This window comes from Diceros bicornis, chromosome 5 (genome assembly GCF_020826845.1).
Source record: "Diceros bicornis minor isolate mBicDic1 chromosome 5, mDicBic1.mat.cur, whole genome shotgun sequence".
In the NCBI taxonomy this organism is placed as follows: domain Eukaryota; kingdom Metazoa; phylum Chordata; class Mammalia; order Perissodactyla; family Rhinocerotidae; genus Diceros; species Diceros bicornis.
This window is the reverse complement of record NC_080744.1, coordinates 29,358,144-29,502,322: the sequence shown is the minus strand read 5'-3', so window position 1 is coordinate 29,502,322 and position 144,179 is coordinate 29,358,144. Positions and strand designations below refer to the sequence as shown.

General features: G+C 37.7%; 6 protein-coding genes and 4 pseudogenes across 6 annotated transcripts; 8 read left to right on the top strand and 2 right to left on the bottom strand.

The window, feature by feature from the left end:
• Window positions 1-6,037: 6,037 nt before the first annotated feature.
• LOC131406595 (small nucleolar RNA U3) lies at window positions 6,038-6,125 on the bottom strand (annotated as a pseudogene).
• Window positions 6,126-11,226: 5,101 nt separating this feature from the next.
• LOC131405845 (olfactory receptor 11H6-like) lies at window positions 11,227-12,234 on the top strand. The gene has a single exon (XM_058541087.1). The coding sequence runs from the start codon at window positions 11,227-11,229 to the stop codon at window positions 12,232-12,234; it is 1,008 nt and encodes a 335-aa protein (XP_058397070.1).
• Window positions 12,235-32,042: 19,808 nt separating this feature from the next.
• LOC131405528 (olfactory receptor 11G2-like) lies at window positions 32,043-33,011 on the top strand. Its single transcript, XM_058540507.1, has one exon. The coding sequence runs from the start codon at window positions 32,043-32,045 to the stop codon at window positions 33,009-33,011; it is 969 nt and encodes a 322-aa protein (XP_058396490.1).
• A 20,047-nt stretch (window positions 33,012-53,058) lies between these two features.
• On the top strand, window positions 53,059-54,027 carry LOC131405850 (olfactory receptor 11H6-like). The gene has a single exon (XM_058541090.1). The coding sequence runs from the start codon at window positions 53,059-53,061 to the stop codon at window positions 54,025-54,027; it is 969 nt and encodes a 322-aa protein (XP_058397073.1).
• Window positions 54,028-60,090: 6,063 nt separating this feature from the next.
• LOC131405847 (olfactory receptor 11H2-like) lies at window positions 60,091-102,589 on the bottom strand (annotated as a pseudogene).
• On the top strand, window positions 84,027-84,968 carry LOC131405856 (olfactory receptor 11H6-like). Its single transcript, XM_058541096.1, has one exon. The coding sequence runs from the start codon at window positions 84,027-84,029 to the stop codon at window positions 84,966-84,968; it is 942 nt and encodes a 313-aa protein (XP_058397079.1).
• On the top strand, window positions 101,165-102,158 carry LOC131405854 (olfactory receptor 11H6-like). Its single transcript, XM_058541093.1, has one exon. The coding sequence runs from the start codon at window positions 101,165-101,167 to the stop codon at window positions 102,116-102,118; it is 954 nt and encodes a 317-aa protein (XP_058397076.1). The 3' UTR covers window positions 102,119-102,158.
• A 14,325-nt stretch (window positions 102,590-116,914) lies between the features above and the next one.
• LOC131405527 (olfactory receptor 11G2-like) lies at window positions 116,915-120,932 on the top strand (annotated as a pseudogene).
• Window positions 120,933-137,482: 16,550 nt separating this feature from the next.
• On the top strand, window positions 137,483-138,475 carry LOC131405846 (olfactory receptor 11H6). The gene has a single exon (XM_058541088.1). The coding sequence runs from the start codon at window positions 137,483-137,485 to the stop codon at window positions 138,473-138,475; it is 993 nt and encodes a 330-aa protein (XP_058397071.1).
• A 3,938-nt stretch (window positions 138,476-142,413) lies between these two features.
• On the top strand, window positions 142,414-143,364 carry LOC131405865 (olfactory receptor 11H7-like; annotated as a pseudogene).
• Window positions 143,365-144,179: the final 815 nt, after the last annotated feature.

The following is a 144,179-nucleotide window of genomic DNA, read 5'->3' as shown; positions in this document are numbered from 1 at the left end:
AGAGGCAAAATGAGGACACAAAGGAATACATTCCAAGTAAGGGACAGGACAAAACCTCAGAAAAAGAACTAAATGAAATAGAAATAAACTATCTTCCTGACAAAGAGTTCAAAAAAACAGTCATAAGGATGCTCACTGATCTTGGGAGAAGAATGGATGAACTCAGTAAGAACATCAACAAAGAACTGGAAAATATAAAAAAGAAAAAATCAGAAGTGAAAAATACAATACTGGAAAAGAAAAATTCACTAGAGGGCCTCAATAGCAGAGTAGAGGATACAGAAGAATGGATCAGTGAGCTAGACAAAAGACTAGAGGAAATCACCCAAGCTGAATAGCTGAAAGAAAAAAGAATTAAAAAGAACAAAGACAGTCTAAGGGACCTCTGGGACAACATCAAGTGCACTAACATCCGTGTCATAGGTGTCCCAGAAGGAGAAGAGAGAGACAAAGGGGAAGAGCATCTATTTGAAGAAATAATAGCTAAAAACTTCCCTACCCTAAGGAAGGAAACAGACATCCAGGTACAGGAAGAACAGAGAGCACCAAAAATGATACCTCCAAAGAGGCCCACACCAAGACACATCATAATTAAAATGTCCATAATTAAAGACAAAGAGAGAATCTTAAAAGCCACAAGAGAAAGGCAAAGAGTTACATACAAAGGAAATCCCATAAGGCTATCAGCTGACTTCTCAGCAGAAACTTTACAGGCTATAAGAAAGTGGCATGATATATTTAAAGTACTGAAAGGAAAAAACCTAGAGCCAAGAATATTCTACCCAGCAAGGTTATCATTCAGAATGAAAGGAGAGATAGTTTCCCAGACAAGCAAAAATTAAAGGAGTTTATCACCAAGAAACCAGTCTTGCAAGAAATGCTAAAGGGACTTATTTAAGTGGGAAAGAGAAGACCACAAATAGGAATAAGAAAAATATCAAAAAAAGCAATAAAATCACTGGTAAAGGCAAACCTATAGTAAAGGTAGTAGATCAACCACCTATGAATATAATATAAAGGTCAAAAGACAAAACTACTAAAATTATCTATTTGCATTATAAGAGGGTAACGGATACACAAACACAAGAAAAGAGGTTTGGTATGATATCAAAACATAAAATGGGGCCGGCCCCGTGGCTTAGCGGTTAAGTGCGCGCCCTCTGCTACTGGTGGCCCGGGCTCGGATCCCGGGCGCACAGCGACCCACCGCTTCTCCGGCCATGCTGAGGCCGCGTCCCACATACAGCAACTAGAAGGATGTGCAACTATGACATATCTACTGGGGATTCGGGGGAAAAAAAGGAGGAGGATTGGCAATAGATGTTAGCTCAGAGCCGGTCTTTCTCAGCAAAAAGAGGAGGATTAGCATGGATGTTAGCTCAGGGCTGATCTTCCTCACAAAAAAAATAAATAAATAAAGTCTAAAAAAAAAAAAAAAAAACGTAAAATGTAGGAGGAGGGGAGTAAAAGAGTAGAGCTTTTAGAAAGAGGTCAAACTAAAGAGGCCATCAACTTAATATAGATTGCTATATACATAGATTAGTATATATGAACCTCATGGTAATCACAAACCTGAAACCTATAATAAATACAAAAAAAATTAAGAGAAAGGAACCTAAAGATAATACTAATGAAAACCATTAAACCACAAGGGAAGAGAGCAAGAGAACAAAAAAGGAATAGGGAAAAACTACTAAAACACCCAGGAAAAGAGTAACAAAATGGCAATAAGTACATACTTATCAATAGCTACTTTAAATGTCAAGGGACTAAAGGCTCCAATCAAAAGGGATAGGGTGGCTGATTGGGTAAAAAAACAGGACCCATACATATGCTGCATGCAAGAGACACATTTCAGACCTTAAGACGCTCACAAACTGAAAGTGAAGGGATATAAAAAGATACTCCATGCAAATGGCAATACAAAGAAAGCTGGGGTAGCAAAACTTACCTCAGACAAAATGGACTTTAAAACAAAAATTGTAACAAGAGACAAAAAAGGGCACTACATGATGATCAAAAGAACAATAAGAGGATACAACACTTGTAAATATCTCTGCACCCAACATAGGAGCACGTAAATATATAAAACAATTATTAACAGACATAAAAGGAGAAATACACAAGGCTGGCCCCGTGGCTTAGTGGTTAAGTGCACGCGCTCCACTACTGGGGGCCTGGGTTCGGATCCCGGGCATGCGCCAATGCACTGCTTGTCTGGCCATGCAGAGGCTGCGTCCCACATACAGCAACTAGAAGGATGTATAACTATGACGTACAACTATCTACTGGGGCTTTGGGGAGAAAAAGGGAAAAAGAAATAGGGAGGAGGATTGGCAATAGATGTTAGCTCAGGGCTGATCTTCCTCACAAAAAAAAAAAAAAGAAGAAGAAATAGATAGTGACACAATAATAGTAGGGGACTTTACCATTCCACTTACACCAATTGATAGATCATTCAAATAGAAGATAATAAGGAAACATTTGCCTTAAATGACACACACTAGACCAGATGGACTTAGTAGGTATATACAGAACATTCCACCCAAAAACTACAGAATACACATTCTTTTCAAACGCACATGGAACATTCTCTAGGATAGGTCACATACTAGGCAACAAAACAAGTCTCAATAAATTAAAGAAAATTGAAATAATACCAAGCATCTTTTCTTGAAACTTGACATCAACTACAGGAAGAAATTCAGAAAAGCCACAAATATGTGGAGATTAAACAAAATGCTACTGAATAACGATTGGGTCAATGAAGAAATCAAAGGAGAAATCAAAAAATACCTAGAGACCACTGAAAATGAAAAAAACATATACCAAAATTTATGGGACACGGCAAAAGTGGTTCTAAGAGGGAAGTTTATAGCAAAACAGGCCTATCTCAGTAAACAAGAAAAATCTAATAGACAATCTAACACCTAAAGAGACTGGAAAAAGATGAACAAACAAAACCCCAAATCAGTAGAAGGAAGGAAATAATAAAAATCAGAGCTGAAATAAATGAAATAGAGACGAAAAAAACATTAGAGAAAAATCAATGAAACCAAGAGCTGGTGTTTGAAAAGATAAACAAAATTGACAAACCTTTAGCTAGACCCACCAAGAAAAAACAGAAAAGCCTCAAATAAATAAAGTCAAAAATGAAAGAGGAGAAATTATAATGGACACCTCAGAAATACAAAAGATTATAAGAGAATACTATAAAAAGCTATACACCAACAAATTGGAAAATCTAGAAGAAATGGATGAGTTCTTAAAATTATACAACCTTCCAAAATTGAATCAAGAAGAAATAGAAAATTTGAATAGACAAATCACCAGCAAGGAGATCGAAACAGTAATCAAAAACCTCACAAAAAATAGAAGTCCAGGACCAGATGGCTACCTTAGTGAATTCTACCAAACATTTAAAGGAGACTTAATACCTATCCTTCTCAAACTTTTCCAAAAAGTTGAAGAGGTGGACAAGCTTCCTAAGTCATTCTATGAAGCAAACATTACCCTGAACCAAAATAAAGCAAGGACAACACAAAAAAAGAAAATTGCAGGCTAATATCACTGATGAACATTGATGCAATAATCCTCAACAAAATACTGGCAAATTGAATACAACAATACAGTAAAAAGATCATACACCATGATCAAGTGGGATTTATTCCAGGGATGCAGAGATGGTTTGACATCCATAAATCAATCAACATGATATACCACATTAACAAATTAATTATCATTAATTATCAGGAAAATGCAAATCAAAACTACAATGAGGGCGTGGCTTAGTGGTTAAGTGCGCGTGCTCTGCTACTGGCAGCCCGGGTTTGGATCCTGGGCGCGCACCAACGTACCCCTTCTCCGGCCATGCTGAGGTTGCGTCCCACATACAGTAACTAGAAGGAGGTGCAACTGTGACGTACAACTATCTACTGGGGCTTCCGGGAAAAAAAAAAGGAGGAGGATTAGCAATGGACGTTGGCTCAGGGCCGGTCTTCCTCAGCAAAAAGAGGAGGATTAGCATGGATGTTAGCTCAGGGCTGATCTTTCTCACAAAAAAAAAAAAAAAAAAACTACAATGAGATATCTCACTCCCCTCAGAATAGTTATAATTAACATGACAGGAAATAACAAGGTTCGGAGAGGATATGGAGAAAAGAGAACTCTCATATACTGCTGATGGGAGTGCAAACTGGTGCAGCCACTATGGAAAATAGTATGAAGATTCCTCAAAAAAATTAAGAATTGAACTACCATATGATCCAACTATTCTACTGTTGGGTATTTATTCAAAGAACATGAAAACACGAATGCATAAAGAACACGCACCCCTATGTTCACTGCAGCATCATTCACGATTTCCAAGACTTGGAAGCAACGTTGGTGCCCGTCAAGGGATGAATGGATAAAGAAGATGTGGTATACATACACAATGGAATACTACTCAGCCATAAGAAATAATGAAATCCAGATGTTTGTGACAACATGGATGGACCTCGAGGGTATTATGCTAAGTGAAATAAGTCAGAGGGAGAAAGTCAAATACTGTATGATCTCACTGATAAGTAGAAGATAAAGATAAAAACAATCATATAGAAACAGAGACTGAATTGGTAGTTACCTGAGGGGAAGGGGGGAGGAAGGAGGGCAAAAGAGGTGATTAGGCACATGTGTATGGTGAATGGATTGTAATTAGTCTTTGGGTGGTGAACATGGTGTAATCTACATCAAAATCAAAATATAACGATGTACACCTGAAATTTACATAATGTTATATACCAATGTTACCACAATTAAAAAAAAGCCCACAGGTGTCAAAATTTTTACATACCGAATTGTTTTATACATAGTCCAAATGAGCAGATTTTTAACCATTCTGCTTTGCATACCCCAGGAAACTGTGCCTAATATCTGCTAGCCATAGATAAGATAAATTCTATTAACCATATATGATAATGGCCCCAAGTTACTGTGCCCTTCAGAGCTCTGCCACATGCTGACAATACCTAGACATGTAAGCCTTCTCTCTGATCCCCCTCTTTCTCCTAGGAGTTCTCTAGCCCTCCTCCCTTTCTGAGTAGTGGCCCCCATGCCTATAGCCTCTGGAAGGTCTCATGCTGTGAAGGATTTCCCCCACATAGAAATCTATCAAAGCAGTGTCCCCAAATAAAAGTTGTGTGTGCCACTGCCACCTCATGGTCATATCTTTTTCCTTGTTCACCCCCCAAATCCCCTGAAACCCCTACACAATCCTTGCAGAGCCCTCTTTGGTCAAACTAAACAGCTACTCAAAATTTGGCTCAGAGAGTGAGAGATTTCCATACACATTTTTTCAGAAAAAAATTCCAATTTCTTCAATTAATGGAGTTGGACTATTTGTATTCCCATGATATAATTCTGGGACTTTGTTGACCAAGCCGCAGTCAACAATTCCTTTTTTATTTCCCCTTTGTTTACTGCCAACTAATGATTCTTGGAAAATACTATTCATTTTTTTCAGTGTTAATGAAAACCTCAAGTTCTTATTAGCCTTAATATTTTCCATTGCACTTTTTTATGTCATTGAGATTACCTGGATAGGTTTTCTTTCTTGACACATTTTAGATGCATATCATGGATTTCAGAAAGAGATTTGATCCTGATGCTTAAATCCCAGCCTTTATCGGACAAAATCCGTGATAGAAAGTAGTCTTCTGAAGCAGCGTTGTCCCATCACTGGATACGTTTTTCTGTTAGAAAGTTATTCTCCATAGTGAATTACAATGTGTCTCCCTATAACTTTTAACTATTGTTTTTAATTCTATACTTTGAGGATTAAATGGGACAAATTGAATTGCTCTGTTAAGTGATCACCATTCCTTGGTTCCAACAGAGTCTTTTGTTCCCCAATTTAAACATCTGAGCTCTGTCCACTGTTACTCATTTTCCATACTTCTAAGCCACTTTAGTTGCTTTCCTCCAAATTCACTGCAGTTTGCTCATGCACTTCTTAAATTACGAAATCTAGAATTTATGAAGAGTTCTATATCTGATCACTGTAGAATCAAACAGGATTAGATCGTTGCCTCCATTTATACACTCTAGTAACGAACTATAGAAATGATCCCTGAAAGTATAGTCTTTATTTATACACTCTAAAGTCACATTATTAGTTGTGTCAATCATGACATTGATTTAAATGTTTAATTTACTTTTTTCTGGTTGAACCAAGATTAAAAGGACAGGTTCACAAAACAAGTGGGACAACAGTTTACATCAAGTACTAATGGAAGAGTTGTACTGAACCAAAGTCCCAACATTACCACAGCATACTTGTGACTGGTATATGTGTAGAACTGTGGAAAGATGGGGACAGATGGAGTAAGTCTTAGAAGTGTTTTGTAAATTCTTTGCACTAACTAATCTCTGTCTTTATATCATTTGGCTTCATTGAACCCTTTGCTCTTACATTTTCATTCCTAAATCCAGTGTCATATCTTTTGTGGGAAAATATAGCTGCATTACTATAAAATATATACAGATGATTCTGGTTACACAGGCAGGCCTTATATTGGAAGAAGATGCCATCTAGAACTTTCATAGCTAGAGAGGAGAAGTCGATGCCTGGCTTCAAAGCTTTAAAGGACAGGCTGTCTAACTTGTTAGGGGCTAATGCAGCTGGTAACTTTAAGTTGAAGCCAATGGTCATTTACCATTTCAAAAATCCTAGAGTCCTTAAGAATTATGCTAAATCTACTCTGCCTGTGCTCTATAAATGAAAGAGCAAAGCCTGGATGACAGCACATCTGTTTACAACATGATTTACTAAATATTTTAAGCCCACTGTTGAGAGCTACTGCTCAGAAAAAAAGATTCCTTTCAAAATATTACTGCTCATTGACAATGCACCTGATCACGCAAGAACTCTGATGGAGATGGACAAGGAGATTAACGTTGTTTTCATGCCTGCTAGCACAACATCCATTCTGCAGTCCATGGACCAAGAAGTAATTTTAACTTTCAAGTCTCAATATTTAAGAAATGCATTCCGTAAGGCTATAGCTGCCATAGATAGTGATTCCTCTGATGGATCTGGGCAAAGTAAATCAAAAACCTTCTGGAAAGGATTCACCATTCTAGATGCCGTTAAAAACATTAGTGATTCACGGGAAGAGGCCAAAATGTTAACATTAACAGGAGTTTGGAAGAAGTTGATTCCAACCTACGTGGATGACTTTGACAGGTTCAAGACTTCACTGGAGGAAGTAAGTGCCAATGTGGTATAAATAGCAAGAGAACTAGAATTAGAAGTGGAGCCTGAAGATGTAACTGAATTGCTGCAATTTCATGATAAAATTTTAATGGATGAGGAATTGCTTTCTATGGATGAGCAAAGGAAGTGGTTTCTTGAGATAGAATCCACTCCTGGTGAAGATGCTGTGAAGATTGTTGAAATGAAAAGAAAGGATTTAGAATTTTGCATGAGCTTAGTTGATAAAGCAGCAGCAGGTTTTAAGAGGATTGACTCCAATTTTGAAAGAATTTACACTGTGGACAAAATGTTATCAAACAACACTGTATGCTACAGAGACATCATTTATAAAAGGAAGAATCAATAGATGCAGAAAACATCATTGTCTTATTTTAAGAAATTGCCCCAGCCACCCCAACCTTCAGTAACCACCACCCTGATGAGTCAGCAGCCATCAATATCGAGGCAAGACCCTCACCACCAAAAAGACTGCCACTAGCTGATGTATCAGATGATGGTTAGCATTATTTTAGCAAAAAAATATTTTTAATTAAGGTGTGTGCATTTTTTTAGATATACTGCTATTGCACGCTTAATAGACCACAGTACAGTGTAAACATAACTTTTACATGCACTGGGAAACCAAAAAGTTGTGTGGCTTGCTTTATTGCAACATTCGCTTTATTGCAGTGGTCTGGAACTGAACCCACAATATCTCTGAGGTATGCCTGTATGTAATATTCTGATCCAAGGCTCAAGTCTAACTTATTCTTCAGCTTTGACCCAGGCTTCAACATCTTTCCCGTTTCCCCTAGAGGTTGGATCAATTTAGACCTCAGTTAAAAAAATACTTTCTGAGATCTGGCCAAAACTTTCTTATTGTTATCCCGAGATGAGGCCACTGGGAAAAACTGGGTAACCCAGGAGGGTCAGAAACAAACCTTGGCACATTTATTAAAAAGTGTACAGGGGACTGGAGCTCAGTGGTAAGGCCTGAGTACACAGAGTGCTCTGGATCACCACCCCCAAGATGGGCTGTCGAGGACAGAATAGGTACGGCTCAGAATGTGTTTGCTACATACTGTCCTTTAGAGACAGGAATGTTAACAGGTCCTTCTCAAATCAGGAAAGACCACAGCGCCCTTTCCAACTGCATGTGACCAACCTTCAAGCTGTTTAAGCAATATGGCCATTGTGTGGGCTTCAAATAACGGATGTACTTGAGAATATTGCATTCCAACACTCATCCCCTTTTAGAGGCCTTCTGATAAATTTGGAGGTGAGTTCCATTGTGTTTAGCTTTGCTGCACACTTTCTCCTGCTGGAATGAGAGAAGGAGCTGAGGCTGACTGCATACTCCAGGAGAGAGAAACCTAAATTTGGACCTCTGCCCTCCACCGAATTCCATAATTCTCACACAACAGCTTCAGGTAAGGTGCAGCTCAGATTTCCCTGTAATGTCTTTTTTACTTCATTTCTACTCCTCTGATCCTGTGTTGTATTTTCTCCATAATAAAATGTAAATTAGAACGGCTTTCCTGTAATGGAAATTGGTTAGATTCTCGACTTTATAACATAGTCTCCAGCATCAGAATTGGTCTAAATAAATGTGAGGTTACATGTGTTTTACTTATAAATATGTAAGTAATATATTTAATAAAAATAGCAATGTTTTACTTAAACTGAGATGTTAGCTGAACCACACAACCACATGGACCAGAACAAATTGTGGAATGAAATCTTTATTCTATAGCTTATTTCTTATTCAAGTCACATATACCAGATTTCCTGACCCTGAATATGGAGCAGAAGAAAATACCAGGCAGTAAGAGAAGAACATTTTTCTATTAAAGCACATTGGCTACCACATAGGAAAAAATGTCAGTTACAGACTATAAACACATTTTCTTTAAAAGGGAGAAATCTGTTCACTTATCTGTTTAAAAACAGGAGGACAAGATTACAAAAGCCATTCAATAAAATCATTTAAGGATATGGACAATTCGATACAGAACAGACTGAGAGAGAAGACAGCAAAAAGCAGTGTGTGTCCACACCCACACGCAAACACACACACACCGTTCAAGCATGATTATAATTTAACAACTACAAGAAGCACAGAGCACAAAGCCGAGTGGATGAAGGGGACATAAGGAAAGCAGAAGTGATTCAAAGAGAGAGGCAGCTTCAATGCGGGTGTCTTGAGGAGGCTCCTGTCATGGAGATCCTCCCATTCACTTGGACAGAGGGTTTATCCCCATAACAAATCAAGTCCTTGTTGTCTTGCCTTTGTTTTTAACAAACTGGAGATTCAAGTCTTTGCAGTTTTTTCACTCCCCCCCATCCCCCCCCCCCCCCCCGCCCCAATACAGGCAATTGTTTGTTAATTGGTCACTATTAGGGCAAGTCCTTTGATTGAAGCAACAAATATTCAAAGAGCAACTATAATACACTAGATACTGTCCTAGAAACTGGGATTACATCAGTGAGGAAAATAATGTCCTCCTCTTGTATTCAGGTGGTTGAGACAGAAAATACTAAGTTTATAATACAATATCAGGCAGTGACATGTGCTTTGAAAAAAACTGAAGCAGGATTGGAAAACAGAGTTCAAAGATGAGCTAAATTAGGGAAGGCCTCTCTGAGTCTCTGATTTTTACCAGAAATCTGAATGAAGTAGCAAATTAAAGCATGTGAATATTGGCAAGAGACAGAGAGGGACATTCCAGGCCTTGATATGGGCCACACTCGGTATAATCCAGTATAGTGTCCCCCTTTATCCTGGGGGGCTACGTTCCAAGACCCCTGGTGGATGGCTGAATCCATGGATAGTACCGAACATGGTATATACTGTTATTTTCTACACATATTTACCTATGACAAAGTTTAATTTATAAATTAGTCACAGTAAGAGATTAACAACAATAACTAGTAATAAAATCAAACAGTTATTAACAATATACTATAATAAAAGTTACTGTAGATCTTAGCGACCTCGGCATACAATTTTTTTTCTTTCCTTATTACGTCGAAAACTTTCACCCCTTCACTTAAAGGAAGTACTTATGACTTCTCTTTAGCATATCCAAATTGCCAGCATCCCTCCTCTTGCACTTTGGGGCCATTATTAAGTAAAATAAGGGTTTTCTGAACACGCACACTGGGATATCCCAACAGTCAATCTGATAACTGAGAGGGCTACTAAGTGACTAAAACGCAGGTGCCATATACAGCATGGATTCGCTGGACAAAGGGAAGATTCATGTCCCAGGCAGGACAGAGCAGGACAGGGAGAGATTTCCTCATGCTATTCAGAACAGCATGCAATTTAAAACTTATGAGTTATTTATTTCTGGAATTTTCCATTTAATATTTTCGGGTTGTGGTTCTCTGCAGGTAATTGAAACCATAAAAGTGAAATCACGGATAAGGGGTGACAACAGTACCAGCACGGCTGGAGTGGCATGAGTAGAGGGAAGAGTGGTAGGAAATGAAGGTATGGAGGAAGGCCTCATTGGCCATATAAGTGTGGTAAGGAATTTGGGGTTTACTTTAAGTGTGTTTAAAAGATTGAGAGCAAGTGGATAACACTATTATATTTTTTTTAAATGCAGTCTAGCTACTATGTGGATAATAGTCTCTAACATATAAAATTGAAACAGGCAATTTAAGAGGCTTCTATAGTAGTTTAAGTGAGAATTTCATGGTAGCATCCACCAGGGTGAAAGCTGATGGGAATGCTAAAAATTGTTCAGATTCTGAGTATTTGGAACACGAGGCCTAGAGGATTTGTTGATGGTTTGGGTGTAGCGTATTGAGAGGAGTGGTAAGGTGTGGCCATAGTTTGCGGCCTGAGCAACTGAGTAAATGGAGGCACCGTTTAGTGATAATGCCGAAAATCTTTAAGTAATCTGAAACTATGCTTCTAATTGAATTGTAAATAAATTCAGAGAACAACTTAATGAGAAAACTGCTGTATAGTCATCTATAACATGGTAATGTCTTATTATTTCAGTTTTAGGAGGAAAAAAATGAAAAGCCCAGGAGAGAATAATCGCTCTGATCTAGTGAGTGAATTCATTCTTCTTGGATTCCCTTGCACCCAGGAGATTCAGATCCTCTTCTTCTCACTCTTCTCTGTAATCTATGTCCTGACACTAACTGGAAACCTGTGCATTATCTGTGCAGTGTGGTGGGACCACCATCTCCACACCCCCATGTACATCCTGCTGGCCAATTTTTCATTCCTGGAGATCTGGTATGTCACTTCTACTGTCCCCAATATGCTAGCCAATTTTCTCTCTGAGACCAGAACCATCTCCTTCTCTGGCTGCTTCCTCCAGTTTTACTTCTTCTTCTCCATGGGCACCACTGAGGCCTTCTTCTTGTGTACCATGGCCTTTGACAGGTACCTTGCTATCTGCAGACCACTGCACTACCCCACTGTCATGACAGTTCAATGCTGCATCAGAATGGGAGCCGGCTGCTGGGTGCGTGGCTTCTCCTCTTTTGTCCTCCCAGTTTATCTCATCTCCCAGCTTCCTTTTTGTGGCCCCAATACTATTGATCACTTTTTATGTGACCCAGGACCCCTTATGAAGTTGTCCTGTCTGTCAGCTCCTGCCACTGAGATCATCTGTGTCATCTTTAACTCAGTAATAATTTTCTCCACTTTCCTCTTCATTACCAGCTCTTACACCCTGGTGATCAGAGCTGTGTTGAGGGTCCCCTCAGCAGAAGGCCAGAACAAGGCTTTCTCCACGTGTGGCTCCCATCTGGTCATGGTGTCCCTGTTCTTTGGCTCCATCATGGTGATGTATGTGAGTCCAACAGCAGGCAATCCAGCAGGGGTTCAGAAAATTGTAACTTTATTTTATTCTGTAATGACTCCACTTTTCAACCCCTTGATCTACAGCCTCCGGAATAAGGAGGTGAAGGCGGCCCTGAGAAAACTGTTTAGGATTATAAGAATTGGTCAAAGACAGCCTCTGAAGAACTAGAATCCACAGATGTGTAGGACATATAGTGATATAAAATTATAGGAGGTTAATGGTCTTAAGTAAATTTGAGAGACTAATGTTTTCTATATTCCCTGGAATACTTTTAAGGATACATTTCAATGAAGCAAATAGCAAATAAGATCTTACCAGAACTTGCATAAATCATTTGTACTAGGCTTTATTATGTTAATATTCCTGTGTGTATGGCATGGAAACAGGAAAATGTCAGACATTCTCAGGCATTTTTGAAGAAACAACTGTATATTACCCGAATGTCAACTGGTCAGTTTCTATCTCTTACAGATTTAAGTAAATTTGTCTCTGACCCTCAGTTTCATAGTGATTAGAGGTCTAGAGTCCCCAGCACTATCTCCTACACACACACACACACACACACACACACACACACACCATACAAACATGTTCCTGCATGCTTTTCTCCTCCCAGTCCTGAATCCACCTTCTGTCTCGTTTTGATCACATTATTCTGGATGTGAGACTTATCTCCTTCATATTTTATCCAAAACCAAACTCATTCTAGCTTAGTGTAGGTTTATTAACCTGACTACACGTTGGGTTTAGAGAGAGTTGGAGGAAGGGTCACCATACTGAACACCCAATCAGTCTCTCATATTATACCTGGTGCTGCCTCATTCTCCTCCTTCTTCATCTTCTTCCCACCACCCATGAGAGTGACCAGAACATCTTTCGCTTTCTTATTCATGGTAATTTTGTCCATGTGAGGCCATTTGGGGTTTGAGATTCTTCCTCAAGTGGGCTTGTCAAAAAATTTTTTCTCAGGAAACCTAATTTTTGAACAGGATCTTGTGAAAATAGTTTTCTCCAACTGGTTACTCTTTGAGTTGTTTTAGGTTCTTATAACTTGATGTATTCTTTCCTTATCTTAGTATCACCCAGGAACACTCAATGCAAAAGAATAAATGTACTGAAACAGAATAGAGGTGAGACCTGGAAGCAAGATTACCTGGAAAAAACTTAATGAAACAATAATAATTCATATCTTAAGTGCTTTATGATTTTTAATGTGCTTTTCTCCCTATATGTATGAGAATGAACACTAACCATGCAGAGAGGATAGTGTGTGTGAATCTGAGGATAGAAATAAGATGTATAGCCAAAGTCTGAAATGAGGTATATTATTCTCCAGTTAATATTCAAAGTGGCCTGGAATTATCATCCTTTATCTCTTAGGTAGGATGGCTTTGGTATCAAGGTAATTCTCGCCGTGTAAAATGAGTTTGGAAGTATTCCTTCCTCTTCAATTTTTTGGAAGAGTTTGAGAGGGATTGGCATTAACTCTTCCTGAAATGTTTGGTAGAATTCACCAGTAAAACCATCTAGTGCTGGATTTTTCCTTCTTTGAACATTTTAAATTACTGGTTCAATCTTAGTATTTATTGGTCTGTTCAGATTTTCTATTTCTTAATGATTCATTTTTGGTAGGACATGCATTTCTAGGAATTTATCCATTTCTTCTAGAATGTCCTAATTGTTGGCATATAATTGTTCACAATAGATTCTGATGATTTTTTATACTTCTGTAGTATAAAAGTTATATCTCTGCTTTCATTTCTGATTTTATTTATTTGAATCTTCTCTCTTCTTAGTCAGTCTAGCTTAAGATTTGTCAATTTTGTCTATCTTTTCAAAAAATCAGCTTTTAGTTTTTTTGATCATTTTTATTGTTTTGCTAGTCTCTATTTCATTTACTTCTGCTCTTTTTATTTCCTACTTCTGCTAATTTTTGGCTTAGTTTATTCTTCTTTTTCTAGTTCCTTGAGTAGTAAATTTAGGTATTTTGTTTGAGATTTTTCTTTTTTCTTAATGTAGGCATTTATTGCTATGAACTTTCCTCTTAGAACTGCCTTTGCTGAGACCCATAACTTTTGGTATATTGTATTTCCATTTTCATTTATTTCAAGATATTTTTTACTTTCCTTTTGGTTTCTTTTTTGACCCACTCATTGATCAGGAGTGTGTTGTTTAATTTCCATGTATCTGTGAATTTTCCAGCTTTCCTTCTGTTATTGATTCCTAGTTTCATACTAGAAAAGATACGAGGTTTATTTTAATGTTAAATCTATTATGACTTATTTTGTGATCTAAAAAATGATCTATCTTGGAAAATGGTCCATGTACACATGAGAAGAGTGTGTGTTCTACTGCTGTTGGATGGAACGTTCTTTATACATCTGTTAGGTACCTAAAAGTTTGACAACATGGTTGAAATGGACCAATTCCTCGAAAGACACAATCTGCTAAAACTTACATGAGAAGAAACAATCTGAATACATCCATATCTGTTAAAGAAATTGAATCAATAATTAATAACTTTCCAAAACAGAAAACACCAGGCCAAAATGGGTTCACTGATAAATTCTACCAAATATTTGAGGAAGAAGTTGTACCAATTCTCTACAATCTTTTTCAGAGGACAGAAACAGAGGGAATTTTTCCTAACTCATTCTATGAGGCCAGCATTTCCATAACACCATTGGAAAGCACATTACAAGAAAAGAAAAACATTGACCAATATCTCTCATAAACATAGATACAAAATTCTCAACAAAACATCAGCTGGTTCAACATTTGAAAATCAATTAATTTAATCCATCACATCAACAGGCTAAAAAAGAACAATCACATAATCATATCAATAGATGCAGAAAAAACATTTGACAAAATCCAACATCCATTCATGATAAAAACTCTCAGTAAGTATCTGATACCCAAAATTTATAAAGAACTCTTAAAACTCAACAAAAATAAAACAACTCCTTTTAAAAATATGCCGGAGATCTTAACAGACACCTCACTAAAGAAGATATACAGATGGAAAATAAGCACATGAAAAGATGCTCTACATCATATGTCATTAGGAAAATGAAAATTAAAACAACAATGAGATACCACTACATACCTCTTGGAATGGCCAAAATCTAGAACACTGACAACACCAAATGCTGACAAGAATGTGGAGCAACAAGAACTCTCATTCATTGCTGATGGGAAAGCAAAATAGCACAGCCACTTTGGAAGACAGCGTGGTGGTTTGTTTCAAAGCTAAATATCCTCTTACCATAAAATCCAGCAAGTGAGCTCCTCAGTATTTACCTAAATGAGATAAAAACTTATATCCACACAAAACCTGAACACAGATGTTTATAGCACCTTTATTCATAATTGCTGAAACTTGGGGGCAACCAAGATGTCCTTCAACAGGTGAACAGATAAATAAACTGTGATACATCCAGACAATGGTATATTGTTCAGTGCTAAAAAGAAATGAGCTATCAATCCAAGAAATGACATAAAGGAAAGTTAAACGCATCTTACTAAGTGAAATAAGCCAATCTGAAAATGCTGTATGTACTGTATGGTTCCAATTATATGACATTCCGGAAAAGACAAAACTATGGAGATCATGAAAAGATCAGTGGTTGCCAGGAGTTTGTAGGGTGTGGGAGGGATGAATAGGTGGAACAAAGATGATTTTTTGGCCTGTGAAAATACTCTGTATGATGCTATAATTATGGATATATGCCATGATACATTTGTCCAAACTATAGAATGTACAACACCAAGAGTGAACCGTAAGGTCACTATGAACTTGGGGTGACTATGATATGTCAATGTACCACTCAGGGCGGGAAAGTTAATAATGGGGAAACTATGCATGTGTGGGGTCAGAGGGTTTATGTGAAATCTCTGTATCTTCTTCTCAATTTCGCTGTGAACCTAAAACTGATCTAAGAAAATAAAGTCTTCAAAAAAAAAAAAAAAGGCCCATTTCCATTCACTAAGTCTAGGCAATTGCCTCAATCAAAATTTTATCTCTGCCCAACTTATTCTGATTTAGAGATTCATCACTCTGACCTAAGAAAACTTAAAATATGAAGTTACCTCAAAGATGTATATGACACTCTCAAAAAAAGTCTCAAAATATATATATATATATTTAATTCACTCTCATTGAAAATTAATTACTATTTGTTCCAACATATTTGGAGGGATCAGGGAAGGACAGCCGCAGAGTGGTAAAAATCAAAAATAACTTCAAAAGATGGTAAATTATTGATCTAATATCAGTTATTAAATGATGCAGTATGTGCAGTGAGCCTCTTGTCTCCCTCCTTCCAAATCACAGAAGGGAACATGAAAGACTTCAGAGCCATATACATTACACCAGAAAAGGCAGGTGAAAGGGCAGATCCCCTGTCTCCTGAACTTTACTGTTCACAGAGGCCTGACCCACATGGAGCCTGTGATGTTTCCAAACCTATTCTTACCTGAAAAGAGGATGTGGGAAAGTTAGATTCACTTCAGATGGGCCACTTCATTCTAATCACTTTCAGGTCCTATTTTCTGCCCAGTGGCCAAATTCAGAACCCAATCAGGATCTAGTCGTCTTCAGGACTAGAGTAATTAATTAAAGCCTCCTTGGTCCTGAAGGAAAACTTTTTTTTTTTTTGCCATTACGCTGAAATAATTTATCTTACTTGGCAATGGATGAGCTCAGGATTATCCTGGCACATTGAGGTTACATGGTTCTAGCACTCCCAGAGTGTTACCGTCTGGGGCCAGCTACCTCCTAAAATTAAGCTGGGCAGAACAAAATGAGTTCACTGGAGATGTCACAGAGCCTCTGTTTCCATGCCAGCAATTGTTAGAAGAGAACACAGAGGAAAGTAGAAGACAAAGGAAAGAAAAGAGAGAAAAATGCAAGAAAAGTTGAAGAATAATAGAAAAACATACAGTGTCTAACCTTAGAGTGAAGAGATGTGTTGAAACTTCTGGGGAAAGCAACTTTGTCAAAAAGACTGACTTCCAACATCTTCTTGGACACGTGGTTTCATGGAAGAATGGATTCTTAGCTACATCTCACTTTAGACTAAGAGTAAAAGATTGGGGCTGATTTGGAAATACACAAACTATTGTAATACCAAGAACCCACATTAAAGTAGCTGGCTAGCCATTAAAATGGCAGAAAATTAATAGATATTTTCTATAAACAGATCATTGGGTTGGGTGTGAAAAGGTTTTGAGGTGCTATATGAAATCCCAGATACCCCAGAGGCTTCTGCAAAGTATAAACTGGGAACGTCCTTGAGTAGCACTGAAAAGAGAGTAGGACTAAGGGTGGATGGTAGAAGGAAACTAGTTACTCTAAGTAATACTGTTCTGGATAAGATTTGCTCTGAATTGCTCCTGGCATGAGTTTGAGGAGCATGAGCAGAGTGAGTGTGCATTTTTTAAAAGCCTGTGGCTTTATTGGCTTTGAATAAGAGACGATAAGGCTTATCCTGCCACCTTCTGGCTTTGGGCCAACATGTACAAATCTTGGAGATAGAGGCTGGTGCTGAAGGGAACCAGAGTGCCTAACTGAAGAAGTAAAGTTCCGAACACGTCCCCCTCTATTCTCCCTATAGAAATCAACCTGCCCAAGACTGTACATCACTATCAGTGTAGGATGACAGTAAAATTACTTAATTAGCTAAAAATCTGAAGTTTTGCCCTTGAGTTGGATATTTGCTGCTGTAGACTCCCTAGGACTTTTGTCTGATCAGAATGGCTTACTAGACTGTGAGCTCCTTGAGGGTAAAGATTAATTAATCTTGTCTCACCAGAGTCTAATGTTCAAATACTTATTAAATCCTGTTGTTTATCGAGTATAGTTCTTTAAGTGACAATATTATTTAAGAAATAAGATAAATAAATGTTATAATGTTGACCAGAGTGAAGAAAAGGCACAATTTAATAATAGTTAGAAGCCATACTTAGATTAGATATTATTTTCACTAGAGTTGTCCTAATCTCTCAAAAGCTAAAACACCTAGCTGAATTATAGCCAAATCTAATCTCTTAACCTCTGTGAATTTCTGTTTTATCGCTTGTAAAGGTTAATGCTTCCTTCACATTTTGCATGCAAAATCTGGGGGCACACTGCCTGGCATAGGATAGACTTATGTGGAAGGCCCAGAAATTTGCATGCTACATTAGACCCCAGGTGATTCTTACACACACTGAAGTGTGAAGGCCAGTGGACCATTCCTGTGAGCATCAGCCCCTCTGCCGGGTGGCCTGTAGGTTTAATAGAGGAGACCAAATTTTAATACCACTATACTGAGTGATAAAGATGGGCGGAGAGGTTACTCTTAGTGGGTGATTGGGCAGGTATTCAGGATTCGGGGATTTGTTAAAGTGAATTTTAACTGTCACTTAAAGAAGCCCGTATGAGGGAAAGGTTGCTCCAAGAGCCTTGAAGCAACTGGTGACATCCAATATGAGGCTGGTTTTTAAAGTCCAGAACCAGTCTGGAGGCGCCAGGTGAGCAGCAAACCAGAGGGACCACTACCAGGTGACAGTCTCAATGATGGATTCATAGAGGCCTTTCACCTTTGCACTCATCACTAAAAGTAAAAGATACCTGGGGACTGAGTGATGCACTGTGATTGTCCCTGCTGTTCCTGAGGCTCAGAAAGGGATGCAAAATAAAAGGGAGGGAGAGTTTCCTGGCACTCTACTTCTTTTTGTGTAACATCCAAACAGGATCTTTTGTGAAGAACAACCTCTGTCAATACTGCACTAGGAATCCAAAATCTTAGCTAAGACTATTTTAGAAATATTTAAGCATATATGGAGGTCCTTTGACTATTCTGATTCAATGTTCACTTTGTTGTAAATATTGGTACCCAAAAAGGGTCATGAACATTATTACTTTATCTATAAATATATTTTAGGTTACAAAGAAGTATGTACAATAATGTATCATTCTTTAACAAAACCCACATACTTTTTGCTTGGTCCACCAAGAGACTATCCATGGAAGATTTGTTTGCAAATCCTGTCAGAGCAATCTTAGCCAGCACATGTTTCCTGTTATTTTTCAGATGACATGATGACAGAATTTATGAATTTTCGTCGAATCAGAGATGAAATAATTGAAATTAGGATTTTAAATTCCCTATCCTTTAAAAAGGAAAAAGGAACTTGTATTATCAGGTGGAACACACAATGTCATAAGATAGAAACAGAATGACCCCTCAAAGTGATAAACTTAAAACAAGGAGAATTGAGCAGAGTGGTTCTCAAAGAGAAAGTACTCTGTTCTTTGAATCAGGAGATGAAAAGAAGATAATATGCTCAGACATGGGATCATGTTTCATCCCATGGGAAGGAAGGCTGAAGGACAGAGTTAGAAGATTCTCAGTTTCATCTAAATCCACTCAGATGTCCCTATCCCAACTTTCAGCATCCCAACTTGTTTTGGTTATCTATGAGTGCAAAATCAACTACTCCAAAACTTAGTGATTTAGAACAACCAAAATCATTTATTATCTCTCATAAATCTGTGCATTTGCTGAACTCAGGTGGGAAATTCTTTCCTCCACAGCCTCCACAGGCTGTAGCCATCTGGAGGCATATTACATCTGGAACATCCAAGAAAGATCTCCTAAATGGCTGCTAGTTGGTGCCGGCTGGTGGCTGGAAGCTCAGCTAATTCTGTCAACTGGATCTTCTTGGTTCTGCTCCGCATGTTCCAAGAGGCAACAGTGGAAGCTACAGATCTCATAAGGCCCAAATTTGAAAGTTACACAACATCACTTCCCTCACATTCTATTTATCAGTATGGGCCAAGGGACCAGTTTATATTCAAGAGGAGGAGAAGTGGATGCCACCTCTTGATGGAGAAATGGCAAGGTCACATTATAAAAGAGCATGTAGGTTGGAGATATTCTTTGGGCCATCTTTGGAAACACGATAGACTATATAGTCCACTCTGTTTGATCATGACCAATCACATCCCTCCTGCATGTAAAATATATTCAACTTCCCCTCTAAAAGGCTCATCCCATTACGGCATAAGGCATTAGTCCAGAATCCTGTCACTTAAAATGACGCATGAGGTTCCTGGGTGCAGTGACCTGACAGGATAATTGCAATATTCACTCCTGTTCAAAAGGAGGGAGTTCTTTTCCTCTGCTTTCTTATTTATTTTCCTTCTCTTTCTGAATAAGTCAGCCGTAAAGCCATTAGGTCTGGTAGAGAGAGGTGGGTGTCCATGGCAGAGAATAAATCTACGTAATCCAGAGCCCAAGTGGGTTGAGGGGCCCGTGGAAGGATGGGAAACTGGGCAATTTTAGAAACTGATAAGGGTCAGAAGAGTGTTCAGGTATGGGGATATCCTAGCATGGGGTGTCTATGCTCAAGCAGGGTGACAGGTCCACTCGCACAGAGAAGGCCTGGTAATGGAAATGGGAGGCTGGTGGCCTACAGGGGGATTCTCAAATGAGTTAATAAATTAAGCATAATAAATTAGGCTTCTCACTGTCAGAAAAGGGAGTACCAAATGCAGAAAGAGTGAAAACTAGAATGAACCTGGTAGTGTTAAATTGGAATTGAATGTATCAGTGTAAACTCATTGTTTTCAATATATGTAGATAAATATGGAAATAAATCTGTCCACCGAGAGGGCCTAGGAGCAGTGATGGGCCAATAGCAATGAACATATCTACCAGCTTCCATTAAAAGGAACCAGAACTCTTTAGGAAAATGGCTGATTCCAGGACTGGGATACAGTAAGTACAAGATGAGCCTAGAACATCTTTTCTGTGCCTAAAAGCAAGGACGTGCTTACAGATTTGTGGGTACATACCAAAAGACACAAAAATGAGCCTGAGTATGATCCCATCAGTCAAATCAGGGACAATTTAAGCATCAAACTAGTGATAGTAACAGATTTGTAACTATTCAATTAAAAAGGGAACTGTGAATTCATATAGATATAAATAAATAAATGAATAAACTGAGTTTAATGAAGTCTTTACAAAGTTTCAAAGTACCTCCTCACAGTCTGCTTATTAATCACAAAGGGGAAAGACTTACTTTGCAGTAGAGTCATCTGGCAGACATCACCTCAATCAAAGTGAGCGTTATCATAAATGGGATAAAATGAAATCATGATAAAATCCATCTGATAAAATCCAATAGAAGAAAGTGGTATGTCTATTGCCATCAAAAATATCTAACCTGAATCTAATCTTAAAGCAAATACAACGGATAGAAGAATACTGTACAAAATAACTAGCCTGTAATTTTCACAAATGTCAATGTCAAGGAAAGACCCAGGAAGTGGTCCTTACTGAAAAGAAATTAAGAAACACAACTATGGCAGCCATAACAGTATGCCATACAGATTTCCCTTTAAGAAAAAATTGGGTGATGTGCTGTGAGGAGAGTAGTTAGCTGCTAGCCCCCAGCTGCAGTACATCTGTGACCCACCACAGCATTTAAGTGAAGGCCATGTTCTTCCCACAGCCAGTCCCCAGACAATAATAGGGGTGAAGGTGCTGGGCCCAATGCAGGAAATCTTTGATACAGAGCTCCCCACTGGGCTAGCTAAGACTTTCTCAGGGCTGCCTCACAGTCTGAGGCTCTTCTTAACCCATCCTCTTCCTTGTCGCCTCCTTTCACAGGTGTCAGACCCAATCTCAGTCAAAAGTTTTCCCTGACTGCTCTTGCTGCCCACTCCTTTATTTTTCACACATGATACCCTCAATAAATCTCTTATACTTCTAATTCTGTTAGAGGCATCTACTTCTCAAAGGCCCCAAATAACACTGAAATAAATGCAATGAATAATTCTGAACTGGGTTATTTTGCTACAAAAATATATATACATATTTGGACAATTGGCAAAACTGCAATGAGGTTCTGAAGGTAAAATGGTAATTATGTATCCATGTTAATTTTGGTTCGATGGTTGTGTTGGCTTATGTAGGAAAATACTCTTGTTTCTTAGAAAGGCACAGTATAGTATCTGGGGAAGATGAGGCACCGGGTTGGCAATTTACTCTCAAATGGTTTAGGGAAAAAATTTCTTTGTGCTATATTCCCATTTTCTGTAACTTTGTGATTGTTTCAAAATGTAAAAAAGGGAGTCAGACGAGACAAAGAAGTCCACTAGACCATAGCAATTCTGAAATGCAACTGGGAACAAGGTACCAATTCCCCCTTTTCCAGGGATTTAAAGACTGATTTGTGTCCTCTCAAAATTTATATGTTGAAGCCCTAACCCCTAATGTGACTGTATTTGGAAATAGAGACTATAAGGAGGAGATTAAGGTTAAATGAGGCCATTAGGGTGGGGCTCTAATCCAGTAGGACTGGTGTCCTTATAAAAAGAGGAAGAAACCTGGAGCTGCGTTCACACAGAGGAAAGGCCATGTGAGCACACAGTGAGAAGGCAGCCATCTACACACCAAGGAGAGAGGCCTCAGAAAAACTAAACTTGCCAACACTTTGATGTTGGGCTTCTAGGCTCCAGAACCATTAGAAAATAAATTTCTGTTGTTTAAGCCACCCAGTCTGTGGTATTTTGTTATGGTGGCCCTAGCTGACTAATACAGAGGGGAAAGGAATGTTCACTGATCTAGGCTCAGTTCTGCTCTCTAGGAATGATTCTTTATGGCTATTGGCTCTGCCTTCTAGACTCCTGGCTCCACCCTCTGAGTCACCTTTCCTTTCCCATTAGAAATGGCTTGCATTTGTACTCAAGTAGCTTTCTTAGCCTGTTTCCTCCTCATAAAAGTTTGGGGGCACAGAGGCCTCTTTTAAATTTGAAACATCTCTGATCATTTTAGTCCAAACTGGTGATGTTTCTGCCAGTCAGTGTCCTAACTTGCATGTGAGAGATTGGTAAGACTTTGAACTCAACTTATTTTGTAATCCTGAAATTGACACAAGTAAATTTGGGATCTAATTTACAACAAGATCAGCACTGTGGCTATCAGAAATAAGACATTCTTGTATGGCTGCCATAGAAGCTCTCTGTTTCTCTGACCATAACTTCAACTGAGAGTCTAAAGATCTGACCTTGTCATTTTCTTTCTGTCGATGCTCCAGTACACTCAGAGAAAGCCACCCCGTGCCACAGTTCTTGTAGTCATCATTACCGCCATAACGGTCAAGTTCAGCAGCCACCTATTGACAAAGGCACTTAATTACAATCAACAAGAAATAATTCATTTTTTACAGTTTTATGACTTTTTTCTTTATTTTTATAAAAGCTTTATTAAAGTATAATTCATATATTAAAAAATTCACCTTTTTGAGGCATACAACTCAGTGGTTTTACTATATTCACAGACTTGTGCAACCATCATCACTAATTTTAGAATACTTTTTATCACCATGAATTGAAACCCTATACCCACTAGGAGTCACTCTCCACTGCTCTCTTCCCCCAGCCCACGGCAACCACTAGTCTACTTTCTGTCTTTTTTGACTGGCTTCTTTAATTTAGTGTAACGTTTTCAAGGTTCATCCGTGTTATAGCATATGTCAGTACTTCATTCCCTTTTATTGCCTAATGGTATTCCATTGTATGGATGTACCACAACATTTTGTTTATCCATTCATCAGTTGCTGAGCATTTGGTTTGTTTCCACTCTTGTGCTGTTATGAATAATGCTGCTATGACATACACTTTCAGTTCTCTTGGATATATACTTACGGGTGGAATTGTTGGGTTATTTAACATTTTGAGAAATTGACAAACTGTTTTCCAAATTGGCTGTGGCATTTTACAATTACATTCCACCAGTAATGTATGAGGGTCTAATTTCTTCACATCCTCACCAGCAGTTGATTTATTCTCTCTTTTTTAGCCAGCCTAGTGGGTGTGAATTGGTATCTCATTATGGTTTTGATTTGCATTTCCCTAATGATCAATGAAAATGAGCATTTCTCAAGTGCTTACTGACTATTTGCATATCTTCATTGGAAAACTGTCTATTTAAATCCTTTGACCATTTTTAAATCGGGTTATTTGCCTTTTTATTGTTTAGTTGTAAAAGTTCTTTATATATTCTGGATATAAGTCCCTTATCAGGTTTATGATTTGCAAATATTTTCTCCTTGTGGATTGTGTTTTCACTTTCTTTTGATGGTATCCTTTGAAGTATAAAATTTTTTTCATTTTGAGTAAGTCCAATTATCTATTTTTTCTTTTATCTCATCTTTTTGGTGTTATAAGAAACTATTGCCTAATCCAAGGTCACAAAGATTTACATTTATGTATTTTTTTCTGTGTGTTTTTTAGTATTAGCTTTTGCATTTAGATTTGATCCATTTTGAGTTAATTTTTGTATGTGGTGTGAGGTAAGGGTCTAATTTGATTCTTTTACATATAAACATCTAGTTGCCCCAGCACAATTTATTGAAAAGAACTTAATTAATTATTATGTAATTAAAGACTATGGATTACTGGAATCTCACTTCTAATGGAAAAGATGGTAAACACTGTGTTAAGGCCACAAAACACAACCAAACTACCATACATGAAGATCTGCTTTCTAGGACTACTATTGGTACCAATTTCTGTATCAGAAAGGTCCAGTCAACAGATATAAAGCTCTTAGGTTATTTTATCATAAAGAATTTAATGCAAAGAAGAGATAACTAAGGAATAAAAAAATAAAATTTCAAACAAAACAAAAAAAGAAAATGAAATGGAATACTGAGGTAGAAATTGCATAAGCCAGATACCACTCTTAGTTCTGAGGCAACAAAGATTAAAAAGTTGGAATTATTAAAAACTTAAAAGCCTAGAGATCAGGCCCTGTGAAGCTGAAACTCAGACTTCTCAGGAGAAAGCACCAACCACGTGGTGCTGTGCTGATATCACTAAGGGAGTATACTCATGCTGTTTATGCATATGTGTTAGAAAAACATCAGTTTTACTAATATGATGGAACTCTGCATCCTCTTGGGTTTTCTTCCACCCCCTGGAGCTTCTGATAAACTAGTCACTTCTTGCTTATGCAATTAAATTAGCATGATGTCATTGATATAGTGGGCTAGTGTGATACTCTGCAGAATGTCTACCAGCCGAGGTGTTATTGGACTATACCATCATAGAGAGTGGGTGAATTAACAGCCTTGTTGCCTGTTCCAAGTGAGTAGGAATTTGATTTTATTCTTTTTTATGATTGGATGGAAAAGATCACAGTTGCCAGATCAATGCCTACATATCATGTACTTAGACTACATTAAACTGTTCTTCAAAAATATAACATCTGGCACAGAAAATGAATTTAGCCACAGTCTTGGCTATGGATCTTGAAGCACCCTGTAACTTGGTTCCAGCTCCACCCAGCCACAGTCTGGAAGCAGTTTTGCCCACTAGGGGCTGTGGTGGGAGACATTCCCATCAAGGCTCCCAAAGACAGGCTGGCTGACCTCAGGCCAATTGCAGAACCTAAATTAGCCCTATTACTTAGCTATAGCCCCTCTGAGCCACAGTCCAAGAGCAGTCCTGCCTGTCCAGGACCCAGCGGGAGACATGCTCCTCTGTGCCCCCAAAGGCAAGCCTGCCGACATTGGTCCAACTGCAGATACTGAAGTGGCCCTGTGACCTGGCTCCAGCCCAACTCAGCCACAGTCCAAGGGCCGTCCTGCATGCCCAGGAATGTGATAGGAGACACAGCAATCTATGTCCCTGGAAGCAGTTCTGCAGACCTTAGACCATGTTGTGAACCCTGAAGCAGCCCTGTGACTTGATTCCAGACCCTTTCAGCTGTGGTTCGGTGTCAAGCCTGCTTGCCTGGGGACCCACTAAGTGACTTGGCAGGAGCCCTCACAGGGATGCAGTGGGAGCCACACCTGTCCCTGCACCTGGTAACAGGCGTGCCATCGGCAGACCCAACTTCAGACTCTGAAGTGAACATCTGTCCTAGCGCCAGCCCTGTGGCCCAAGGTCCTGAAGGCAGTCCCTACACCCAGGGACCAGACAGGATCCACACCCACCCAAGCCCTTCCTAACAGCCCCAACAATATCGGACCCCTCTGCAGACCCTGGAACAGCCACATGACCAAGCTCAAATCTTATACAACTGAGATCCCACTAAACTGTAGACCTGTAGAACTAATAAACTAATAAACTTATTCAGTAAAATTGCAGGATACAAAATCAATATACAAAAATCAATTGTGTTTTTACACACTTACAATGAAATATCTGAAAAAGAAATTAAGACAACAATCCCATTTATATTAGAATGAAAAAGAATAAAATACATAGGAATAAACTCAACCAAGGAGGTAAAAGATCTGTCCATTGAAAACTATAAGACACTGATGAAAGAAATTGCAAAGGGCACAAATAAATAAAAAGATATCCCATGTTCATGGATTGGAAGAATTAATATTGTTAAAATGTCCATAATACCCAAAGAGATTTACATATTCAATGCAATCTATAACAAAATTCCAGTGGCATTTTTCACAGAAATAGAAAAAAAATGGTCCTAAAGTGTATGGAACCAGAAAAGACCCCAAATAACCAATGCAATCTTGAATAAGAAGAACAAAGCTGGAGGCATCACATTATCTCATTTAAAACTATATTAGAAAGATGTAGTAATCAAAATAGCATGGTACTGACCAAAAAAACAGAAACATAGACCAATGGAACAGAATACAGATCCCAGAAATTAAGCCACAGATTTGAGGTCAATTAATCTATAACAAGCGTGTCAAGCATACATAATGGGGAAAAGATAGTCTTTTCAATAAATGGTGTTGGGGAAATTGGATATCCACATTCAAAAGAACGAATTGGATCCCTATCTTATACCATACACAAAAATCAACTCGAAATAGATGAAAGACCTGAAATCATAAAATTCACAAAAGATAACACAGGAAAAAATTCTTTGATGATAGTCTTGCCAATGATGTTTCAGATGACACAAAAAGCACAGGCAACAAAAGCAAAAATAAACAAGTGGGACTATACAAAACTAAAAGCTTCTGCACAGTAAGGAAACAATTAACAAAATGAAAAGGCAACAAATGGAATGGAGAAAATATTTGCAAACCATATATTTGTTAAGAGATTAACATCCAAAATAAATAAGGAACTCATGCAACTCAAGTAAAAATAAATATAATTAATTTAGAAATGGGCTAATAATTTTTATAGAGATATTTCCAAAGAAGATATACAAATGGCAAACAGATACATGAAAAGGTGTTCAACATCACTAGCCATCTGGGAAATGCAAATCAAAACCACAGGAGGTTATCACTTCACAAGAGTTAGCTACCATCAAAAAGACAAGAGAGAAGTGTTGGTCAGGATTTCAAGGGAATCCTAGCTCATTGTTGGTGGAAATGCTAACTGCTACAGCCATTATGGAAAACAGTATGGAGGTTCCTCAAGAAAGTAAAAATAGAGATACAATATGATCCCGCAATCCCACTTCTGAGTATATATCCAAAGGAAATGAAATCAGGATCTCAAAGATATATCTGTACCCCCATGTTCATTGCAGCATTATTCACAATAGTCAAGACATAGAAATGACCTGAGTTCATCTACAGATGAATGGATAAAGAAGATGTGAGATATATATATATATATATATGTATATATGTATATTTCTCTTTCTTCAATATAATATAATTCCATATATATAATGGAATATTATTCAGCCATGAGAAAGAAGGAAATCCTGCCATTTGTGACAACACAGATAGACCTTGAGGGAATTATGCTAAGTGAAATAAGTCAGGCAGAGAAAGACAAATACTGTATTATATCACTTGCATGTAGAATCTAAAAAAGCTGAACTCACAGAAACAGAGAACGGATAGGTGGTTTCCCAGGGGTGTGGGGTAGGGGAAATGGGGAGATGTTTCTCAAAGGGTATAAACTTTCAGTTATAAGATATATAAGTTTGAGAGACTAATGTACATCATGGTGATTATTGCCAACAATACTGCATTATATACTTAAAGTTGCTAAGAGAGTAGATTTTCAATGTTCTCACCACAGAAGAGAAATGGTAGTCATATGAGGTGATGGAGATGTTAGCTAATGCTATGGTGGTAATCATTTCACAATATATAAGTGTATCAAATTAATACATTATACACCTTAAACTCACACATTGTTTTATGTCAACTACATCTCAATAAAGCTAGAAAAATTTTTAAATAAAAACGAGTACAATGAAGTACAGATGCTATACAAAGAAGAAATGGAGATAATAAGACTGGGCACCAAAAACGGGCTATCTCCCCAGTTTACAATCCTTCGGCACACTAGCCTCCCTGCTCTTCTCCTGACATGCAAAACATACTCCCATTTCCTGTTCCCAGCATTAGCTGTTCCTTCTCCCTGAATCTCTCTCCATATCCTCTTGGTTTGTTCCCTCACTTTTTCAAGCCTCTGCTCAAATTTTAACATCTTTGTTTGGCTTTCCTTGAAACTTTATTTAAAATTACAAGTCTTGCCCCATTTTCAGTCCATACTAGTCCCACACTTCATTTTTCTCAACTAAAAAAATAATTATAATTTACTTATTCACTTACCGATTTTGTTTATTTTCTGTTGCTCCCCCCTGCCCCCCCACCCAATTGAACTGTTCTAAGTAGGTAGGAATTTTTTTCTATTTTGTTTACCCTGCTATATCCCCAGGGTCTTTTAAGCACTCAATAAACATTTGTTGAATAACCCTGTGCCAGTCTTGGCACTTAAAATGTCATTTTTCTAATGGCTAACATAAAATTGTGACTAAAATGTCTCTAAACAACAAATTTGAGAATATTGGCAAGGAAAGAATTTTTTCTCTTTCTTCAAAATAGAAACAGGAATCTAATTAATGGTACATCTTCCTTTTGTAGCTACTACAACAAACTATTGCTATTTAATTATTCCCCAGGAAACTTTTGCACCGCCTGGTAAGTAGAAACACAAGACAAGATAAGAATCTAGCTCTGCAAGTGCACTACTCCTCGGGGAACAGCAGGGCTTGGGATTTCATTGTACATAAATAAAACCCCAAAACGACATCATCTGTTGAACAAATAATTTAAAAGTCCCAGGGGAGAGAGTCCCAAATCTCAAAAGTCCATGATGCAAGGAAATAAATACAAACAACACCTTCATCTGGGCTTTCATCCTGACCATAAATATGACCTTTGAAACTGGGGAGAAAAATATTTTACAATTCACTCTTTGAAACTCATGGCAGGTTACAAACTGCATTGTCCAGCTCTTCAGAAGTCCGTCACATGCTCTTCACTCTGTGGGGTAATATGTTATTCCCCCTCTCCAACTTCTCGGCACATATCCAAGGAGTGCGTTAAAAGTTTGTGGGCCCTGTTACAAATGCCAAGTTTTCTGCATAAAGGAATTTACTGACAAGTGCTTTCTTCTTGCTCTGAAAATGTAAATATCTTATTAGAATAAAATTCCGACAGAAAAGTTTGAAAATATTAATTTTTCTCTCTTCCCCAAGTCATGGGAAACACATTTATCTACTTTCCTTTTTCCTTTAAAACATTAATGAGTGTTGTTTACAAACAGGTCTGGGGAGTTTGTGTGGAAATGTGTAACTGATTAATTACTGGAGGTGGATTTATTATCAATATTATGATGAATTTCATTACTTGTTCAATAGAGAAAATATAGAAAATCTCTGTCTCCACTCTGATATCATATCTCTCCAACCTGTATATTGCTCTCAATTTCACTAATTTAATGTGTCTTGGTTTATGTGAAATAACTCTTCCTTACATGGCAAAACCATTCAGCACCTGTGCGCTTTCTATTTCTTGCATTTATAGGATTTTGGGATTATAACTTTATACAGTTAGTATTCTCCGGAAATACTGTAACAGGAGACCCAAACAGGGTAAGTATTGATACTGATTTGATATGCCATTGTTAGGGTCCCATTGTCAGTGAAATGACTAAGTAAGACAGCTTAAGGGAGGTATCAGGACAGAAGCCAGAGCATAAAAGACAAAAATTAATTGAGTCTAAAAAATTCAGTCAAATGAGTTATGAAGATAACCACTAAGAATTGTGTGGCAGCTAAATGAGATTTTTCTTCACTAAAAGCAGCAGAATAATCTGTGGGTAACCCATAAGTTAGGATATTTTTGTAACTTATTCATATCAATTGCCTCTTACATTACTATTATGCTATTTCTCTCTTGGCTTCTGTATATTTTGTACTCATTATATGTACTTAAGCACAATTTAAATGTTTTCAGGTTAAAATCACTCTATTTGTCATTTCTAGTAACTGGCAAAGAATCACTAGCTCCATAGCTTTCTCTAGAGAAGATGGCATTTATTCTTTCTCAGATGTATGACAACCTCAGCTGAGAAAATCATATAATTATTCAGGATAAAAATCCTAAATAATCTTTTTAAAAAAAAATCTTACTACACAATCACAACAGATCAAGAGAGAATCTATGTCTTCTAAGATAAAAAAAAACAAAAAATTATAATTTGTGAAATTCTGGTACCTTCCCCACATTGCCCCCTGATATGATGTGATTTCTATGGGGAAAAAACAGAGAACTACCAGGTTGCATTCAGACTTGATACAATCTCCACAGCCTCATGAGCAATGAGAACCCATAAACAGCAGTCCTTCCATTTTAGATGCCAAATGTGATAGCCAAGAGTAGGCTTCTAGGGAAACAAGACACATAACAGTTTTGATTCAATAACAACAAACTAGAGAAAGGGGGGAGCAGGAGTGAGTGAAGCAACATGTTCCATGTTTCAAGGTTGTCTCAATAGAAAATGCCTAGAACAAGCATAAACATGTACCAGAGGTACGTGTGAAGAAGAGAAGAAAGACCAAACATACAAAGTAGCCATGAAAGTAATATGGAAACGCCACTCACACAAATCAAAAAATTGTTCTCTACTTCACAACTTTTTTTGCAGCAAAACTGGCCATATCTAGTCACATTCAGTAGTCCAGTCACTCAGAGCAGTTGCTCTCCTCACAATCAGTTGCCCCAATGGCATATATACTTTTCACATTCACAAGAGAGTATATCAAAATTTTCAACCAGAGAATTTTAAGTGCCAGAGAGTAGGACTCTTCCCCATGTTATGGAGCTGAATCCAACAGGTTGGAAAATATTTCTTTCTTTCTTTTTTTTTTTGGTGAGGAAGATTGGCCCTGAGCTAACATCTGCTGCTAATCTTCCTCTATTTTGTATATGGGACACCGCCACAGCATGGCTTGATGAGCCTGTGTATGTCCGCACCTAAGATCCAAACCCACGGACCCAGGGCCACCAAAGCAGTGTGTGCAAACTTAACCACTATGCCACCAGGTGGCCTCGAGAGAAAGCATTTCTTATATATCAAACACGTGTAGTATATGGTTATATAATATAGGATCTATGCTGGAACCAGAGGGTCCCTTTCAGTCCTCACTTTACAAGACCATAAACAAGCACAAAAAGAAATATTCCCTGCAGTGTTTCATTGTATCTCAGTGAGACAGAACCTTTTGAAATGTCTTACTGTAAGTTGCACTTCATTTGGTACTATTATCAATATTATTAATTATAATAAATTAATTTTACATAATGCTTTAGAAGGAAATTTCACATACACAGATTTGTATCTACTACACTCTATATGGTAAACAGATAAGGAAATACACAGAAAGAGGTTAAGTAATATAATCAAAATTACAAATTTTGCACTGCTTATGTGTAATCCAATATCCTGACCTAGTTTACTGATTGCCCCAAACCATGTTTTCAAGTGTATTATTATTTGCATCTTACCAAAATGAAATCATGCTCTTGGGGAACAGGCTGTGACAATCACAGTTTTGTTGCTTTAACAGAAACCTCATTGTCTATTAACTCTATCAAAAAAATGGTAAAGAAATTTGGTGTTTTCAGGAAGAACCAGCATACTCCATTAAAGTGCAATAACCAATGTCATCTCCATGTCTTCCAGACTAATGAACGCATCCAGCAGAGAAACCACCAGCTCCGTCAGCCACTTTATCCTCATGGGCTTTCCCTCGAGCCCAGAAATGCAGCTCCTCTACTTTGGACTCTTCTCAGTAGCCTATACCCTCACCCTGATGGGGAACTCAGCCATTGTCTGTGCTGTGAGGTGGGACTGGCATCTTCACACCCCCATGTACATCTTCTTGGGCAATTTCTCTCTCCTGGAAATATGTTATGTCACCACGACCATCCCTAACATGTTGGCCAACTTCCTGTCCACCAGCAAGTCCATCTCCTTTGTGAGTTGTTTTGCGCAGTTCTACTTCTTCTTCTCTTTTGGGTGTGACGAGGGCTTCTTCCTTTGCATCATGGCCTTTGATAGGTACCTTGCCATCTGCCGTCCTCTGCATTACCCACGCATCATGACTAAACAGCTGTACACTGGCCTGGTCATCTTTGGATGGTTGTGTGGGTTCATCCTCTTCCTAACCCCAGTCGTTCTCATTTCACAGTTGCCCTATTGTGGCCCAAATATCCTCAATCATTTTATGTGTGATCCTGTCCCATTGATGATGCTGTCCTGTTCTGAAGACACCACCATCCAGTTCACTTACTCTACTTTCAATGCTATTTTCATGATTGGCACCTTTCTCTTTATCCTTTGCTCCTACGCTCTGGTGATTCTGGCTGTGCTACGGATGCCCTCAGGGGCTGGAAAACACAAGGCTTTCTCCACTTGTGCTTCTCATCTGGCTGTGGTGATCTTGTTTTTTGGCTCTGTTATGGTGATGTATGTTAGGCCTGGATCAGGACACCCAGTGAAAATGCAGAAAATTGTGACCTTATTTTATTCTGTGATAACACCCCTCTGCAATCCTCTAATTTATAGCCTCAGGAACAAGGAGGTAAAGGCTGCCCTAAGGAAAGTCTTTGGGACTAAAATACCTGTTCATGACACATAACTCAGAAGTCACAGTGACCCAAGTTCCATCACAACTTATCTTCATAAGATATGAGAAAGATAATACTCTAGAGAATTTAATAATTTTGATTAGGGAACTGTTACAGTAAAGCCCATTATCATATTAAATATCACTCACTATATGATGGGTTAGCCTTATTTAAGAAAAAAATTGTCTTAAGAAAGTTGAATTCTTCCTATATAACTGAGTTTCCAAAGTAAGTATAAATCTGCTTCATATTTCGGAATTGGAGCAACATATAAGGATGTAACGTAGGTCATAAACTTGTTTTGGGATGAACACTGTAAACACTGTAAAAATTCTCCCCTGCTGGTAGTTACTGACTGAGAGGAAAGATATGTGCATGAAGGAAGTCCAACCTTGCTGGTGTGAGCTTATCACTACCTCCAAAGAATGATACATGTTTTTTTCTGTAAGGAGTTTCAAGAAACAAACTAATAGCCTTAGCTGGATATTAAGTAGATCAAAGAGCACCCAAAATAAGAATTAGGAATTTAGTGGCTATTGTTTATCTCGAATAGGGTTAAGATATAAGCTAAATGTACAGGGCCAGGCGTTAGTCAGGACCAAATCCAGTGTTAATTGACAGGTTCTAGGACCATATTTTGTTTCAGTATTTTTGCTACTCGACATATTTAAGTATTATTCAAAATGTCTCTAAAGATCTTCTCTTCTTTAAAATATGTGACCACAACTGTCGGTTTGATAACATATTTTAGTTTAACCATTGGCCACCTATTTTTTTCAAGGATAGCTCTAAAATGTAATGAAAGGCAATAGGAATATAAGATTCGATTTACAGAGCTATGTTTACAGCCTTCAGAAAGTTATCTATTCCACAAAGTGAAGTGCAACTGTAATTGGACGTCCTTTAGGAAAGAACCGAGGATTTGAGGTTGTCTGGACTTGGAACAGCAGGATTTGGGGCGGGTGCCATAACAAAAGAGAAGTTTTCTCTGTTCTATTTCAAAGAAGCAAGGTGAATTGAATGGCTGGGCAATTGACTGGACAAATTATTTACATAAGTAAAAAACCTTAATTAAGAACTTCATCCAAAATATCTTTAATATAAGTGTAACATGCTGATGTTTTCCTGATTATTTTAATCATAATTTCCCTCTGGGTGCTTATGCTTCATTCATTCTACAGTCATCTATCTTTCTTAGCAGATTGGGGAAAGAGATGAAAACGTGTGGTGATTAATAAAATGTACTGTTGATTGTTTCTAACGATGTGTGGTTTCTGCATTTGTAACCAACTTCGAGGTAATAATTACTAGGCTGTTTATATCTCAGACTTTCCATATCCTGGGAAGACTTTCACCTCATATTTCAGGTTGCTGCCACTTAATGGAGTGAAATCCAACTTATTTACTAACTTTTGCTGAATTGGGACTTTATAAATTAAGAATATAGCGATAACAAAATTTTAACTTCAAATTTGCATAATTTATTTTAAGAAACGTACTGTTTATAAGGATCCAAACAAAAATCTGTCTTACTCAATAGATTATTTCTTGTCTTCATAATTTCTCTCTCACACTCCCCTTAACCACTATCAATAAGTTACATTCTTTTCAAACCATATAATAAATTCTTTCCTCCTCACGTACAGAGGACAGTCTTGCAGCCTACTGCCTTTATTTCAACAATATACACTAGTACTGGAGTGCTTATCAGCTGCTAGTCACTGAGATAAATCATTTATATAAACTATTTCCAAATTTTCCAACATAGTTTTCTAGGAATAATACATATGAAGTTAATAGGAAAAGAAAAAGAAGTCTGATCAATTAAAAAAAAAAGTCCTATATTTAAATAAAGCAAGTTATGGGTTATTCCAAATTAAGCCAATTCCTGAAGCCTTCAAGAACATCATAAACATTTTGAATCTCCAAAATAGATATATTAGAATAGAGCTTTATCCAATTTTTCCAGGATATCATTCTTTTCCCTCAAATCCCCTCATGGAACTATTAGTCCACTGAATATGTTTTGAGGACAGTCACTTCATTTAATATATATAACAATCCTCTGGAGCAGTTTATTATCAATACCATGTTAATAAATTAGAAAACTAACAGTTTTAGTGAGGTTCAGCAGCTTCCCTAATGTCACACAACTAGTAAATGATAATGGAAAGAGAAGGTTATTGCAGCAAATGCTTTTGGTGGGCTTCTATTTTCAGGTGCAGCTGTGTTGAACAGATCAATGTGAATTTTAACTCATACTGACAGTGTCCCACTCGAAAAGCACCACATATTGTTCAAATTTCTGTCTCAGAGGTTCTCAGAAGCCACCAGAGCCCCCACAGCCTATGTGAGAGTGCAGCCCTGAAGAGTTATGGGGTCAATACAGATGGAGGAATGCATCAAATGTTTATATTTCTGGGAGATATTTACTACGTATTTCAGAGTCCCTGGAATCCAGTCTCCTTCTTCAATAGCTTTTCCTCCTCCTTCTCTTACTCTCCCTGCTCCTTCTTGCTTCCTAAGATCACTTCTCAAATGTAACATCTACACCCAAGTCCTTGTCTCAGGCTCTGCTTTCAAGAGAGCCCATATGAACACAATTTGGTAATATAAAGGGCTCTAAATCAAACCTTCAGTATGAGATCATGGAAAGATGACAGCAAAGACCCCAGTGTAGGGAATAAGTCAAGCGGTGATAACACCTGGTATAGAAGAGGATGTACTACCTAAGACTTTCATCTGTGATAAATTGGGAAGAGGCAAAGGTGGGAGGGAAGGCACTGTCTATACAATATCTCTAGCACTTGAATGGGTTGGAGACAGTGGTAATTATAAGAGCTGTGGAGTTGGGTGACTTTTTATTTCCTTGACATATTTAAGAAAGAATGACAAACTGAAGTCAACTAGTTATCAAGTTAGGGCACATCTCCTCTAAAATAAAAGACAAGTTGTTATATTTTGTAACCCCTGCTACTAAGAAAGAGGCACAGGATTTGATGGGACTCTTGACATTTTGGAGGCTGATGAAACCAAATTTGTTGAATATTGCTCTGACACATTTACAAGTGATTGACTTGGAAGACTGCTGGTTTTGAGTGAGGCCCAGAGCAAAAAGAAACCTCTACAATAGGTTCAGGCTTCTGTTCATTTTGCCCTGTTGCTCAAGCTATATAGATAAGAATAAGATGTGATGAGCATTATTAGACTTGTAGAGCATATCCCTAGAGTCCTAACAAGGTATGATTTTTATTGCACAGAACTACTCATTGTTTGCAAAGGAGATCCTGATTTCCATTGAGGGAAAAAACCTGAGGATCTTACCGTGGGAAATCAAGTAGCTATGCAAACAGAGCTTCCCACCATGAAATACATGTTGTCACATCCACCGAGTCATAAATTCAGTCAAGAACAGCAGCAATTCATGATGCATCGGAAATGTTATATTAATGGATGTGGCCAGACAGGTTCAGAGGACACACCACCTATCTCTGCTGTACCAACACCTTTTCCTTAGCTTACACCTGTGGCATCGTCAGAGGTCCCCAACAACTAGTAAATGAAGGAAGAAGCAGCTCAGTCCTGATTCACGGATGAGCTGACTCAAATATTCAGTGGACCCAACAATAGGCATCTGCTGCATTCAGCCTAACTCAGAGGCTAACTCTAAATCATGATGGTGAGGGCAAGTTCTTCCAGTGTGCAGAAATGAATGCTGTAAACTTAGTTGTCCAGTTGTATGATGGGAAAAAAGCCTAAGGTAAGGATATGCATGGGCTCTTGGGCTGTAACAAATGGCTCTTCTGGTCAGTCAGGGATCTGGAAGAAGCAAGATTGGAAAATCAGAGATGAAAGGAGGCATGTGGATGCAACTATGGAAACGGACACAAAAGGTACAAATCTTGGTGTTTCATATCAATGCCCGCTACAGTGGATGAACTTGAAAGCCAAGTGAATAGAATGATTTATACTGCCAGCCAGGCAGCTTCTGTCGTCTGTCATCCCAGTGCTTGCACAGTATGTTCACAAATGGAGGAGCCATAGTGGTAGGAGTAAGGCTGTGTATGAGACCCAAAACATGAGCCTCTTACTAAGGTTAATTTAGCTATTGTAACCAATGAAAGACCAGCCAGCCAGTAGCAGAAACTGATACTGAGCCATCAATAGGGTACCATTCATTGAGAAGAGCAGCCAACCACTTGGTGGCAAGTTGATTACATCAACCCCCTTCCTCTGTGGAGAAGTAATTCTTTATCCTTTCTGAAACTGCCACTTATTTTGGATACAGGTCGTCCTTCCCTTTTAATAATTTTACACATTTTCTATTTACAAATAGAGACATTTTTCAATTCTACATCTTATGTTTTATAAATATATAATCTAAAGATGTGGATATATTCCTAAGCATAAACCATTAAGAGAAAGAGTGATAAATATAACCACATTAAAAAAACTTTAATTGGCTTAAAAAATTACTATACATAGCAGGCTGGGCTAGTGCCACAAGTGGTTAAGTTTGTGTGCTCCACTGTGGCGGCCTGGGGTTCTCCTGTTCAGATGCCGGGCACACACCAATGCACTGCTTATAGAGCCATTCTGTGGCAGTGTCCCATATGAAGTAGAGAAAGATGGGCACACATGTTAGCTCAGGGCCAATCTTCCTCAGCAAAAAAGAGGAGGATTGGCATCAGATGTTAGCTCACTGCTGGTCTTCCTCACACACACACACAAAAATTACTATACATATATTGAACAGGCAAATACCACAAATGGTAGAGGCTAATATTCACAAAATATAAAGAATTCTTTTACATCAAGAAAAATGGGAGAGGAAGTCAAGATGGCGGCGTAGGCAGACTCTGAACTGACCTCCTCCCACGGACAGAGCCAATTTACAACTACTGGTGGAAAAATTACCCAAGACAGAACTGAAAACTGGAGGAAAAATAAGAGGAACTCCTGCAACAACGGACAATTCTAAATGAGGTAGAACAGGCAGAAACTCCCTTCTGGAGAGGAAAAACGCCACCTTCACAAGCCACAGTGCCTCATGGCTGCTTGGGAGCAGCCCACAGGTACGCAGCCTCCCTGGAGGAGCGGGTCCCTGAGCAGGGGAGCGCCCCCACTGTGGGCATTTTGTGGAACTAGTACAATCGAGATGAGTGGCATAATATCTGACTTTGCCTGCTACTAAAACATTGGGGAGTACCCCCAGAAAAGCTGGTTCACATAGAAATTAAAACCGGCTCTTAAAGGGCCCACATGCAAACTCACCTGTGTCAGAAAGAAACCTAAAATCACCAAAAAGAAAGGTGCACAGTGCTTTGGTGAAAAGAGACTCACCTGATAGGCTCTGAGTGCATCACAGTGAAAGGTGAGACCTCTCCAGGGACTGGAACATTGGCAGCGGCCATTGTTGTGGCCTGGTGTGGGTGTGCTGACACAGACGCCATTGGAGTTCTCCCTGAGGCCTGCTAGCCCAGGGTCTGCCCCACCCGCTAGAGCACCGATTTAATCCAGCTCAGCCAGAGCAGGCAGCCCACCCTAGAGACTGACCCCACCCAACAACAATCCCTCAGGCAACTTGTGGGCCTGCATAGGCTGGTGACTGGATTCTCTGCAGCCTGGCAACTGAGCCAATATCAACGGGGCAGGGCATGCACAAGGAGCTGGTGGAGAGTGTGGGGCAGTTGTGGAGTGTGTGGGGCTCCCACTGTGGAGAGACTCGGTCCGCATCGGGAGGTCGGGGCGCACACACGGGGCAGGACTGTGTTGACTGTGTGTGTGGACCTGTGGGCAGCAGGGCTTGTCAGCTGCAGAAGACTTGTGCTTCTCAAAGACCTACATAGGGGGTTTGCCCCACCTTACAAAGCCTGAAATAATTGGGTGCTCCCGCGCCTGAGGCCAGCCCCACCCAGCTGCAATCCTCAGAGAGATGACAAGAGACATAAAGGCTGGAGGCTTATAGCAATTGTAAGGCCCTGAGCCTAACAACCTGCCACGCTGGGGGCCTACTCACTTAAAAGAAATACTGCAACACAAATGTGGTATTAGAACTTGCATCCAACTGTGCTGGGGCTCCCCACACCTGATAAAGAGTCTGAAGGGCCCACAACAACTACAAGCAGCTGAGCATTACAACAGCTGGCCAGGAGCATAACTCAGCCTCCCTGGGTGCCTACAGGGAGAGCAAACAGGCCACAACAGAAGGACACACGTAGCCCACATAGGGGTCACCACTGGAACATTGACAACTGAGGGAAGAACACTGCAGGCCTCCTAAGGCATCACTTAGTAAGGTCACCTATCCAAGAGCAGGAGATGTAGCTGATCTACCTAATACATAGACACAAGCACAGGGAAAGAGGCAAAATGAGGAGGCAAAGGAATACATTCCAAGTAAGGGAACAGGACAAAACCCCAGAAAAGAAACTAAGTGAAACAGAAATGATCAACCTACCCGACAGAGAGTTCAAACAAAGAATGTTAAGGATGCTCACTGATCTGGGGAGAAGAATAGATGAACTCAGTGAGAATGTCAACACAGAAAGGGAAGATGTAAAAAAGAACCAATCAGAAACGAAGAATACAATACTGGAAATGAAAAATTCACTAGAGGGACTCAAAAGCAGAGTAGAGGATACAGAAGAACGGATCTGAGAGCTGGACGAAAGACTAGAAGAAATTACCCAAGGTGAACAGGTAAAAGAGAAAAGAATTAAAAAGAGTGAGGACAGTCTAAGGAACGTCTGGGACAACATCATGCACACTAACATCTGTGTTATAGGTGTCCCGGAAGGAGAAGAGTGAGACAAAGGGGCAGAGAATCTATTTCAAGAAATAATAGATGAAAACTTCCCTAACCTAAGGAAGGAAACAGACATCCAGGTATAGGAAGCACAGAGAGCCCCAAACAAGATAAACCCAAAGAGGCCCACACCAAGACACATCATAATCAAGATGTCAAGAAGTAAATATAAAGAGAGAATCCTAAAAGCCACAAGCGAAAGTCAAGTTACATACAAAGGAAACCCCCTAAGGCTATCAGCTGACTTGTCAGCAGAAACCTTACAGGCTAGAAGAGAGTGGCACGATATAATTTAAAGTGCTAAGAGGAGAAAACGTACAGCTAAGAATACTCTACCCAACAAGGTTATCATTCAAAATGGAAGGAGAGATCAAAATTTTCCCAGACCAGCAAAAATTAAAGGAGTTTCTCACCAAGAAACCAGTGCTACAAGAAATGTTAAAGGGAATGATTTAAGGGGAAAAGAGAAGACCACAAATAAGAAAAATTATCTATTTCCATGATAAGAATGTAATGGATACAAATGCACAAAAAAGAGGTTAGATATGATATCAAAAACATAAAAGGAGGGAAGAGGGGAGTTAAAGAGTAGAGCTTTCAGACAGAGGTAAAACTAAAGAGACCATCAATTTTGTATAGAAGAAGAAAGGAACAGAGAAGGACTACTAAAACACTGAGAAAAAAATGTTAAAAATGGCAGTAAGTATATACTTATCAATAGCTACTTTAAACGTCAATGGACTAAATGCTCCAATTAAAAGGCATAGGGTGGCAGACTTGATAAAAAAACAAGACCCATATATATGCTGCATACAAGAGACACACTTCAGACTTAAAGACACTCACAAACTGAAAGTGAAGGGAGGGAAAAAGATACTCCATGCAAATGACAATGAAAAGAAAGCTGGGGTAGCAGTACTCATATCAGACAAAATAGACTTTAAAACAAAAACTATAAAAAGAGACAAAGAAGGGCATTACATAGTGATCAAGGGAACAATCCAACAAGAGGATATAACAATTGTAAATATCTACACACCCAATGTAGGTGCACCTAAATATATAAAGCAATTATTAACATACATAAAAACAGAAATAGACAGTAACACAATAATAGTAGGGGACTTTAATACTCCACTTACACCAACGGATAGATCATCCAAATAGAAGATTAATAAGGAAACATTGGCCTTAAATGATACACTAGAACAGATGGACCTAGTAGATATATACAAAGCATTCCATCCAAAAACCAAAGAAAACAGGTTCTTTTCAAATGCACATGGAACATTCTCCAGGATTGATCACATATTAGGCCACAAAACAAGTCTCCATATATTTAAGAAGATTGAAATAATACCAGGCATCTTATCTGACCACGACGGTATGAAACTAGAAATCAACTATAGGAAGAAAATCAGAAAAGCCACAAATACATGGAGATTAAACAAAATGCTACTGAACAATGACTGGGTCAACGAAGAAATCAAAGGAGAAATCAAAAAATACCTGGAGACAAATGAAAATGAAAATACGACATGCCAGAATTTATGGGATACAGCAAAAGCGGTTCTAAGAGGGAAGTTTATAGCAACACAGGCCTATCTCAAGAAACAAGAAAAATCTCAAATAAATAATCTAACAATGCACCTAAAGGAACTGGAAAAAGAAGAACAAACAAAGCCCCAAATCAGTAGAAGAAGGGAAATCATAAAAATCAGAGCAGAAATAAATGAAATAGAGACCAAAAAAACAATAGAAAAAGTTAATAAAACCAAGAGCTGATTCTTTGAAAAGATAAACAAAATTGACAAACCTTTAGCTAGACTCACCAAGAAAAAAAGAGAGAAGGCACAAATAAGTAAAATCAGAAATGAAAGAGGAGAAATTGCAACAGACACCTCAGATACAAAAGATTATAAGAGAATACTATGAAAAGCTATATGCCAACCAATTCGACAATGTGGAAGAAATGGATAATTTCTTAGAATCATACAAACTTCCAAAACTGGATCAAGAAGAAGTAGAGAATTTGAATAGACCAATCACTAGTAAGGAGATCAAAACAGTAATCAAAAACCTCCCCAAAAATAAAAGTCCAGGACCAGATGGCTTCCCTGGTGAATTCTACCAAACATTCAAAGAAGACTTAATACCTATCCTTCTCAAACTCTTCCAAAAAATTGAGGAGGGAGGGAAGCTCCCTAATTCATTCTAGTGAGCCGACATTACGCTGATACCAAAATCAGACAAGGACAGCATAAAAAAAGAAAACTACAGGCCAATACCACTGATGAATATTGATGCAAAAACCCTCAACAAAATACTAGTAAATCGCATACAACAATATGTTAAAAAAGATTATACACCATGATCAAGTGGGATTTATTCCAGGTATGCAGGGATGGTTTAACATTCGCAAATCAATCAACGTGATACACCACATTAATAAAATGAAGAATAAAAATCACATGATCATTTCAATAGATGCAGAGAAAGCATTTGACAAGACATAGCATCCATTTATGATAAAAACTGAATAAAATGGGTATAGAAGCAAAGTTCCTCAACATAATAAAGACCATATATGAGAAACCCACAGCTAATATCATCCTCAATGGTGAAAAATTGAAAGCTATCCCTCTAAGAACAGAATCCAGACCAGGATGCCCACTGTCACCACTCCTATTTAACATAGTACTGGAAGTCCTAGCCAGAGAAATCAGGCAAGAGAAATAAATAAAAGGGATCCAAATTGGAAAGGAAGAAGTGAAATTGTCACTATTTGCAGATGACATGATTATATATATAGAAAACCCTAAAGGATCCACCAGAAAACTTTTAGAAGTTATAAATGAATATGGTAAAGTTACAGGATACAAAATCAACATACAAAAATCAGTTGCATTTCTATACACTAACAATGAAGTAGCAGAAAGAGAAATTAAGAATACCATCCCATTTACAATTGCAACAAAAAGAATAAAATACCTAGGAATAAACTTAACCAAAGAGGTGAAAGATCTGTACACAGAAAACTATAAAACATTGCTGAAAGAAATTGAAGAAGACACAAGGAAATGGAAAGATATTCTATGCTCTTGGATTGGAAGAATTAACATAGTTAAGATGTCCATACTTCCTAAAGCCATCTATAGATTCAGTGCAATCCCTATCAAAGTTCCAACAACATTTTTCACAGAAATAGAACAAAGAATCCTAAAATTTATATGGAACAACAAAAGACCCCGAATAGCTAAAGGAATCCTGAGAAAAAAGAACAAAGCTGGAGGTATCACACTCCCTGATTTCAAAATATACTACAAAGCTATCGTAACCAAAACAGCATGGTAGTGGCACAAAAACAGACACACAGATCAATGGAATAGAATCAAAAGCCCAGAAATAAACCCACACGTCTATGGACAGCTAATCTTTGACAAAGGAGTCAAGAACATACAATGGAGAAAAGAAAGTCTCTTCAACAAATGGTGTTGAGAAAACTGGATAGCCACATGGCAAAAAAATGAAAGTACACCCTTACCTTACACCATGCACAAAAATTAACTCAAAATAGATTAAAGACTTGAATGTAAGACCTGAAACTATGAAACTTCTAGAAGAAAACATAGGCAGTACGCTCTTCGACATCAGTCTTAGCAACATATTTTCAAGCACCATGTCTGACCGTGCAAGAGAAACAATAGAAAAAATAAACAAATGGGACTACATCAAACTGAAAACCTTCTGCACAGCAAAGGAAACCATCAACAAAACGAAAAGACAACCTAACAACTGGGAGAAGATATTTGCAAACCATACATCCCATAAGGGCTTAATCTCCAAAATATATAAAGAACTCATGCATCTCAACAACAAAAAAACTAACAACCCAATTAAAAAATGGGCAAAAGACCTGAACAGACATTTCTCCAAAGAAGATATACAGATGGCCAACAGGCACACGAAAAGATGTTCAACATCATTAACCATCAGGAAAATGCAAATCAAAACTACAATGAGATATCACCTCAAGCCCGTCAGAATGGCTATAATTAACAAGACAGGAAACAACATATGTGGGAGAGGATGTGGAGAGAAGAGAACTCTCATACACTGCTGGTGGGAGTGCAAACTGGTGCAGCCACTATGGAAAACAGTATGGAGATTCCTCAAAAAATCAAGGATAAAACTGCCATATGATCCAGCTATTCCACTGCTGGATATTTATCCAAAGAACATGAAAACACCAATGCGTAAAGATACATGCACCCCTGTGTTCATTGCAGCATTATTCACAATAGCCAAGACTTGGAAGCAACCTAAGTGCCCATCAAGGGACGAATGGATAAAGATGTGGTATATATACACAATGGAATACTACTCAGCCATAAGAAACAGTGAAATCCAGCCATTTGTGACAACATGGATGGACATTGAGGGTATTATGCAAAGCGAAATAAGTCAGAGGGAGAAGGTCAAATACCGTATGATTTCCTCCATTAAGTAGTAGATAATAGCAACAATAAACAAACACATAGAGACAGAGATTGGATTGGTGGTTACCAGAGGGGAAGGGGTGAGGGCGAAAGGCATAATTCAGCTCATGTGTATGGTGATGGGTTGTAATTAGTATTTTGGTGGTGAACATGATGTAATCTATGCAGAAATAGAAGTATAATGATGTATACCTCAAATTTATACAATGTTATAAACTAATGTTACTGCAATAAACAAAAAATTTAAAAAAAAAAGAAAAATGAACACATGAATAGAAAAGTGAGTTACACACATAAATGAGAAGAAAAGGTAAAAAAAAGTCAAAACAACCAAAAAATATTCTTTTAAATTCAACCTAACTACTAATGAAATAAACACACATTAAAATAATAAGACATTACTTTTAATATTCATACTGGCAATTTTTAGAAAAAATTATAATAGCTTATGTGTGTATGTGTTTCAAACGGGAGGAAAATGAGCATTCTTACAACCTACTGGTTGGAATGTAACTTAATACAACACCTTTGGAGACCAACCTAGCAATATGGCAAACAAAAGCCTTAAAATTATGTATACATTTTGATCAGCCATTGCACTTATAGTAATTCATTGTAAGGGAACATCATCACAGAATTGTTTGTAATAGAAAGAATTACAAACAATCTAAATGTGCAACAGGAGAGAATTCCTTAGACAAATTATGTTGTAGCGATAAAATAGAATATTATGTTCCCTATTTAGTGATTAGGTCGACTTATATTTACTAACACGGCAAAAGATTCACTCAAGTTTGTATATTTTAAAAAGTATGTTCCAAAGTAACATGTATGGTATGATCCAATTTCTTTTTTTTTTTTCCTGAGGAAGAGTCACGCTGGGCTAACATCTGTTGCCAATCCTCCTTTTTTTGCTTGAGGAAGATTAGCCCTGAGCTAATCTGTATCAATCTTCCTCTATTTTTTTTTGTATGTGGGACACCACCACAGCATGACTGTTGAGTGGAGTAGGTCCACGCCAGGGGTCTGAACCTACAAACCCGGGCTGCTGAAGCAGAGCGCATGGAATTTTAACCACTTGGCCACAGGGCTGGGCCCTGATTCAGTGTTTTTAATGTAAATATGAACAGAAGGATAAACACCAAATGTTAATGTTATACCATTTTTTTGTTATTTATTTTTTTTGTTTTCTATAATGATATACAGTCTAATTACCATAATTTAAAAGATATTTGTAAATGAATCAACATTTTGGGATAATCCAAGAGGAGAAGAAATTATAAAACAGTGCTCTAAAGACAGTGTGAATGTAGATGGAACAGTGGAGGGAGTAAGGAAAGTTGTAGGTATAAATGAGGCATTTTCAGCATACATCAGGGTCTCCCTGAACCACTGCCAGGTGCCTGCCTCCAAGTCTATTACAATTCTATTTCTGCTCAACTTCTTCTGAGTTATGGACTCACTACTCATACCTGAGGTCAGCAGTCATATCAAAGATGCATGTGAGACTCTCAAAATCCCAGAAAATTCTCAAAATTAAATTAATTAAATTCACTTTCATTTGGAAATTCATTACTTAATGTATAGGGCATGTTGGAGAGAACAAAGGAGGCAGCATGGTGAAATTAAGCACCACCTATACCAACTCCAAAAGTTTAGATATCATTGATCTAAAGTCAGTTATGAAATGACCAAGTGTGTATATCTGCCCATTTCTCTCAATTCCACCCAAATTCCACAGGGGACATAGCAACCCCAAGAGCCTTTACAGACGTCCTGGGGAAGACTGTGCAAAGAGGGATCTGGGTGTTCTGGGTCATAATGCCCAAAGCAGAGCCTGGCCCAGCACAGCCCTTGGAGCTTAGCTGCCATGCTTTCCACAACATCCTGCCTGACAACAAGAGGGCCTGGGAAGGTCAGATTTACCCCAGGTCACCACTTCCTGCCAATGGCTTTCAGGTCCAGTGTTGATTTCTCTCCAGAGTTTAAATCCAGAAACCTAATCAAGATCTGGTTTCCCTTGGGTACTCCTAACTTAAGCAATGACTTTCAGGCCTGAAAGACATTTTCTCTTCAGCAGTAAAATGTCCTGTTTGGCTTAAACTTAGCATTGTCCTGGAATATCCAAACTGGCATGGTTCCAGCACCCTGGAGCTTTCCTGTATGAGCTCAGCTACCCACTGACACCTTGAGTGGGACAAAAGAGGCAATGAGCTCATTGGTGATATCACACAGCCTCAGTTGCCATGAGATCAATTCCAGGAAGAAAACATAGAGAAAGGGAATCAGAGAATGGAAAGAAAAGAGAGAAAAATGTATTATAATGAAGACAGAGAAAAACATAGGGATTCAAACTTACATTTAAATATTTATCTGAAACTGGAGCATCTAGAAAAATTCATTTTTTTTTTGATGTTTTAGTGGTTTCTAACATTGTGAAATTTTGGGTTGTACATTTTTGTTTGTCCATCACCATATATATTACTCCCTTTACCCCTTGTGCCCACCCCCCACCCCCCACCCCCATGGCCCCTGGTAACCACAGTCCAGTTTTCTCTGTCCATGTGTTGGTTTATATTCCACATATGAGTGAGATCATACAGTGTTTGTCTTTCTCTTTCTGGCTTATTTCACTTAACATAATATGCTCCAGGCCCATCCATGTTGTTGCAAATGGGACAATTTTGTCTTTTTTTTATGGCTGAATAGTATTCCATTGTATATATATACCACATTTTCTTAATCCAATCGTCAGTCGAGGGACACTTAGGTTGCTTCCACTTCTTGGCTATGGTGAATAATGCTGCAATGAACATAGGGGTGCATAAGCCTCTTTGGATTGTTGATTTCAGGTGCGTTGGATAGATTCCCAGTAGTGGGATGGCTGGATCATAGGGCATCTCTATTTTTAATTCTTTGAGGAATCTCCATACCGTTTTCCATAGAGGCTGCACCAATTTGCATTCCCACCAGCTGTGTATGAGGGTTCCTGTTTCTCCACATCCTCTCCAACATTTGTTGTTTTTTGTCTTGGTGATTATAGCCATTCTAACGGACGTGAGGTGGTATCTTAGTGTTGTTTTGATTTGCGTTTCCCTGATGATTAGTGATGTTGAGCATCTTTTCATGTGCCTATTGGCCATCTGTATATCTTCCTTGGAGAAGTGTCTGTTCATTTCCTCTGCCCATTTTTTGATCAGGTTGTTTGTTTTTTTGTTGTTCACTTGTGTGAGTTCTTTATATATCATGGAGATCAACCCCTGGTCAGATGTATGTTTTGCAAATATTCTCTCCCAGCTGGTTGGTTGTCTGTTCATCTTGATTCTGGTTTCATTTGTCTTATAAAAGTTCTTTAATCTGATAAAATCCCACTTGTTTATTTTTTCTTTAGTTTCCCTAGTCTGGGTAGGCATGTCATCTGAAAAGTTTCCTTTAAAACCAATGTCAAATAGTGTGTTGCCTATATTTTCTTCTATGAGTTTTATAGTTTCAGGTCTCACCTTCAGGTCTTTGATCCATTTTGAGTTAATTTTTGTGAATGGCAATAGCACATGGTCCACTTTCATTCTTTTGCATTTGGCTGTCCAGTTTTCCCAACACCATTTATTGAAGAGACTTTCCTTTCTCCATTGCATGTTCTTAGCACCTTTGTCAAAAATTAGCTGTCCGTATATGTGTGGTTTTATTTCTGGGCTTTCAATTCTGTTCCATTGATCTGTGTGTCTGTTTTTGTACCAGTACCATGCTGTTTTGATTACTATTGCTTTGTAGTATGTTTTGAAGTCAGGGATTGTGATGCCTCCGCTTTGTTCTTTTTTTTTAGGATTTCTTTAGCTATTCGGGGTCTTTTGTTGCCCCATATAAATTTTAGTATTCTTTTTTCTATTTCTGTGAAGAATGTCATTGGGATTCTGATTGGGATTGCATTGAATCTGTAGATTGCTTTAGGTAATATAGACATTTTAACTATGTTTATTCTTCCAATCCACGTGCATGGGATATCTTTCCATTTCTTTATGTCATCATGGATTTCTTTCAATAATGTCTTGTAGTTCTCACTGTATAGGTCCTTCACCTCCTTGGTAAGATTTATTCCTAGGTATTTTATTCTTTTTGATGCAATTGTAAATGGTATTATCTTTTTGAGCTCTCTTTCTGTTAGATCATTATTAGCATATAGAAATGCAACTGATTTTTGTAGATTGATTTTGTACCCTGCAACTTTGCTGTAGTTGTTGATTGTTTCTAATAGTTTTCCAACAGATTCTTTAGGGTTTAGAAAAATTCATTTTTTTCAGAATGGCTGTCTTTCTTGGGGAAAGTGACATGTCAGAGAGAACTGGTTTCTAAGGTACTTCTGAAATTAGAAAGAGAAAGAACTGATTTGGAAGGTTACATACTAATGAGATACCAACATAAATATTATTAATAACAAAATATTTTAAAAATATTGTACCAAAGAGATTAGACAGCCATCATCAAGGTTATAAAAAATCAACAGAAGTTTTTCATAAGCAAGTCACTGAGAAAGGAGGTTAAAAAAGAGTCTCCAAGTGCAATATGAAAGTGTTAGTGGGTCTAAGACTTCCAGATACATCAGTGGTGCTGCCAAAATGGAAAATTAGAGCATCCTTATTTAGGAGAAGAAACAGGAAGCAGGGGCAGCGCAAAAGGATCTGGTTAATGCTACTTAGAAGTGCTTGCACCCAAGTTACTTTCTGCAGGAACTGGTGAACATTGAACAGAGTGAGTGGGCTGTTCCCAGTCTCACTGCCTTTGTCAGCTTGGATTAGAGACATTCTGGCTGGTTCCTGCCACCTCATACCTCTGTGCTAAAATGACTAAAGCTTGGAGAAGAGAGATAGAGCCTAACACAATTTATAGAGAGTCTAGCAGAAGAAGGTAACATCTGAAACTGGTCTGACTCCCACCTCCCTATGAACCACACCCAGGAGTTCACATGTACCTCACTGTCGGTGTAAGACGACCATGTGTCTACTTAAGCAGCAAAGAATAAAGGAGATCTAAAGTTTTGCCCTGGCACAATATTTTTGTTGGAACTTTTGCCAAAGTAGCTCATACCCTAAAAGCTCCTTGTGGGCAATGATTGTTTTGAATAAATATTTATTTAAAATGGGCACTCATTTTTCAGTGAAATTTGTTGCACCAAGATAAACAGAAAGTTAAGCCACAGAGAACAACTTCTGAACAATCTTATCAAGTACAGTGCTTGAAGTGAAAATATTTAAGAAAAGAAGCCAAAATAATAACGTTAATAGAAGTTTTTCAGAGTGACTAAAAGGCATAACAATGACCAGGAAAGAACAACAGGTAGAAGCCATAAGCGTAGTAGGTATAGTTTTTCACTTCAGGCATCCTATTTGTGGAAAGAAAATAGACCAAGTTGAATTACAGCCAAATATAAACTCTTACGTTCTGTGATCTTCTGTTTAATCATTTTAAATGGTAAGACTGTCTTCAGAGCATTATGTATTAGATAATGCATGTGAAATCTGCTGGCACAGTAATCGGCACATAGCAGGTACTAAAAACTATCATATAAGCATGATATAAAGCTAGGTAGAGTGTTTATATCCTTTGAGACAGGAGAAAGATAATTCAAAAATATTAAAAGACATAGAACTCTTGGGGTTGAAGGTGTAAGAGGAGGCTGTGAAGTTAAATGAGACCCCAGGTTTTCTTACACTCATGAAGTCTGAAAGCCACTGGACAGTCCAGTGAGCATCACTCGCTGCTGCCAGGAGTCTGCAGGGGAAGCAGAGACTAACTTTTAATACCTCTAGACTGAGTGATGGAGATGAGCAGGGAGGTTACTTTTAGCGGGTAATTGGGACGATACTCAGGATTTGGGGATTTCTTAAAGTGAACTTTAAATGTCACTTGAAGAAGCACATATGATGGAAGGGTTGGCCCAGGAGCCTTGAAGGCTGGTTTTTAAAATCCAGAGCCAGTCTGGAAGTGCCAGGTGAGCAGCAAACCAGAGGGGCCATTACCAGGTGACAGTTTCACAGACGGATTCGTGGAGGCCTTTCACCTTTGAGCTCATCACTGAAAGTAAAACACACCTGGGGATTGAGTGATGCACTGTGATTGTCCCTGCTGCTCCTGAGGGGTGGCCTCCAGGGGCAATATGTGGCCAGAAAGGGATGCAAAATAAAAGGAAGGAAGAGTTTCCTGGCACTCTATTCCTTTTTGTGTATCAACTAAAGAGGATCCTTTGTGAGGCTTAAACTGTGGCAGAGGGTCACCAGGAATCCAAAATCCTGCACAACTAGGAGCTCTAAGAGGACACAGCGTGGAGCCTCTCGACTGCCTGCTGCAGTGCCCACGGTGTGTAATGCTGCTATGAAAAGAGAGACTAGGAGAAATATGTAAATGATCTTTTCTTCTGGTATGTGGCCTCCGTTCCTAACAGCTTTGCTGAGGCTAATCCTCCATATGCACAAACGGAAATTTGATATAAGTGAGTTGCATGTGAACAAATTGAATCAGATGCAATAAGGACGCACAGCTAATACATTACACAGACAGCTGACAGCTGTGCAGACAAAAAGGTTGGATTTTAGAATCAACATACTTAGAGGGACAATAATTCAATGCTACATTTAGAAATGTGGAGATGTTTGGTTTTCTTTTTTTAATTTATTATAAGGGATTGAAACAGAGTTTGGGATGCACTGTAGTTGTTTTTTTCTTCAATTATTTTATTGACATCATATCAGCTTATAACATTGTGTAATGTCAGGTGTTCATGATTATATATCAGTTTCTGTGGACTGCAACATGTTCACCACCAATAGTCTAGTTTTTATCCATCACCATACATATCCATACATATCCATCACCTTTACACCTTTCACCCTCTCCCCCACCCCCTTCCCTTCTGGTAACCACTAATCTGTTCTCCTTATCCATGTATTTATTTATCTTCCACATACGAGTGAAACCATATGGTGTTTAGTTTTCTTTTTTTGTTGTTGTTTTTTGTTTTGTTTTTTTTTGAGGAAGATCAGCCCTGAGCTAACATCCGTGCCAATCCTCCTCTTTTTGCTGGGGAAGACCGGCCCTGAGCTAACATCTGTTGCCAATCCTCCTCCTTTTTTTTTCCCTTTTTCTCCCCAAAGCCCCAGTAGATAGTTGTATGTCACAGTTGCACATCCTTCTATTTGCTGTATGTGAGACCCGCCTCAGCATGGCCAGACAAGCAGTGTGTCAGCTCACGCCCGGGATGTGAACCCCTGGCCGCCAATAGCCCAGCGCACACTTTAACCACTAAGCCACAGGGCCGGCCCCCTGTTTCCTCTTTTTTTTAAAGGCTGTAGAACTGGAGAGGAAAGGGGAGTACAATTTAATGAGGTAATGAACATTAAGTGACTGTCACAATAAATGTTTAATACATGACATTATTATTACTACCTTAGAAGTCAAATATTTTTTAAAGGAGTGTCTAAAAGTGGGTTTGTGTCATAAAAGGTGCCAAGAATTAGGATACAGGGCAGGTCAAGTGGGAATGTGGGATAAAGGTAGTGATTTCCAGCTTCGGTCAATAGTCTTGTTAAAGTCCTTCTTTATTATAAACAGGAATCTGGTTCAAAGGGTGGAAAGACGTAATACATACATAAGATATTTTTGCAGCCATCTGAGCTGACAGAAAAGTAGGTTCCATGATAGTAAGGCTTATGGCAAAGGTCTGAACTGAATGTCCAAACACCTAAGTTTTAGACTCTGTTTCTTCTACCAAAAGCCAAGATAACCTTGGATTAGTTTAATCTCTCTGGTCTCAGTTTCTGAGAAATGAAATTGAGCTTTATAATCTCTGAGATCCTTTCTGACACTAACAGTTTACACTAGTATATTCCTCTCACAGTTTTAGAGTTAAATATATGCTTTTGTTTCTTTTTTTATGTCTTTTTACATAAAATAATTCATCACCATGCAGTAACAAGATAATGAAGCATCTAAGCTAAGAGACAAGTGTTTCTCCATCTGCACCTTGCTATTTTTTTATTTAAGAGCCAGGATCTCCTAATAAAGGAGTGAAGCCAATGAGGATCCTTCTTCTCTGTATCAAATTAGATGCTACTCAGCGAGTAGAAATTAAATACCACCTTTAAGAAGCTAATAAGTACTTGCTAGAATGGAATTTGTGTCAGTGTCTTCAGCACCCTGATTCAGTCAACAAAGCTATCCAGGAAAGATCTCCCGAAAATATTATGTTACTGACCACATAGTAAGTACAATGCTCTTTTCGTACTTTTGGAATTCAATTTCAGATTGTATTTAAACTTGAATTTTTCTTAGAATTTTCCAAAGTACTATACAAAATTCTCTTTGCAACAAGAATAATTAAGAGTATAAATATATGAGTGTGTACATTATGAAACTATACATCAAAGATGAATTAATTTAAACACAAACAGAGAAAACAATCTGGACTCTGTTACATGATGTCAGTGAAATTTATACTCTGAGAAATGGAAACTGATGTAGTGGGGACTGTGGGAGCATATAGCAACATGTTGAACCAAGTTCTCCCAGAACCCTGACCTTGCTGGGCTAAGCCAGATCCTTGGGAAATGAGTTACTAAATTCAGAACCATATGGAGCCTTTTCACAAAAGTGTATTAAAGGAGTGCATAGGAGGTCAAAGAAATAAAAATAACTTTTCAAGAGAGAGAAAATGGCTAATATAATGGTCCTTATTGCTCATTCCCTTCATAGATTAGAAGAATGAGTATCTCAGAAGCCAATAATGTCTCTGGGTCTGTGAGTGAGTTCATCCTCCTGGGCTTCCCCTGCCGCAGGGAGATCCAGATCCTCCTCTTTGTGATCTTCTCCCTCATCTACCTCCTGACCCTCCTGGGGAACACATCCATCATCTGTGCTGTGTGGTCAAGCCGGAAACTCCACACACCCATGTACATCCTCCTGGCCAACTTCTCCTTCCTGGAGATCTGCTATGTCAGTTCTGACATGCCCAAAATGTTGTCCAACATCATCTCCCAGACCAGGAGCATCTCCTACGCTGGCTGCCTGCTGCAGTTCTACTTCTTCTTCTCCATGTGTGCTGCTGAGGGCTACTTCCTGTCCGCGATGTCCTTTGATCGGTTCCTTGCCATCTGTCGACCTCTGCATTACCCCACCATCATGACTCACCATCTTTGTGCCCGATTAGTGGTTTTCTGCTGGGCAGGTGGCTTTCTATCCATACTAATACCTGCGGTTCTTATGTCCTGGGTGCCCTTCTGTGGCCCGAATATCATTGACCATTTTTTCTGTGACCTGGGGCCGCTGCTGGCACTGTCCTGTGCCCCAGTTCCTAAAACTACACTAACTTGTGCTACTGTAAGCTCTCTTATCATCTTCATCACCTTCCTCTACATCCTGGGGTCCTATACTTTAGTTTTGCGAGCTGTACTTCGGGTGCCTGCTGGCTCAGGCAGGAACAAAGCTTTTTCTACATGTGCATCCCATTTCCTGGTGGTTTCCCTGTTCTATGGTTCAGTTATGGTGATGTACGTGAGTCCGGGTTCCAGGAGCCATCCTGGGACACAGAAATTTGTGACTTTGTTTTACTGCATGGCAACCCCATTATTTAATCCTCTGATCTACAGCCTGCGGAACAAAGATATGAAAGATGCACTAAAGAAAGTCCTGGGAGCACCATCAAAAGAAATTCCTAAAAATACAGAGAAATGATATTTTCTATCACTATTCTTTCAGAAATACAGAATTTCTCTCATTTTAAAAAACTCTTTTCTGGGCACGTCTACGTGTTTTATTTCTTACTCTCATAAAAGTTTGATTCATTACATGCAAAGAACCCAAAGCCTATCTCAAAAACAAATATCCACAGTCCTAAAGATCCATTGTAGGAAAGTTCTGTACAGTTTTCACTCACCAACAGATTATTTCTTTATTCTGGAGATTTTTTGAAGTCCTGAAACTAGTATAATCAAGATGGTATGTACAAAGCTAAGACTCATGTTTCCAACCTGTATCTTGGCTTTTATCATAATACTGTTTTACGTGTTTCAAATTTATCAGCTATTTTTTCCTTTCCAATTACAGGTTTTTCCATAATGAGGTATAGCGTCTACTCAGTGCACTAAAAAATTCTATTGCTTCATTTATAAGATCAAAGACCTAATGCCTGTCACTGAAACAGTAGTGTTTTTTCATTGGTGTTTTCCTTAGTGCCAAGCATTTGTAAAGTGTCCACGGTGTGCAGCAAATGAAAACGGGAAATGATATGGTTTCTTCTTAAGGAAAATTCTCAGCCCAACTTTGAAGAGGATGCATAGAAAGACATGCACACATTCACAGATGCCAAACCATTAAGTATTCCTTTCTCATATCTGGGTTTCTGCACCTTCTGAGCCTTCAGTAGAAGAATATTTACTGTTACAGAAAATAGATATGAGAAACCAGGAAATAGACTCTGCCAACCAAAACATTAGTTAGTTAGAGGCAGTCAGCCCTTAATATAAACTTTTTGACTTGACTTTATCATCTGCCTGTACTCTGAAATATTCATATTTTCAACTATGCCACAAAATATCCTTTTCTGGGGGAGGGGGTGGTTTGTGAAGTTGTCTTCTATATGTTGAAGAAAAGCTAATAATTTGACTGACGGCATGCAATCTAGACCAGACCTCAGCTCAAGTTTTCCATAGAAAAATAGACATCCTAAAATCCTCTTCCAACTTATTTTGGCATTGGAGATCTTTTCTGCAATAGAATATGCTAAGTGATGAAGCTTCCTTAACCATTGTGAAACTACAGGAGAATTCATGGCAACCTACAATCCTGAAGGGTTAGTTTCTCCTTGCCCTCTGCAGATTACCAGGACTGCACCAATCAGAGGTAACTCCACTATGATGTAATTATAGCGAGTTCTTACTTGCCTACAACAGAAGCTGACTCTGGCTGATTAAGCATGACAATGGAAAATATATATTGATGGAATATCAGGAAACTCATAGAATCAATGAAAGCTAAAGAATCAGAGTTGAGGCTCCGATTCAAAGTTCAATGTGCAAAGCACTCTATGGAACTGGTCTGATGAAAAATCACTATCACTACAGCCATACCACTGCCAGAGGCCACCAGATGTCACAGTTTTAACCACTGCCAATTCTATGCTAGGAACTTGTCTTTCCTGCAATAATTGTGGTACTTGCTTCATTGCTATTTTTTCTGTCAATATTTCACCACTACTGCCCCCCTACCCCGCTTCTGCTTCTTGCATCACTAGCCCCTGCATCAAAGTCTGGTGTAGTTGTGTGTGCTTGGTGGAACCAAGAATATATCCCCACGCCATAGCTGCAATGTATTAGGAGAGCTAATACTTGGCAATAAAAACTTCGATTATGCAAAGATATGCTTCAAGCCTGATAATATTGTGATTCTTCCAGCCACAAAAAGGGATTGAGATACTAGACAGCCAAAACAAACAAACAAAAATTACCAACTATAACAACCCATTCATTTTGACTCCCCAATAATTTCCTTAGGCTATGTTCCTGCTGGAGATTACATAGGATAGAACCTAGTTAAATGATCCGCCTGTCAACAGCAGTGAAATAGAAGCAGGATGAGAAAGGGGAATAAACTTCCCTGTGGGTAGTTGAGGGCTTGTCTATCTCGTGATGATTGCTGTAAGAACACACTATGATGCTTATTAGTCACTGCTGCATTATCTGGAGTTCTGAGAGCCAGAAGGGCTAAAGGGAAAGAAATCAGCCATCATCTGGAAAAGTCTCTATTAACTACAGTGAAATTTAATGCTAACCACTCTCCTTTCTCAGAACTGGGGAGGAGGGGATAAAGATTCTTCACTTAACTCACTTTGAGCCAAAAATTTTTAGCCTGGGGGTCAGTAGACCACAATTAACCAAATAACTAAGATCCTCATTTATATGTAGGTTTTTGTATTGTCTGAAAAAGATACTCAAATGTAAAATTAAAATATTTAAAATTAAATAACTTTGGTTTTGGCCTAAATGTTATATACCTAGAATTTTAAATAACCAGGGCTTGCTTAGTTATGCTGGGATGCATTATATTCCATTTTCTCTATATTTTTTTAAATTACAAGTAATATATTTTAAAATGAATACATTTTCATTGTAAAAGACAAAACAGTGCAAAATAAAGAAAATTCTCATATCTCCACACTTCTATACACGTACTCGTCTCCTCAGCAATGTGTTCAGTTTGGTAGGTATGCTTCTAGACCTTTTTCTATGCATTTATATATAAAAATATAAATTGCAGGTTTTGAATGAGTATATAAATTGGATTATACTCAAGTATTGCTCTACAACTGACTGTCACACCCATGCACTATTGTCACCTAAAAAGCAATATCTGAGAGAGAATTTCATCCAGGTTCCACAGAGACTTCTCTCAGTCTGGAACAAATTAGGACAATGAAGCTGCAGATACAATTTTTCAGGAAATTCTTTACCAGGAGGTGGTGCATGGCCGTTTGAGAACTCTACTCCCACGACATAGTGGCTCAGTGGGCTCTTCTGCCACCAAAATCAGGATTTAAATCAGGAAAACCTGTGAAATAAGAGGGTACTTTTCCCTCTATGTAAAGAAACTTTATTCTGAAAAATAAAGACGATTCAATTATCTGTTTAGCCTCAACATTTTCTGACTCTATGTTTAGTCCTCAGCCTTCTCTGTCTACACCGGCACTATCCAATACGATAGCCATGACCCACGTGTGGCTGTGGACCACCTGAAATGTGACTGGTCCTAATTGAGCAGTGCTGTAAGTGAAAAATTACATACTGATTTCAAAGACTTAGTATAATAAAAGAATGTAAATATCTTATTAATAATGTTTATATTGAGTATATGTGGAAATGATACTATTTTGGATAAATTGGGTCAAATAAAATATATTATTAAAGTTCATTTCATCTTTTTACCTTTATTAATGTAGCTACTAGAATATTTAAATTATACATGTAGTTCACATTTGTGGCTCACATAATATCTCTATTAGACAGCACTGATTTAGACTGATCTCAAAGAATCTAATAGCTTTAAATGCCATTAATATGTTGATAATTCTGAGGTTTTTATCTTCACTCCCAATCTCATCTCATACCTCCGGAGTTGTATATGCAATTGCCTACTTGAATCTCCACTTGGATGTTTATTCGTCAATTTCTAAGTGTACACACATACATATATAAGTGAAACAGAAGTTTCTTAGAAAAATACCACCCTTATCACAAATGATGCACTACTATTTTATTCCATTCCATTCTGTTTCTAAGGAAACATCTCATAAAGCACCAAGATGAATGACTGGCTGGCTGATGTCCTTTCCTCTTGGTAGGCTGACCAATCTACAGTCTCTGTGATTCAACTGACTCCTTTCTAATCACCAGACTGGAAGGGATTATTTATATATTCCTTGGGGGAAGATGGTTAAATTAGAGATGGCATTTGCAAGACACTGTTCACTGAAAACTAGGACTCAAGACTAAAGTCTAAAAAGACTTTAGTCTTTTCTCTTCCAAATAGCTTTCCTCATCGTCAAACTCATAGGTGTCCTTTTATAGTCAAATGCTATTTGCTCAGCATTATTCTCATCACTAGAACAGCCCATTATTATTCAAATTTAGTTGTACCAATTGTTTAGACATCATCATTATAATCCACAAAAAATAATTCTAAGTGGTTAGTCAACAAACAGTTCTCAGTCCTGTTTGCCTCTAGTCAGATTTATAAATGTGACACCTTTTTAAAAGTTTGTGTGCTTTTCTTGTCCAGCTTTTTCATACTTGTCAAAGGTCAATGCTACCAGTTGCTTGTTTCATTACATCGAAGGTGATTAGAGAAACTCTCCAGATCCTTCTGTGGCAAGGACTGCTACTGCCCACCCAAAGTGCATCCCCCTTTTCCTTAGTAAAAGAATCCTGATTTTGTTCAGAGTAGCAATGAGTTCAGCTAAAGACGTTTGCTTCTTCAGTCTCTCTTGCACCCAGGTTGGTCATGAGACATAGCTCTGGCCAATGAGACACAAATTGATGGTTTCTGGGAAGCCTTTTGCTTTCTTGAAACAAGAACTGCTGTTTCATTCTCCTCTAGCCTGGAACAGGGAAATACCTGGATGTTTAGCAGCCATCTTTCAACCATGAGGTAACAAATATGAGGATGAGGATCTACAAGCCAAATGTCACAAATTCAGCACAAGACAGTGGTTATGGATATTATGTTAGGAAAACATTAAGCCCCTAACTAGATATATATGATAGACATATTATGGTAGATATAGATGTATAGATATATATAAATTCTATATATATTAGACTTTTTTTTTTAGAACAGTTGTTTTAGGTTCATATCAATTTCCCATATGCCACTTGACCTCACACATGCATAGCCTCACCCATTAACATCTCCTACCAGAGTGGTACATGTGTTACAGTTGATGAACCTGTATTGACACATAATCATCATTCAGAGTTCATAGTTTACATTAGTGTTCACTCTTGGTGTTGTATATTCTGTGGGTTTTAAAAAATTTATGATGACATTTACCCACACACACAAAAAAGAGAATTTGAGATTTATCCAGTGTGTAAGTAGAAAGGAATTAAGTGTGGGGACTGATGGAAAAGAGGTTTAAGGAGATGATTCTGGAATTTGACATGGGAGATGTCAGAAATAGAGAGAACTTTTATGAAGTTATTATGCCTTTACAGGTATGGAATGCTAGGACCTGGACAAAAATGATGAGTAAATATGACAAAGGATCATAGGGAAGATGCCACAGAATTTAATGACATTAGGATAGGATATGAGAAGGTGAGGAACAATAAATGTTAAGATTTTAAGTTCAGGTTATAGATCAGTGGAGCTATTGGCAAATAAGGATGTTTAGAGCTAATGTAAAAGGAGATTAGCAAATTTAGAATCAGACATTTGAATTTAAAGTAGATCTTCATGTAAAAATATCAAGCAGGAGGTTGCAGATGTTTGACGAGGGTTTGGAAGTAAAGTTAGTTCTGGAGTTCTCCCAGAATGATGTTTTAGCCCAACGTTTCCTCACGAAGTGCAATATAGTAAATTAAAGTACAATTGTAGAAAACAAGAAATTAGAGAGTAGAAATTATCCCTAAGGGACACTTATCCAGAATTTTATGGAGAACTGTATGAAAATAAGGGCACCTTAGACCTAGATGGTAGTGATTCACGAAGTTGATAGCTCTTCGGCTTACACTGAGTATTAACTAACATTCATGTGTCTGCGTATGGAACATTTGGACCTACTTTCTAAAGCAATAGCATTGGCAAAATGTGGAAAATCAGTCAAGTCAACATAACTTTACTGAGGACTCATGTTGGTGCCCAAATCTATACTTGGATATCAAATATACAAAAGTAGTGCTTAAAAATTGTCCATGATGTTAAGAGGTTTTTTTTTTTAACTTGGTTATCTGAAATATTGTTGATTAACTATTTGTGTGTTTGCAATACATTCAGCATTTCCTATGCTCTGAAAAAGAACAACTGGCTTTGATGAAGGCAGAATTTAAAGATGTTGAAATACATCAAGTATTATGTAATGAAAATCAAAAGAGAAACTAGAAACTCAATTATAGAGAAATATATGAAAATCTTAAGTTGGATTTCAAAATAAAGAAGTGTATCTAAAGTAAAGAAATATCTGGAACATAAGAGTAATAACTTCCTAAGACTTAAACTATAAGTCTAATGAGTTTTTAAAGATCATCTTCCCAATATATAAAAATAAAATAAAATGAAGAGAAAAAAAGCCTGATTCATTTGTATCATGATCTTCCATCCTCCTGAACATTAATGATGCATTATGTTAAATTTGACTTTTGATTCCTTTAGAGATTTCCTGTAACAACACATTCAGAATTTTCTTTAGTGTCTCCTTCATATCTTTGTTCTGAAAGTTGTAGATCAGAGGATTAAATAATGGGGTTGCCAAAGCATAGAACAGGATCACAAATTTCTGCATCCCAGGATAGTCCCCAGAACCTGGGCTAACGTACATCACCATGACTGAGCCATAGAACAGAGACACCACAGCAACATGGGAGGCACAAATAGAGAAAGCCTTATGCCTTCGTTAGCCTGAGAGCACCTGTAGCACCACACTTAAAGTACAGAAGTAAGTGCCAAGGATGTACAGGATGGTGAGAAAGATTATGAGAGAGCTAATAATTCCACAGATCAGAGTAATTCCGAGTACTGGAACACAGGACAATGTCAGCAAAGGTGCCAGATCACGGAGAAAATGGTCAATGGTGTTTGGACCACAGAAGGGCACCTGAGATATTAGAGTCAAAGGAGTCAGTAACCAGAGAACGCCACCTGCCCAGTAGAAAACCACTAACTGAGCACATAGGTGATGGGTCATTATAGTGGGATAGTGCAAAGGTCTACAAATGGCAAGAAATCGATCAAAAGACATCACCGACAGAAATAAGCCCTCAGCAGCACACATGGAGAAGAAGAAGTAGAACTGGAGCAGGCAGCCAGCGTAGGAGATGCTCCTGGTCCGGGAGATGATGTTGGCCAACATTTTGGGCACATCAGAACTGACATAGCAGATCTCCAGGGAGGAGTTGGCCAGGAGGATGCACATGGGTGTGTGGAGTTTCCGGCTCGACCACACAGCATAGATGATGGATGTGTTCCCCAGGAGGGTCAGAAGGTAGATAAAGCAGAAGAGCACAAAGAGGAGGATCTGGATGTCTGTGCCACAGGGAAAGCCCAGGAGAATGAACTCACTCACAAATCCAGAGATATTAGTAGTCTCCAAGGTCCTCATGAGTCCGACCTGTGGAGAGACAGCAAGAACCATCGACATATTTACACTATCTTTCTTCTCCCTGGTAAAGAGATATATGTTTATTTTCCTTAGTTTGGGTTTGTGATATTACCATCTTCCCTTCAGAATGGTGAGTTGTTCTTTCCTCTTTGTCTCCTTTCCTCCTTCATTTATTCAATAAGCGTTTATTTTCCACCCAGTATTGCCTCTGTCCTAGGAGATAGGGAAAGAACAATGAATAAAAGAGCAGAGTCCCTGCTATTTTGGAGCTTATGTCAAATATCTTTTGTTCAAAGCAACTTCAAACAGTACATTACGGCTCTAGAACTTTTATAGAGAGGGAGTTTAGGAGCTTAAATCTGATTGGAAGAGATCCAAGGAGATTTACCTTGAAATCTCACTTGCATAGCAAGAAAACTGTTCCTACTTTGATTGTATGTTTATTTGTGGCAACTTCATGGTGAGCTGATACAGAATATGGAGTGGAGGTTAGCATCCCTCCACCTATAACATGGTGCTGCCACTGACACAATAACAACGAGATATGACAATCAAAACAAAATTTTTTGTTGTCTTGTGAGACATGAAGATTTTACTCAGTTGGAAAAAATAAGGAAAGGCTTTTCAGAGGGAGATGGACCTGGACAAAAGACGGAATGTTCCAAGGGCAATGATGGAGGAGAAATATTACTAGTATATAACAGTTATGTGAGAAGATTTGGATACAAGACAATACGTTTAGAGGAGAGTCCAAAAGAATGGAAGTTAGAGTACTTGTAAAGGAATGATGAGATATAAGGTCCAAAGATGGGGCCACACGGCAGGGGACTCACTGCCAGTCTGACTACTCCAGGCGTAATTTGCTCGTCAGTGGAAACCAACTGGAGCTGGTCTAGTAGGAGAGTAACATGATGAAAGGTTTATGGAAGCTGCATTTGCACGACAATTTGGCAGAGAATTACACGGTAATGAAATTGGCAGGAAACTATTAGAAAGTCCAAGGAAAAAGTATGAAGAGCTCGACGTAGGGTAATGTCTAAGCAAAAAGATGCCAGGAATGGATTCAAGGGATATGCAATGGCAGAAACCTAATCTCCCGGTCTTTGAAATCAGCAGAAGTAATTAAAGGCTGAGCAAGGGGCACAGGAGGAAGACACAGAAGAGAGACCTCACTTTCCATGACTGTCCTCTCACCTGGGATGCCTCACATTAGTACCTCTCATGGGGCCTTTCTGTTCCTGCAGGTCAACATACTGAAGAGTCGCGTTCCTGTCCTTGCCTTTGGGGATCTCTCAGCTCCCACTTGATTCCCCAGTCCCCTGTTTCCTTTTGACTCTTTGGAATCTGAGTATTATATTTCATTAAATAAATTAGCTTCTACTTACAAAGTTTCCTCTCTTACAAGCCACACGCAATGGGTGTTGATTTTCTATGTTGTCACCTGTGTGAAGGAGAACGGTAAACAAGACAGTCATCTAAATTATTGCCAAGTCTTAAAGAAAAATTTTGCCATTTTCCTGTCTGCTAAGAATACAGTTCTTCTGAAGATGACCCACAAAGATAAAACGATAGTTCTATAGAAAACATTTCCCTAATCCTATGTCTAATAAGTTTTGTAAAATAAGAACTATGTTTATAAAGGAAAATAATTATGAAAATTTATTCTCTTTTTCATGTCAATATATAAAATAAAATAGAAATTGAGGCATAGGAAAGAAGTTACTGTTCCATTGCCCACACCCACTTAGTTTAATGCAGCCCAGGAGTCTAAGGTGTCAGCTCCTTGGTAAAACACCTTTTGGTTCCTTTTTTTCACAAAGATCCCTTTCAGGCTTTACTCAGATAATAGAACACGACACAAATCTCTCCATTCCATGCTACTTATCCCTTCTAGACTCTGAAGCCCGTCTGTGGAGGCCTCAACCTTGGGAGAAATGGAGGCAATTAACAGGCATCATACAGACTTGAGTATGTTTCATCTTCAGTGATTATCATATTGGAGATGAAAACTACATGGCTGTGCACACACTCACGTGTACACTTGCACACACACACACACATACACACACACACACACACACAGGCACATACCCACACAGTCCAGGCTAACACAGTGTTGCTCCCTCTGGAGTTGCTTCTTCTAAACTTAATAAATTACTACTTAGCTAACAAAGTTTTTTGACATGAGATGCATCATTACCTTCAAGCTTTGTTAGACCTAGAGTCTCCCATGTCTGCTGTCCAAATGGCAGTTTAAAGATCTCATCCACTGTATCCATTCCTGGATATTCTCAGAGCTCCCTATCTCCATTCTCTACATACCTTTATCTATATATCTTTATCTATATCTCCTTATCTCCACATATAGATCAAACAGGATAGATATTGGTCAACCAAGAAGTCAGGGCATTAATTATGTGACAAAGATGAATCCATTTCCTCTTCTTCAAGTCAAGACTACATTCATTTGTTCTAAGCTTTCATTGCAGTTAGCTGTGCTCATGTGACTGAGCTATAGTCAGTAAAATGTAATTGAAACTGAGGTGCAGTACTCCAGGCCTTTCCCATGCATGGTCCTTGATGATCTCTGACATAATTGAGCATGTTGACCTAGGAAGTCAAGTTTTGAAGATGATGAAGCCAAAGGTGGAAAAAGCCTGAGTTCCAGAATTATCACTTGAATAACAATCACCTATCAATCAGGTACACCCGTCTGGATTTTAAGTGAGCAGAAAAATAACACCTTTCATACCTGATCCGCTAAAAAATAAGGTTATTTGGAGAACAATAATGTGACTAATTGAATAAAATATTTACATTTTTTTAAATGTAGAAAGAAAACAATCTGTGGGTGACTGTATCAAAATATGTCTATTTGCAGGCTTATTCCATTTAATTTTCTAATCCTAAAATAGCCAGGAGAAATTAATGAAACAATGTTTATGAAGGACAAATCCTGAGAAATGAAAATATTGAGTCATAGATTGGTGCCTTTTAAATTTTGGTCAATGTGGCCACATTTCCCTCCAAAGAGGTTTTGGAGCTTTCTTCATTACTGTTCCTTTTTCTCTATCGTTAGCACCAAGGCCTAGCTTTTCATACTGTGCTACTGGCCTAGTTCTTCAAACTGGGCTCATAAATGAATATAGCAACACTATTTTATACCTCCATTATGATGATATATCTCAATGTCAATTGAGAGAACATGGAACATATCCTTAAGTTTAAGACTCTCTTTTCATCCAAGGTGACCCAATGTCTACCCTTCAAATCTACAATCTACAACCTCAAGAACATAAAGCTAATGACCGCACTAAATAAAGACCTGGGAAACCACGTTAGCTACCCACAAGCTACTATAGAAACAACCTAGCTCTCTTGCTGTTTTAATATGCACATATGAGGGATATATGATTCTTCAGAGCTCACTAGATCTGTTACTAAACCAGGTTATTACCCTTAGAACTCTCACACATCTTACAAATCATACATTTCTTGGAGAATTTTTACATTCTAATTTCTTAAGATGGGCCCCATATTCTAGCACATGGCTTTTTAATCCCTAAAGTACACTCTGAGTAGTTTTCTCTTGCTTGAAAGAGCTCTACAACACTTCACACAGACTTTGTCATACATTCTAAATGCAATAGCAAAAGCCTCCATGGAAACACGCTAAAAAGAGAGAGCATGAGGTAATGTAAGGGAGTTATTGTTATTATTACTATTATTATTATTACTTTTTATTTTTTATTTATTTTTTGTTGCTTTTATTGTTTATTTTCAATGTTAATTTCATTTTTTGTGGGGTTTTTTATTATTATTACTTATTGTGGTAACATTGGTATATAACATTATACAAATTTCAGGCATACATCATTATATTTCGATTTCTGTATAGATTAAATCATGTCCATCACCCAAAGACTAACTACAATCCATCACTATACACATGTGCTTAATCACCTATTATCATTTTTTAAATTGTTCTCAGATTCCAAATATGTGGTAGAAGCCCCAGGGAGTATTCCATTGTTTGGAGTCTAAGATGAATAAAAGGCACAGAATTTCTGTTTGGCCACCTTCAATTAGAGATACAGCTGTAATTGAATACTACACGACTGAAATATCAAGCTACTAACCTTAAAATGTTAATGTAATACAGAGATTTGCTGCCTTGACTCTGTAAGATTCTGCGGTGTTGGCAGTCTTATCAAGGGGAATTGTGAAATTCTCAAAAGATTGAAAGAATACAATTAATCTGAATTCATCTTCTCGTTAAAGCTAATTGGATAGCTTCCAGTATATTTGATGAGAGAAGGAGCTGTATTGTGGCATTAAACAGCACAGAATCTAAACTTAAAGATGCCGAATTATCAAAAATGTAAATCAGATCATGTCACTTCCTTGCTTTCAATCCTTAAATATTTCCTTCTCACCTACAGGATCAAGTTCAACTGGTTTAGCATATCTAAGTTCCTGCATCTCTAAATTCATCTCCTTTCAGGACCCACCCATTCACTCTACACTCATACATTCATACATTAGGACTGCTCTGTGTGTGTGCTACTCCTTCTGCTTATAACATTATCATCCACATCCCCCCTCCCTTTAGCTAAAAAATTTCCAACCCATCCTTCAAGATTCAGCTGAAATACCAGCTCCTCTGACACTTCCCACCTACACCCCCAAAATCTATACTCTTAGTCCAACACTCCTCTGGCACCCTATGCATTCCTCTCTCTTAGCATTTTTTATTGGAATTGTTAACACATCTGTGCCATCATAAGTCAAGAGTTCCTCGAGAACAAGGATCCTATCATATGCATCTATGTATCATCAATACCAAGCATACTGCCTGGAACATGATTACAGTTAAGAAGCCTTTGCAGGCCCCAGAGTTCCACGAGTAAGACTGCATATCCTCAGGCCTATACACCACTATCAGCAAGACTAAAGAGGGGGCTGCAAAGCTCTGCTGTCTCTTAGTAAAGTTATCCTCCTCTCCCTCCCCATCAACCCTTCTACAACGTCTGGTGTGGAGAGCATCAGTACAAATTCCACTGTGCTCTTTTTCCCAAGATGTCCCTGATCTGACTCCACGGGTAACAAAAAGAGGGTCCTCCTTGTCTCTTTTGCTGCTTCCTGGTTTTTTTTCCCTCCCTCCTCTCTAAAAGCCATGTTTTGAAGTTTAATTTCCCTTTAGAGAAAGAAGACAAAGGGTAAGTGACAGAGAATAAAGAAAACACATAAGTCATTTATCCAAGGATAATTATGAAAGCGCCTAATCTACTAACCCTAATTCACCCCACTCACATACTCTCATTACAAGGGAGGACATGAGAAGCCATAGAGCTGCACTGTCCAATATGGTAACCACAAGCTACGTGTGGCTATGGAACACTTGAAATGCGGCTGGTCCAAACTGAGATGTGCTATAAGTATAAAATTCCAGTTTGCAGACTTAGTATGAAAAAAAAAAATGAATACAAAATACCTGGTTAATAATTTTATGTTGATTATATTCAAATGATAATATTTTTATATATTGGGCTAATAGATTATTAAAATAAATTTCATTATTTATTTTTAATTCTTTATGTGGTAACTAGAAAATTTTACATTATACATGTTGCTTGCATGTGTGGCCCACATATTTCTATTGGACAGCTCTGCCTTAGCCTTATATGTCCTTAGAATAAAGGCAGAGGATGAGCTCTCTTCCTTCTTGAGCTCAGGCACATCAAAACTGTTGCTCACAGTGGAGGAGGCTTTTGACCCCAGGTAGAATCCAGTCAGCTCAGCTATGAGGTATTTCTGAGCTTCAGGAGAGGCTCTGCCTATGAGACCTGAAGAGTGGGCAACACTGGACAGCCTCAGAGAAAATTCCTTCAGGTACCAAGAGTTTGCACTGTTTAGGTGGACTTGCTCTTAAATGTCCATCCCAGAACCAAAATTATTCCTTTCTCTAATTTTATCCCTGGTGACAATGCAGTTTCTAATGATCATGTGCAATGGGGTGAAAGAAACTCCCTGAGATCAAAGTTGGCCTTTGGAAGAAGGGGAGTGGCTGCCTCCTTGAGACCATGCTTTGTGTCATCAAAAAGCAAACCAAAGGGGAACCTTGGAGGGCAGAGCACTGCTGGAGATGGGGAGTGGAGACGTATTCATCATTGGAAGGTAAAGATCCTACCCTCTGTAGCTTTTGTTACTGAGAGAAAGCTATAACAGCAATATCACAGAAGAAAAGAAAATGCACCCATAGACGAGACTACACCTGCAGAAGCTGCTAGAAAAGAGTACAGTGGAAATGTTAACATGATAATCAAAATGAAAAACAACCAAAATGATAGTGTGCTTTGCATTTTTTTAATTATTTTTAATTGTGGTAAAATACACATAACATGACATTTACCATCTTAACAATTTTTTAAGTGTACATTTCTGTAGTATATTGTTGAGCAACCATTACCACCAACCATCTCCAGAACTCTTTTCATCTTCTAAAACTGAAAATTTGTATCCATTAAACAAGTCCCCATTACCCTCCTCCCATCTTCTGGCAGCTATTACTCTACTTTCTGTCTCTGTGAATTTGACTACTCTACAAACCTTATAAAAGTGGAACCATACAGTATTTGTTGTTTTTTGACTGGCTAGTTCATCCGTGTTTCAGCATATTTCAGAATTTCCTTTCTTCATAAGGCTGAATAATATTACACTGTATATATGTATCACATTTTGTTTACCCATTCATCCATTGATGGACATTTGAGTTGCTTTCATCTTTTGGCTGTACTTTGCATTTTACAAATACTTTCATATGTGACTTCTCATTTGATCCACATAAAACCCCACCAAAACGTCCTTTTGAAGAACTGGGAATGAAAGTTTGATTTGCTGAGGTGGAACCAGAATACAGTCCTCATCAATCTTTTACAACAAATCATTGTCATCAATTTCATACGACAAAGAAATGTGGGGGAGTGTAGCCAAGATAACTCTCCTTTTGATTTGCATTTATATAGACTTCTTTCAAAAATCAAAACTTTTTTTGTCCTTAAAAATAGGCACTTTTGTCTTCATGTATATGTGATTATCATTTAAAAGTTTTGAAAAAAGAAATCACTGAAGCTCATACTTGGCAATAGTAGTTAATAATAATAAATATTCGTACAATTTTTATTGATAATAATATACTACATAATATTGTAATATAATATTTACTGAGTGCCAGGAACAGTTATAAATGCTTCAATATATTAACTCATTTAATCCCAAACATTCTATGATGTAAATATGATTATTACAGTTAAAACTGGAAAAATAGATGAATAACAATTTGAGTAACTTGCCCATAGTCACCAAATCCATGAGGAATAGAGACAAGCTGTGAATTTTAAGGAATTCTCCTGTGGAAACATTTATTCTAGATCTAGTACCTTTTCTTACTTTAAGTATAATTTTTCTTGATTCTTTACAACAGGACTCAAAAGGAATTTAATCTCACTGAAATGTCTCCCATTCAAGAGCTTCATACATAACTTTATATATAACTTTCCTCAGGGAAATCTTCATCTCCTTATTCTTGAGGCTACAGATCAGAGGGTTTAAAAGTGGAGTAGCAATTGATTAGAACATGGCAAAGAACTTCTGCAACCCAGGCTGATTGGCTGCCCCCGGGCTTACATACATCACCATGACTGAGCCACAAAGTAGGGGCACAACTACCAGGTGGGATGCTCACGTGGAGAAGGCTTTTTTCCTACCTGAACCTTTGGGAATCTGAACCACAACTCAAAAGAGTGTAAGATACGAGGATATAGAACAAAATGATAAACGTTATGATAGCACTGAAAGTGGTACAAGTCAGAGTTGTCTTGAGAACAGGGACACATGATGTGGCCAGCATTGACTCAAGATCACAGAGGTAGTGATCAATGACATTTGAAGCACAAAATAGAATTTGGGAGATGAGTGGCAAGTGTCACCAACCAGAGGAGGCCACCCATTAAGCAAACAGATACAAGGGTTCCACAAGATTTCCTGTTCATTATGGTGGGATAGCGCAGTGGATGGCACATGACAACATACCTATCAAATTCCATGAGGCCAGGAAGAAGAGTTCTGTGGCAGAAAGAAAGAAGGTGTAGAACTGTAGGATGCAGCCATTACAGGAGATGGTCTTGGTCTTCGATAGGAAGTTGAACAACATGTTGGGCACATTGGAATTTATGTAGCAGATCTCCAGACAAGAGAAGTTGGCAAATAAGTTATACATGCATGGGGGTGATGAGTTGCTGGTCCCGCTACACTGCACAGATAGCAGCACTGTTGCCCAACAAAATCAAGTTGTAGATGATGGAGAACAAAACAAAAAGGAGAAGTTCTATTTCTTGACCACACAGGAAACCCAGGAGGATGAATTCATGAATGGTAGCAGTGACATTATTGTTATGCACAACATGCATTTATCTCTAACCTATAACGTGCACAGACATAATCAGAACTACATATTAAGAGTCTCCTATTTTATTCAGCTCTCCAGAGTACCTCAATTTCTCATTGAAAGTTGATGGTATTATATGTAGAGAATAAAATGGAATATTAATATTTAGTCAACATGAAGAATTTTTATCAAAATAGCATTGTTGGAAGACAAATAAAAAAACACCATTGGTAATATTATTTTAAATATTACTTTACTTTAAATATTTCCTCTAGCAATTTTTTTTTTCTGATTTTAGCGTATGAGAAAAATAAAGACAGAGATAAATCATTATACGCCATAACTGGTCACCTTTATTTAACTCAAACACAGCTAATAAGCTTCAAGAAGGTACTTATAAAGGGCAGGCCCTGTGGCGCAAGCAGTTAAGTGCCCACGCTCTGCTGCGGCGGACCCAGGTTTGCTGGTTCGGATCCCGCACACGCACCGATGCACCAATTATCAGGCCATGCTGTGGCAGGCATCCCATGTAAAGTGGAGGAATATGGGCATAGATGTTAGCCCAGGGCTAGTCTTCCTCAGCAAAAAGAGGAGGGTTGGCGGATGTTAGCTCAGAGCCGATCTGCCTCACAAAAAAAATAAATTAATTAAAAAAGAAGGTATTTATGCCCTTAAACTGGACTTGATTATTTCATTGCCTACACTATCATTTCAGTCAGCATCACAAGGCCCACAAATTCTTCCTATTTAATTACATTATTATGGACTCTTAGTAAGTCACAGTAATAATGCACATCCTTAAATAAATACATTAATTCATTAATTAGTTTCTATTAAAAACTTACACTCCAGATGATTCTAATGTGGGAAAGACAACGCCTGGCTTTTGACAATTACTATTATACCATATGGGTGCCAGAGAGGTTTGAACTCAGAAAAAGTTCTTTCAGAAGTTTTGGATTAACAGCAGTGAAAGTAAAATATGGAGGCTATATGATTGACTTAAGAGCACAAGTATATAAAATAAAAGAGAGTTCATAAAGAACTAGATGCTAATTCAGCAATTCCCAGTGTAAATTAAGGAATGTAGTATGTACTTTAGAAATATTTAAATTAAACTATTTTAATTTGATTCAAATTATCCTCTGTGGAGTCCCCTTCATTCACATTTGCTATAGCCTTTCAGTCCCATTTGCAAAATTTGCCAGTTTACTATTTGTTAAAATGATATCACATACTTTACTTTTTAGTTAGAACAGGTTTTCCAGCTGTTCATTTTTCTTTCTTATGTATTTTATATGCTATTTCCCCAATTTTTATTTTAAATATATAGAGTTTAGTGAAAAAACAAAGGGCTTGTCATCTTAATGTTTCCTAAGTGGAAAATCAAAGTAACTGTCTCAGAATGAAGTGTCAGTTTTACCACAATTAAAATTTTTAAAAGATTTAAATAATAGTTCAAAGAGTCAGAATTCAGAAACAGCTAAAATGAAATCCTAGCTTTTTTAAAAATGAAATTTATAATCTGAGACAAGTGACTCTCTCTGAGTTTTAATTTCTTTATCTGGAAAATAAGGTTAATAATACCTATCGTGGATAGTTAATGTAAAATTAAATAAAATTACGTTTTTGAAGCACCTAGCACAGTGCCAGCATAAAGTAAATGCTTAGTGTGGGGGGCTCATTTTATTGCCCTAATTACCATAAACAAAATATGAGCTGGTTCTTTCCAAAAAGTATTTGCTTGAACCTAAAGGGAAAATATTCAGCTTCCATACACATTCTTATATCTGTGTATTCAATCTCATGAATGATATGAGTTTAATGCATTTCCATGGTGCTAACTTACAGTTGAAAAAGTGTTCTAAGATTGCATGGTATAGAACTCAGAATGAATCTCTCAATAAAAACATTACAGTTGAGGGGCCAGCCCAGTGGCGCAAGCGGTTAAGTGCCCGCGCTCCGCTGCGGCGGCCCGGGGTTCGCTGGTTCGGATCCCGGGCGCGCACTGACGCACTGCTTGGTAAGCCATGCTGTGGCGGCGTCCCATATAAAGTGGAGGAAGATAGGCACCGATGTTAGCCCAGGGCCGTCTTCCTCAGCAAAAAAAGAGGAGGATTGGCGGATGTTAGCTCAGGGCTGATCTCCTCACAAAAAAAAAAAAAAAAAAAAAAAAAAAAAAAAAACATTACAGTTGAATTCCCAAAGAGCACACAGTAGACTAATTTGATCATTGAAATTACCTTAATTATTCCTTACTTTTTTAATTGAGCACCTTTTGATGTTATTCCATGCAATCTTCATCTTTCTCTGATTCCCAACCTATTGCCTTCTATTCTTTCAGTACCTTCTACACAGTGTTTCGGCTACAGATTTTGTTTAAGAGACTTTTGTGGGTTTCCTGAAATTAACCACCATTAAGAAAATTCTTTCTGTGAATAAAATTCCATTTTAGTTAAAACTCACGTGTCCAGACACAGCTCTCTCCTCTGCTGCTTTGCACATGTTAAAGCTGGGAGGGTAGAAGTGAAGCTGTGTCCCTTCAGTCTGAATTGAAAAAACTTTTTTTACCCAGAGAAAAGCTTCAAATAAGTTTTTGGAATACCGGATTTTAGAAATGTTTGATAGTTTCCCAGGTTATAGACGTAACGGAGTAATAAACGGGAGAGACAAGACTTGAACCCAGGTTTGCATGATTCCAAAGTCCGTAATCAATCTAACTCAAATAGATTGCTAGCTAAAGAAAAAGAGACAGAGCTTGAGCAAATAATAATATTCAGGAGGTCTGTTCCTGCCCCTGCTGCTGTAGGATACTACTGTCATTCCCTCCTGTCTTCCTTCCCTGTTCCAACCTAGGATGAATAGGAGCTAGTAACACAGAACACCCTCCCCCCCACCCCCATTTTAGCATCTTTTTCAGCATCCACCTAGATGAACAAACTTTAAGCAAAGCTGACAATAAACAGGACTGATCACTGAAGTGATTGTGGCCCAGATGTGATCACAAGTAAAAACAGCAAGATGATTTGGAGAGGGTGGGAAACAATTTGGAGTAACTGTGGAGAAGAACTATGAAACAGAAAGTAACCATATTGAGGCTCTGTTACTGGGAGGATAATTGTATGATCAGAGGAGATAGTAAAACTAGGAGACCTTTCAAGGAGGGCTGAGTTTTTCATAATGCAAGTGACTAAAACTGGTTTAGAAATTTTTAAGAGACAATAAGACCTGAAGTCTGAGACATGTGAAAACTTTTGCCAAGATAGGTTTCCTTGCACATCAGGAATTTTTCACAGAGTAATGTTGATTCTCACGGTAATTTTATCAAAGAGAGTACTCATGGCCTGTCTCTATCTGGCCACCTTGCACAGGTAGAATGCAGTGAAATTCTCAACTAAGTGACTTCCTCAAGACATCTATTCATTCACTCAGCACATATATATTAGCCATCTATTGTGAGGAAGATAGAATAAAAGCAGGATTCAATCATACTCATTCTGGTGAGATATGTCTAACCTCCAGTGGAATCCAAGTGTCCTGTTTGCAGGAGAAAGCATAAATTTCTAGCATTCAACTACTTCTGGCTCTGACAGGATTATTATTTAAGGAAAATACATCTCTTTTGTTTCCCCTGCCTTCAGTGTGTTTGCTTCCTCCTAAACCACTGGGAGATGTTCTGATTGCCCTATAGGGCACACAATTTTTTTTTAGTGAGTCCTGAGAAGGAGGCACTTATATGTACAATCTCTGACCTCCTGGAAGTATATATCTATTGCCATCTGAGACTTTTTGAAGGATATTCTGACCCTAAAAAGCTTCACTCTATCCATTGTGGAAGCCTCTCTGAGAACCACTCTGCCAGACGAGAACAGATACAATTTGGGCAGACCATTTTCCCTCTTAGAATCACAAACTTGAAAGTAATTGGCTTTTTAAATGTTATCACAACAGGTAAGTTATAAAGACACAAACAATGGAAAGAGGTCACATATTCCATAACTGATGCTGCTCCCCCATCTTCCTTTTCCTGATCTTTTGGTGACTATTATCTGGTTGTTGATTCTCAGGGTAAAATAAATTTAATGGCACCATGGCTATTTCCATTATTTTAGACTGTAGAATAAGGATTGATGTGTAAGACATTGATGCTAGAAATTGAAGAAGACGCAGATAAATGGAAAGAAATTCTGCGTTCACGGATCAGAAAGATTAATATTGTTAAAATGTCCATACTACCCAAAGCAATCTACAGATTCAATGAAGTCCCTATCAAAATTCCAGTGGCAATTTTCACAGAAATAGAAAAAAAAAATCCTAAAAGTTGTGTGGAACCACGAAAGACCCCAAAGCAATCTTGAGAAAGAAGAACATAGCTGGAGGCATCACACTTCTTAATGTCAAACTACATTACAAAACCATAGTCATGGAAACAGTATCGTATTGGCATAAAAACAGACACATAGACCAATGGAACAGAATTGAGAGCCCAGAAATAAACCCATGCATATATGGTTAACTAATATTTGACAAGGGAGCCAAGAATATTCAATAGAGAAAAGACAATCTCTTCAATAAATAGTACTGGGAAAATTGGATATTTGCATGTAAAAGAATGAAACTAGACCCCTATCTTATACCACTCACAGAAATTAACTTGAAATAGATTAAATGTAAGACCTGAAAGCATAAAACTTCTAGAAGAAAACATAGGAAAAAACCTCCTCGACATAGATCTTGGCAATGCCTTTTTGGATATGACACCTAAAGCACCAAATGAAAAGACAATCTATGGAACAGGAAAACATATTTGCAAACCATGTATCTGATAAGGAATTAATATCAAAAAAATATAAAGAATACGTACAAGTCAATAGAAAAAAATAATCCAATTAAAAAATGGGTAAAGGACCTGAATACACATTTTTCCAATGAAGAAATACAAATAGCAAACAGGTACATGAAAAGATACTCAACACCACTAATAATTAGGGAAATGCAAACCAAAACCACAATGACATATCCCCTCATACCTATTAGAATGGCTATCATTATAAAGACAAGAGATAACGAATGCTGGTGAGGACATGGAGAAAAAGAAACCCTTGCGCACTGTTGGTGGGATTGTAAATTGGTACAGCCACTATGGAAAATAGTATGGGAGGTTCCTCAAAAAATTAAAAATAGAACCACTATATGATCCAGCAATTCCACTTCCACTGGAATTCCAATTCCCCTGGTAATATATCCAAAAGAAATGAAAAAACTATGTCAAAGAGGTATGTTCACCCCATGTTCATAGCAGCATTATTCACAATAGCCAAGACATGGAAATAACATAAGTGTCCATTCACAGATAAATGGATAATGAGGTTGTGGAATATATATGCAATGGAATATTATTTGGCCATTAAAAAAAGAGGCAATCCTTCCATTTGTGACAACATAAATGGACCTTGAGGACATTGTGCTAAGTGAAATAAACCAGACAGAGAAAGACAAATACTGTATGATCTCACTTACATGTGGAATCTAAACAAAAAAAAAAAAAATCAAACTCATAGAAAAAGAGATCAAATTTGTGGTTACCAGAGGCGGGGAGTGGGAGTAGAGGGAATTGGCTGAAGGTGGTCAAAAGGTACAAACTTTTAGTTATAAGATAAGTGAGTACTAGGGATGTTATGTACAACGTGATAACTATAGTTAACACTGTTGTCTGATATATATGAAAGTTGTTAAGAGAGTGAATCCTAGGAGTTCGCATCACAAAGAAAAAAAATTTTTCTCCCTTTTTTTTTGTATCTATATGAGATGATGGATGTTAAATAAACTTATTGTAATCAGTTCATGATATATGTAAGTCAAATCATTATGCTGTACACCTTAAACTTATATAGTGTTGTATGTCAATTGTAACTCAATAAAACTGGAAAAAAAATGACATAATTAGTAAGCACAGAATTGTAAACATAAAAATGAGACATGAACATTGTTCTTCTATCAATATAGAGATAATTTTTAAAAATACCATCCATATGCCAAGCAGGATATTAAAGGATGCCATCCTCATTAACACGTTTTGAGAATATATTTTGGAAAGCAACTTGGCAATATGTATTGGTAACACTAAATTATATATATCTTTGACATTATAATTTTCTTTCAAGCAATCTACTCTAGGAAAATATTCTAAAATTAAACAAGCATTTAAACCCAAAAATTTATATTGCATTATTCTAGGATCAGAACGTTTAAAATAGCCTAAATACACTAGGAAATGTTATAAAAATAACACTATAATGCAGCTTTAAAAATATTTAACAGAGTTTTAATTACATGAAAAAATGTTTATATAAGCAGGATATTAATTTGTAAATGCTATATGATCTCATATGTGTACAAAAAATTCTTAGAACAAAAAAGACAAGAAGATACATGCCAAGGTTTTACCTGAATTTATATCTGCTTGATAAAATTATCAGTAATTTTTTGGCTCCCTTAACTTTTCTGAATCTTCCAAATTTTTGTTTCAATGCATAGTACTTTGATAATCAGAATTTTTTTTAATTGCAGCAGAGATACCTGGCACACAGGGTGTTGCAAGGATTAAATAAAATGACTTACATGTAAGAATCTGTCACAGTGATTGACATGAGATGAATTATCAATAAGCATTATTTTCCTTCCCTGCCAAGTAAAGATACAAGGTAAATAGTTTAGTATTTAAGAACTGAGGTTCTACTCTCAGAGAGAACTGAATTTAGATATCGGCATTCCTTTTTATTAGATGTGAGACCTTGAACAACTTAATTAATTTATCTAAGCTTCATTGATTTCACCTACAAAGTAAAAAAAAATTGTAATATCTAACATATTGGATTATTATGGGAATCAAATGAGATTATTCATAAAAGTTACTCATTTTACTGCCTGGAACATAACAAGCTTTCGATAAATATTAACTGCTAATATTTGTATAGCAAATAAAAGGGCAGCTACAGGCATGGATAGACTTTCAGATCCATGTAATGAATTCAAAAATGAGTAAACAAAACAGATGTCCCTTTAGTCAGAGAAAGGGGCTCAGAATTGCATGCCTAATGGACAGCGTCAACAGATGGAGTAGAACCGTTGGTCCAACGTGAGCAAAGCAGTATCGCGTGTTTGAAATTAAACTCATCAAAAGATGGGTCCTTGGGGTAACGTCCATCCAGCTGAGGGAATCTCAGCAGAAAGTCCCTTCAGGGAAGCCGGCTTTGGCCCAGCAATTGTTTAACCGGGGAGAAGTGGAGAATCCAAGCTTTCGTTCTTATCACTGCTGCAGGGGGGAAAAAGACACACCTTTTCCAACTTCCAAAAAAGGTTTCCCCAAATGCACTGAAAGTGAAAGCACAAGGGACAGAACTCTGAGACCCAGGGGAAATGAAGAGCAAGGGAAAGGCTTATCTGCAGACACTGTTTCCTACTCCCAATCAGTGCCTGAATCCACTCCTGAAACAAAGGGCGGATGCCCATATTTCGTGAATGTGGGACAGAGGAAAATGTGTTGTATTTTGAGTGTGGAAATGTTAGTCTGAGAAAGTACTTTCTACCTTTCTAGTTGAAAAAGAAACCATTACTTTCAAATTTTGTCAACTGGAAAGGTAAAAGAAAAAATTAAAAAATAATTATATTTCCTTCATTTAATCCTTTCTATTACCACAGTTTTTGTGATCTTTATTTTAAACTATAGCATTCTCCTTAAAATAAAATTTACTGAAGAAAAGTAAAACCTAAAATGGAAACTAATATACTTTTCCTTTTTGTTTCTTTTAGGAAATAAAAGTAGAATGAGGATAAAATATGACTCCTTCCAGTGGGAAAGGAGAAACACAAATCCTCTCCAGAAGATAATGGTTATCATTTCTCATAACAATGTACTCGATTTTTAAAATACTTCCAATCTCAGCCCTAGCTTTATGAAATGGTATTGGTCACCTAAGAGTAAAGCCTTCAGGATGCCCTGCTGGGAATACTCCCTTCATCCTCAACCCTGGCACAGAGGCTGATTCCATCGGCTTTAAATCCAAGTAACAAGCGAAGGGGAGGTGATATCCTATATGGCAAGTCAAACCTGACACAAATAGTGGGCCTCCTCACACGTTGGAAGGAACAGTAAAGGTCCCAAAAAGTGCTTAGAGAAGGTAGAAGATCCAGAAGAGTAAGTACCTTCAAAACCAATATTTTATGATGATTATTTTTTCAGATTATGAAAGTAACATATGTTACTCATAGAAATTTTGAGAAACTTAGATATGTATAAAAAAGAAAATTATATAACCTATTATCAGACCTTAAAAAAACCTACCACTATTAATATGAAGTTTTATTTCTTTCCAGGATTTTTTCTATTCCTTTGTATTATTACTCTTGCTACAGAAATGTATATAAACAACTACACAAACGCTTGCTACACAAAGAACGCTATAAAGTATAAAGAACTTTATAAACTTTTACTACTCAAAGAATCAGCATTACATGGTTGCTTATTAGAAATTTAGAATCCCAAGCCTCATTCATTCCTTTTGAATCATAATCTCTATTTTAACATGATCTCGGGAAATTCTTATGCAATGCTATGATGAACTTGCTTATTATTAATTATTTCTACACCTCTGATTTTTATTTAATGTGTATAGATGTTATAAAAGCTCTGGGTATTTCCAAATTGCCTGCCAGAAAAAAAATTTACAAGTTTATAGTCCCTCCAACAGTTCTGAGTGTCATTTCATTGCACCTTCACCAACAATTGTATCATGATTATTCATGTGTGCTAATATGAAAAACAAAAGAACATCTGTATCTTCCATATTTAAATTAACAACCTTCATTTAGAAATGTGGAGGTTATAAATTTGACTCCCACAATTTACACTGAAATTTCATATTCACTTCTTAAAATTCCCCTTAATTTTATTGAAAAGAATATTTTTAATTTTCAAGACATTCCACCATGCAGGAAAATAAATACATGTTCCAAAACATCCCTTGCATTGAAAAGTATACAAAAATACAGAAGGCATTCAGTAAACTTTTGTTGAATTTTTGAAATGGTGTAGGCCAGAGATCAGCTATGCCAATGAATGTTTAGAGGGTAAGCTTGAAAAGATTGTACCTAGCATTTAAGTGTTCAATAAATGGTAGCAAAGTGATAGTTAATAGAAAATGAACTAGAGCTCATGATGGACAGCAATTAAAAAGTTAATGCTATTATTTAAAAATATTTTACTGAAAATGTTATGAAATATTGTTCTTTAATTATACAACTACTGAAACTATATAAGATGAGTAGTATTGTAGCCGGATCTTAAATTTTGCGGAGTCTGAAATCCCAAGTCATATTGTCATCTTAGAAATAACTAAGGAAAAAAAAAATTGGAGAGAAAGAAAGAGACAGACATAAACAGATTTACAGAGATTAGTGAAATAAAGTGATTATGAAGAAAGAATGAGTTTCTCTAAGGAATTTAGTGAGCTTTTCACTGGACTAAGACCTAAACAAGAATGTCTTTCCAACACCAGATGACAGCATTGTGGTGAGAGTCTCCTTGCTCAGGGTTTATGAGATGCTTCTAAATTTTTTTCATAAACCATCTGTTTGATAATATATGCCAGAATGTTTTCCAGAGATACAATGTCATTTTCACCACTTTTGTACTATTTATCTATTTTTAGCTTAGCCATCTATCTAATAACAGATGTTAACCTAGAAAAAGTTTTAAGTAATCTGAAAAAGGATTTTCTCATGTTCTACATAATACTGTAACCAAAGACCTAGGTGAAATTCACAAGAAATTTTATCAAATTAATAGGCAATAAAATAAAAAAGAAAGCTAATATTTGAAAGTCTTAAGATCTTGGTTATTACCCCACCTTCCTCACTTCCAAAACTCAACGAGAGAAGCATTAGATGGGACCACTCTGGTCTTAAAGAAGTTCTTATGAACAAACTCTACAGGCTTTGGTAAAATGAAAACTCAATAAAAGTCGAAGGTACAAAATTACTGCCCAAAAAAGTTAATGTCAGTTGAAGTCTGCATGAGTTTCTAGAGAAAAAGATATTATAATACTGTGCTCTGTGTCAGTCACACAGTATGAAGGGTATCGTGTTCAGTTTTAGTAAGATCACATCTTCAGAAAGTTATGAACAGTGAAAAGAAGGTAACCAGGATGATAAGCACCCTGGAAATTATCTCATATTCAGTTGAAGAAACCAAGAGTGCTTAGTATAAATAGAAAAGCTTCAAACAAGACATGAGTTCCTTCCTCAAATATTTTTAAGTGCTGCTGTGTAGACTTATTCTGAGCCTCAGTATAATGTAGTTGAAAGAATACAAATCTGCGCAGCACTGCCACTTAATGGCTTCCTGTAGCTCAATTATTACATGTGTAATTGTGTAAAGAGTAAGAAGAATATGCATGTTCAAAATCCTAACAGAATATGTTATGATGAGCACATAGTAAGTGTTAACCTCCCTTCCCTGAGGTAAAAACAAGACCAAGACCATAAATCAAGAAGGGAAAGTGACTCAGGAATGTAAGAGAGAACAAGGAAGTTTATCACAACTTCTAAAAATGAAAGCTGTTCTGACTTTCAGTGAGCTCTTTGTCGTGGATTATTCCAGGAGAAGCTAATTAACCAACTAGCTAGAAGGTAAAAGAGAGGGGCTCTTACTGCTGGTGGAAGGAGAAGCTGGAGAACCTCTAAAATCCTTCCAGCTCCAAGATTCAGTGAGTTCAGATCAATAAGAAAATGTGATCTTGTAGATCTCATTCTAATCCATGATATCTATGAGGCCAGTGAATATGAGCAATACATTATTCCAAGAAACAGAAGGCCAGACTTGACAGTTTCATTCCCTCTAGAGACAGGAGGAGGCAGGTGAACAAGGAACAGAATTCAACTATTCCCTTACGTGAGTCCCTAGGACATAGCCCATTGAATCAATTGTCCTTTGTGCTACAAAATAACTAGGAAATAGAGACTCAGGCAGGCAGTGGTAGAAACTGGAAAACATATCTAATGGGTGAAAAAAAGTTAAAATAATAAAAGTAATAATAAATCAAAGGTTTCAATAAAAAGAATTATAACACCCCAAAACGCAAAGAAACAATCACCTGTATCCCCCTTACATGTCTCCTCAGTGTCTATCTTTGCTTCTTAGTATCTTCTCTTTTTTTTTAATTTCATTTCATTTTACTTCTTTAAATTTATCATTTAGGTTGATTTTGTATAAATGGGTGAGGGGTGATCCACCTCAGGTTATGGATAACTATAGAGGAGCTGAATAATGCATATCACAAAAGTCAGGTAAGAGTAAAATAGCTCTGCAAATAACGGCCTGCTCCGCCCTTCCCACCTCAGTTCACGTGAGAGGGACCGCCTCTCTTCTACCTATGGCGGTGAAGTGACACCTGCAGCAGGTCTCATTTCCAATGGCCAATTGATGCCATTTTATGACCACATTTGAGGATAAATTAAGTTCAACTCTTGAAGTTGAACTATGTTGGATGGTATTTGTATGCCTTTTAACTATTCTTATTACGAAAAATAAGATAGCCAGGTAAAAATGAAAAATAAAAGGAAAAACTAAAAAGAAAAAAACCATAATTCTATCCAAGCGGTATGATTTGAGAAGTGCTTGGGAAACCCCCTCTCCTTTCCCCTCAGATGACGTGGTGGTGTCTGCAGCACCAACAGTTATTCATTTTGTTAATTTGATGCACTTTTTCCTTGGAAGGGGTGACGTTTCAGACACATTTATGCTGGAGGTCCTCTAAAATGGTGAAAAAAACAGGCAAATAGGAGCCAAAAAGCAGGGACTCTTGTCCTGACCCCATCACTTACTGATTGGGACCTCAGGCATTTAACCTCTTTGAGTCTTTATCCCTTAATATATGAAATATAGGCAACAATCCTTGCTATGGCTCCTCCATAGAGTAATTATGAAAGCCCCCAATAATGATGCATGTTAAACATAAGGGTTAACTTGTTCAAAACTAATCCCTTTCAAGCTGCCCTACCTAAAAGGAAGCTGCCTCCTGTGGAGTCCATGGAAATGAAGCAGCTACCGCCCAGTGCTTATGGCAATTACTTTCTCTGTCACATGACTGATGTAAAGAATCCTGCTATTAGCTTGTCAAATGCTATAGCCGCAGCTGCAAAGCTTGAACTGCAGCCCCCATCACAGCAGGAGAAAAGCTGATGCCCCCTCTCCCCCAGCCACAAACTCTGAGCCTGGAAATAGGACTAGAGCCAAGTGATCTTCATTTTGATATTGTACCCTGGCCCTAATCACATTAGGGGAGGGGTTGGCACTTCCATAATCATGCAGCTGAAAAAAAACCTCACAGCTCAAAGATTGGGGAGCCCTCTTGGAATGTTGATGTATGAGTTTATTGAATTTTTTTCCTGGAGAACTGGTGTTGTTAAGAAAAAGTGAACACAGCACTTGAGCTCTGAGCTTCTGAAATGGGAAAGGAGGAAAAAGACAGTTGAAACAGATGACAGACCCATATTCCAAAGTTTTTCTGGGTTAAACTTTGGCCTAGGTCAATCCTAAAGTTTAGATAAACTCTTCTCTATTCCCTTGTAGTCAAAAGAATAGCCAGGCTTTTTCCAGGGTTGAATAAACCACAAAATCAAAGAATACCAGAGAGAAAAATGATTGCATCAAAAAACTGATTTCCAGAAGGCTGCCTGTTTTGAAATAGTATTAGTTGGTGCTTCTCAGTTATGGTCATTTGAGTACCTTCTGATCTTCATTTCCCAGGAAATCCCACAGGGGAGCCGGGCGTGGGTAGGGGGCAGCGTGGGAAGGGATCTCCCAGGAAGTTTTGCAGATTCAAAACTAGATGGCCTTAATACAAATTACAGTGTAGCCATCAGGAAAATTATCCCATCATTTAAGACTGTGATGGTATCCCTACCAAGGAAGACAGTCCATAAAGCAGAAGATGAGAGCTCTGATGTGTTTGATGGGCAAAAAATGGTCTTAAAATGAAGCTTATTAGGGAGTTGCATCTGGTGTGGTCTGAGAGGACTGAAGAGCACACTCCTATTCATTCACACACGTACACACTCATGTACACACACATGTACACACGCGTACACACATACATGTAATTTGCCTGTCACATAGCTGAAATTCCACAGGCAAAAACATTCTTTTGCATTTTGAAATCAGTGTAATTTATAAGATTAATACGGGAGTATAAAATCTAGCATGATAATCCCTGAACAGTCTATAATAGTTTATATTTATGTAGCATTTTATAATTTTTAAACTGCTTTTGCATACATTATTTTATGCAGTTCTTATGTCATCCTTGCTATGGAGGTATTATTATTCATGTTTCACAGAGAAAGGAAAATCGTCTCAAAGGTTAAGTCCTTTCCTGAGGAAATACTCCTCAGGAAGTGGCAGAGTCAAGATCTACAATGTGTCCAAAGTCTGTGCTCTGCCACACCAGTGATCCCAAACCCAGGCTGAAACTTACACCTTTCAAAGCCTGCCCCACATGATTCTGATAAGATCAAAGCCTGAAGCTTATGTACTACACCATTCTACAGATAGAGAATGGATACTAATAATGACTTAAAAAGGGTCACTTAATGTAGCTAAATTGTAACCTGCTTCAAGTCAATCTGTGATTATTTTTATAGCTGACTTCAAAGTCTCATGTTCTCTCCTTCATGTCACTTAGCTGATATTACTGTTTTGTTCAGTAAATCCGTCAATTCTAATATTTTAAAAATTGAATTGGCCATGTCAAAGTTTATATCTCAATTTAGCTTTAGCCAGCCACCTCTCTGTATTCTGCAATGCTCTCCGAAGTTGAGCGCACCAGGCAACCCCATGAAGGATGCAGAAAGGAAATATCTGAATTTCTATTTTTATTTTAATTCTAAGAAAACTTTTAGCAAAATCTTTACCAATACAGTTATGCCTGGCTTAATAATGGGGATATGCTCTGAGAAATGCATCATTAGGCATTTTTGTTCTGCCAACATCATAGAGTGTACTTACACAAACCTAGATGGTATAGGCTACTACACACCTAGGCTATATGGTACTAATCTTACGGGACCACTGTCACATATGAGGTCTCTTGTTGACTGAAACGTCATTATTCAGTTTATGACTGTGTTTACTATATTGATTGACAGTGGTTTGTGTATAGTTTAAAAGTCAATAGTCACATATAGAAGAGTATACTCAACACTGTATTGTTGGGGTGCCCAATCAAAAATAGAAACCACTGGTCTAGGGCCCCTCCCCTATGATCAGGAAAATGAGCTCACTCTCTTGGGGAGGAATCAGGAGGCATAATTCCATTTGTATATGTAATTTCTGGTGCAATCCTCGCAGGATGGAAGGAAATGACCTCAGAGGCCAGAAATATTTCCCACACCGTGAGTGAGTTCATCCTCTTGGGCTTCCCTTGCCGCTGGGAAATACAAATCTTCCTCTTTTCCATATTCTTTGTGACTTACACCCTGACCCTCCTTGGAAACATGGCCATCGTGTGTGCAGTGCGCTGGGACCGCGGGCTCCACACCCCCATGTACATTCTGCTGGCCAACTTCTCCTTCTTGGAGATATGCTATGTCAACTCTGATGTGCCCAACATGCTAGCCAACTTTCTCTCCCAGACCAAAACCATCTCCTTTGCTCGGTGCCTCCTCCAGTTGTACTTCTTTTTCTCACTGGGCACAACCGAATGCTTATTTCTCTCCATTATGGCCTATGACCGGTTCCTGGCAATCTGCCGCCCCCTTCACTACCCAGCCGTCATGACTACCAAGTTCTGTAGCAGCCTGGTCATCTTTTGCTGGGTGTATGGTTTTCTCTGGTTTCTGATCCCAGTGATACTTGTTACCCAGCTACCGTTTTGTGGCCCAAATGTGCTTGATGATTTTCTATGTGACCTCGGTCCTCTGCTGGCCCTGGCTTCAGCCTGCATCCCAGTTCCAGGGACTGTTCTCATATGTGGCACCATGAGTTCCCTCCTCATCTTTGCCACATTTTTCTACATTATTGGTTCCTACACCCTGGTGCTGAGGGCTGTAATGCAGGTGCCCTCAGTTGCTGGCCAGAAGAAGGCCTTCTCCACCTGCTCCTCACATCTGGCCGTCGTGTTTCTATTCTACGGTTCTGTCATGATGACGTATGTGAGCCCAGGGGCAGGACAAGCAGAGGGCATGCAGAAGGTCACAACTCTGTTCTACTCAGTTTTGACCCCTTTTTTCAACCCCATGATTTACAGCCTCCGTAATAAGGAAATGAAGGATGCCTTGAAGAAAGTTCTAGGAGGTTCCTAAAATTGGTCTGTGATGTTAGTGAGTTATTCCCAGATGAGTTCAGACTGTGAGCTTTTTGTCAATGAACAGTTGGGAGACTGGCAAGTAGCTGTGAATTTTTTGAAGGAGGCAGTTCAAAATCCTAAATGCCAGATCATCAATGAAGACTTTCTCCAGGCGGAATTCATCACCTCTTCCACAGCGCATTACTTGTACTTCTATTTCACATGTCATTGATTTTTTTCTTGTATAACAGTTAGCTGTTCACAAATCTGTCTCCACATGCCTCCCCATCCTTATTAGATTGTGAATTTTTTAAGAGCAGTGTTCTATGCTTTATTAATTTCTGTAATTCCAGAACCCAACACAGTGCCTAGCACAAAAATGTCCATAATGTCAATTTAAATAAAACGAATATATTTGTTCATATTTCCTCACTAGATTCTATCATTCTTGACAGTCAGAACAATATCTAAAGAAACTATAAAAACTCTGTGACAATCTGTATTTTATATGTGCTATGAATGAAATGAAAACAATTTTTTTAGAAAAATGTGAGTTCCTCTTGAACTGGTTGGACCAATCATTAAATGATAATCTAATCAATGGAAAAGTCTCACCAGATGAAAGTTAATGTCTAAGAAATTACCTGCTTCCTTCTTTTCATCAATCCCTTTGTCTAATGATGTAACTGCTTTATTTCATTTTCTGCTTACTAACCATGCTTCCACTCCTGCAAATTTAAAATGTGTTATACAACACTTACCATTGAAAATGTGGTTTTGGCGTCATCAGCTGGACATCACTGGGGAGCTGTTCAGAATGCAGAATCTCAGAGCCCAATCTCTGGCCTATTGAGGCAGAATCTGCATTTTATCTTCAGTGGATTATTATGCACATTAAAGTTGGAAAACTACAACAAATTATCTGAAAGGCTCATAGTAATCACAACCACATTTAGGACTTTTTTTTTTTTTAAGTTTTTGTTTATTGCAGTAACATTGGTTTATAACATTGTAAAAATTTCAGGTGTACATCATTATACTTCTATTTCTGCATAGATTACATCATGTTCACCACCAAAATACTAAATACAACCCATCACCACACACATGTCCCGAATTATCCCTTTCACCCTCCTCCCTCCCCCCTTCCCCTCTGGTAACCACCAATCCAATCTCTGTCCCTATTTGTTTGTTTATTGTTGTTATTATCTACTACTTAATGAAGGAAATCATAAGGTATTTGACCTTCTCCCTCTGACTTATTTCACTTTGCATTATACCTATTGACACCTACCTCCACATGAGCAGTGGTTCTCAACTAATTGACTCAGAATTGAGGGTGGTGCCTAGGCATAGGTATTTTGAAAATCTCCTCAGGAGACTGTAATATACAGAGAGGGTTGGGAATCACTGCATTCAAGTTTAGGAATTTCTAAACTCTACAGTATCATAGAATGAGACCACATCCACCTTCTCTTTCTGTTCAAAAGCCACCTTGGTGCAAATCAACCAAACTGAATATTAGATAGCAATAAGACATGTTATAACACAAGTATAATCATCATTGTTCTCTCAAAAAATTTTATATCCGAGATAGATATGTCTCCTTTGTATGTATTTTACATGCTTATATTTGGGAGATTATGCATAATAAAAAGAAGAGACAATATGAAAAACTATCATGGCACTGTACCAGCCTTCGGAGTGACCCCAATTAGCAATATTTCTTTCCTGTCCTCAGAAAGACCACAACTCAGTGACGGAACTAAACTTTCCTAACCCTTTTTTTTTTGCTTTGTAACAGCTTGATTGAAATATAGTTCATATACCATAAAATTCACCCTTTCAAAAGTGGACAATTAGTGTTTTTTAGTTTATTCACATAGTTGTGCAACCATCACCACTAGCAAATTTTAGAATATTTCCATCACCCCAAAAAGAAATCCCATACCCATTAGCAATCACTCCCTACTCTCTTCAGACCCTAGCAATCACTAATCTACTTTCTGTCCTTATGGATTTTGCCTATTCTGGGCATTTCATATAAATGGAATCATACAATGTGTAGCCTTCTGTGCTAGCTTCCTTCACTTAGCGTAATGTTTACCCACGAACAACTCATCTATGTTGTAGCATGTGTGAGTACTCTATTCCTTTTTATTGTCAAATAATATTCTCTTGTATGGATATAGCACGTTTTGTTTATGCATTCATCAATTGGTGGACACTTAGGTTGTTTCCACTTTGGGGCTAATGTGAGTAATGATGCTATGAACATTCATGTACACTCATTTATGTGAAAACATGTATTCATTTCTCCCAGATATATGCCTGTATTATCCTGCATAGGCTGCCATAACAAAATAGCACAGGCTTGGCAGCTGAAACAACAGAACTTTATTTTATCACAGTTCTGGGGGCTGGAAGTCCAAGATCTAGGTGCCAGAAGAGTTCCTCTCTGGCAAAGCCTCTCTTCTTGGCTAACAGACATCTACCTTCTCACTGTGTCTTCACATGGTCTTTCTTCTGTGTGTGCACGGACAGAGAGAGAGAGAGAGAGAGAGAGACAGAGAGAGAGACAGAGAGAGAGAGAGCTGTGGTGTCTCTTCCTTTTCTTTTAATGACAGTAGTCCTATCAGATTAAGATCCCACCCTTATAATCTCATTTAACCTTAATTACCTCTTTAAAGGCCCTTTCTCCAAACACAGTTACATTGGAGGTCAGGGTTTCAACGTATGAATTTTGAGGGGGACACAATTCAGTACATAACAATACCTGAGTGAAGTTGCTAGGTCATATGGTAACTCTTTTGAAGAATTGCTAGACTGTTTCCCAAAGTTGCTGCACTATTTTATAATGTCACCAGCAATTATGTGGTTTTCAAATTCCCCACATTCTGACCACACGTTATTCTCTCTTTCTCTCTCTCTCCTTCTCTCTCTCTCTACTTATTTATTTATTTATTTGTCGTTCTAGACAGTATAAAGTAGTATCTCACTGTAGTTTTGGTTTGCATTTTCCTAATGACCAATAATATTAAACATATTTTCATGTAATTAATGGCCCTTCATGCATCTTCTTTAAATAAATGTCTATTCAAATTCATTGCCCTATTTTTAATTGGCTCAGTTGTCTTATTTTTTATTGTTGTTGTTGAATGGTTTTTAAAATATTCTGGATACAAGTCTGTTATCAGATATACGATTTGCAAATATTTTCTCCCATTCCGTGGGTTGTTTTTCCCTTTTCTTGGTGTCATTTGCAGCATGGAAGTTATTTATTTTGATGAAGTCCAATTTATTTTTGTGTTTGTGTCTCTTGTTCTTTTGGTGCCATATCTAAGAAATCATTGCCTAACCCAACATCGCAAATATTTATGCCTATGTTTTCTTCAGAGAGCTGTATAGTTTTATCTCTTACATTTAAGCTTATGGCTCATTTTGAGATAATTTTTGTATATGGTGGGAGATAAGGCTCCAACTTAATTCTTTTGCATGCAGATACACAGTTGTCCCAGCACTGTTTGTTGAGACTGTTATTTCCCTGCTGAATTATCTTGCCACCCTTGTTGAAAATTAAACCATAAATGTAAGGATTTATTTCTGGACTCTGAATTCTAAATCTGCATATCTATCCTTATGCTAGCATCACACAGACTTGATTACTGTATCTTTCTGGTAAGTTTTGAAATGGAAAAGTACTTTGTTCTTTTTTTCAAGACTGTTTTGGCTATTCTGGGTCCCTTGCATTTCCTTACAAACTTTAGAATCAACTTATTAATTTCTGCGAAAAAAAAAGCAAGGCAGCTGGGAGTTGATAGAGATTGCACTGGGAATTGCAGCATAGATCAATTCGAGGAGTACTGCCAGCTTAATAGTATTAAATCTTCCAATGCAATAACATGGGATCTCATTTTATTTATTTAGGTTTATCGTAACTTCTTGCAACAATATTTTGCAGTTGTCAGTACTCGTCTTGCATTTCTTTCGTTAAATTACTTTGTCAGACTTTTATTCTCTTTTATGCTATTATACTATTGTATGCTATTGCATATGGAATGAGGATGCCCTGCATTTCTTTTTCTCGCTGTGGATTACAACATTCAGTACAACGTTTCACATAGGTGTCAACAGCAGGCATCTTTGTCTTGTTACTGATCTTAGAGGATAAGCTTTGACTATTTCACTGCTAAGTATAAGGTTAGCTGTGGGTATTTTATAGATGCCCTTTATCAGGTTGAGGAAGTTCCCTCCTATTTCTAGTTTTTTTTTTTTTTTATGATTTTTATCATGAAAGAATGTTGGAATTTGTAAAATCTTTTTTCTGTATCTATTGAGATGATCATATATTTTTGTCCTTTACTCTATTCATATATTAAATAGTACTGAATGACTTTCAAATCAAAACCAACCCTACATTTCTGTGATTATCGTGATACATAAACCATTTTATGTATTACTGCATTCGGTTTGCTAGTATTTTTTTGAGAAAATTTTTCTCTATGTTTATAAGGAATATTGGTCTGTAATTTTCTTTCCTTGTGATATCTTTGTCTAGATTTGGTTTCAGAGTAATACTGGCCTCAGAGAATGAGGTGGAAGAATTACTTCCTCTCATTTATTTTTGAAATTCTCTTCCTCCATTACTACCTCCTTTTGTTTAAATATATATTTCTTAGTATGCCATTTTGATTCCCTTTTTGTTTCTTTTGCTATACTTTTTGAGTTATTTTCTTAGTGGTTGCATCTTAAAACAATCTAGTTTGGATTAGTTTCAGTAGTATACAAAATCTCTGCTCCAATATAGCTCCTTTCTCTTACTCCTTCTTTCTGGTTTTGTTGTCATGCAAATGACATCTTTATATGTCATAAGCCCATTTACACAGTTTTATAATTATTGTTTTGTGCAGTTGTCTTTTGAGTCAGGAGAGGAAAAGAGTTACAAGTAAAAATACATTTATATTGTATTTTATATTTACCTTCAGTGTTACCTTTACTGGTGCTCTTTACTTTTTCAAGTTACTTTCTCTAGTATCCTTTCATTTCTGCCTGAACGACTCCTTTTAATATTGCTTGTAATGCAAGTTTGCTAGCAACAAATTCTATCAGTTTTTATCTGAGAATGTCTTAATTTTTCCTTCTCTTTTGAATGACAGTCTTGCTGGATATAAAATTCTTGGTTGACAATCTTTTTCTTTCAGCCCATGTGAATATGTCAACCTATTCCCTTCTGGTTTCCATGGTTTCTGATGACAGGTCACCTGTTAATCTTACTTAAGATCACTTTCATGTGACGAGTTGTTTTTCTCTTGCAGTTTTCAAGATTTTCTCTGTCTTTTTCTTTCAAGAGTTTGACCCTAATGTGTCTAAGTATGGATCTCTTTGAATTCATTCTACTTGCAATTTATTAAGCTTCTTGGATGTGTTGATTTATGTTTTTCATCAAATTTGGTTAGTATTCAACCATTATTTCTTCAAATATTCTTTCCTCCCCTTTTAAAGTCTTTTCTCCTTCTTGGACTCCCATTATTCATTGGTAGGCTTGACGGTATCCTACAGTTCTCCAAAACTCTGTTCATTTTTCTTTATTCCTTTTGCTTCTATTTCTCATATTGGATAATCTCAATTAATCTACTTTGAAGTTTGCTGATGCTTTCTTCTGCCAACTCAAATATTCTGTTGAATCCCTCTATTGAATTTTTTATTTCAGTTACTGTACTTTTCAACACAGTCTCCATCTAGTTCTTTTTGATGGTAACCATCACATCACATGGAAACAGAGTTTCCATTTTCTTTGTGATAATTTATTTCTCTTTCTTGATATTCTCTGAGTGAGACATCATTCTCATAAGCCCCACATCTGGGCTCCACTGAGGACAATTTCTATTGATTTTTTCCTGTATATGGGCCATACGTTTCTGTTTCTTTGAATGTCTCATTTTTTTAAATTTAAAACTGGGTATTTTAAATAATATAATGTGCCAACTCTGAAAATCACATTCCCCCCACTTTTCCAGCTTTCATTGTTATTCGTGTTTCTTGCGAGTGTTATTGTTCCTGTTGATGCTGCTGTTTATTTCTTTAATGACTTTTTTCACTAATTCTGTGAATCTATATCACCTGTTATGTGTAGCTACTAAAGTCTCTGCTTGGTTAGCTTAGTTCTCTGGGTCAGATCATGATTGCACAGAGACTTCCTTAACTGCCTTTAACCAACAGCTTATACCCACTCTTTGCTTAGGGGCTCTGTGTTAGGACATGGTTTCAGTGCTCCAGCAGTTTTTAACTCTGCCTTAGTCTTCATTTTCTACTTGCACAGGGCCTCAAATACAGCCTTAGATAAAAACACTAGGGCCTTCTTAAGCCTATTTGGAAATGTTCACAGCCCTGCACATGCGTGTGGCTTTCTAGATCCCCAGGAAAATGCTGGAGCATTTCAAAGATCACTAAGGACATCTCATTACCCAGATCTTCTTTTTTAAGTTTTTTCCGGATGTCCATCCATCCCAGCTGACATCACTGCTTCAGGCAACTTCAATGTTAAACTGCCATTGACTTTTTTCAACAATATCATGGGGATAGGGCTTTTCCCACTGAGAAAGCTCTAATTCAGGCCAAATAACAAGTCCCAGCAATGGGACTTTTCCAGGGAGTTGCAAGACAGGTCAAATAGTGAGGGTTCTCCAGGGATAGGCTTTTTGAGAAGTTCTAAACCCAGCCCTCCCTCTCCAGGGCTGCTATTTTTCTGGCTTTCACAGATACCATGGTTGCAAAGCTGCTGGTTTTCAAGGCTAATATGGAGTTGGGGAGAGGAAGATGCGAATTAGGCCAGTTAGGATGCCACAAAGCTCACTCTTCTTACCAAGAGTTAGCTGTTTCACTGAATAAATACTTTTCAAATTGTTGCAAGCCTTCAGTTAATTTTCAGTTTTGAAAAAGCTTATTCTGATAATTTCTGCCAGATTTCTTGATGCTTTTTTGAAGGAGTGGATTTTTGGAAGCCATTACTTTTCTATTCTGAAAGTCCCTTCCTAACCTTTTAACCTCTAACCATACAATAATATGAGTTACATAGTAACTTGAATATTATACAGTTAAATTGCGTGAACAATATTATGGAAGCAGTTTTATAGCCTAGTCTGCCTGGAAGAGTGTGATAAGGAAAGTAATACAAAGGGAATGGCATTTGAGTTGGACATTGAAAGATGAGTAGAAGATATGTGGCTATAGATACACTAGAAGAGTAACCAATAGAAAGTCATAAAAAATAGAATAAATCCTATAGTAATATAAGCAGAAAATAAGTTTAGAGCACTTGGAGTTCTACAATATAACAGTCAGAACAGAATTTCAACTAAACAACAGTGACCAGAGGGTTATGAATGTACACCTTCTCTTGATCCCTTTAATTTGCCCCTACCCTACCCACATTTCACCTTTTCACCTACAGTTTACATCATGTCATTACTGAGGACAGATTACATGCTTCCTTCTTATTCTTGCCTCACAGAATGAATTATCATCATTTCAAATATTTTCTATTACATTCTTCATTTTTGCCAGGAATTCTAGGTGCTGATAATACAGAAGTGAACAAGACACAAGATAAAGATTTTGTTCTCATAGAGCTTACCCTTTGGAGAGGACAAAAGAGTGACAATAAAGACATATATAATTCCATATACCGTTAAGTGTTACAAACAAAAATAGAATAGAGAAATAGAAGGGTTGATGTGTATATTTCAAACAAGTTGGTCAAGGAAGTATTCTCTAAGTAGGGGACAGAGATTAGAACTGAATGAAGCAAGGAAGTGAGATATATGAATACCTGGGAGAAGAACATTCCAGGCAGAAAGAATATCTAGTACAAAGATGCTGAAGTTGGAGCATAACGAGCATGTTTAAGACACATCTTGTGTGACTGGCTTAGAGTGAATGAGAATAAGATCATTAAAATAGCCAGAGCCTAGAATATGTAGGTCCTGTAGACCACAGTGAAGATTATGAGTTAATTTTAAGCAGATATTAGTGATAATAATGGTACTTGTAGTAATCATCTTTATTAGTTTGCTGAAGCAAGAGAGAATAGCCCAAATGAACCATGGGACATCTCAGTAAGAGCTTGGGGAGTTTTATTATAAGATTTGAAAGTGTGTTATGTGATTTTGGGGAAAATTCAAGGAAATAGTAGTTTGTTTTAGATAGGATGCCGTCAGGAAATGGGCAATTCAGTAACTGGCATCTCAGTCATTTTTATCGAAAAGCTGGGAGGAATCAAGCAGTACTAGAACTGACAAGAGTAAAGATGCAATATTCACTGAAATTAGCAAGGAGGAGGTGATGTTCAGATATTTTTGCAGTTGTAGAGTGTCCTTGTCTTTGTCTCTCTTTGTGCGTGATTACAGAATGGTCTTGCTTTGTCTTAATCCACCACAGTCATGGAGTAAATTTATCTGATACTCTATGCAAATATTTAGGCTCAGCACGGAAGACAATGGCCTAGCTGTTAGGCATTGGTTCTCTGGGCTATATTTTTTTCTTCCCCAATAATAGGAAATGCTTATTTTGTATTAAAAATGTGCCATGTCTGGGGGCCGGCCCGGTGGCGCAAGCGGTTGGGTGCGCGCACTCCGCTGCGGCGGCCCGGGGTTCGCTGGTTCGGGTCCCGGGCACGCACCGTCGCACTGCATTGGCAAGCCATGCTGTGGCGGTGTCCCATATAAAGTGGAGGAGGATGGGCACGGATGTTAGCCCAGGGCCGTCTTCCTCGGCAAAAAAAAAGGGGAGGATTGGCAGATGTTAGCACAGGACTGATCTCCTCACAAAAAAAAAAAAAAAAAATGTGCCATATTTTACATATAAATGTAATTGCTTTACATATAAACTCATTTAATCTTCATAACAACCATATGAAGTAAATAACATTATTATTATCACTTTAAAGATGAGGAAACTGAGGCACTGAGAACAAAGTTGACTCATCCAAGATTACAGGCTTCCTGGGGACATTTCACAGTAATCGTTCTAAGACCAAGTCTCCTGAGGGGGCAAGTGCCAAGTGGAAGGAACAACTGATCTAAGCCGCCTCCTTCTCAACTACAAATTGATTCTCCAAGAAGAAAGACAGAATTCACACTCTGCTTATTATAATTACTCTTTCAACCAGCAAACATAGAGTGAGCTATACTGCATCTTCATATTGCTGCATTTATTGAGACTCCCCTCTTCCTATCTAACCAGCCCTGGTGGTCTAGTGGTTAAGATTCAGCACTCTCACCACCACAGCTCAGGTTCTTTTCCCAGTCAGAGAACCAAACCACCTGTCAGTGGTCATACTGTGGCAGCTGCTTGCTGCTGTGGTGCTGAAAGCTATGCCACCAGTATTTCAGATCAGCAGATACACCCATGGTGGACACGTTTCAGCAGAGCTTACAGACTAAAACACACCAGGAAGAAAGACGTGGCCAACCACTTCCAAAAAAAATTGGCCATGAAAACCCTATGAATAGCAGTGAAGCATTGTCTGATATAGCACTAGAAGATGAGAAGATGGAACAAAAAAGATCAGGCAGGGTTCTGCTCTGCTGTACGCAGGGTCGCTAGGAGTCAGAATTGACTCAGTGGCACTAACAAATAACAACTTTTTATCTAGCTAAAACTTTTCAGAAAAATATGATACAGAAAATAGTGAAACTAGACTTGGCCTCAAAACTACTGTACTCCTCCCACTGTTCAAGACAGGAAGGTGATATAGTCACTATTCAAACCTGAAAAGAAATATGAACTGGGACGTTACCACTTATGAAACCATTCAATTCTGCTGATTCTGTTATTGTTCCCTGTATGACATCTCACTCTGTTTGCTTAGGGAAGAAGGAATATTTGAAGAAATAATGACCAAAAATTTTCCAAAATTAATAACAATCACCAAATTACAGATCCAAGAAGCTCAAAGAAGAAAATGCAGAGTAAACAGACACACACACAAATGTACACCCAGACATATAATATTCAAACTGCTGGAAAATTACATACCAATATCTTTGATGAGCATAAATGCAAAAATCCTCAACAAAATATTGACAGATGGAATTCAACAGCACATTAAAAGGATCATGCACCATGATCAAGTGAGACTTATCCCTGGGATGCAAGGATGGTTCAACATACACAAATCAATAAATGTGACACATCTCATTAACAAAATGAAGGATAAAAATTATATGGTCATCTTAACAGATGCAGAAAAAGCATTTAACAAAATTTAACATCCACTCATGATAGAAAATTTCAATAAATTAAGTATAGCAAGAACATACTTCAACATGATAAAGGCCATATGAGACAAGTCCACAGCTAACATCATATTCAATGGTGAAAGCTGAAAGCTTTTCCTCTAAGATCAGGAACAAGACAAGGGTGCTGACTCTTACTACTCCTATTCGATATAGTACTGGAAGTCCTAGCCAGAGCAATTAGATAAGAAAAAGAAATAAAAGGCATCCAATTTTGAAAGGAAGAAGTAAAATTGTATTGGTTGCAGATGACTTGATCTTATATACAAAAAATCCTAAAGACTCCACCAAAAAACTGTTAGAACTAAAAAACAATTTCAGTAAAGTTGCAGGATACAAAATCAATACACAAAAATCAGTTGTGTTTCTATACACTAACAACAAACTATCCAAAAAAGAAATTAAAAAGATAATCCCATGTACAATAGCACCAAAAAATAAAATAAAATACAAAGGAGTAAATTTAACCAAGAAAGTGCAAGATCTGTACACTGAAAATGATGAGACATTGATGAAAGAAATCGAATAAGAGGCAAATAAATGGAAACATATTCTATTTTTGTGGATTGGAAGAATTACTATTGTTAAAATATCCATATCACCTGGTGATCTATAGATTCAATACAATCCCTATCAAAATTCCAATGGTATTTTTCACAGAAAGGAAAAAAAATACTAAAATTTGTATGAAATCACAAAAGACCCCAAGTAGACAAAGCAATCTTGAGAAAGAAGAACAAAGCTGGAAGCATCATATGTCCTTATTTCAAACTATACTACAAAGCTATAGCAATCAAAAGAGTATAGTATTAGCATAAAAATAGACACACAGATCAATGGGATTAGAATCAAAGGCCCAAATAAAAACTCATATATAGAGAGTAAACTAATCTTAACAGGGATATGAAGAATACACAGTTAGGAAAGGATAGTGTCTTCAATAAATGCTGTTGGAAAAAAATGAATATCCACATGCAAAAGAATAAAATTAGAATGATATCTTACACTATATAAAAAAATTAACTTGAAATGGACTGAAGATTTAAATGTAAGACCTGAAACTATAAAACTCCTAGAAGAAAACATAGAGAACAAGTTTTTTGACAGTGATTTGGGAATGATTTTTTGGGTATGATACCAAAAGCACAAGCAACAAAAGAAAAGAAAAAGTGGAACTACCTCAAACTAAAATGCTTCTGTAGAACAAAGGAAGTAATAAGCAAAATGAAAAGGCAACCTATGGAATGGGAAAAAGCATTTGTAAACCACATATCTGATAAGGGGGTAATATCCAAAATGTATAAGGGACCTCTATAACTCAATAGCAAAAATAAACAAATAACCTTATTAATAATGAGCAAAGGACCTGAAAACATTTTTCCAAGAAAGATACATGAATGGCCAACAGGTACAGGAAAAGATACTCAACATCACTAATCATTAGGGAAATGCAAATCAAAACCACAGTGAGATATTACCTCACACCTGATAGAAAGGCTTTTATCAAAAAGACAAGAGATAAGTTCTGGCAAGGATGTGGAGAAAAGGGAATCCTTACACATTGTTGATGGGTATGTAAATTGGTACAGACTATGAAAAAGAGTATGAAAGTTCCTCAAAAAATTAAAAATAAAACCACCATACAATGCAGCAATTCCACTTCTGGGTATATATATGAGGGAAATGAAATCACTATCTCGAAGAGATATCTGCACCACCATGTTCACTGAAGCATTATTTTTAACAGCTAAGACATGGAAATAACCCAAGTGTTTACTGATGGATGAATGTATAAATAAAATGTGAAATATATATATACACACACACATACATTTATATATATAATAAAATACTATTCAGCCATAAAAAAGAAGGAAATGCTGCCATTTGTGACAACGTGGTTCAATGTTGAGGGCATTATACTAAGTGAAATAAGTCAGACAGAGAAAGATAAATACTGTATGATCTCACTCATACGTGGAATCTAAAAAAATTTAACTTATACAGACAGAGAACAGATTGGTGGTTACCAGTCTGTTGGTATTGGTGGAACCAATCTGTTCTCCTACTTGGAGGGTGGGGTAAACGGGTGAAGGTGGTCAAAATGTACAAATGTCCAGTTATAAGATACGTAAGTTCGGGGGATGTGAAGTACAGCATAGTGAATATAGTTACCAATATATTTTAACCGCATGTTTGAAAATTACTAAGAGAGTAGATCTTAAAAGTTTTCATCACAAGGAAAAGAAAATCTTGTAACCATGTGAGTTCATGGATGTGAACTAAACTTAGTGTGATAATCATGTCACCATATATACATATACCAAATCATTATGCTTTACACCTTGAACTTATATAATGTTATATGTTAATTATATCTCAATAAAACTGGAAAAAATAAAATAAGGGAGTATTTCATAAATCTCTTTCCTCACCAAGAGGGAGAACTTTATTACGTATTTGAACATATACATAGAATTTTTTTAAAGATGAAAAGTGCTCCTCAACTCCCTCCTGTTAATTTCTGTAGTTTAATACTTCAGTTCAAGTATCTGGTACAGCACCATCCACCCTATGAAAGTTAGATAAATTCTTGCTTCCTCATAACTATTTTGGCAGAACTTAATGTCAAGAAAATTCACTTTGTGCCTTCAAACACCAAAAGCTTGCAATGAATAAGTCATTCTGAAAAACTGGATGATTGTGCATCCTAGGATATCAATTTTCATGACTGAAAAAGTGCTGCTACCATTTAAAAGACAAAAACATTTCTACTTGATAGAAACAGTGGTGAGAAAAATAAACAAGTTAAAGTCATAACCCAAAAAATTCTTTTTTGCTCATTGAATTCTATGCACATAGCAAATAGTAAATTATTAACAAGAGTTGAGTCTCATTAGGGGTGGTTCCAAGCCAATAATAGAAGAAAAACATTGTTAAATATCTGATCTAAGTGCATACATACCCATATACACGTGCACACACACACACACACACACACATATAAGTAATAAAAACAAAGAAGTCCAAAATTTTGTCATCTATCTCAGTAATGTCTCACTTGAAAGAAGCAAGAAAATTTCAACCATCATGCTAACTTTCAGGGACATCTGCTAAAAACAGTTAGAAATAACCTAAAGATGGGAAGATATCTTCTAGAACTTTCACATTTCACCACATGCCCCATGATCTCCTCTCCGGGACCTCTTCACCAGGAAATGGTATTTGGTTATCAATATCATACTATAAGCACAGAACTGACCCAGGAGAGAAATCGTTTTACAAAAAAAAAAAAAAAAGGAATGACCCTTTTCAAGCCATTGAATGAGTCAGTAGGAAAGAGAATGAGAGCTCTGATGTCGTAACTCTGATATTGACAGATGAGTCCAAAACTTCCAGACAGACTCAGAAAATGAATAAAATTGAATGAAAAGAATATAAGAAAAACAAAAACCTCATGTTCCAGCTAAGCTGGTGTTTCTGTAGTGTTTGCACCATCATAACAGTAACCTGTCTATGGAAAAAAATACACATCTGCTCTAAGAATAGTATGACCCAATCTGATCACCACAGGAGAAACTTAGTCCCAAAGGCCCATTAATGGCCTCCTAAGGGAAGAGAACATTTGGGATATGACTGACAATCTTCCCTCATGAATTCCCACTTTTGGAATTCATAGGAGACTGTATCCCTCAGGAAAAAAAAGACACGGGTTTCAGAGCAACATACATAAGTCTCTGCTGTGCAGCCAATATGCCAATTTCTCTCCAAATCAATATCGGTGTCCAAATGTAAGCCCTCTCTCTGGGCTGCTGGCTGCCAAGGATGCCGTGCCCTCCATCTTGCCTGCCTTTTGCTGCAGTGAAAACAGATTACATGCCAGACCCACCAGTTTAATGAGGAGATGGATTCAGAAGAGATACAAGTATAGGATGGCTCTGAGTGTGCCTTTTAGCTCTGCCTATTTTATGTGGCTGTAAATACAAAAGCACCTCATGTTACACGAATTAATGTAGGAGATTCATCTTTACATCTAAAAGGGCTGGGAATCAGGGAAGTGAGAGAGATGAAGATGAGGAAGTAGCCTCAATAGTATGTAAATTCTGTCTTTGTTAATCAGGAGGTGCACCCAGTCAGAACTGGGTCTTTGGGGAAACAGTATGTTAGTGAAGTGACATCTGGAAATGGCTGACAAAGTGGCTGTGAGGAACAAGGCAGAAAAAAGCTTCAGTTCTCCCTGTTTTTAGCCATGTTTGGCTCTGCCACAGAACAGATGATCAGCCACTGCCAGGAGGGAGAACAACAAGATGAGTGAGCACTCAAGATTGGTGAGTTCACTCCCACATGGTTTACAAGCCATTGTAATCCTCTTACACATTAGTGACCAAATGTTTCTTGCTCTTTTCACTCTTTCCTCATGGTTTCTTTGGCTTCTGGGTTACTCTCAATTCCTGCTACAGAAGAATTATTCACAGCTTTGCTGTGCCAAACAAGATATAGTCAGAGACCGAAGAGGAACCTTACAGTTAAATGTGATGTGGAAAATTGTCAATTTCTTTCATCTTTTGTGCCACTAATTGAAATTATCAAGAGCATCCTTAAATCTATGACATTACAAGATCTGGAAAGTAACACATTTTTAACTAATAAATTAATAAATATTCTTAGCTAGAATACTTTTATTAAAAGTGCCTGGGTCTGCTTTCTGCACGTATATTTTCCTGAATAAATATTTTCACTCAATCATGTCATTTTGGGTCATTTAGGCCCAAATAATGACTGGGGATCCTAAAATAAATTAATAAATTAAGACCAAACTACTAACAACAGAATCGTAGGTAATTTTATTGTCTTTGCTTTGCTTTGCTTACCATGGAAGTCACACAATCTCCAAGACTAAGTCTAACTCAGAGAAGGAAGTTTTCACAAAGATCCTCTGACCACTTCCCAAACCAACTCCAACCGTCCACATCTGTAATAGGATGGGGGCAACAGAGAGGGTGCAGAAGTAGGAGAGGAATCCTTGTCCAGAGAGACAGTTTATGGCTTCCACCACTGTCCTTGGTTCCCAGAGGTCTCTGCTTGGGCGTATTTGACATTTGTGATCCTCTACATCTATCCATAAACCAGAAGAATAAAGACCCTTCTAGGAATCTTGACATGTCAGGCAAAAATCCTTAATTAATATACCAGATCCATTGCTCACTTTTTCTGTATTTTTCTAGTATTAACCTAGACCAAGATTTTACAGAAGTATTTTAATCCAAGAGAGTCAAGACAGAACCAAATTGAAAGACATTATGTAGATATCTGGACTTTTTAAAGTTTTCTTGAGTTAAACTATAATGAACAATGAAGAAATAATGCACATTTGACATTTTTTGTCTAGATTGTCAGACTTCCTTAAGACACCAAGACTTATAATTCCAACACTGATCCAGAACAAAAGTGAAATAGATAAAGATTTCAGTGTGTTGTTACCTTTCTCCCTCTCCTCTTCAGATGCCTAATATTTGTGTCTCTAATATTCCAAAGATACAAGTATTTGAAACTGTGTGTACAATATTAGAGTCTCTATATCTTATTCTATAGACACAAATACATGATTTTCATATCTACTTACATTTGTAAGTACTGTCATTAACCTTCTCCAAGCTGCTTATTGCATAAGATTCTATCTTTTACTGGATTAGAGAAAATACTGAAAGAAGAAAGAGAGAGTACAAAGATTCAAAGTCTGGTCATATCAAGCACTCTCCAAGTTTGACAATCTTCAACAACATAGTTATATTATTTATTTAACAGAATAATAGAATATGAGGAACTTAGAGATCTCTAAAGAAAAATATTCCTGAGCAGTAGGGAATAAGGTCATTTTTGTCTTTGTCATTTTTTCCTCTACACCCCTTAGGAAGCTATGAATATGTCAGGAATCAACACAGTGACTGAATTCATACTCCTGAGTTTTCCCTGCTCCAGAGAGGTTCAGCTCCTCCTCTTCATGCTGTTCTCTGTGTCCTACATCCTGACACTGATGGGGAATGGGGCCATTGTCTGTGCAGTGAAGCTGGATCGCAGACTCCATACCCCTATGTACATTCTGCTGGCCAACTTCTCCTTCCTGGAGATCTGTTACATCAACACCACTGTTCCCAATATGTTAAGGAACTTTCTATCTGAGACCAAAACCATCTCTTTTCCTGCCTGCTTCCTCCAGTTCTACTTCTTCTTCTCCATGGGCATCACTGAGACCTTCTTACTGCCCCTCATGGCTTTTGATCGGTACTTGGCCATCTGTCAGCCTCTCCACTATCCTACCATCATGAGCAGTCATCTTTGCTTAAAATTGGTGGCCCTCTGCTGGGTAACAGCCTTCCTTTGCTATCCAGTCCCTATCTATTTTATCACACAACTTCCTTTTTGTGGCCCCAATGCCATTGACCATTTTGTCTGTGACCCTGGTCCACTTCTGGCCCTGTCCTGCATCCCTGCTCCTGGAATTGAGCTTTCCTGTTCTATATTGAGCTCTCTTATTATCTTCATCACCTTCTTCTTCATCCTGTGGTCCTACATCCTGGTTCTTAGGGCAGTGTTGCGTGTCCCTTCAGCAGCTGGCAGACGTAAGGCCTTCTCCACCTGTGGTTCCCACCTGGCTGTGGTATCTCTGTTCTATGGAACCATCATGATCATGTACATCAGCCCAACCTCTGGAAATCCAGCTGGGATACAGAAGATTGTAACCTTGTTCTACTCATCAGTGACCCCACTTGTAAACCCACTGATCTACAGTCTCCGTAACAAGGACATCAAGGCTGCCTTGAGAAAAATTCAGGTGTGCACAAAAATTAGTCAAAACAGTAAAAGCTTATGAGTGGACCAAGACCAGAATTAATATTTTTCTCCAATTATATTCCCACTTAAAAAATAGGTCTTTATTCATTTGCACCTATGACATGCAGACCCAAATTCATCCATTTCTGCCTAGTCAATAATGAACTATAGTAAACCCAATTAAACAAGACCTTGTCTTCAAATCAGGACTTAAGACATAATAACTTGAATTAAATGCCCTGGATGTCTGAAATTTAGCCTCTTTTCCTACCCTGACCTACAATAACTGCTTACCCTTTTTTCTGTGATTACTTACCTGGTCTCTGACCTCATGATTTTTTTGACCTCTATTAAGTACTTCCATTCTTACACATGGTTTTTCTGACCTAATGATCTCTGCTCTACCCCTAGTAGAAGAGAAGAGTATTCACTCCTTTATAGCTCAGATTAAAGGAAATTAGTGCCAATCAATAAATCATAACTGAGCCAAAATTTTTATTTAATTGACATCCAAGTGACTAATAATCATCTAAGACACTGTCTCTCAAATCTGACTGTTTCATCATTATTTGGGGAGTTCTTAAAAGAACCAATTCCCAGGCTTTTCTCCAAATCTCCTAAATCACAACCTTTGAAGTAGGCCCCCCAAATTCCTATTTTAATGTTACTCAGGTGATTCTCGTGCACCTAGACCAACACTAATCCACAGAATAATCTTATAGAGTCACTATTTTACATAGACATGTGACATAGAGAAATAAAAATCTGATATTGGGAAAAGTGAAAGAAGTTACGGTGAATATTATAGGTGACTGAAAAACTCATGACAGTAGCAGTAGAAGTTTCTTTTTTGCCTTAGTTTTCAAATCCTCCATTTATAAAATAAGAAATAGATTATATTCATCTTAACATTTCCTATCTGTGCAAGATAATTAAGATACATGGCAATAGGTTTACATTTTGAAAGAAGATTGGCATGTAGTGGCATTACAATTTGGGTTAGTTTCACATGAAGGAAAGTTGAGCTGGGTGCACAGCCCCAAAGTGGTAAAAACAGACAGAGGGCAACCGCCAGTGATTCTAAGATACTGAGATGAAGACAGATGCAGAGGAATTTGATGACATCTCCAGGTAATTGGGCCCAAAAATTTGGTCAAAAATAATTTGGTTAGTTGGCATCTGGGGTTGATGCATTTCATTCATTCATTCAATAAACATTTATTTACCTCTATGATGTGCCCTGAATTACATCAGTGTAGAAGATAAAGTCCCTGCCTCTGTGAAACTTACATTCTAGTGAGGGAGACAGATAATAAGCAGGTAAACACATAAATCTATAATTCCAATAGTCATAAGTAGTATATAGAGAATAAAGGAGAAAGAAAAAAAATTGTAACTATGTGTGTTCATGAATGTTAACTAGCTGTGAAGGATGTGATTATTTTGCAATATATACATATATCAAATCATTCTGTTGTACACCTGAAACTAATATAAAGTTATATGCCAATTATATCTCAATAAAACAAAATGAGTAAAGAAGAATATGAATATAGAAAACATTGAGGTAGGATAAGGGATAATTTAGACAGAGGGTCATAGAATGCCTTTGTGAGGAGGTGATATTTCAAAGTAAGAGAATGCAACATGCAAACATCTAAGGGTATCATTTCCCATGTAAATACAGCTAAAAGTTTGGGGTTTTGAAAGAACAGGAAAAGGTTGATTGGGCTATCCAGAAGGAAAATGGTATATGAAGCTGGAGAGGAAGCAGGATCAGATCATCTAGAACCTTCTAGGCCACAATAAAGAATGTTTTATCTGAATGCCTAAGGAAGCATGCTCAATACTATATACTAAGAAGGCTTAGTAAAAATCCTACCTTAATAAAATCCATACCTTCATAAGCTCTTCTTACCTTGGAATTATTTATTTACTTACATGTTTATATATACGAGCCTTTATTATACTATATTCCACTTTGTTCCACTAAAGATTTGATGTACCCAAAAAAAAATGCATTAAAAGAAAGAATAAGAGAAATATGAATTTAAAGAGAAAAAATACTGATGATTTATGGATCATAAGATATTATGCTGGTATTAAAGTCAGGCCTCTAAATCTGTTATGAACCTCCTTTAAAACAAAGGGAAGAATGGGGAAAAATTATCCATTTTATGATTTTCATTAACTGTAAGAAGAAAACAAGTGGGTTCATAGAGAAAGCGAAATTACTGGCTCCTAGTCCTATAATAATTTCTTTCAAAGGGATTCATATTAAGGAAACTAAGAGATATAGTGAACAGTGGTTCCCCAAAACATCTGTTATATATTTATATTTGGTTCAATACAGCTTATTTTTATAGCATTTCTCAATAAAATTCAAAGGCACTATGTAGAAGTATAATTCAATAGAAGCAATTCTTCCCAGAGCTAAGAATTGTGGTCCAAATATCAGCTTTCTGATCATCTGCATTAATCCAAAAGTCTGACCTAAAATAGCCTAGGAATAAAATTCAGAGCTAATTGCATGTTCACTCAAGTCAAAGATTAATAATCCCTTAAATTTGGATACCAAATTCTCTTTTGTCATGTAGAAGCTCACTCTGGAGGAGTGTTCACAAGAATGGAAAGAATTGTTGATATGACAATATTTGTCTTAAGATGTTTATTAGATTCTTTCTCCACTAGAAGTAATTTACCTATACAAGGCTCCCACACCTGCTCTCCAAAGAAAAGGGAGGGGTTGAAGGAAAGGGTGACCTAGAACTGAAAAAGAAGTGGGAAGTTTTGGAAATCGTTATTCCTGACATGACTGAAATAAGGGTGTGGGGGAGGACGTATGGAGAGTGGTACACGAATCCCGTAAACTATACTATTCAAACAAACCTTCAGGTAGATATTTTAATTATCTTAGGATAACATACTTGTATTCCAAATAATGCATTTTTCTTTGGTTTTGTTCTTTTTTTCCTTGGAAATTTTCCTTTAAACGTATACAGTGATAGGCTGGCTGAAATAAGGGGAGAAGGGATGTTATTTCTATAATGATCCTAATAAAGTAGTGAACAGAATTTGCAGGACACTAGATATCAGATATTGAGATGAGCGGCAGTGAGAATAAAGTGCTGTCAGAATCCTGGAAGCAGAGAGAGAGAGAGAGAGGTTAAAACATATTAAATAGATACTCAGCAGCCCCAGGGACCAATTTCTTCCCACTTGTGGTTTTCTCTCACCCAGTTTGAAGGGAACAAGTCACCCTCCAGAGCAGAGAGTAACCTCTACAGGTGAACAGAAATCTCATGGGTGATGTGAGACTGCATCCTGGTAAACTGAACCATCTTCAGACCACATGCCAGAGGCTGTTAATACCTGCATTGTTGATATCTTATGGATTTACCCTCTGTCAGTTTTCTAAGGAAACACTCAGATTTCATTGGCATGACTAATGTAGGCTGCCATGAAAACACCAGAAGTGGAGAAAGAGTTTTTACTTTATCAAGCCCTTCTTAAGGTTTAGCTATTGCTGATGTCTCTGTGATATTTCTTTTATTTATTTTTTAATTTTTTTGTTTATTGCAGTAACATTGGTTTATAACATTGTAAAAATTTCAGGTGTACATCATTGTACTTCTATTTCTGCATAGATTACATCATGTTCAGCACCAAAATACTAATTACAACCCATCACCACACACATGTACCGAATTATCCCTTTCACCCTCCTCCCTCCCACCGTCCCCTCTGGTAACCACCAATCCAATCTCTGTCCCTATGTGTTTGTTTACTGTTGTTATTATCTACTATTTAATGAAGGAAATCATACGGTATTTGACCTTCTCCCTCTGACTTATTTCACTTTGCATTATACCCTTAATGTCCATCCATGTTGTCACAAATGGCTGGATTTCATCGTTTCTTATGGCTGAGTAGTATTCCATTGTGTATATATACCACAGCTTCTTTATCCATTCGTCCCTTGATGGGCACTTAGGTTGCTTCCAAGTCTTGGCTATTGTGAATAACGCTACAATGAACACAGGGGTGCATGTACCTTTGCAAATTGGTGTTTTCAAGTTCTTTGGATAAATACCCAACAGTGGAATAGCTGGATCATATGGTAGTTCTATCCTTGATTTTTTGAGGAATCTCCATACTGTTTTCCATAGTGGCTGTACCAGTTTGCACTCCCACCAGCAGTGTATGAGAGTTCCCTTCTCTCCACATCCTCTCCAACACATGTTGTTTCCTGTCTTGTTAATTATAGCCATTCTGACGGGCGTGAGGTGATATCTCATTGTAGTTTTGATTTGCATTTCCCTGATAGTTAGTGATTTTGAACATCTTTTCATGTGTCTGTTGGCCATCTATATATCTTCTTTGGCGAAATGTCTGTTCAAGTCTTTTGCCCATTTTTTAATTGGATTGGTAGTTTTTTTGTTGTTGAAATGCATGTGATCTTTATATATTTTGGAGATTAAGCCCTTATCAGAAGTATGGTTTGCAAATATCTTCTCCCAATTGTTAGGTTGTCTTTTTGTTTTGTTGATGGTTTCCTTTGCTGTGCAGAAGATTTTTAGTTTGATGTAGTCCCATTTGTTTATTTTTTCTATTGTTTCTCCTGCCCGGTCAGACGTGGTGTTTGAAAAGATGTTGCTAAGACCGATGTCAAAGAGCGTGCTGCCTATGTTTTCTTCTAGAAATTTCACAGTTTCAGGTCTTACATTCAAGTCTTTAATCCATTTGGAGTTAATTTTTGTGTATGGTGTAAGGTAAGGGTCTACTTTCATTTTTTTGCATATGACTATCCAGTTTTCCCAACACCATTTGTTGAAGAGACTTTCTTTTCCCCATTGTATGTTCTTGTCTCCTTTGTCAAAGATTAGCTGTCCATAGATGTGTGGGTTTATTTCTGGGCTTTCAATTCTATTCCATTGATCTGTATGTCTGTTTTTGTGCCAGTACCATGCTGTTTTGGTTATGATAGCTTTGTAGTATATTTTGAAATCAGGGAGTGTGATACCTCCAGCTTTGTTCTTTTTTCTCAGGATTCCTTTAGCTATTCGGGGTCTTTTGTTGTTCCATATGACTTTTAGGATTCTGTGTTCTATTTTTGTGAAAAATGTTGTTGGAACTTTGATAGGGATTGCATTGAATCTATAGATGGCTTTAGGAAGTATAGACATCTTAACTATGTTAATTCTTCCAATCCAAGAGCACAGAATATCTTTCCATTTCTTTGTGTCTTCTTCAATTTCTTTCAGCAATGTTTTATAGTTTTCGGTGTACAGATCTTTCACCTCTTGGGTTAAGTTTATTCCTAGGTATTTTATTCTTTTTGTTGCAATTGTAAATGGGATGGTATTCTTAATTTCTCTTTCTGCTACTTCGTTGTTAGTGTACAGAAATGCAATTGATTTTTATATGTTGATTTTGTATCCTGCAACTTTACCATATTCATTTATTAATTCTAAAAGTTTTCTGGTGGATTCTTTAGGGTTTTCTATATATATAATCATGTCATCTGCAAATAGTGACAATTTCACTTCTTCCTTTCCAATTTGGATCCCTTTTATTTCTTTCTCTTGCCTGATTGCTCTGGCTAGGACTTCCAGTACTATGTTAAACAGGAGTGGTGACAGTAGGCATCCTTGTCTGGTTCCTGTTCTTAGAGGGGTGGATTTCAATTTTTCACCATAGAGGATGATATTAGCTGTGGGTTTCTCATATATGGTCTTTATTATGTTGAGGTACTTTCCTTCTATACCCATTTTATTCAGAGTTTTTATCATAAATGGATGCTGTATCTTGTCAAATGCTTTCTCTGCATCTATTGAGATGATCATGTGATTTTTATTCTTCATTTTATTAATGTGATGTATTACGTTGATGGGTTTGTGAATGTTGAACCATCCCTGCATACCTGGAATAAATCTCACTTGATCATGGTGTATAATCTTTTTAACGTATTGTTGTATGCGATTTGCTAGTATTTTGTTGAGGATTTTTGCATCGATGTTCATCAGTGATATTGGCCTGTAATTATCTTTTTTTTTGTGTTGTCCTTGTCTGGTTTTGGTATCAGGGTAATGTCAGCTTCATAGAATGAGTTAGGAAGCTTCCCCCCCTCCTCAATTTTTTGGAAGAGTTTGAGAAGGATAGGTATTAAGTCTTCTTTGAATGTTTGGTAGAATTCACCAGGGAAGCCCTCTGGTCCTGGACTTTTAATTTTGGGGAGGTTTGTGATTACTGTTTCAATCTCCTTACTGGTGATTGGACTATTTAAATTCTCTACTTCTTCTTGATCCAGTTTTGGAAGGTTGTATGATTCTAAGAATTTATCCATTTCTTCCAGATTGTCGAATTGGTTGGCATATAGCTTTTCATAGTATTCTCTTATAATCTTTTGTATTTCTGAGGTGTCTGTTGTAACCTCTCCTCTTTCATTTCTGATTTTACTTATTTGTGCCTTCTCTCTTTTTTTCTTGGTGAGTCTAGCTAAAGATTTGTCAATTTAGTTGATCTTTTCAAAGAACCAGCTCTTGGTTTTATTAATTTTTTCTATTTTTTTTTGGTCTCTATTTCATTTATTTTTGCTCTGATTTTTATTATTTCCCTTCTTCTACTGATTTTGGGCTTGGTTTGTTCTTCTTTTTCCAGTTCCTTTAGTTGCATTGTTAGATTGTTTATTTGAGATTTTTCTTTTTTGTTGAGATAGGCCTGTATCGCTATAAACTTCCCTCTTAGAACCGCTTTGGCTGTATCCCATAAATTCTGGCATGTCGTATTTTCATTTTCATTTGTCTCCAGGTATTTTTTGATTTCTTCTTTGATTTCTTTGTTAACCCAGTAGTTGTTCAGTAGCATGTTGTTTAATCTCCACGTATTTGTGGCTTTTCTGATTTTCTTCCTATAGTTGATTTCTAGAGTCATACCGTTGTGGTCAGAAAAGATGGTTGGTATTATTTCAATCTTCTTAAATTTATGGAGACTTGTTTTGTGGCCTAATATGTGATCAATCCTGGAGAATGTTCCACGTGCATTTGAAAAGAACGTGTATTCTTCGGTTTTTGGATGGAATGCTCTGTATATATCTACTAGGTCCGTCTGTTCTAGCGTGTTGTTTAAGGCCAATGTTTCCTTATTGATCTTCTGTTTGGATGATCTATCCGTTGGTGTAAGTGGAGTGTTAAAGTCCCCTACTATTATTGTGTTACTGTCTATTTCTGTTTTTATGTCTGTTAATAATTGCTTTATATATTTAGGTGCCCCTACATTGGGTGAGTAGAAATTTACAAGTGTTATATCCTCTTGTTGGATTGTTTCCTTGATCATTATGTAATGCCCTGTTTGTCTCTTTTTACAGTTTTTGTTTTAAAGTCTACTTTGTCTGATATGAGTACTGCTACCCCAGCTTTCTTTTCATTGCCATTTGCGTGGAGTATCTTTTTCCATCCCTTCACTTTCAGTTTGTGAGTGTCTTTAGGTCTGAAGTGTGTCTCTTGTAGGCAGCATATACATGGGTCTTGTTTTTTTATCCAGTCAGCCACCCTATGCCTTTTAATTGGAGCATTTAGTCCATTGACATTTAAAGTAGCTATTGATAAGTATGTACTTACTGCCATTTTTTAAGTTTTTTTTTTTCTCATTGTTTTAGTAGTCCTTCTCTGTTCCTTTCTTCTTCTATACAGAATTGATGGTCACTTTAGTTTGACCTCTGTCTGAAAATTGTACTCTTTAACTCCCCTCCTCCCTCCTTTTATGTTTTTGATATCATATCTTACCTCTTTTTTGTACATTTGTATCCATTATGTTCTAATCATGGAAATAGATAATTTTTCCTATTTGTGGTCTTCTCTTTTCCCCTTAAATCAGTCCCTTTAACATTTCTTGCAGCACTGGTTTATTGGTGACAAACTCCTTTAATTTTTGGTTATCTGGGAAAATTTTCATCTCTCCTTCCATTTTGAATGATAACTTTGCTGGGTAGAGTATTCTTGGCTGTAAGTTTTTTCCTTTTAGCACTTTAAATATATCATGCCATTCTCTTCTAGCCTGTAAGGTTTCTGCTGAGAAGTCAGCGGATAGCCTTATGGGGTTTCCTTTGTATGTAACTTGACATTCTCTTGCGGCTTTTAGGATTCTCTCTTTATCTTTAATTCTGGACATTTTGATTATGATGTGTCTTGGTGTGGGCCTCTTTGGGTTTATCTTGTTGGGGGCTCTCTGTGATTCCTGTACCTGGATGTCTGTTTCCTTCCTTAGGTTAGGGAAGTTTTCATCTATTATTTCTTGAAATAGATTCTCTGCCCCCTTGTCTCGCTCTTCTCCTTCCGGAACACCTATAACACAGATATTAGTGCGCTTGATGTCGTCCCAGAGGTCCCTTAGACTGTCCTCACTCTTTTTAATTCTTTTCTCTTTTACCTGTTCACCTGGGGTAATTTCTTCTAGTCTTTCGTCCAGCTCACAGATCCGTTCTTCTGTATCCTGTACTCTGCTTTTTAGTCCCTCTAATGAATTTTTCATTTCCAGTATTGTATTCTTCATTTCTGATTGGTTTTTTTTTATATCTTCCATTTCTTTGTTGACATTCTCACTGAGTACATCTATTCTTCTCCCCAGATCAGTGAGCATCCTTAACACTCTTAGTTTGAACTCTCTGTCGGGTAGGTTGTTCATTTCTGTTTCACTTAGTTTCTTTTCTGGGGTTTTGTCCTGTTCCCTTATTTGGAATGTATTCTTTTGCCTCCTCATTTTGCCTCTTTCCCTGTGCTTGTGTCTACGTATTAGGTAGGTCAGCTACGTCTCCTGCTCTTGGATAGGTGCCCTTATGTAAGTGATGCTTTAGGAGGCTTCCAGTGTGCTTCCCTCAGTTCTCAATGTTCCAGGGGTGACCCCTATGTGGGCTACGTGTGTCCTTCTGTTGTGGCCTGTTTGCTCTCCCTATAGGCGCCCAGGGAGGCTGAGTTATGCTCCTGGCCAGCTGTTGTAATGCTTAGCTGCTTGTAGTTGTTGTGGGCCCTTCAATCTCTTTATCAGGTGTGGGGAGCCCCAGCACAATTGGATGCAAGTTCTAATACCACATTTGTGTTGCAGTATTTCTTTTAAGTGAGTAGGCCCCCAGCGTGGCAGGTTGTTAGGCTCATTGCCTTACAATTGCTGTAAGCCTCTAGCCTATTAGGTCTCTTGTCAGCTCTCTGAAGTTTGCAGCGGGGTGGGGCTGGCCTCAGGCACAGGAGCACCCAATTGTTTCAGGCTTTGGAAGGTGGAGCAAACCTCCTATGTGGGTCTTTGAGAAGCACAAGTCTTCTGCAGCTGACAAGCCCTGCCGCCCACAGGTCCACACACACAGTCAACACAGTCCTGCCCGGTGTGTGCGCCCCGACCTCCCCAAGTGGACCCAGTCTCTCCATGGCCTGAGCCCCACACACTCCGCCACCGCCCCACACTCTCCACCCGCTCCTTGTGCACACCCTGCCCTGCTCAAGTCGGCTCAGTTGCCAGGCTGCAGAGAATCCAGTCACCAATCTATGCAGGCCGACAAGTTGCCTGAGGGCTTGTTGTTGTGTGGGGCCCGTCTCTAGGGTGGGCTGCCTGCCCTGGCTGAGCTGGATTAAATCGGTGCTCTAGCGCGTGGGGCAGACCTGGGCTAGCAGGCCTCAGGGAGAACTCCAATGGCGTCTGTGTCAGCACGCCCACACCAGGCCACAACAATGGCCGCCGCCAATGTCCCAGTCCCTGGAGAGGTCTCACCCCTCACCGAGATGCACTCAGGGCCTATTAGGTGAGTCTCTTGTCACCAAAGCACTGTGCACCTTTCTTTGTGGTGATTTTAGGATGCTTTCTGAAACGGGTGAGTTTGCGCGCGGGCCCTTTAAGAGCCAGTTTTAGTTTCTTTGTGAACCGGGTTTTCTGGGGGTCCTCCCCAATGCTTTAGTAGCAGGCACAGTCAGATATTATGCCTCTGGTCTCGATTGTGCTGGGTCCACAAAATGCCCCCAGTGGGGGCGCTCCCGGCTCAGGGCCCCGCGTCTCCAGGGAGGCTGCGTACCTGTGACCTGCTCCCGGCGGCCGTGAAGCTGGCGGCTTGTGAAGGTGGCGTTTTTCCTCTCCAGAAGGGAATCTCTGCCTCTTCTATCTCAGTTAGGATTGTCTGTTGTTGCAGAAGTTCCTCTTATCCAGTTTTCAGTTCTGTCTCGGGGTAATTTTTCCCCGAGCAGTTGTAAATTGGCTGCGTCCACGGAAGGAGGTGAGTTCTGAGTCTGCTTATGCCACTGTCTTGACTCCTCTCCCCTGTGATATTTCTTTTAAAAATAAAACATTAATATTGGAAACTCTCAACTAATAACTAAAATGTTAAGTTAAGGGCAAAACCTTTCTCAGAACAGGGTTGTGTGAAATTTGACGTTAGTTTTCCCGTTTAAACCCTGTTAGATAATGTAGTTAAATGCCCAAGTCGGCACAAAACATCTAGATAATACATAATATACATGCACATATTAAACTATATTCTAACCAACATCCATTCCTGATGAAAGTTCTTGGTAAACTGAGAATAGACAGAAACTTCCTTGGTCTGTAAAGAACATTTTCAAAAACCTGTCTCTAACATCATACTTAACAGTGAAAATGAACGCTTTCCCCTCAAACCAGAAACAAAATAAGAATGTCTGCTCTCACCACTTCTATTCAACATTGTGCTGGAAGTGTTAGTACAATCAGGCAAAGAAAAGAAATAAATGGCATCCCATTGAAAGAAAGAAATGGTTGTCTTTAATTAGAGAAGACATGGTCCTCTATGTAGAAAATCCAGTGGAATCAACAAAAAAAGCTACTAGAACTAATAGGTAAGTTTTTCAAGATTTCAAGATACAAGATCCATATACAAAACTCAATTGTATTTCTATAAGCAAGTACTAGCAACAATCAGAAATTGATATTTTTTTAAAAAGTCATTTACAATATAATCAAAAAGTATTGAACAGAGATAAATACGATAAAAGATGCAAAAGACTTAGACAATGAAAACTACAAAGTATAGCTCAAAGAAGTTAAAGATGTAAACAATTGTAAAGATATAACTTGTTCACGGGTTGGAAAACAGTATTGTTAAGAAATCAGTTCTTCCCAAAATGATCTATAGATTCAATGCAATTCCAATCAAACTCCCAGCAGGCTTTTTTGGTAGAAATTGGCAAGCTAATTTGCAAATTCACATGGAAATGCAAAGGACTTAGACTAAACAAAACAAAGTTGAAAGAATAACATTTTCTGATTTTAAGACTTATTATAAACTTACAATGATCAAAACAATGTGGCATTGACATTAAATAGATCAATGGAACAAAATAGAGTCCAGAAATAGTCTCGGACATATGGAAAACATTTTCAACAAGGGTGCAAAAGCAATTTAGTGGAGAAAGGAGAGTATTTTTAATAAATGGTACTGGAATAGTTGGACATCCATATTTTAAAAAAAAGAACTTCAATATTTCAACACCTCATAAAATACACAAAAATTAACTTGAAATGGGTCATTGGTTATAAAGCCTAAAACTATAAAACATCTAAAAGAAAACACAGGGGAAAATCCTTGTGACCCTGGCTGGGCAAAGATTTCTTAAATACAATACCAAAAGCACCATCTATAAAAGAACAAATTGGTAAACTTAACTCCACCAAAATTAAGAATATCTGCTCTTGGAAAGACACTATCAAGAGAATCAAAGGCAATCCAGAGACTAGGAGAAAATACTGGCAAAGCATATATCTTTTGAAGGAATTGCATCCAGAATATATGAAGAACACTCAAAAATCAATAATAAGAAATCAAACGACCCAATGAAAAAATGGAAAAAAGATTTGAACAGACGTTGAACAGAACATATACAGATGGCAAAGAAGCAAATGAAAATATTTTCAACATCACTAGTCAATAGGGAAATACAATTTAAAACCACAATGAGACATTGAAACCACTGTATATATACCAGAACGACTAAAATTAAAAGACTGGCCATACAAAAGTTAGTGATATAAAGAAACTGGAGCTCTCCTACACTGTTGGTGCAAATGTAAAATGGTGCAAGCACTTTGAAAAACAGTTGGCAGTTTATTAAGAAGTTAAGCATGTATCTACCATTTGACAAAGCCATTTCATCCCTAGCTATGTACCTAGGAGAAAAAAAACATATGCCGTACAAAGTCTTATACACAGATGTTCCTAGCAGGTTTATTTATAATAACACAAAACTGGAAACAACCTAAACGTCCAAGAACAAGTGAATGGGTAAACAAACCTTGGTATATCTATACACAGATTATTACTCAGCAATAAAAAGGAATGATCTACAGATACATGCAACAACATGGATGAATCTCAAAATAATTTTGCTAAGTGAAAGAACCTAGACCAAAAAAAAAAAGAATACATATGGTATGATTCCTTTTACATAAGGCTGTAGAAAATGCAAACTCATCTATAGTGAGAGAAAGATCAGTGGTTACCTGGGGAGTGAGGTCAGGGAGGGGTCGGAGGGAATGACTGCAAAGGGGCATAATGATTGGGGATGATGATTACGTTGATTATCTTCATTATGGAGATGGTGTCACAGGTGTATATATACGTGTGTGAAAATTTATCAACTTACACACTTTGTGTACAGTTTATTGTATGTCAGTTATACCATTGTAAAACTGTTTAAAACATAAAAATTATTCACAGATCAATCCCAGAGATGGGAAAGGGATATGAAGAGGACACAAAAGAGGCAAAGAGTAGTACAGATCCTCTTGAATTCTATTAATTGATCAACCCTCCACACCTGCTTTTCCAGGTAACTGTCTCACCAGGGCTTGACTCCCCCACTGCAAGTCAGTCACATCGGGTGCTCTTTCACATTTTCCAGGCGGTGAAATTACTCCTTCAACACATTTTTTTTGTGCTCCCACCGTGTGCCTGAGTGGTTTGGTTTCACCAAGACTTAGAATGCCAGATCAGTTAGGGACATCTGGGGCTGTTTTATCCCCTTCAGGCTTGTAAGATTCTTCATTGGCCACATGGTAGGTACACTTAGGGGAGTTAGAGATAGATTTATTGGTTGATTAATTAATCAAACAATCAATTTTTTAAATATTTCATTCTACCTGTGAGAGGTTTAAAGCAAGGAAAATATATTATTTCAACTTGTGTAGAAAAAAAACAGAAATTAAGGCAGGTCCCAAAGAGAAGTGAATAACAAGCATATAGATGTCTCTTGACACTGTTTTCCTTTTAGAAGCACTAAATGGATCCTCAAGGATCAGGAAAAACAAGGCTTACTTCCTGGCAGGCTCTGCTTATAACCCCTCCATCCTTCAGCAAATACAGTCAAGGATTCTTATCACAACAATTTCCACCTCTTTTCTCCTCTCTGGTTGTTGCCAAGAAGACTATTTCTTCTCTCTAAGAAAATAAAAAAGAAACTAGGGAGAAGCTTCAGTTTGGAATTCCCCTTGCTGATCCAGGTAATAAGGTTATGTAGTGTTTAGAAGAGCAAAAAAATCATAATCTGCCAGCTTTTCCCACAGCTCTGTTTGAATTTGCTACAGCCATACACATAAAACCAATATTTCTTAAGCTCTTACTGGTGAGGCAATGGTCAAAGTACTTCAACAGACGTTTATCTCATTCAGTAATCTTTACAACAGCCCTTTAAAAAGGCACAATTTTGCCCATTTTTTAGCTAAGGAAACTGAGTATTAATTTCCTATGACTAGTAAAAGAAGCTCTTGACTCCAAATCCAATGCTTTTCTATTATACACAGCTGCCTACCACTCATCCTAACCCAGAAAATTATCCTTACTTTTAAGTATTTTCCAGGAACAGATTACCCAATGCTAAAGATGTGGCAGCACCCTCACTGAAACTCTACACACTAACTGAAGCGGGGAATTGGGTTGTCATGAGACATCTCTGGACTGGCTGTGGACAGAGGGCCAAGAAATGAAGTACCAAGACTTCTACTATACTGAGCTTTAAGAGAAAATTAAAATATCAAGGAATGTCTTCCTTGCACTGTGTATGGCACTGCCTGGCTCACTCAGACGTAGTCTATCATCTCGACCTTTCCCAAGTTGACTAATTTAACAAGTAAACCAAAAAAAAGTTGATTGGGTCCAAATGGGCACGGGACATAAAAACAAATGTCATTGTACCAATGTTCACAGCGGCCTCTTCAGTCGATGCAGGGTGAATCCAGCAGCCTTCTTTCTTTTTTTTTTTTTTTTTTTTTGACAGCTCCAGCTCAGACTTGTAGCAAATAAACGTCACAGTTTCTTCTGTACAGAGGAGTTAAGTAATAACAGGTGAGTGACAGTACAGTTTGGTTAAACATATTAGATTGAACATAAAATGTGACGGCCATTCCTCTTATCTAGAAGACCTTTCTGTTTTCTAGAACAGCTTTGTGATACTTCCTGACACAGAATTGCTCTGAGAGGGAATGATTTTGCTCCAAAGTCTATCGTGATCAGTTTTCTAATTTTAGGTAGTACTCTGCTGCTACTTGGAAAATGGAGGATTTAGGGGCAAAAGTTGAAGTGAGGAGCTCTATTAGGGTACTGTAGCAGAAGTCCAAGGAAGAAAGGATGATAATTTGAACTGGGGAGATGACAGTGAAGACAAAGAGAAGTGCATGATATGAGTCATATTTCAGAAACAGAAGCATCTTGCTGACGATTTGGAGTGAGGGGTAAAAGAACGGAAGGGATGTAACTTTAAAATAAACTAGACCAGGGAATGTAAGTTCTTGAACATTAATTCATTCATAGTGCTGAAAATACTTCGAGATGATGGACCAAGTGATTATCACAAAAGATAACCTTTTAGAAACACCCTGCAAAACACTTTGATTAAAAAGGCCCCAACCACAATTAGTAACAAATTATTTTGACCTATTGAAAGCTGAGTGACTTTTCTCTGAATTAGTATTAGACCTGTAGGCCTAAAAAGGACTTTTTTTAAGTTTATGGAATTTAAAGTCCATATGTGACCTTCACATGTGACAGCAAATTTTCTTTTGAGTCACTCCTTCCACTCACTGGCAGTGATTCTCACGGCTCCAACATTTGTCAACAGCCCCATTCAAAGAATAGGGCATTTGGAAAAGTGATGCCTTCAGAAAAGACCATATTCTGAATATTTTCATCCTAAATAAGAAGAGTGCAATGTAATGCAAACATATATTAGATATTTAATGTCTGGTTTAAGTTCACCCTCAAAAGGTGAATATTTGGTATCTGAAATTCAATCTCAGTCCTTAGTCATACGTCCTTAAAAATCAGAGAGGAAAGGGCATTTAAAAATGTAACTAAGTTTTCAGTACAAGAAACAAGAGTAAACCTAACACAGCTGAGGCACTAAAAGAAGTGAAATAATATAAGTTAAGACATAAATTATGATGATCTTGAGAAATTTTATTGACCACATACGTCCCCCATGTCATGAAAATCAGACAAAATCCAGAACTAAATCTAGCTCAGAAAGGAAAGCGTCTGTACACATTTTATAAGTTCCAAAATATTAATCAGTTTGCTAGTCTCCCATCACAAATTTTCTTCCTCTCCAAAAACAAAACAAAAATACCTTGTAATCAACTACTTCTCCCTGACACTTTTGCCATTTATCCATGGAGGTCTTACTATGCTTGAATATTCCAAATAGACCATTGTGAGACTCCTTGGATAACTATGCCAACTCTCAAAAATAATTTGTGACTGATGGATTGATTGAGTGATTGATGCTATATTTGAGAGAATGGAAAATAGATATTTTTTGTGTTCCTTATGCATGCCCTATTTACAGAGGCCATATTCACCAAGAACAAGGTCTGAGCACAGGATTGTTTAACAAAGGTTTGTGGGGTTTTTTTTCTCTTGATTCATAAAAACATAAAGCCATTATGCAAATATATACCATGCAATGTCATTCTGCCTTGAGATGCTCCCGAGCATTGACTGGAAGAGGAAGCAAAACAATTTAAGTTTTCTTTTCAAGTTTCCAGCTACATGTACCTTAACAGTAAATCGATAATAGCAGGTTCCACGGTTTATATAACTAAAATAGTACACAATGGATTTTGCAGCATCATATTCTCAAACCAGACAATCAAGGATTGGTTTCAACAAGAACCAGACTAATGCTGATACTATCCCTCAGCTGTATCTACCCTGGATAGCTGAGGAATTGTATTAACAGAAGTGAGCTGCAGCTATTTCCTACAATTAATTTGAATGTTTTACTCCTGAAATTGGTAGATTGCATTACCAAACAGAATCAATGAGTGGGTTAACCACCTCAAAACAGAAAAGTGACTCCAATTGTCCAAAGGTTCCCATTTTCCATGGCCAAGCAATCTAAGTCAGTTTTGCCCACAAGTAGACGTGTTGATATGCTCTCTTTCTGAGAACTGAAAAAGTACATTTATTCATTCATTTTATGAATATTTATTAAAAGCTATCTAAGTGCAAAGTATTACGCTCTAATTCCCAATCACTTCTGGTAAAGTAACTTCTCAGACAAGCTGATTTCAAGCCTATGACAAAGTTCTGTTTGAAACTTCCTGCACAGGGCGATGCTCTTGTGTGAGCCACTTCAAACAATTCTCTCTTGGGAGAGGCATATAGGAAAGTAGAAAATACAGTAAAGAAACGTCTCGTTTAAATCATAAGGCTGATCATAAGACTCAAAGCTTGTCTAAGATGGATAATGAACTTCCTAGAAGTGGCTATAAATTGCATCACACCTAAAATGTTCTCCTAAACCAAGTTTGGGGACAATTTGCTTTATCATTTCTAGAATACACTCTCTTGAGAGTGTAACAGTTCTAATATAACCACATACTCTGAAAAAAAGTGCTGCCAAGAGAACTGCCTAATTTGATATTACAAGAAGGGGAAAAAAAAGGGCAGCTGTTAAAATTCAGTCTATATGTCATTCCTCAGGCTCTGATAAATATAGACCTTAATATTAAAAAAGGATGCTGACAATCAGAGCTCTCATATACTGTCAGTGGGAATAAAAAATAGTGCAATAATGATGGAACACTGTGTAGCTTAATCTACTGAAATTGAAGAGACACACATCCTGTGATCCAGCCCACAGATATGCATGCATGTGGTAACCAGGAAATAATGAACTATTATTTTGTAGTAGCATTACTCCTGATTGCCCCAAGCTGGAAATAACCAAAATACTCATCTCTAGTAGAATGCTTAACTAAGTGGTGTTTTATTCATAGAAAGTAATAGCATAAAGAGCAATAAAAATGGACAAGCTACAGATACATGCAGCAACATGAATTTCACAAACTTACTGTTGAACAAAAGAAGCCATCCAAAAATACTACATATAACATGATTTCATTTATATAAAGCACAAAAACAAGCAAAACTAAATGCTTTGGTTTAGGAATTTATACTTTGTCATTAAAATAAAGAAAATGGGAAGTGATTACCATAAGGAAAGAAGATTGTTAAAACTGTAGGGAGAGACAGGCAGAGGATGGTATTTGAGATGGAGCATGAGGGGAGGTTCTAGGGTGCAAATGATATTCTAGTGAGATTCTGCCCCCCAAAATACCTCAGTGGTAGTTATAGTGCAATTTTATTAATAATGATTTCATAAGCTGTACATTCATATATTAAGCATGTTTCCATACATTTCACAATAAGGAAACGTCTCTGTCTATCCACTGATATTCACTGACTTCTAGTGTTTTTACAGTCCAACAACTAACCCAGGACAGTATTTCAGGATCAGACAAAATGGTAACTGTTGATATACAAGTGTTTATTGCATTCCCCAGGGTGGCTTAAATATCTAACTGGATTCCCATCTGTATTCACAGTCATTCAATAACTTGAGGGTCTGTTTACAGTTCACAGACCCAGGAAAATCTCCAATAATTCCAACGATTCTAACACCATCACTGGCTTCATCCTCCTGGGCTTCCCTTGCCCTTAAGAGGGGCAGATCCTCCTCTTTGTGCTCTTCTCTACTGTCTACCTCCTGACCCTCATGAGAAATGGTTCCATCCTCTGTACTGTGCACTGGGATCAGAGACTCCACACCCCCATGTACATCCTCCTAGCCAACTTCTCCTTCCTGGAGATCTGCTATGTCACCTCCACTGTCCCCAACATGTCGGCCAACTTCCTATCTCACACCAAAGTCATCTCATTCTCTGGTTGCTTTCTCCAGTTCTACTTTTTCTTCTCCTTGGGTTCTACAGAATGCTTTTTCTTGGCTATTTTTGCATTTGATCGATACCTTGCCATCTGCCGTCCTCTCAGTTACCCCACTCTTATGACTGGACATCTCTGCACCAATCTTGTGGTCAGCTGCTGGGTACTTGGTTTCCTCTGGTCCATGATTACTATGATTGTTATTTCCTGAATATCATTCTGTGGACCCAGGATCATTGACCACTTCTTGTGTGATCCAGGTCCTCTGTTGGCCCTCACTTGTACCAGAGCCCCTGTAATAGAGTTAACTAGCTCCACTTTAACTTCTCTGCTCTTATTTATTCCCTTTCTCTTCACCATGGTGTCCTATGCTCTAGTCCTAAGAGCTGTCTGTGTTGAGGGTCCCTTCAGCAGCTGGGAGGCTTTCTCCACCTTTGGGTCTCATCTGGCTGTGGTTTCTCTTTTCTATGGCTCAGTGATGGTCATGTATGTGAGCCCAACATCCGAGCATGAAGCTGGAACACAGGAGACAGTGACTCTGTTTTATTCTGTAGTTACTCCACTATTTAACCCTATGATATATAGTCTGAGAAACAAAGATATGAAGAAATTATTGGGAACCTAAAAATAAGAGTGTTGGTTTAAAATATTTTAGAGGGCAAATCTGTTTTTAATTTCTTGCTTAAAAAGAAAGTGGACATGACTCAGAAAATTGTTCAAATGTTTTGAATTTTATATACCATAATATTTTTTTATTTCCTAGAATTTATAGGGCTATAAGGGATCTCAAAGATGTCCTCCACCTCCCTAATTTTACATATGATAGAGCCGTAGATTGAAATTTTGAATTGAGCTTGTTGGGGAAATATAATTAAAAACAATTCTCCTGCCCAACCAGAAAACCTCGCCATAAAGGTAGAAGAGAATAAAACAGTTTTACTGTAGAATAAGCATTAAAGCAAGGGAATATGTGCATCACACTCAATCCACTAAGAGATGGCAAAGCTAGAAAGAAATTTCATACTTTTATGTAGCCACGCAAATATAACCCATTACATAACATGTTTCAAGATAAACAATAACTAGTCCTCAAAAAGACTTGACAGCACCATTTGCCACACATAGTTCATCCTAGATTCATCTGGTAATTGGGATGGGCATCTGTGTTTGCTAATTGGCTTCATACAAAGGAAAGATAAACATATTATAGGACAGGAGGTAGTTTTGCCACTTAGAATTAAGACCACCAAAGTCAGGATCCCACCCTCCCACAGAAACTGGGAGCTTGGAGCGCTATCTACCTTGATGATTACATTTCAAAGAGACTTCCCAGGTCCTTGACAAAGACGTTCCTGGGTCATAAAGCTGGCAAGAGTCTTCTTTAGCTTTTAAAAAGATTTACATTCATTTCAAAGACAGAGAAAAAACATAATTACAAATGTTCTAAAGTAAATGCTCTAAAAAAAGGGAAAGGGGTACCTCTCTTCCCTTATTTTTAACAGGGATAATTAGGCCTCTTATTTTTTATTTGAATTTTCCCTTACAAATTATACAAGGTTATAACCCTAGGGCAAACCCTAAAGTTTTCTTTTATTCTTTCAACAACAACAAATTATCTTTACTGTTCTAGTTGAGCTTATATTTCTGTCCTCTAGAACATCTGTCATGGTAGCGTCAATTACAGACAAAAAATTAATATCTTTGATAGAGAGATATATATAAATATCTTCAGATCGATAAGAAAAAAAGCAACAGCACAACAGAAAAGGTGCCAAATATATAAAAAGGTAAACAGCAAAGGCTTTTTTTTTGTGAGGAAGATCAGCCCTGAGCTAACATCCATGCTAATCCTCCTCCTTTTTTTTTTTTTTTGCTGAGGAAGACCGGCTCTGAGCTAACATCTATTGCCAATCCTTCTCCCTTTTTTTAACCCCCCAAAGCCCCAGTAGATAGTTGCATGTCATAGTTGTACATCCTTCTAGTTGCTGTATGTGGGATGCAGCCTCAGCATGGCTGGAAAAGTGGTGCGTTGGTGAGCGCCCGGGATCCAAACCCGGGCCGCCAGCAGCAGAGTGCATGCACTTAACTGCTAAGCCACGGGGCCGGCCCAGCAAAGGCTTTTAAACATCTGAAAAGACATTCTATTTTATTCAGAATTAGAGAAATATAAAGAAAAATATAATGAATTACCTCTTTTCCCAAAAATTGACAAATCAAAAATGATGTTGGGAAACATAGCAATCTCATCCCTTGCTAGTAGAGCACAAACTGGTACAACATCTATGGAGGACATTTTGCCAAAAACTATCAAAATTGAAGGGGCACTCACTTTGACTCATCAATTCCACTCCTAGATATTTATCTGACTACTATACTTACATGTAAGAAAAATGGCATATGTATAAGAATATGACTATAATGTTTCTATCAGCAAAAGATCCGAACAACCTAAATTTCCATTCATTGAGGACCGATTAGATAAATTATTATATATCCACAGCATGGAATATGCCATATAACTGTTAAATATGAAGATCTGTAATGTCTATTGATATAAAACTATCCTCAAAATATACCGCTAAATGAAAGAGATCTGTATCTTGGGCTATCTTTCATGTGAAAAAAGATTATATAGGTATGCATATATGTTCATAAATATATCATATGCTTCTAGAAGGAGAAAGAAGAAACTAGTAACAGTGATTGCTTTTGAAAAGAGAATTGGGTGTCTGGGGAAAGGAGGAGGAGGCATTTTCACTGTATATGCCTTCGTACTTTTAAAATTTTGTTCTATATGCATGTATTTCATTGAAATAACATTTAACGTTAACATTAATAAATAAATTTAAAAACGATTTCACTGCAAAATTAGAATCAGGGAAACATTTCTTCATAATTCTTTGATTCTTCGGGAAACTAGGAAGAGGACTGATTGTTGACGGAAAATGAAAAAGAAGAAAACTGACTACCTCTTGATATTATCTCATTAAAATTTGTTGGTTCTGTTGCAACAAAGTAGGAAATGTCTTCCTCCTGTGAGGAACTAAGAGAATAAATAAACTATTAAAAATTTAAAGTGTCTGTTTTTTATATAATTGCTGTATTGTCTTCCTCCATGGTCACTTATTCATTAAAACAAACACATTCAATATAGTAGGCATTGAGTTAGAAGGTGAATCATATACAGAAGTGAATAAGACATATTTCCCTCTCTTGTGGGGCTCATAAACAAGTGGTAAATGGAGTAAGATGTATTATAAATAAGGGAATTATAAGTTGCTGTGGGAGCAAGTGAAAGAATAGTACAGATAAAAGCCAGGAGTATAAAGGGGTGAGAAATCATGGCATGTTTTGAAAAATACATATAACCATTCACTGATCACTATCTATTTACAATTATACAACAATACACAGAAAAGAAGTGTTTCTAGAATAGGTGTCCATAGGGCATGTACTACCCATCATAATTTACAATTGGTCACATTTATTGATATATTAATGAGCATCCTTAAACATCATTTTTTTAAAATAATTTTATTTATTTATTGTTTTCCCCCATAGCCGCAGTAGATAGCCGCATGTCATAGCTGCACATCCTTCTAGTTGCTGTATGTGGGACACGGGCTCAGCATGGCCGGAGAAGCGGTGCGTCGGTGCACACCCGGGATCCGAACCCGGGCTGCCAGCAGTGGAGCGGGCGCACTTAACCGCTAAGCCATGGGGCCGGCCCTTAATGAGCATCCTTGATCAAAATAAATATGGCTCCAAGATGTAATATAATTCACAATTCAACAAACACTTAAATAGATATAGCTAGGAAGACAGATATAAAAAGAAACAGAGAGAAATAAAGAAATACATCATTTGGGAAAACAGGATTTTGACAAGATACGTATATGCACTCCCATGTTTATTGCAGCATTATTTACAATAGCCAAGATGTGGAAACAACCCAAATGCCCATCAATGTATGAATAGATAAAAAGGATGTGGTACATATACACAGTGGAATATTATTTAGCCGTGAGAAAGGAAGATACTCCCCCATTTGTGACAACATGGGTGGACCTTGAGCACATTATGCTAAGCGAGGTAAGACAGACAGAGAAAGACAAGTATGGTATGATATCACTTATAGGGGGAATCTAAAAAAGTTAAAATTATAAAAAAAAGTAAAATGCTGGTTACCAGGGGGTAGAGTGTAGGGGATAAGATTGATGGTGTGTAAGGGTACAAACTTATAACGGGTAGTAATAAGCTATAGAGATCTAATGCACAGTATAATGAATATAGACAATGATATTGTACTATAGTGATGTAAGGTGATAAATATCACTACAATGGCAATCATATTACTATATATAAATGTATCAAAGTAACACATATTACACCTTAAACTTACACAATGTTACACGTCAAATTTATTCAATTAAAACAAACAAGTATGTCATTTGGGTATTAAGATATAAAAATCAATCTTCAAAGGACATCAAAGTGCAAATATTATACTGATATTTAAAATATCACACTCAGAACTTATCCTTTGAGCCAAAATCACATTTGCTGCAATGCACTTTGTGTATTTGACCTGCTTTTGTGAATTCAGTATCTAGCTTTCTTTTTAACTCCAAGGAACACACTGACATTTATTTCTATTCAAAAAAGATTTCTTTAATGCAATTGTTCTTTTCATCTGCCATAAAAAAAAAGCTGGATCATTTCTTAATATGTAAATAATAGATGCTCGTTGTAGTAATTCTCAAACAATAGGCAAAAGCATAAAAATATTTTAAAAGTTATCTAAAATCTCACCACTCTGAGGTAACCACCATTAATATTTTGGTGAATAACCTTTCATGCATTCTTTTATACACATACACACACACTCACATATGTCAAGTTTACATGAGTGGGATATTGTACATGCTGTTTTTATGGTAGGCTCCTTTATTTTTTCCCTATTACTCCCTACCACCACCACTTCATCCTCAATCTACTTTTCACTCCATCACCTCCCATCTCTAGAAGGTAAACAATATTAAAAACCTAGGATATACATTTCATACCATTCTCCATTCCTCTAAAACATTTATAATCATGTATCAGGGTATTTTCATTCTTTATCTTACAAAAATCAAATCATATTACATAGACCTCTATACAGTGATTTTTCATTTGACCTTATAATATGCAAGTTTTTCCAAAGTAAGATTAGATATATCAAGTATTCTCATTTTGTATAGTAGGCCAGCGTGTATAATTAATACAACCAGTGTCCTTCAGCAGGGTCCTTCAATAGGAAGAGCTATTCATGAACCTTGGCTATTACTCATTCCACGAAAGACATGACTGAGAACAGGTTTCATGTCCTTATTGAGTGGGTTGTCACTGAGGAAGTTTAAGACCAGAGTCTTTATAGAGGATATCATTATAATGATGCAATTTATTGCCTTCATTTGTACTATATGGCCAGATGTGGGGTTCACATACATCACCGTTGGGTTTTCAGAGAACAGAAACACCACCACCAAGTGAGACCCACATTTAGAGAAGTCATTTTGATGACATCTGCTGAAAGCATGAAGCATAGCTCTTAGCACAAATATATATGGTCCAAAGGCATATGAAATAATGAGAATGATGGTGAGTAAAAAGTACATGTGCTACGATGTGGCATAGGTATAGAGCAGGGGCAATCAGTGGGCCCACGTGTAGTAGATGCTGTAATGCGCTGTCCAGATCTTTCATTCATGACTGAGGTACTCATTCCCCCAGCTGCCATAAGTCTAGCAGATGACTAGACATAAGTCTAGATGACTGGCTCACAACTGAATCCCTTGCCAGAAATTGCCTTCATCCAAAGGCACTAGCCTTTTCCTTGATGATTTCCCCTACCCAGGGTCAGTTCACATTCAGTGATTGGTCAGTGCTGGTGTACAAAGGCCTGACACTCTTGCCTCAATTAGTGACAACTCTGAACAGTCATCCCAGCTCCACAGTTCCACATGGCCTCAGCTGAGACTTTTGTTTCAACTTTAACAGTTCAATTTCTCCTTCTGCTCTACCCTAGTTTCCTCACTCCTGTACAGCTGTTGTTCCCAAGAGAACTCCACCACAAACCTTCCACATAAAATCTTAGCATCTGTTTCCAGAGAACCCCACCTACACCACCATGTACTTAGAGAGAAAATAAGGATTGAGTGTTTGAGGAAATCAATGAGCTAAGAGAGACACATCAGCTGACCACAGATCTTGTCACAAGGATGGGGTAGTGCATTGGGTGGCAGATGGCCAAGTTGCTGACCATTTTCCATGACAGAGTAGAAGGACCATGCAGTTGTGCTTAGAGAAAAGGAGTAGAGCTGACTGAAGCAATGGGAATAGGAAATTATCTTGGTTTTAGAAATAAAATTGTCCAGCATGTTGAAGACTGTGAAAGTAACTTAAAAAATCATGATACTGGGCCCGCCTGGTGGCATCACAGTTGAGTTTGCATGCTCCACTTTGGCGGACCAGGGTTCACGGTCAAGCCATGCTGTGGCGGCGTCCCATATAAAGTAGAGGAAGACAGGCGTGGATGTTAGCCCAGGGCCAATCTTTCTCAGCAAAAAAAGGAGGATTGTCAATGGATGTTAGCTCAAGGATAATCTTCCTCACACACACACAAAAATCATGACACCTACACCAGCTAGCTCACAATGTATCTAAGGTTAACTTCCACTTTTGCCATTCAAGAATTGTGCAACCTCAGGCGCACTGTTAGTATCTTCATTTTACAGATAAGGTAACTAAAGCCTAGACTGATTAAGCAAGTTGCCTAAGGCTAAACAGTTAGTGTTGAAACCAGGGTGAACTAAAGAATTATGACTCCAGAAACCGTACTATTAACTGTTATGTTATGCTGTCTCCTAGTGTTAGGTTATCATATGTGAGCTTCTGAGCTAAGCATTTTGTATACCCTATCTCTTTCAGTTCTCATTACAACATTGTATGAGCCGTTACTATTTTACTTGCTTTACAGAATAGAAAGCTAAGGCCTGGAGAGAATAGGTGACAACTTGCCTATAGTACAGTCTAGTAGTAACCAGGAAAGCAGGGACTCAACCAGGTCTCTCTGAGTCCAAGGCACATGTTCCTCATCACTAGTAATTTGTCATGGCAGAGTTATATATACTACTGAAAAATGGGGAAAATTATATATGTCCACTAAAGCTGAAATAATATTCAGCTATTAGGAAGTATTTATGGTAAATAGCTGATAAGAACTTAATGAATAAACAGTATAATATTGTAAATATACTACGACATCTCTGTACAAAAAAATTAAAATCCAGCCTTTAGAAAAAAATACAAAAGGGAAGTCTACCAAAATATTTTAAATAGCAATGTTTGAGTAGTAATATGGAGGTCTTTTTTGTTGTTTTTTTCTTTTTTCCAATTGCATGCTTTATTTTCAGATGTTTCTATATCAAGTAATAGTATATTAATAGTAATGTTGATTCTATAATAAATTATTTTTTTTTTAAAATACTAATGATAGAGTGATGTCAGTGTCATGGCAGAGTGAGCTTTCCCGTGAACTCTTCCCCTGATAAGATACAACAAAAGGAACAGTCACAGATCAACAATGGAATCCCAGACAGTGAAAAGCTACATCGGAAAGATCCACACTGCAGCACATCTGAGAGTGGAACGTGCTGGGCCCCCGGAGGAGGTGGGGAGAGGTAAGGAGAACTCCTCTTTCTCCCCATCAGATCAGCGATCTGGTCCGAGAGGCTCCCAGAGAGGGGGGAGAGGCGGCCCTCAGTGGGGAAACCGTAGCTCTTCAGGCTCTCTCAGCCAGTGGGAAACTCCCACACAGAAGACTCAAAAGAGCCACAGGGCTACCATCAACATCTGAGCATCCCAGAGAGTGGATACCGAGGGGCTAACAAGAAGCCCCCCCAACGCCAGGGACCCAGAGGGCAAGAGATCCCCCCCCCAAACCGGACCCTGCAGCTCAACCAACCAGACCAGAGCAAGCGATCCGCGGCAGACCAGACCAAGGCAGACCAGACCAAGCGATCCGCGGCAGACCAGATCAAGTGACTCAACCCGCGGATCACAACAGGGAGAAAAAAAAGAAAAAAAAACTGCGGATTGCAGCAGAAAAACTGCAGCAGAGCACAGGGGGCTTAGACTACACAGCCCTTTACCACCACACAGTGGCAGCGGGTGGAAAATGCAACCAGAGCTTTCCAGGATGAGGAAAAACAAAGCCAACACAGGAACCACAAGGCAAAGATTTATGAAATCACCAGACCAGAAGCAAAATGACAAGCACCCAGAAACCAATGCCAAAGACACAGAAATCCATAATCTAAACGACAGAGATTTCAAAATAGCTATCATAAAAACACTCAACGAAATACGAGACAACACAGACAAACAATTCAATGAGATTAGGAGTTTCTTCACAAAAGAGATTGAAATCATAAAGAAAAACCAATCAGTGCTGATGGAGATGAAGAACACAATGGAGGAGATAAAGGAGAATCTGGAATCTTTAAAGAACAGAGCTGACAATATGGAGGAAAGAATTAGCATTTTAGAGGATAGGAATACAGATATACTCCAGATGGAAGAGGAGAGAGAACTAAGACTAAAAAGAAATGAAGAAAGTCTCTGAGAAATATCTGACTCTATTAGGAAATGTAACATAGGAATTATAGGTATTCCTGAGGGAGAAGAGAGGGAAAGAGGAACAGAGAGCCTATTCAAGGAAATAATAGCTAAGAATTTCCCATATCTGGGGAAGGAGCAGGAAATACCAGTAAGCGAAGCCAACAGGTCACCTAAATATGTCAACAGGCAAAGGCCCTCTCCACAACACCTAGTGGTAAGGCTAGCCAGAGTCAATGAGAAAGAAACAATATTAAGGGCAGCTAGACAAAAACAAAAAAATAACGTACAAAGGAACTCCCATCAGGCTCTCAGCGGATTTCTCAACAGAAACTTTACAGGCTAGGAGAGACTGGAATGATATATTCGAAATACTGAAAGACAAAAACTTTCAGCCAAGAATACTCTATCCAGCAAAAATATCCTTCAAATATGATGGAGAAATAGTAACTCTCCCAGATAAACAAAAGCTAAGGCAGTTAATGGCCACGAGACCCCCACTACAAGAAAAACTCAAGAAGGCCCTCAGGCCTGCAAAAAAGAAGAGAAAGGGAATACAAAGCTTGGAACAAGGAGAAAAATAAGAAGATAAACTCAGAAAAACAGTAGATCTTTACCGGATTAGGTTAGCAACCACTTAAATACTAAAATCAAAGATCAAAGGAAGGAATTCACCAAAAATAAATTTAACCTCATCACTGTAAACACACAGCCACAACACAAGATAGAATAAGGTATAACAAGAACAACTTAGAAGGGGAAGAGGAAAGTGATTGAATTGACTTAGTATAAGGAAATAGGAGGCCATCAGGTAATGGAATATCTCATACACAAGATTTTTTACACAAACCTCAAGTTAACCACTAAACAAGTAATCAAAACAAAACCACATATGATAAAAAAAGAGAAAACTAGAAGAGTCATAAGACAGAACAACCAAACTGAATTGGCAGTACGAAACAAATGGGACAAGAAACAAAGGAAATGCAAAAGAACCAGAAAATAAGTGACAAAACAGCAACATTAAGCCCTCATATATCAATAATTACCCTAAATGTAAATGAATTGAACTCTCCAATCAAAAGATACAGAGTGGCAGGATGGATTAAAAAGCAAGACCCAACAATATGCTGCCTCCAGGAAACACATCTCAGCAGTAAAGGCAAGCACAGGCTCAGTGTGAAAGGATGGAAGACAATACTCCAAGCTAATGGCAAACAAAAGAAAGCGGGTGTTGCCATACTCATATCAGACAAAGTAGACTTCAAGATAAAACAGGTTAAGAAAGACGAAGAAGGGAAATATATAATGATAAAAGGGACACTGCACCAAGAAGACATATCACTTATAAATATATATGCACCCAACATAGGAGCACCAATGTACATAAAGCAACTATTAACAAACCTAAAAGGAGACATTAACAACAACACAATAATAGTAGGGTATCTTAATACTCCACTTACATCAAGGGATAGATCATCCAGACAAAATGTCAATAAAGAAATAGTAGACTTAAATGAAAAACTGGACGAGATGGACCTAGTAGACATATATAGAGCACTCCATCCAAAAACAGCTGACTACACATTCTTCTCAAGTGCACATGGAACATTCTCAAGGATAGACCATATATTGGGAAACAAAGCAAGCCTCAATAAATTTAAAAAGAAATCATAACAAGCATCTTTCCAGACCAAAATGCTATGAAACTGGAAATGAACCATGAAAAAAAAAAAACTGGGAAAGTGACAAAAATGTGGAGATTAAACAACATGCTACTGAACAACCAATGGATCATTGATGGAATTAAAGGAGAAATCAAAAACTATCTGGAAACAAACGAAAGTGAAATTATGCCATACCAAACCATATGGGATGCAGCAAAAGTGGTCCTGAGAGGGAAACTCATAGTGAAACAAGCCCACCTTAACAAACAAGAAAAAGCCCTAATAAGCAACCTTAAATTACACCTAACAGAACTAGAAAAAGTAGAACAAACAAAGCCCAAAGTCAGCAGAAGGAGAGAAATAATAAAAATCAGAGCAGAAATAAATGAAATTGAGACGAAAAAAACAGTAGAAAGGATTAATGAAACAAAGAGTTGGTTCTTTGAGAAGATAAACAAAATCGACGAACCCTTAGCCAGGCTTACTAAGAAAAAAAGAGAAAAGGCCCAAGTAAATAAAATTAGAAATGAAAGAGGAGAAATCACAATGGATACCACGGAAATACAGAGGATTATAAGAGAATACTATGAGAAATTATATGCCAACAAATGGGACAATCTAGAAGAAACGGATAAATTCTTAGACTCATACAACCTCCCAAAACTGAACCCAGAAGAAATGGAGAATCTGAATAGACCGATCACAAGTAAAGAGATTGAAATAGTAATAAAAACATCCCAAAAATAAAAGTCCAGGACCAGATGGCTTCTCCAGTCAATTTTATCAAACATTCAAAGAAGATTTAACACCCATCCTTCTCAAACTATTCCAAAAAATAGAGGAAGATGGAACACTTCCTAAATCATTCTACGAGGCCAACATCACCCTGATACCAAAGCCAGACAAAGACAATACAAAGAAAGAAAATTACAGGTCAATATCACTGATGAACATAGATGTAAAAATCCTCAGTAAAATATTGGCATACCGAATACAGTAATACATTAAAAAGATCATACACCATGATCAAGTAGGGTTTATACCAGGGATGCAGGGATGGTTCAACATCCGCAAATCAATCAACATGATACATCACATCAACAAAACAAAGAATAAAAACCACATGGTCATCTCAATAGACTCAGAGAAGGCATTTGACAAAATACAACATCCATTTATGATAAAAACTCTCAACAAAATGGGAATAGAAGGAAAGTACCTCAACATAATAAAGGCTATTTATGACAAACCCACAGCCAACATCATACTCAATGGGGAAGGACTGAAAGCCATTCCTCTGAGAACAGGAAGGGGCAGGGCTGCCCACTCTCACCACTCCTGCTCAACATAGTACTGGAGGTTTTGACCAGAGCAATTAGGCAAGAAAAAGGAATAAAAGGAACCCAAATAGATAACGAAGAAGTGAAACTCTCACCATTTGCAGATGACATGATTTTATATATAGAAAACCCTAAAGAATCCATTGGAAAACTAATAGAAATAATCAACAACTACAGCAAAGTTGCAGGGTATAAAATCAATCTACAAAAATCAGTTGCATTTCTGTATGCTAATAATGAACTAACAGAAAGAGAGGTCAAAAGATAATACCATTTACAATTGCATCAAAAAGAATAAAATACCTAGGAATAAATCTTACCAAGGAGGTGAATGACCTATACAATGAGAACTACAAGACATTATTGAAAGAAATCGATGATGACATAAGGAAATGGAAAGATATCCCATGCACGTGGTTTGGAAGAATAAACATAGTTAAAATATCTATATTACCTAAAGCAATCTACAGATTCAATGCAATCCTAATCAGAATCCCAATGACATTCTTCACAGAAATAGAAAAAAGAATACTAAAATTTATATGGGGCAACAAAAGACCCTGAATAGCTAAAGCAATCCTAAGAAAAAAGAACAAAGCAGGAGACATCACAATCCCTGACTTCAAAACATACTACAAAGCAATAGTAATCAAAAAAGCATGGTACTGTTACAAAAACAGACACACAGATTAGTGGAACAGAATTGAAAGCCCAGAAATAAAACCACACATATACAGGCAGCTAATTTTCGACAAAGGTGCTAAGAACATACAATGGAGAAAGGAAAGTCTCTTCAATAAATGGTATTGGGAAAACTGGACAGCCACATGCAAAAGAATGAAAGTGGACCATCTGCTATCGCCATTCACAAAAATTAACTCAAAATGGATCAAAGACCTGAAGGTGAGACCTGAAACTATAAAACTCATAGAAGAAAATATAGGCAACGCACTATTTGACATTGGTCATAAAGGAATCTTTTCGGATGACATGCCTACCCAGACTAGGGAAACTAAAGAAAAAATAAACAAGTGGGACTTTATCAGATTAAAGATCTTCTATAAGACAAACAAAACCAGAATCAAGATGAACAAACAACCCACCAACTGTGAGAGAATATTTGCAAAACATACATCTGACAAGGGGTTGATCTCCATAATATATAAAGAACTCACACAACTGAACAACAAAAAAACAAACAACCCGATCAAAAAATGGGCAGAGGAAATGAACAGATACTTCTCTAAAGAAGATATACGGATGGCCAATAGGCACATGAAAAGGTGTTCAACATCACTAATCATCAGGGAAATGCAAATCAAAACAACCCTCAGATATCAGCTCACGCCCGTTAGAATGGCTATAATCACCAAGACAAAAAACAACACGTGTTGGAGAGGATGTGGAGAAACAGGAACCCTCATACACAGCTAGTGGGAATGCAAACTGGTGCAGCCTCTATGGAAAACGGTATGGAGATTCCTCAAAGATTTAAAAATAGAGATACCCTATGACCCAGCCATCCCACTACTGGGAATCTATCCAACTAACCTGAAATCAACAATCCAAAGAGGCTTATGTACCCCTATGTTCATTGCAGCATTATTCACTATAGCCAAGAAGTGGAAGCAACCTAAGTGTCCCTTGACTGATGATTGGATCAAGAAGATGTGGTATATTTATACAATGGAATACTACTCAGCCATAAAAAAAAAGACAAAATCGTCCCATTTGCGACAACATGGATGGACCTTGAGGGTATTATGTTAAGTGAAATAAACCAGAAAGAGAAAGACAGACACTGTATGATCTCACTCATATGTGGAATATAAACCAATACATGGACAGAGAAAACTGTATTGTGGTTACCAGGGGCAATGGGGGTGGGGAGTGGGCACAAGGGATGAAGGGAGTCATATATATTACGATGGACAAACAAAAATGTACAACCCAAAATTTCACAATGTTAAAAACTATTAAAACATCAATTAAAAAAAAGTGTCAGTACAGGGACTACATCAATGAGAACCTGCTCTGTCCTTACACAGCCTCACTCCTAACCTCACTAGTGTTCTGTACTTGAACTCTAGCTGTGATTGAATTCATTTCCCCTTCAGGTTCTCTACCTCATTTTGTTTGTTCTCATTCCCCTGATAACAATGAAAACTTCATACTTCCCACTCTGGGCTATTTACAGTGCTAAACTTTCATTTTCACTAATATTGCATCATGTTAAGTCAACTACATTACAAATCTGCTTTTACAGAAGACTAAATTTCTTCAAACGTGTTCAAGCTGTACTTAAAATTGAAAAAGGAGATTTTTTACCTTATGTTGAACATAACAAAATTAAGTAAACTATGTATAGACAAAGAATTTTTTAAATTTAAGTGTTTATACATTTGGCATGAATAATAAAGCAGGTCTACTTTGGAGAGAAGCTCACACACACACACACACACACACACACACATTCTTTCTCCTTCTCTTCTCTCCCATTAACCTGTCCCTCTCACTCCTCTCCCCCACCCTACTCCCCAGGCAGATCAGTTCCTTAGAGAAAGGACATCTCCACAAACAGGAAACTTTCCCTGGCCACTCTTGGATATTTTCCCGACCTCTATGTCCACTAGTCAGACCACTGGAGGAAATATAAACTAATATAGGTGGGATTAGGTGCAAACACAGAGATACATGCACAGGGAACTAGGTGCCTCCCAGCGAGCACACTGGGGAGCTGTGGATCCTATTCAGGAGAGACTTGTAAACATGAATAATCACTGACATGAAAAATACATTTCACTTGGTTCAGAATACTAAAGGAAGCAAGTCTCTGGAGCCACCAACACTGCTCCCAATCCATGAATGAGCTTTTAGATTGTGTAATGAGGACAATCTTGTGGCTGCAGTTTCTGTCACATCTTCCTCTTGGAGCCAGAAACACCCTCAGGTATGTAAGGAAAGTCTGCCTGCATCAGTGCACCACTGCTCCTGCACAACCACTGCTGTCAGATACAAAGAGCATGCTGCTTCTTCCTAAATCCCTTAATGCTGTGGCCTTTCTTCTTTGTAGGAACAACGTGTTAGGTGCTGCGGTTCTCTTCTCCCAGCACTCTCTGAGGAGTGCTCGGGGTGATACAGTCACAATATGGGCTGACTCTGGTATCACAGAGCTCCCACTATACAACTCAGGGAAAATAGTGCTCAAATGTCTTGGATATTTTGAGGGGGCATTAAATTTCCTTCAATTAGAATATAGCCTGAGTCTTGTTCCACTTTGTTTCTAACATCTAAGTTTTGATTGACAAATATCCTTCAGCAAGAGCTATTAAAGCAGGCTGTTCTTATTTTTTCAGAGTTGTTGGCAAGTGGCAACTGAGAAAGAAGCAGGCCAGCAGACTCTCTTATCCTTTGGATTTATCTACAGGTTAACCTTAGAAATATAAATGTTTAAAGGAAGAAGGATCGCATTACTTATAATCATAAACGTGCTTTTCCTTGGGCAAGTGGTTAAATCTCAAGCAAGCAAGTGGTTGGGGTTATGGAGGAGGATCTGACTTCCTTATCAGTTCATACAGAATGGATTGCCCATCTTTTCTCCATCTGTTCATTTCTTGTATCACTTGAGGTGAATAGAAGATGAAAGAGGTGGATTTAAATTCGCCATTTGAGCTACTAATAGATTTACTTTGGAGGTGGAGGCGGTAGAAAGGTATGCAGTGAGATTTCAAATTACCTGTGAAGTTCATTTATCCATCTTACTCTGATCCTGTATTTCACGGATAACTAAAATTTCACTGCAATGTAAATGTCAAAAGCTCTTGGACATTTTGAAGTCAATAGACCAAGTGGGAGTTAAGACTTATGAGGTCTGGATCCAGGTCAAAACCATGAATTGGAATTATATTTCTCTTCTCGGTGCCATACCTTCCTGGCCTGGGAGTAGACTAAGTCAATTCATGTCTCTTGTCTCTGCCTACCATCTTGAAAATCCCAAAATATCACATTTATGTCAAATAAAGTTGGCCATCATGCTACTACTGTCACTACATAGATTTATCTGTTATTCCTGACTGGAATAAATATCTTTTTTCAGGCCCACAGCGTATAGGTGGGCCTGCTGTGAAACACACGGTTCAAGGAAGCCACCGTCACACAGAGACATGACTGTACAGATGTAGGTGACAGTCCTGATTGTTTTTATAAACCAGAAATTCCAAAAGGGAAGGAATTTTATGTTTCATGTTTACGATTGTACCCCAGAACTTAGCACACTGCTAGGAATATCATAAATGGTGAATAAACATTTGTTAAATGCCTAAATGAATAAGTAAATGGATAATGTGCTACAATTTAAATTCAGCATTCAACTTTTTTCTTATTTCAAGCCCAGTAACTATATTTCCAAACAAAAATGACAGCATGTGGTCTGGCAAATATAGGTATAGTTATGGGAAGTATATTTGAAATTACAACTCTCCTAGAAATTGATACATATAGTCATCATAATTATATTCCATTGAACTAAATCACTTGGACAAACTTTAGATTTTCATTAAAATCATGTTTATTGGAAAGAATCTTTTTCAGCATTCTAAAAATATTGTTAATTGATAAAAATATCCAATGTTACCTTGGCAATCAAACATTTATCCTCTGAGTTTTCTCCAGGTCTGGACAAATACTGAGAAGCAGGACTTTCTCTCTCTGAAGATCGTATCAATGGCATAAGGATGCAATTTTGTGAGTATCTTACCATTGACATTAGTAAATAATATGGTCAATTATCCTACATTTGTACTCAATATATTACTAAATTTAAAATATTGATGGTTGGCTTACCAAGCCAAATATTTTGAACTTTAACCAGGAAACTTTAGGACATAGAAATAACCTGGACCAATAGTTTTAGGAAGGTTGTTAGCAGAATATCCAAGTATTTAGTTCTGTCTCAACTCTCAACTCTTAATTCAGCCAACATGAGAAAGATCTTTGTTGTCTCAGCACATCCTAAGGTGACCTCTCTATTCATTATTTAATTTGGATAAAAGCAAGATGATGAATGGACAAGTTATGGTATTTTGGGCTTAATTCCTAGCAAAAACGAAGGCACTTGGTTTTATATACTAGAGAATTTGACCAGCTACAAGATACCTCAAGAGCCTCGTCATGATGTAAAGCCCCTCCAAGTGCAGCCTAGGGGCAAACAAGCCAGGGAAAATGATGGCCTCCCAAAGAACTCATATTTGAATATGGAATATTTGAAATGAAGTAGAGTTTGTTCCAAAACAATCTCCATATGGACCAGTGTATCTAGGGGCTACTGCCTTTGCACATTTAAGTAAACCCCTTAAACGTCTCTGAACTGCAGTTTCCTTATCTGTAAAAGAGAAGCATAAAGCACACCTGCCTACAAATCAAAGGGTCATATGGAAGACCAAATGAGATAATGTACGTAAAAATATTTCATACATTTTCAAGCAATCTGTCAGCAAAAACTACAAATGTTCATTATTATTCACTCTTTGGTTACTTCTGTTTCTCTAACAGCTTTGGGATCCCAGAACACAACAATGAATTTCGTGACTGAGTTTGTCCTCCTGGGTTTCCCCGGTCAAAGAGAGATGCAAAACTTCTTCTTCTCATTAATCCTGGTGGTCTATCTCCTGACCCTGCTGGGAAATGGGGCTATTGTTTGTACAGTGAAATGGGACAGGCAACTTCACAAGCCCATGTACATCTTCTTGGGAAACTTTGCCTTCTTAGAGATCTGGTACATTTCCTCCACTGTCCCAAACATGCTGGTCAACATCCTCTCTGACACCAAGACTATCTCCTTCACTGGCTGCTTCCTCCGATTCTATTTCTTTTCTTCACTGGGTACAACAGAGTGCATCTTCTTATCAGTTATGGCTTATGATCGCTACCTGGCCATCTGTCACCCACTACATTACCCCTCCATCATGACTGGGAAGTTCTGTGTGATCCTGGTCTGTGTTTGCTGGGTGAGTGGATTTCTCTACTATCCAATCCCCATTATTCGCATCTCCCAACTTCCCTTCTGTGGACCCAACATCATTGACCACTTCGTGTGTGACCCAGGCCCATTGTTTGCACTAGCCTGCATCCCTGCTCCTTCCACTGAGCTTATCTGTTACACTTTCAGCTCAGTGATTATCTTTGGGCCCTTCCTCTTCATCTTAGGATCTTATACTCTGGTACTCAGAGCTGTGCTTCGTGTTCCCTCTGGTGCTGGTCGAACTAAAGCTTTCTCCACATGCGGGTCCCACCTCATGGTGGTGTCTCTATTCTATGGAACCCTTATGGTGATGTATGTGAGCCCAACATCTGGGACCCCCACAGGAATGCAGAAGATTGTCACATTGGTATACTCAGCAGTGACTCCACTTTTAAATCCCATTATCTATAGTCTCCGAAACAAAGACATGAAAGATGCCCTAAGGAAAGTCCTGGGATTAAGAATTAACCAAAACTGAGACATCTTTGAAAGAGAAGAAGAATTTGTCACTTCTCAACTCACTTTTTTATAAAAACAATGAAGAATGGCCTTAGTAAGTCATGTCTGGCTCATACTTAAGTAGAGGGAGAGACTTATTCTTCACAGTTCCTTAGCAGTTAAAGCTCAGTTCATTGATGATAAATGCTCAATAAAACATTTTAAACATGCATGACTCACTATTTGTACGGTGTTATCATATATATGTTCTTTTAACGTGGAGTATCTTTGCTGGTTTAATCTTAGCTAGAGGAAGGAATCAAATGCATATGTGTGTGGAGCCTTTCAAGGGAGAGTGCAATCTTCTAAATTCAGAAAATAAATATTCTAAAAGACAATGGGTCAAGAGGCTACAAAAAAAAAAAAAAACGCCTAGTAGTGGACATTTTCCATTGTTTGAGGCTTTCACATCAATAACTGAATATGATTCACACTTCTATCACTTAAAGATAAAGTACAAACTCTTCTTCCTGCCATTCAAAGCCTTCACTCAGTAGACTGCTCCATTCAGCCTTCTCTCCTACTGACACAATTCACAATGATCAATCTTATTTTACATTACATACATTTTCTACCAATTGGGCATCTTTACACACAGTGCATCCTCCCCATATCAATTGTGACAACCACAATACCACTTGTAATAAGGAGTAACAATGCCCTAAACATATATTATGCTTCTCAGAAGGCTGTAGGGCAAAGTCGCGGTCAGAAACGTATTCAGAGAAAATTATACCAAGAACAACTTCCATTTTTGTACCCAAACTCGATGACCAAATAAGAAAGCCATCTGCTGAGAGGCCAATTTACTTAAAATGAGAGTACATCCTTTTAGTTATGGCCATACTGGGAATGAAATTAGCAGTGCCAGGAAGATAGGCCTGCTGGTGCTAGGTGGTGAAATAATCTAGCACTGCGTTTCTCAAACTTTTCCACCACCAAATCATGTTTAGCAAGAGCAGTCAAAAAACATGGCGCATTTGGAGACAATATTTCCTTGCAATTCAAAGTTTTATCTTAAAGATATCACAAATTATATCTTCTGCTTCATAGTACATACGTATTTGGTATAATACAAAATTATCATCCCTGAGTAAAATTGTCACTTCAGGAAGACATTTAATTAGGAGCTTTGTGTATCTCATGGCACAAAATCACATACTCTTTTTGAGAAACACAAGCTCAAGGAGAGCACGCAGTCCCCCTAGAGTCAATGGACCATATTATTTTTAATAAATCTGATGGGCCAACTTATCAGAAATATTAATGATTCCCCCAGGCAAGAAGTAAGACAGTCCCCGGGGAAATCATGGAAACTTACAGGACCACATGAAGAGATACCTGAGAATTCTCAACAGTGGCTAAAATGACACATAAATTAAGACCAGCACACAGTTTCAACGCACTCGGTAAGAAATAGGCCATTAGAATCCTACGGTGCAGGGAGAGTGAAATAAGCCATGCAGGAAGCTCTCACACAGGGCTTCCACATTAAAGCCAGTGAAGGAGAGAATCTTTGCGACTTCCTCTTTGTGACTATCCTAAGTCTTCTCAGGATGACCTGGGAAAGCTTCATGGTTTATAGGAGATGTCTTCTCTGATGGGCATTGCTGCTATTATACACCACAGGTGGGCCTATTCACCTATACGTTTGTTCATTCAATATGCTCAAGAAATATCAAAGAATATTCGTTTCTCTTTCAGCTCAAAAACCAAAAGAAACCCAAAAAACTCTCAGAGAATTTAGGTCACCATGGAACATATGCTGTACAGAATAAGTGCACTAAATGGTGCCAAAGTCATCCACATATCTTCCTATTCTCAGGAAGTGGCCAGGGCACCAGAAATGCTATGACTTCTATAGATATAGGTATATTCTATAGATATATTCTATAGATATAGGTATGATATCTATAGATAGATATGAATCCAAAAGAAAACAGGGATTTTTTTTTTGATCTCCTCTTTTAGCCCTTTCCTGTTTGTCATTCCATTACTCATCTGCACCTTCAGGAGATTTGGTTTTAAAAAAATTTTTAAGCATAAAATCAAATTAGCGTTTATGAGGACTAAGATTCACACAGAGTTTAATGGTGAATATATTAGGAACTGCTTCTTAAATTTATGTTGGAAATTATCTGTGAAATTCATTTACTATCCTTTCCCTACAGCTGACTAATAGTTTGTCTATGCAGTTTTTTTTTCTTTTAATGTCAAAAAGAGTAGTCTATAGCTCAAATACATAGAGATAAATCTTGTGCATTTCGATTTTGAGTCACAGTCTGTGAATCTGAGTTCAAGCCATTGCTGCTGTTCCGGGGGTAAGTGGCTGCTCTCTGCATCACTGCTCTCTTGTCTTATTGAGAAGAGAAGTCTCTTGCTTGGAATGCACAGAGTTCTCATAGTGGGGAACCATTTTTTCATGATGTCTCACCTAAATGATCATCAATGCAGGTTAGTTTAGCTCTTCATAATCATGCTAGTTTAAAAAATTAGGAAGAATTTATCCTCATCTTTCGGTTTCCTTGTCTTCTCGTTTTTTTGTCCATAAGACTACAACCTGCTTTAACATAACCAGCCCAATAGGAAGGCTATGTTTGCTTCTAGATGAGTAGGTTCATAGTTCACTTTATGCATTACTAATTTAGTGAGCCTGCAACAGGCTCATTAGAAATCATTAGAAATAGATTTCTTATTTAATATGACCTCACTGAATATAAGTGGCTTTTTTTCTACTTGATTATGTCCAGTAGGTACTATAAATGTTCTATATACACTGTTTATATCAAAATTATTTTTAAGGAAAATTCTCTTATCAGTCAAAAAGGTTAAAAATATCTTGTTAAAAAATATCTTCAGATTCCAATATGTTAAAGCTATCATCGTGCTCTTTTCTATGAGTTTTATTTGATTCTCAAAAAGACATCATCTTTGGTGATGGTGTTATAAAGAGAATAAGGGTAAATTTTGAAATATGGGTAAATAACTATTTTTGAAACATCTTTGATTCCCTTGTTTTCTGTTATTTTGAAAAGTGGCAGCTATTTCTTAAATAGATTAAAGTAATATCTTCCAACTAATTAATTTTAAGGGAAACTCATGGCAGCAGTAAAAAGAGCTTTAAAAGAGAACCTCTTGGTGACTTTAATTTCCTTCTCCAATACATCTAATATATATTCATCTTTAATAACATATATTTTTAAATGTGTATGCAACATAATAAATTGCCATGTGAAATTAATCTTCAGAGAGTGAATGATAGTGACTTTTTATAGCTAAAAACAAAGGATTAAACACCAAATTGTAAAGGAGCTGTAGTGCAATATAAATGTCTTTAAATAGGCAATCACAAGATACATGAAGAATTGTTTAACTGAATATCTTTTGTTGATTTTATTCTGGCATCCTCAAAAAAAAATGATAGAAAATAAATTCTCCAAGTGGAAATACCTCGAGAGAGAGAGAGAGAGAAAGGGAGAGAGTCTGATATAAAGTCGAAGATCAAACTATTCAAATATGTAAAAACTGTCCAATTCAAACCTATTTTAAATGATAGCATGTGTGTCTTCACATTTTCAAGTGAATAGCACTAATTGCTATATATGAACAGCTTTCACTGAAAAAAAAACTAAATATAACATAAACCATTTTGCCTCTATTTCAAGATTTCTTTATATCAAAAGAAGATGAAATTTAACTGATTTTGTCCACTGACAATGTAAGTTTAAGTGGCCTGGAATTGTACATTTACAAAGAATCAGGGCCAAAGGACTCATTCAGAATAGGATAGGATTTATTCAGTCTTGTTTTAGAATATTCAATATATTTACCTGCATGATCCCTGTTCTAAGAGAATGTTCAAATGCCTCAGCAGCAAAGTGACTTATCATTATCTGTCTGTCTTCTCTACACAGTCTGGAGACCATGAATAAGTCAGGGATATGTACTGTGACACAGTTTGTCTTGTTGGGCTTTCCTGGTCCCTGGAAAATACAGATCATTCTTTTCTCAGTGATTTTGTTGGTCTACGTCTTGACTCTGACTGGGATTATGGTCATCATTTGTGCAGTAAGGTGTGACCACAGACTCCATACCCCTATGTACACGCTCCTCACCAACTTCTCCTTCCTAGAGATCCGGAATGTGACCAGCACAGTCCCCAACATGCTGGTCAACTTTCTTTCCAAAACCAAGACCATATCCTTCTCTGGTTGCTTCACTCAATTCTACTTCTTCTTTTCCCTGGGCACAACTGAATGCTTCTTCCTGTGTGTCCTGGCTCACGATAGGTACCTGGCCATCTGCTGTCCACTATACTATCCCTCCATCATGACTGTGCATCTCTGTGCCATTCTGGTGTCTCTTTGCTGGCTCATTGGTTTCCTTGGATATATAATTTCTATTTTCTACATTTCTCAACTACCCTTTTGTGGTCCCAACGTCATTGATCACTTTCTGTGTGATGTGGACTCACTGATGGCATTGTCCTGTGCCCCTACACACATCATAGAGCGTGTATTCTATTCTATAAGCTCTTTTATCATCATTCTCACCATTTTGTACATCCTTGGGTCTTATACCCTGGTGCTCAGAGCTGTTCTTCAGTTTCCTTCTCCAGCTGGGTGACAAAAGGCCTTCTCCACCTGTGGATCCCACTTAGTTGTGATGTCTCTGTTCTATGGAACCATAATGGTGATGTATGAGAGTCCCACATCTAGTAACTCAATTTCTATGCCTAAGATTGTCACACTGATATACTCTGTAGTGACACCAGTCTTAAACCCCCTCATCTACACCGTACGTAACAGAGACATGAAATTTGCCCTCCGTCAGGTCTTTTGTAGAATGAGAATTATCCAAACCTTATGAACAGGCTTTGTGAAACCCAATGACTCTCTTCCTGTAAGTGAAAGAATAATCTTCTTCCAACTCAAGCTCACTTGGCTTAGTTCATAGCCATCATGGACCTTTTGTGTAAAGCAAAATTCACTATGTATTCAATCATATTTTGAGGTGCTTGTAGTTTCATAAATATGTTACCATGGAAAGGGATTGTCACTCAATACATGGTTAAAATAACTCTTAGAAATCTTAATATTTACTTCTAAGAAGTTTTTGACTTTTTCAATGTGCCATATCTGTCCACAAAATTCTAAGACATATGAAGGAAATTGGTTATTTGCTTACATGTCTGCCTAACACTTTGTTAAAAAGACACATAACATGTAAAATGCCTGTTATCCTGAATTTTTGGCAGAAAATCCGCACATCAATGTTGGATACACTAAGAGATTATAAAGCCAGTTTCACAGTTCTTAGCTCATCATCCTCATCCACAGTATACAAGGGGAGGCTGGAAGTTTGATTGAAGCCGAAGTAAAAATATCTTTGGTGAGATGTTAGCACGTAATTCTCATAAGAAAAATGATGATGACATCAAGAGAACCACTCAGAAAGCTTGACCTTGTCCCCTGGAGTTTGAGGGACACCTACACTATCACTGATTCATACATGGAAAATAATGTAAATACTGTAGAAAAGCCAGCTCTGAGAGCAGAGCAGAAAGAAAACAGGCTATAACAGGAGCAAATTGAATTCCCACCAATAATAGAACAAATTTAGATTACCCACATTAGGCCTAGTTAGAGCTCCTGGAAGGTAACCACCTTGGACCATCTTGACAG

What these genes read in the sequence shown, in the direction of transcription:
- LOC131405856 (XM_058541096.1), top strand. Translation starts at nt 84,027, where the DNA reads ATGACCTCAGAGGCCAGAAATATTTCCCACACCGTGAGTGAGTTCATC.
- LOC131405845 (XM_058541087.1), top strand. Translation starts at nt 11,227, where the DNA reads ATGGTAATGTCTTATTATTTCAGTTTTAGGAGGAAAAAAATGAAAAGC.
- LOC131405850 (XM_058541090.1), top strand. Translation starts at nt 53,059, where the DNA reads ATGAGTATCTCAGAAGCCAATAATGTCTCTGGGTCTGTGAGTGAGTTC.
- LOC131405528 (XM_058540507.1), top strand. Translation starts at nt 32,043, where the DNA reads ATGTCTTCCAGACTAATGAACGCATCCAGCAGAGAAACCACCAGCTCC.
- LOC131405854 (XM_058541093.1), top strand. Translation starts at nt 101,165, where the DNA reads ATGAATATGTCAGGAATCAACACAGTGACTGAATTCATACTCCTGAGT.
- LOC131405846 (XM_058541088.1), top strand. Translation starts at nt 137,483, where the DNA reads ATGTTCATTATTATTCACTCTTTGGTTACTTCTGTTTCTCTAACAGCT.